The sequence below is a fragment of the Metopolophium dirhodum genome, chromosome 5, assembly GCF_019925205.1.
Source record: "Metopolophium dirhodum isolate CAU chromosome 5, ASM1992520v1, whole genome shotgun sequence".
Classification (NCBI taxonomy): Eukaryota; Metazoa; Arthropoda; class Insecta; order Hemiptera; family Aphididae; genus Metopolophium; species Metopolophium dirhodum.
In genome coordinates, this window is record NC_083564.1 from 5,393,359 (window position 1) to 5,537,537 (window position 144,179).

At 33.3% G+C, this 144,179-nt stretch overlaps 12 protein-coding genes and 1 long non-coding RNA gene across 16 annotated transcripts in view; 6 read left to right on the forward strand and 7 right to left on the reverse strand.

Moving 5' to 3' along the window:
• Window positions 1–4,540: 4,540 nt before the first annotated feature.
• Window positions 4,541–13,901, forward strand: LOC132945200 (SWI/SNF-related matrix-associated actin-dependent regulator of chromatin subfamily A containing DEAD/H box 1 homolog). Its single transcript, XM_061014876.1, has 17 exons — window positions 4,541–4,753; window positions 4,880–5,024; window positions 5,417–5,532; window positions 5,605–5,839; window positions 7,796–7,865; window positions 7,935–8,097; window positions 8,169–8,356; window positions 8,412–8,611; window positions 8,674–8,812; window positions 8,885–9,020; window positions 9,087–9,224; window positions 9,302–9,595; window positions 9,666–9,800; window positions 9,868–10,085; window positions 11,544–11,726; window positions 13,266–13,375; window positions 13,453–13,901. The coding sequence occupies exons 2-17, from the start codon at window positions 4,880–4,882 to the stop codon at window positions 13,527–13,529; spliced, it is 2,547 nt and encodes an 848-aa protein (XP_060870859.1). The 5' UTR covers window positions 4,541–4,753; the 3' UTR covers window positions 13,530–13,901.
• A 3,464-nt stretch (window positions 13,902–17,365) lies between these two features.
• LOC132944772 (uncharacterized) lies at window positions 17,366–43,150 on the reverse strand. Its single transcript, XM_061014257.1, has 5 exons — window positions 42,670–43,150; window positions 41,126–41,487; window positions 21,333–21,480; window positions 20,990–21,200; window positions 17,366–20,876 (listed from the first exon to the last, which is right to left on the reverse strand). The coding sequence occupies exons 3-5, from the start codon at window positions 21,473–21,475 to the stop codon at window positions 17,751–17,753; spliced, it is 3,480 nt and encodes a 1,159-aa protein (XP_060870240.1). The 5' UTR covers window positions 21,476–21,480; window positions 41,126–41,487; window positions 42,670–43,150; the 3' UTR covers window positions 17,366–17,750.
• Window positions 43,151–43,376: 226 nt separating this feature from the next.
• On the forward strand, window positions 43,377–51,616 carry LOC132944774 (sex determination protein fruitless-like). Of its 2 annotated transcripts, XM_061014260.1 has the most exons (8): window positions 43,377–43,773; window positions 44,083–44,262; window positions 47,569–47,709; window positions 47,772–47,978; window positions 48,057–48,165; window positions 49,574–49,851; window positions 49,959–50,147; window positions 51,321–51,616. In XM_061014260.1, the coding sequence occupies exons 2-8, from the start codon at window positions 44,092–44,094 to the stop codon at window positions 51,414–51,416; spliced, it is 1,191 nt and encodes a 396-aa protein (XP_060870243.1). In that variant the 5' UTR covers window positions 43,377–43,773; window positions 44,083–44,091; the 3' UTR covers window positions 51,417–51,616. The 2 variants fall into 2 exon arrangements, with proteins under 2 accessions (XP_060870243.1, XP_060870244.1); XM_061014261.1 differs by lacking the exons at window positions 49,574–49,851; window positions 49,959–50,147; window positions 51,321–51,616 and adding an exon at window positions 48,618–49,468.
• A 1,868-nt stretch (window positions 51,617–53,484) lies between these two features.
• On the reverse strand, window positions 53,485–55,302 carry LOC132944776 (small ribosomal subunit protein uS7). 2 transcript variants are annotated; one of them, XM_061014262.1, is made up of 4 exons: window positions 55,144–55,302; window positions 54,305–54,455; window positions 53,697–54,134; window positions 53,485–53,615 (listed from the first exon to the last, which is right to left on the reverse strand). In XM_061014262.1, exons 2-4 carry the CDS (start codon window positions 54,446–54,448, stop codon window positions 53,547–53,549), a joined length of 651 nt encoding a protein of 216 aa, XP_060870245.1. In that variant the 5' UTR covers window positions 54,449–54,455; window positions 55,144–55,302; the 3' UTR covers window positions 53,485–53,546. The 2 variants fall into 2 exon arrangements, with proteins under 2 accessions (XP_060870245.1, XP_060870246.1); XM_061014263.1 differs by lacking the exon at window positions 55,144–55,302 and adding an exon at window positions 54,867–55,014.
• Window positions 55,303–55,478: 176 nt separating this feature from the next.
• On the forward strand, window positions 55,479–58,685 carry LOC132944773 (PIN2/TERF1-interacting telomerase inhibitor 1-like). 2 transcript variants are annotated; one of them, XM_061014258.1, is made up of 5 exons: window positions 55,479–55,751; window positions 56,047–56,153; window positions 56,300–56,422; window positions 57,144–57,324; window positions 57,412–58,685. In XM_061014258.1, the coding sequence occupies exons 2-5, from the start codon at window positions 56,072–56,074 to the stop codon at window positions 58,370–58,372; spliced, it is 1,347 nt and encodes a 448-aa protein (XP_060870241.1). In that variant the 5' UTR covers window positions 55,479–55,751; window positions 56,047–56,071; the 3' UTR covers window positions 58,373–58,685. The 2 variants fall into 2 exon arrangements, with proteins under 2 accessions (XP_060870241.1, XP_060870242.1); XM_061014259.1 differs by lacking the exon at window positions 55,479–55,751 and adding an exon at window positions 55,842–55,954.
• Window positions 58,686–59,766: 1,081 nt separating this feature from the next.
• Window positions 59,767–64,113, reverse strand: LOC132944766 (uncharacterized). Its single transcript, XM_061014249.1, has 5 exons — window positions 64,035–64,113; window positions 63,105–63,937; window positions 60,160–60,237; window positions 59,967–60,056; window positions 59,767–59,859 (listed from the first exon to the last, which is right to left on the reverse strand). The coding sequence occupies exons 1-5, from the start codon at window positions 64,108–64,110 to the stop codon at window positions 59,767–59,769; spliced, it is 1,170 nt and encodes a 389-aa protein (XP_060870232.1). The 5' UTR covers window positions 64,111–64,113.
• Window positions 64,114–74,224: 10,111 nt separating this feature from the next.
• Window positions 74,225–77,912, reverse strand: LOC132944769 (uncharacterized). The gene is made up of 2 exons (XM_061014253.1): window positions 77,777–77,912; window positions 74,225–75,084 (listed from the first exon to the last, which is right to left on the reverse strand). Exons 1-2 carry the CDS (start codon window positions 77,910–77,912, stop codon window positions 74,225–74,227), a joined length of 996 nt encoding a protein of 331 aa, XP_060870236.1.
• A 14,575-nt stretch (window positions 77,913–92,487) lies between these two features.
• Window positions 92,488–97,356, reverse strand: LOC132944770 (uncharacterized). Its single transcript, XM_061014255.1, has 4 exons — window positions 97,332–97,356; window positions 95,542–95,649; window positions 94,295–94,474; window positions 92,488–93,371 (listed from the first exon to the last, which is right to left on the reverse strand). Exons 1-4 carry the CDS (start codon window positions 97,354–97,356, stop codon window positions 92,488–92,490), a joined length of 1,197 nt encoding a protein of 398 aa, XP_060870238.1.
• A 196-nt stretch (window positions 97,357–97,552) lies between these two features.
• LOC132944510 (uncharacterized) lies at window positions 97,553–98,359 on the reverse strand (the record flags this gene model as incomplete). Its single annotated transcript, XM_061013885.1, has 1 exon — window positions 97,553–98,359. A coding segment is annotated over exon 1 (807 nt), but the record flags the coding sequence as incomplete, so codon positions are not given.
• Window positions 98,360–112,223: 13,864 nt separating this feature from the next.
• On the forward strand, window positions 112,224–120,914 carry LOC132945133 (uncharacterized). Its single transcript, XM_061014788.1, has 3 exons — window positions 112,224–119,708; window positions 119,829–119,980; window positions 120,794–120,914. Exon 1 carries the CDS (start codon window positions 112,400–112,402, stop codon window positions 117,671–117,673), a length of 5,274 nt encoding a protein of 1,757 aa, XP_060870771.1. The 5' UTR covers window positions 112,224–112,399; the 3' UTR covers window positions 117,674–119,708; window positions 119,829–119,980; window positions 120,794–120,914.
• Window positions 120,915–126,650: 5,736 nt separating this feature from the next.
• LOC132945261 (uncharacterized) lies at window positions 126,651–128,332 on the forward strand. Its single transcript, XR_009664527.1, has 3 exons — window positions 126,651–126,792; window positions 126,881–127,033; window positions 128,211–128,332. It is a non-coding gene; the product is annotated as an uncharacterized LOC132945261 (long non-coding RNA).
• Window positions 128,333–135,792: 7,460 nt separating this feature from the next.
• Window positions 135,793–140,458, forward strand: LOC132945937 (uncharacterized). Its single transcript, XM_061015774.1, has 6 exons — window positions 135,793–135,927; window positions 135,995–136,187; window positions 136,291–136,402; window positions 136,755–136,926; window positions 138,253–138,719; window positions 140,328–140,458. The coding sequence occupies exons 1-6, from the start codon at window positions 135,831–135,833 to the stop codon at window positions 140,394–140,396; spliced, it is 1,110 nt and encodes a 369-aa protein (XP_060871757.1). The 5' UTR covers window positions 135,793–135,830; the 3' UTR covers window positions 140,397–140,458.
• Window positions 140,459–141,463: 1,005 nt separating this feature from the next.
• The window catches only part of LOC132944771 (mucin-4-like), an 8,259-nt gene continuing 5,543 nt past the window's right edge, over window positions 141,464–144,179 (reverse strand). The window contains exon 3 of the mRNA XM_061014256.1: window positions 141,464–142,670. Within this exon, the coding sequence (XP_060870239.1) occupies window positions 141,669–142,670 (1,002 nt within the window). The 3' untranslated portion in view covers window positions 141,464–141,668. The remainder of the gene's footprint in view (window positions 142,671–144,179) is intronic.

The window sequence follows — 144,179 nt, forward strand, 5'->3', positions numbered from 1 at the left end:
TTTAATTACCATACTTACTTTATTAAAAATCAAGAAAGTAAAAAATAGTAAAATTACTAATTTATTTGTACCTAATATCTAGACATTAAAATATTTAAAGTTAAATAAGTACTTAAATATCGTTTACCAGTTATTTTTTTAAAAAAGTCATGGGGGGATATGACGCTCAAATCGGTTTCGGTTACAGGGCCGTTCCGACCATTATATTAGGTGGCGTCAACGGCATATTGGTTACATGGGGTTATTGGGCACACGGGACTGTCGTTGGACTGTTTGGTCCTGAGGTTGCAGGATTAGGGGTGGCTGCGGTGGCTATTTGAATATTTAACTATAAAATTAAAATGTATCATTTGACTTTTGAAATATTATAACACACATTTGCTGTTTAAATTGATTGTGATATATTGTTAAAAAAATTATTATAAAAAAATGTTACCAAAATGTTGCATTAACTATAATAATTGTGGCTCTGTAAATCTATAGGTAATAATTATGCCGTGTTTCAATATATTTGTGCAATAGTGATTAAGAGGGCGTCACACCCGCATGTCTTACACACATACGATATGGACAAAACGCGTTTACGCAGTCTGAGTATAAATCGCTAAATTTTGGTTCTAAAGTAAAAATTCCTATTATAAAATCGAATTGTGACAATACTTATAAGGGCAAGTCGTTGCGTCACTACATATTATTTTAATTTATAATACAATATTAAAAATAACTTTTAAGTATTTCATAGGTTTTGTAATAGATAAAATAACTAAGGATACCGGATTTTGGAAAATCAAATTGAACCACATGTGAGCACATTTTACATGGAATCCCTTCTTCCGGAAATAATTGGTTCAAAATTTGATAGCGGATTGCCCATAAAGAGTAGTAGGTAACTCGAATAAAGAAGCATAACATTTTTTTATGCATGTACCTATACATTATATAAATAATTATAACATAAATGCGTTTTTATTTACTTTCATATATATATATTATATATATATATATCATGATAATACATCAGTAGCATAAGCAACCATATTCTACAAGATTCCACATAAGTTGTGTTATTATACACATATGTATTATGTAATGTATAATGAAATATATATTTTTAACACGAATTCGTAATATTTGTTTTAGACCAAACTCGGTTTATTAATGTACAGTAGTTACATTTTTCTAAGAAACTATACAAGAACTAAGACAATGGGTAATTAATTAGGTACCTATTCATTTTATTGGATTTTATTTTCAAGAAAATAGTTATTGCATTTATAATCACATAATGATAATATCATAAAATAAAGTATTTTAAAAATGTTTTTCTTTAATAGAATCTAAAAAAGTAAAAACAAACAGTTTTCATCAAATTATAGAGTTATCTGGATTTTACAAAAAGCCCTTCTCAGAAACTAGTGTAGACGTTTTTTGAAATTGTATAATTATGTAAGACTATACCCAGAAAAGTTTTTCATTTATTACCGTATGTCAATTAAATCTTTTGACGAGTTGTTTCAAAAAAGTTCAGGATTATAATATATTGTATTATGATATTATATCAAAAAAACAGATGGAACCTTTGAGAAAGGTTTCCTATAGGAGATGTTAACCATATAACTTTTATAAATTAAATATTATTTTGTTATAAATATTAGTTAAATTAATAAAAATAATATAGGTGTACACACTTTTTAGCATGTTTTATAATAAATAAACAAACGAGAAATATAAAAAGAACAATAACAAGTATAGCACATTTGTGGCCATATAATATGAGAGTACCGATCATCTCACTATTGTTCTAAGACGTCGCGGCCATCAGGACCCCGTAACAGGTAATAAGCATATTATGTCGTATTACTGTATTAGCGGTATAAGTTCTATTCCGTTACATTTGGACATTTGGTAAACGTACACTTTGTACTATCTATTGTTTGAGTTTCATACCGCGGACATATTGTACGGTGAAAATAAATTGATAAAAATCGATCGCAAACACTTTGTACGATATAAATAGACCAGAAAATATATTTTACAAGATAAGATAAACTTAAATTGATCAAACCTTTAGATCGCGAATCGTGATCGCAATCTGTATGAGACATGAGTAATGAGTTTTGTGACACAGTATACTCCATACACAACCCATAGTCCATACACTAAAATACAATATGAAAATCAAACTACTGAACTTAATCCAAACATTTTTAAATATGGATATGACTATACTGTTTTAAGAATAAATAATTATAATAATAAAATAATTACAAATACACAACTTTATTGACAATTACCTACTTGAAATAATTTGCCATACTTTAAATTTTAAATTTATACATTAAGGCCGGGTGCCCAGGTTGTATAAATAGACACGAACTAAGATAAAGAACAGTCTGTACATTTGTTACCGGCAAATAGTACAAACTGTCCGCGGTTTTAATTTTTCCTAGGTGATCGTCCTACAACCGTTACATTTAGGTCTCTTTTTTCACCCGTATGTTTAGACGATGTTTTAGACTCATGTCTTTACATAATATTTATGTATTAATTGAATAACTCTGAATTCTGATTATTTAATATTCTATAATGTTTGTTGTTTATTTTAAATTCATATTTTTATTTCGCACTATATTTTAAGATACTCGGTTGAGTCGGTGGACGCTTCCGGACAATACTAATAACGGAAATAATATAATAATGGAAGAGTCATCTACCGATGTCGTTTTATCCGTTTTACTCGACACTCATGCGTCACTGTTTTTTGTCACTAGATGGCGGCTACTAAAAAGATTTCCCGTTTTTGTATTTAATTTTTAGATTCCGATCAAACAGCTACTATTTACGACGGATGTTTTCATATTCTTTATTCGATGTCACACCCGTATGTCACATCCGTTTTACATAATATATAAATGTACATCATAGCACAAACTGTTTTGCGCTATAGACAATTTTACTCCTTCTAAATTTCTAAAATTCCACAACGTATAGGGAAGAAATTTATCTGTGTCCAGACTCGTAGGTTTTTTATTACTTAAATAAGTACCTACATTTAAAGTAATTAGTTTGAAAACATTAGGTTTTTTCATTTAATTATTAAAAATGATTGGTTAGTGTAATCAAATTATGAAAACACTACGATACAGATAATGTTCTTCCCTATGGAGTGTGGAACTTTGGTAATTCTACTATAAATACAGAGGGAGTAAAATTGTTTCAAAAACCGTTTTTGCTATGTTGTACACTTGTAAGACAGAGACAACACATGCGGGGGCAATGTCCTCATAAGTCTTAATATTTAATTCTTACTATTATACTACAATAAAAATATTTTTTTTTTTATTAAAAATATATTACAATCTGCTTACACATAAAACAATAAGTAACAATGATGATAGTGATTAAAGAAGACATGAAACACATGAAGAGGAGACTGTCCAGTGACAGAACCTCAGAAATATTACATGTTACAACAAGTAAGTTAATTTTTATAAATAACATTAACAATAACAATTTGATTCAGTTATATTTATATATGGTATAAAATATTGTGTGTTTGTGTTTTGATGTACGGAATTGAGGTGTGTGTGTGTGTGTGTGCGTGTTATGGAGTAGGAGTTATAGGGAGTGTTATTTTGTTTATTAGGGATGTTAAAACAGTAAGAAGGGGGTTAGGTTATTTTTATAATTATATTATAAATCTTGTTAGTTGTTTTTATTAAACATACCTAATTCACAAATAAAAATAATTTGATATAATAAATATCAAATTGTTATTACTCTTTTATCTTTAATAAATTAAAACAATATTGTAATAATGATAAACTTGATGGACTAAAAATAATTATAATGCACGTCAAGCGACCGATAGCTGCAGTCGAGTGTCGTTGACCCTTGTCATCAACATAAATCCACTAAAAATAACACAGGAATTAAATAATAACCCAATAATAATAGCAAATAAAAATTACATTTATAGCCATCATAAGTTTATATAAAATATTTTTATGTCTCTCAAGTCTAAAGTTATTAATTTTTCAATTACAACAAAAAAACAAATTATCGTCGAAAACTGGTTTTGCGTAAAGATTGTCGTTTTTTGTTTTTTTTTTTTTTTTTGTTTTATTATTCCCGATTTTTTTAAAAAGCAATTTTTGACCAACGACCTTACGGAGGACCTATACCTATATAGGGTGCAGGGAAAACGTACCTTGTCAATTGTTGTTACTTGTTGACTGTTGTAGCATAGATTAAAATATATACTCTAGTATACTCGTATATTTAATCTATGGTTGTAGTCTACATGTCTGTAATATTGTATATTTATTATTTGTATTATTGTGATCCAACATTCCAACTATCCGATCCAAATTTAGGACGTGTTTTTTGATTGCGCGGTATCATACTATCATCAGCAAGGAGCAGCTGCAGTTGCTGCAGCTGTAGCTTACCGTGACTATATAGCGTCATTTATTCCTCCAAGAGTGGTCTGATAAGCAATATCAATCTTTTTTTTTTTTGTTCACCACGACGGTTTCTTTTTATTTTTCCCCGTTGTTCTTGTATCTTGTGCAGTTGTGCATCGTTGCATGTGCGACCGTTTGTGTGTGATTTGCTCAACGACACTATCTAATCGAAGTTTGAATTTCGAACTGCCCGCAAACGGCACGCCTGAATACAACTGATAGATCTTGGCGTCCGGCGGTCACTGGTCGTCGTCTACATTTATTGACGCACGCCGCCGAACACAAAGGTTAGTGGGCCATAGTTTGTTGAACGATTTCCTACCGCTGAGAATGTTGAAACGCATTTGCGGTCGTACTTGTCGTTATCCCGATGTTCACGGTATATTATCAACGAGTGTCTTGACGTTTTTCAGATGGACACCCCAGTGGACAGGGACAGTGACAGCCCCAGTCCAAATGCTCTTGGTGACTTGCGTTCGTTCAGGTTCTCCAAGAAGCCCAGCTTCAGTCACGAATCCGCAGCGTCCGGATCTTCGCTGCTAGTTGACGATGAGCCAGGTATTCATCTATTATTATATATTTTAATCATTGTAGGCATGCCTAGATTAAGTCATTTTTGGGCCCTAAGCGCTTTCTCCACGATATGGAGAAATATGGAGGATATAGTATTTTGAAAACTTGTGGGTCCCCATTTGCTTATGTGCCCTGGGCATGATTTTAGGTAGGTAGGTTTATTTTTTATCACTGCCTCTTAATTTAGAAAATCTGCATTAATAGATGTTTTTAACCTAATTATTTCAAATACTAATAAGAACATTGTTAAAAATAATAAAAATGTTCATTATTTATTATTTTGATTTTAATTTAAATTAAATGTAGTTTTTTTTAATTATTATATATTTTATTGTTAAGTTTTAACTTTAAATTCTATTTTATATTCTATGTTTTAGTATTCGTTAGACAGAAAAAGTTTCAAACGATTATTTTGTCATCAGACGAAGAAGATAATGATAACACAGAACCTCTCTTGAATGGAGATGGAGATGGATCTCATCTCATTGAAGAAGTAACTATAAAATCACTATTTTTATCACTTTCCTAAGCTTATCATTGTATAATATTGATTTGTTGAATTAAGCTTGAATTTGAAGACACTGCAAGAGATCATAATGTATCTAGTGATGACAGTAGTGATCATGCACCAAACAATGTCAATGGTTCAAAGAAGCCTTTTAATAATTTAGATCAAAGTACAAGTAATCCAGAATACATGAAATTAACAAAATTTGGACGTATGAATGATATAGTAAAGGCTACTCCACCACCACCTGTTGCCATGCCTTCTAGAAAACGTTTACAACCACAAACTAAAAGTAAATTTAATATAATACTCTTAATTCAATGCTCTGATATAACTGAAACCATTTTATTTATTCAATGTAAAATACTATAATGATGACATTCTTATAAAAAAAATTTGTGGTGGGTGGGTTGGGATACTACTCGCTGTAATTATTTGCAATTTTTAATCATCAATCCATTTTTATACATTTTAAATATTTATTTTATTTTTGATATGAACATCAAATGTTAAAATTTAAGAAGATAAAGTGTGTGTGTATGTTCTCGGACCTTATATTTTGCACTATAGAGTGGTGGTTTGAAGAACACTTGACCACTAAATCGCTGTGTTAATATTAGTCAGACTTATGCCTAGTGCCAGCAAAAAATATTGTGACCAATAAGAATAAGATATATAAATTATATTACCGGCAAAGCCCAGTCACAAGGTCTTACTAGTGAATGGTAAATTTACTAAATGTACAAGCAAAAGCTGATTGGTCTATAACAGGAAATTAATAAGTTATTAACTTTAATATTAATGTTTACGAATAATAAAAAATTAAAACTTATATATAAAACAAATAAATTTAAATTACTGATATTTATTTAAGGCTCTGTCAAACAGAAAGTGTTATTTTCATGTTGCGTGATTTTGTAATTTGTTACAACACGGAGTTATTGACGGTCGTGTAAGCACCATGCCAACAAGCCATTTATCGCTTTAACATGCATTATAATGTGTTTTGTTTGACAGAGCCTTTAAATAATTTATAAAAATAAGCTTATTTATTTGCACAAGATGTGCCTACAGTTATGGCACCTAATACTACATAGTATATTTATGCTGGGAAAATTGTGTGTTCCAAATTCAAATACTTTCACAAACATACATTAAGCTGTTTCTCATTTTTAATTATTAGGCGAGGATGCTAAAATGGACAACTAAAAATTAGAAGTTTCTTTAATAAAATATATTAAGTAATAGCATATTACAGTAGGTGGCACAATAAACAATTAAAAATAATATCAGCTATTTGTTCCAATTATGTAAACTTATAAACTATCATTTTCAAACAAAATAATGAATGCATGTTAAGAGAACGCTACCTATGCGTTTGTTGTCTCCGTCTTACAATATACGACATAGAAAATGTCCGTTTACTAGTTTCTATAGTGTGCTGTTAGTGTTATTATTATAGTGAATTGACATATTAACAAACTTTTAAGTAAAAACATTATCTGTGCTTAAGCGTTGGTGATTTTTATAGTGATTTTTATAGTGATTAAATAACACAAATTAAAAATGCTCTTACCTCTTTTGAAAATTAAGATATTCAATAAAAACCAACACTTAAGCACATATAATGGTCTTACCTAAAAGTTTGATTGCAGGTCAATTCACTCTAATGTCAAAACTAACAGCACGCTATTCAATTTAGTGAACAAAAATTTACCATGTCATACATGTATAAGATGGTGACAACAATTAATGCATGGGTAGCATCCTCTTAATACACAGTTAATACATAATTAAATTTAATAGGTATATACCTATATAACTTAGTTTTAATTTATATTTATTAGTAAATAATGAATACTCATTAGTTTTTTGTTGGATCAATCAGCTTTTACCATCATGGTTTGTACAAAATGGTTTTAGAAAAAGACCGAATAAAATTGTATTATTAAAATATAAACATAGTGATCAATCAGGCTTTTTAGTTGGTAATATTATACAAATATATAATTTGCACACTTGTAATAATGATAATGGTGCATTGTGTCATAAACATTCAGTATTTTACGGTATTTTATTAACTAATAATTTCATATTATGTTTTAAGTTTACTTAATTTAATTCTTACTATTTATTTTAGAATATAATTTACTTATTTTCTCTTATACCATTCATGTCGTAATAATATTATAACATATTATAAATTTGGCATATTATTAGTGATATTATTCTGTTAATATATTTTTAGAAAGAAAACGTATAAAAACTTCTGATGGTGACAGTGATTCTGATGCTGAAGTTGATGAGGAATATAAAGAGTATAATCATTTTTAAATGTAATGTTAACATTTTTATATAGTTATCATTTTTATTGTTTTTGTTTTTAGTGAAAAGAATTTTGTAAAAGACAGTTCCTCAGAAATGCGGAAAAAAGCTTTGGCTTTGTTAAATAACTCCAATGAAACAGAACTTAGACTAGTGAAAGGAATGACCACTAAAAAATTTGATGCTATTGTAGCTCTTAGACCATTTTCAACTTGGTATGATGCTGTAAGTAGAAATCATGAAATTTTCCACATTGTTGTAAATTAATTATAATTATAAATCATTTCTTAAAATAGACGTGTAAAGCAAAAAACTCTCGCTTAGTTGGTGAGCAGACTTTACAAAATGTGATGCACATGGTCTCTTGCCAGGAAATCGTTGCACAGTTAATGAAGAAATGTGAGATATTAGCATTGAAAAATGGAAATTCTATTACTACCACTAACATGCTTATAAAATCGCAACCAGAGAGTTTAAATAAAGAGTATGATAATATTTCTTTTTTTATAGTAATTTTGTTAAACTAACACAAAGGATAGGTTACAGCTTGCTGGATACCAGATGATAGGACTTAACTGGCTCATGTTAATGAATACACAAAAGCTCAATATGATGTTAGCCGATGAAATGGGTTTGGGTAAGACTGTGCAAGTAATCGCATTCTTAGCCCATCTCAAAGAGACTGGTCGCACACATCCCGATTTGCCCCAGTTGATAGTTGTACCTGCTTCAACTTTAGGTACTTTGTTTGTATATTAATTAGTGTCTCATGATTACAGCAATGTTTTTCTCTATTTTTAGACAACTGGTACCAAGAATTTAAAAGGTGGTGTCCAACTATGATAGTTGAAAAATATCATGGATCAATGGATGAAAGAAGATATATGCGAACAAAATGGATTAAAAAAGGATTTGGTGATGTTGATGTCATATTGACTACGTATGTTTAATAATTATTATGTTTTTTGAATATTAATGCATATTGATTCTTGATGTTACTCTGTATTTACAGTTATAGTTGTGCAGCTAATTCCCCCGAAGAAAAAAAGTTATTTAAAACAAAAGAATTCCATTACATTGTATATGATGAAGCACATAAGTTAAAGAATATGACGTCACAGACTTTTGAAGTTTTCTCTAATTTTAATGTAAGACATCATTTCAGTGTTTTTTTTTTTAAAAAATATTTGTTGAAATTATTCATTTTGTTGTAGGGCAACTATAAGATATTGTTAACTGGTACACCACTGCAAAATAATTTGTTAGAGTTAATGTCACTGTTAATATTTCTTATGCCAACATTATTCCGAGGCAAAGTGGATAATATTAAATTTTTATTTTCTAAAGGAACAGTAAGTACCTATAATAGAAACAATTTAAGACTAATGTAGTAGTATAAATTTATATATTTTATATAAATCAAATATAGAAAAATACTGGTTCAAAATATGAAATGCATCGTATTGAACAAGCTAAACGAATCATTGAGCCATTCATGTTGAGACGTTTAAAAGCAGATGTATTAAAATCTCTGCCTGTAAAAACGCTGGTTGTCAACAATGTTGTTATGACTGAGCATCAGAAGACTCGTTACAACACGTTGGTAGATGAGATTAAAGAAGCAACCAGAGGCAAAGAGGTAACAGACAACAGTCATATGATGTGGTTAATGATGTTGAGAAAATTAACTAATCATCCACTTTTATTGAGATATCATTTTGAGGTAAGTCGTAAGTTGTTTGATAATATTTATTCTGCTATTTATGAAAGGTCAATTTTATTTATAATTTCAGGATGACAAGTTATATAAAATGGCAAAGTTGTTAGCGATAGAACCGACATACAAACAAAAAAATGAACAATACATTGCAGAGGACTTATCATTTATGTCTGACTTTGATTTACACAAATTATGTACAGACCATAGGGTATTTAATATTTTATGATTAATGTTTTTTTTTAAAATAACTATTATTTACTTAATCTCTCTTACAGTGTCTGAGCAAATTAGGATATGACCTTCCAATTCAAATGTTTTTGGATTCAGGCAAATTTAAAGTATTAAATGAAATTTTGCCTGATCTCAAAGACAGAGGCCACCGTGTGCTCATATTCAGTCAGTTCCTACAAATTTTAGATTTATTAGAAATATACATGTCACATTATGGCCATTCTTACCTAAGGCTGGATGGTTCTACCCAAGTCCAAGAAAGGTAATCAGAAACAATATTTACTAATAACTAGGGTTCGGATTTGAAGGCAATATAATCAATAAAAAAAGCATTTAAAATGTAAAAAAAGGCATTTAATTAATATAAAAAGGCAATTCATCAATATACTATAAAATAAAAAAGTGAACATTTTTTAAGCACTTTCAATTGCACACATTTTGAGAAAAATACAAATTAAAAATTATAACTGCATGCAAAATAAACAGTTGGTATTAAAAAAAATTCTGAAACATACTTTTTCAACTTGGAATTTTGATTTTGTTTAACTTTTGGCATAATTAAAAAAACAGAATAAAATAAGCGTGTGGAAAAATTATTGAACGACAATTATTGCGATCGACAAATGCGGGCGGACTGACGAACAATCTTGAATCTACGCATTACAAACATATCTTAATCTTTAAATAGGTGTACGGGTAATTTTATGGTCATACCAAATACTCGATAAATATTGCGAATGATAAAACCCATTTGTAGCGATAATACGCAAGCTGTGTATAAAATTATAAAATCAACTGAAAAATTAAACACAAAATAGGCATTTATAAGTACAAAAGGTAAAAAAAAAGGCAAAAAGGCATTTATAAGTAAAAAAGCAAATAAAAAGGTTCCATCGTCTAAGAAATTAAATGAAACACATTTTTGTATAAAAATTATTTTTCTATTATGATTAATAAAAGAAAGGCATTTGCCTTCAAATCTGAACCCTACTAATAACCAATGCTTGGAACTCTATGCGCTAAAAAGTACTCAAATATTTGCATACATATGCGTTAAAAAAACATCATAATATGCAGTAAAAATTTGGAAAATTTACAAAAATATACAATTTAATGAAGAAAATATATGTACATAATATACTCGATGACTCTTTTTTAAGAAAAAAATTAACATTTGATACAATTTTATTGATAGCCCTAAATTGTCCACGTAACTCTTCAGAAGTCGAATGGAAACTATGCGTCACGCAAAACACGAATCATTTTTGAGTATAAAGGACCGGTTAAACTATTTAAAGGGGGGGGGGGAATAGGGGCCATCATAAACTACCTATAAATAATAATTTATTTCAAAAATCTATAAATAAGTTTAGTGTTTATAAGCCATAATCCTAGCATACAAATTTTACTACTGGATACATGCATTTTTTCCTCTGTATAGGCCTACGTAAATAGTTAAAAGTACAATTTTTGGACCAAAATTGTATTATCCTCTCCTTAAAAGACAAAACAAATCCGCTAGGTTCTGTAAAGGACTGAGTGATTTTTCACACTTAACCATGTAGTACATAGAGCGCTTCAATTGCTAACATTACTAGAGAACATAACAAAAATAGCCGTTAATGATTTAATTTATTTAATCAGTATTTGGATATGCAAATGCCTAAAGTTCTGAGCCTTGTTATTAACTGATGTTAATGCACATATGTTTGACAAATAGACAGCTGATGATCGACTTGTATAATATGGACGAAAGCTTATTTGCCTTTTTGTTGTCAACTAAAGCTGGTGGATTAGGAATCAATTTGACAGCTGCCGACACTGTCATCATACATGATATAGACTACAATCCGTATAATGATAAGCAAGCAGAAGACCGGTGCCACAGAGTTGGACAGACTAAGTGAGTTTTTAAAACAAATTTTATGTTTGGATTATTTAGTGCCACCCCTAGACTTAATTGACTATATACTGTTCTCTCCAGAATATATGTTCTCAAATATTTCACATGCGCTGCGCTATCCCAAAATGTTTTCAATTCAATTTTGATGATTCATACAACTTCAGAACAGTTACTAGATAAATTTCAATATTTTGAAATTTTGTTAACAGCATTACTTTGTTTAGAATAAGAAAGGTACCCGGTAGCTGACTTGTGCACATGGGTATGAGTTTGTTCCGAATGTCGAACCCGGTGGTTGACTAGGTGGGAGAAGCATCTGTCCACCGTCCGACAAAAACTGGTCGCTGCACGGTACTTTTCTTATTCTGAATAGAGTATTGTCTACTCAGTAAAAATCCGCATAAAATTAGTATCCAAATATTCACACTGTTGACTTAATCCCCCTGATTCCCTTTGAATTTGTGATGATTCACTTTTAGTTTTTGGTCGCTGCCTTTACTATTTTTAACAGTGATTTAAATATTTATCACCAAGACTCTTGGACAAGCATCATCTTCTGAAGACCATCAAATAGACCACAATATAGTGTTGATTTTTTAGATAGTTTTTGATTTAAAATTCATATGAGTTGTTAAAATATTCTACAAATGAGTTAAAACTGAATGTATAATAATATCAATGCTGTAAATTACAAAAAAAACAGATTCAGGCCTTCAGGGCAATATTTATTATTTTTATTGTTGGTTGTAACCTAGCATATTGTTCAGACATGTTGTCAGCAATTCAGCATTATGGTATGAATATGAATATCAGAATATGATTGACTCCTGCAGACTCCAATATCCATTTTTAGGTTTTTTTTTAATATACTAGAACCTACCTCACAAAGTTGTTGAGATTTAGTCACAGCCTGAAATAAAAGCTAGTGTTCCACTGTATTACCTTAAAATACTTTGCAAACAATAATAGATAAATCTAACATAGAATCTAACACTGTTGACAAATATAAGGCATCTTAACTCATGATTGTAGATGTTACTTTTTCAGCAATAAATTGTTTATATAAGATAAATACAAAGTTTTTCTATCCTTATTTTCGTGTTTTGCTATACATTCAAACATACATGTATCATATTTAGTTGATTAGCTGATAATTGATAACTATTAATTACAACTATTACAAAGTTACTATTATAAATTGTTTTGATGTATTGGTCTTGTCCTAGGAATAAGCTACGTGATGACAATTAATAAATAATATAGTTACTACTCAACGTATGATCTTACTCCAGTAACTTATTAGTTATTTCAATATTTATTTGAGACACGACTTGTTTATCTTAGTAACAATAGATATTTTTTCTATCTATCATACTCAAAATACTTTGTTTATGATGAATTGAACTTAGGTGTGGATTAAAATATGCAATTGCATTTTTCTAATCATGATACCTGATTAATGCTAATAGACTAAACGTTTACTAATCCTGCTGTTAAATGCGTCACTGAATGAACTGCTACTATATTTATTTTTTTCAGACCTGTCAAAGTGATCAAATTTATTAGCAAAGATTCCGTAGAAGAATCTATGTTCAAGGTAGCACAAGATAAATTAAATCTTGAACAACAAGTAACAGGAGGTGGAAATGGTATAGTTAATTTAATAATTTAATTATATATTAAGTAATTTAATTAATACAAGAACATTTTTATACTTTATTTCCAGATGATGAAGAACCTGATAAGAAAACAATGGCTCAATTATTAAAACAATCTTTAGGAATTGAAGATGTATCATCATGATACAATTTTTTTACTGTTTGATTTATAATTTCTGTTTATATATAAAGCTGATTTATGCACACTTAAAGTGTACTTCTGCAAACTTTTTGAAAAAAACTTATTGTATTTTTTTGTATGATTTTAAGTTTCAAGTTGAATCAATTTTATTTATTTTTTTAAGCTTACAGTTTTTTTTTATAACCATATTTATAAACAATTGTACAATTTAAGATACCCATCTTAAAAAAAAGTTTTCAAAAATAAGACAGCATCGACATTGGTGAATTGGTATTTTAATTAATGTTATTTATTCAAATATTGTTCTTATTAAATTCTAAACCTTAAAATTATGTGTATATACATCATGTTATGAATAAATGAATATTAAGTATCTATTTTATAATTATTTATTTAGGACAAGTAAAAAACAAAATGTCAAAATCTAGTCGGTGCATTCGGGAGGTCAAATTTTCAATAATTTTCAAAAGCGCCTGGAAAAACAATATAAAAATTAAGGAAAAACAAGAATTTTTACGCAAAATCGGTTTTTGACAAATTTTTGTGAAAATTTAATGCAAGGCTCCTGATATATTGTTACAATAGCAGTTAAAAAATATTAAAAATACATAGGCACAATTTTTTTTTATAAACATTTAAAGTTTGAATTTTGACAAAATGTATCAAATTTAAAATTTAATAATTATTTTGTAGTTAAAAATTTATAAAATGTTCAACTTTTGTAGCTAAGGATTGAAAATTTAAAACAAGGTTCCACGTAAATATATAAGTTGCTTTATTCATAATAATATCATCAAATATACTTATTACTTAGTAGTATCATTATAGGCTGACTGACCGTTTTCGCTCAGAATCGTTTTTCTTATGTGATGAGTGATTACTGATCAGTGATCAGTGTTTTGTGTACATTGATTGGACATAAACAATTATACGCATTCTGAAAAAAAAATGTATTATGTCAATGTACGTAGGGGGCCAACGTAAAAAATACTATGCAAAAAGTGGCCTGAAGGCTGAAAATATCGGTTTGTCCGGTAAGAATTTTGGAGCCACTTCGCCCCTGGTCCTCTGGCTCTCGAAAATGTATGTGCAATTATTCGTTTTTGAATAACAATAAAATAACAAAACCGCTACTTGAGAAATCGAGTAAATATCCAATATTGTAAAAATATGAATTTCAAACGCTCATAAAAATGTAATTTGATTTGCTTGTAGACTTTTTTTTTGTAAAAGGTACCTAGACAAACTCATAAGGAATCTTGTATTTCATTTTCAAATCTTCGATTTTTTTTTTGGTTCATATGTTTTTCATTCAATCTGTTACTAAAAAAAAAAAATAACAAGAACAATTGATGGTTTATAGGTTAAAATAAATAAAAACAAAAACGAAAAGGCAGATTAGTCAGACTGTTATATAGAGGCCTCCCAGCGGAGGTACTACGACATGAGTAGTAGACTTTATAGTTAGGCTAGCAGGTCGCGACACCACTGTATTTTAAGTCTTTTAATTGGGTTATCTGGGATAGAAGCAGATGATAGATCGGAGATTAAAGGATTCTTATGGTGGGCTAGGCGGCTATTGAAACGTTTATAGTGAGTTTTGGCTAGCTCAGAGACAAATGGTATTTTAAGATCAGAGTGAAGGGTGTGGTTAGAGACATAGAATGGCGCTTTTAGAATTGTACGTAGAGTTTTGGATTGGAATCTTTGAATGCGGTTGATATTGGAAATTTTCGCAGCGCCCCATAGTTGAATCTCGTAAGTCCAGATGGGTCTGAGTAGGAGTTTGTAAAGCAGGAGCTTATTGGAGAGTTTCATGTGCTTAGACGTTAGAAGGAGTCGGAAGCGGTCATTAGGGGTTTTGCTAATCATGTGAGGTTTCCAGGTGAGACGGCGGTCAATAAGGATACCAAGGTAACGTATACACTAAGCAGGAGGGAGTGGTTGATTATTGAGGTAAAGTGTTGGGCATACTCCGTAACGAAGTGCAAAGGTACCGTGGATGAATCCATAGGCGTGCGAAGACTTCAATTTCTGGTTGAGCCTGGGCAATTATAGTGCCCTGATATATTTTGGACAGTGCCCCTATTTTTTTTAACATATCATTTTATACGTGTTGATTATTGATGTATTAACCTATTAATGTCTGTACAATACTATAGTTACTGTATTTGTATAAAGGTATAATATTTTTGTTAAATGTGTGTAGCAGTACACACAAATATTTTTGATTTTATTATACTTTCACGACAAATAAAATTGCCATGATGTCCATGAACATAATATTATTATAATATAAGCATTATATATACGCACATTTTACCATGCCCCTAAAAAGTTTCAGGTCGAGCCTGGGCTTGACCGGCTCGCCCCGTACGCACGCCTATGGATGAATCTTAGATTTAAAAAGAAAATTTTTTATGAATATCTAACTCAAAATAATTTGCAAATTTTTGTCATTTTTACGTATATTGTCAATATTTGAACTTCGAATGCTTATAAAACAAAACTGTGACTAAGGATTTTTAATATTTTTCAAATTTCATTGTAACATTATAGTAGCAGCCTTGTATTGAATTTTCAAGCTTTTTTTAAATAAAGTTTTATTGACATTCATAGAAAAAAGACTAATAAAATTGGAAACTGAAAATGTTCCTTAAACTGTTTAAAACAAATCAAAATCTTTTGAAAATTGTATTGCGTATAGAAAATGCAAATATAAATAACCAGTGAAAATTTCATGAATATACGTTAATTTGTTTTAGAGTTACACCAAAAACCAAAACCGATTTTGCATAAAAATTGCCGTGTTTCCTTAATTTTTATGTTGTTCCCGGGCTCCCGGCGCTTTTGAAAACTGTTGGGAATTTTAAAATTTGACCTTCCGAATGCATCAACAAGATTCACTTTCCCACGAAACAAGATACTGTTGAAAAAAATCGAAGCCCCAAACCGTGATGACAGACACACACAAAAAAAAGAACACACATCATTGTAAAATCAATACATTCATCGCTCTGCTCAGAATCTAAAATAAAACATGTATCATCGCTACTCTCAGAATCGAAAAATAAGAATATTGGTAGAAGTACAAGATATACACACATTTTCAAATACCTAACCTAAACTCATGAAATTATTTGACTGGAGAAAATGAAAACAAAATTGTAATTATTAATTTTCAAGACCCTCCCCCCTAACCTGCGTACACAACCGTCACCCCTACCGGGCCACTATGTGAGTACCTATACGAGTTATCATCGGTACGACCAAAAAGTGCTTGTGTAATGATACATTATTTCAATGAGAAATATTTATCTATTTGTATTTAAAATAATCATATTATATACGGCGACACGGCGTGTATTAATGACGAAAATAATTAATTATAATTTATAACTGTTATAGTATCTAAAGTATGGGTACTTACGACCTACCTACTAATAGTGGTGTCACTGCAGAATATAATATACACCTTTCAGCCCAGGCGTAGGTTACGTGTTATTTTTGATTTTACAGTTGATGTGCTATATATAAGTACTAAAATTTGTTGTAACCTGTGGATTTTACAATCTCGGTATACGTGTTCTTCTGTTTTCAGGTCAAAAATACGTACCAGTGGGATTTTCATGTTATAAATCTAACCTTAAAATCGACTGTACCTATAAATCGGCGGAATTCACAATCACCTGAATATTTACAAACTGCGGAAGAACTAAAAAAGTTTACATCAAAATAGGCGACACACACAGGAAGATACGTACGTTCATTTCAACATTAAATTCTTACAAAATATATTACCTGCAAGTTACTGAAATAATATACTACAATATTTATTATAAATTGTTAATTATATTCATTGACTAATACAGTTGGAATAAAAATACATTTTAATTATTGGTACATATTTCATTTCATTCATTCATTGTATTTATACAGACCATGCATAAGTAATATATTGCTATTAAATTAGATACAAATTATACATCATGTTTAAATTAAATTATAAGTCATTTTTATAGTAATAAAAAGAGCAATCGAAATAAAAAGAAAATCGATACAGTAGTAAACCTCTTATTTTGACTTTCATATACAAAAACAAATAGAAATATTTTTAGAAATAATATGGTGAAAACAGTTGACACGAATCACGTAAAATACGTGATGCAATTGTTATTACATCAGTGACGACGCCATCACAACAACAGTAGGTACTGTCGGGACTTACAGGAGCGTGAGTCGCACCGGCCTGTTGAAAATGGGCTTGTTCTGCAGCACCCGGACGGCCCGTGCGGCGTCCTGCGGGTTCCTGAGGTTGACGCGCGCCTCGCCGGTCGGCTTGCCGAAATCGTTGAACCGCCGGATCACGTTCTGGCTGTGCAGTTCGAAACCTTCGAAGAAATCCACGATCTGCTGGACGTCGGCCCGGTACGGCACGTTGTCCAGGGCCACCACGCATCCGGGCTGTCCGAACCCGTCGGGCCCGGTGTTCGGCCCAGGCCCAGGTCCGCGTATCCTGGGCGTGTAACCGCCGCCGCCGCCGCCGCGGCCTCCTCCGTTGTTCATGTTAAACTGCTGCTGCTGCTGTTGCTGCGGTCGACCTCCGCCACCGCCGCCGTACGGTCCGCCGTACTGCTGAGAATGGGGTGGCGGCCTCTGGTGGTGCTGTTGCTGCCTGTTGCCGCCACCGCCCCAAGACATGTCCTGGTGATGGTTGTTGCAGTGCTGCTGCATCGGTTTGGTGATGGCCTGGATCATCAGTGAACGGTTGATGGGCTCGACGCACACGAGGTTCTGCCCCATGAAGGTCTGGTTTTTGACGATGGCGGCGCTCGCCTGTTGCGCGGTGCCGAACTCGCAGTACGACTCGCCGGTGGGACGGCCGAATTTGCTGAGCATGATGTGTATCTTGTCGGGCAGCACGGAGTCGGAGAAGAACTGAGTGATGTCCGTGTTGGTGACGGTCGTTGGCAGGCCGTACACGTACAGGCAGTTGGAGCGGACGACCGGCGCGGCGCCCGACACGTTCGGAGGCGGTGGGGCCACCTGCACGGGCGAAGAAGACGACGACGCAGCCGCCGGTGCATGTGTCTGTTGGTGGTGACTGCTACTGCTGCTGTGGTGGTGGTGATGGTGGCTGCTGTGGTGGTGGTGACGGCCGCTGCTGCTGGTGTTGTCGCTTGAAAAGCGTCTGCCGCCGTCGCCAGATTTCCGCTTGATCTGCGCGTACTCTTTGTAGGTGCACCGCTGCACGGGCACCGGCGTCGAGCCCAACAAGACGCAGTCGTACCGCTTGAGCGCCGATTCAGCCGCTTCCGTGCTAGTGAACTCCAGCGTGGCACCCATGAACTCACCGTCCGGATAAAAAGTCACGCGGCGCACGTCGGTGCCACCGTCGAACTCGTTCATTACGTCTTCCTCGGTCACCGTGACCGGAAGCTGTTTGAGTTTCAGATATTTCGTCGGTGATTCCTTCCGTTGTTCGTCGTCGCCGTCTTCGACTGACACACCGTCCTTGTTCGTGCTTATCTCGCACACTATCAGATCGTTGTCGTCGTTGTCGCTTCCTTCATCACCATCGGTTTTAGACTTGTTTGGTTTCTTTTTGTCAACCGACACCGTGGGTTGGTCACCTGCGACATCTTCGTCATCGTCGTCGTCCACCAAATCCACGTGATCAACGATGTTCAGTGTCGCCGTCGGTGTCGGATACGGCCGATCGTCCGTGTTGTCCCGCTCGTATGCCTTGTCATCCAGGTGTTTGACTACTACATGGTTGCCTTTGTAAGCGGTCCCGTTGACTTTCATGGCCAAATTCTTGTTGTTGTTGCTGTCGAACCGGACGAACGCCACGCCCTGCCGGTGCTTTTGGATCTTGATCGCCGACCCGTCGATGTGGATGCCTTCGAACAGTTTGCGGATGTCGCCATACGAGAACGGGTTGGACATGTTGTTTACCTCCACACACAAGCCCTCGGAGTGAGGGACCTGCGCGTTCCGAACGTCATACCTGTACCGGTCGTTGTATCTGGGCGCCATCCTCTTACAGGACTCATCAAATTCGGCAGACCGCCCGTCCTCATTGTCCTGGTGCTGCTGCTGCTGTGGTACTTGATTGAACCTAGAAGGCTTGCCGTTTTCGTTGATTGAGCTGAACCTGGATTGTCTGCCTCTGCCCCCATTGTCGGGGATGTTGTGACCGCCATATCTAGGTGGCTGTTGCTGCTGCTGCTGCTGATGCTGCTGATGCTGATGGTTGAACCTGGGACCACTGCCGCCATTACCGAACTCGTTGAACGGTCGCTGACCTCCCCCACCACCTTGGTTGTGTTGACCCACAACAGGTGGCACGGCCTGTTGCGGTTTATGAAATCTAGAAGGACCTCCCCGGGAAGGCCCGAACCTTTGTTGCTCGCGGAAATCTTGTCCGGGCGGCCCTCTCCTCATAGTTGGGGCGGCGTTTTCATTGAACCTTCCTTGGAAATTGTTGTCGAACTCTGTTTGTCGATCGTCCTCGTCATCGCTAACACCACCACCACCACTGCTTCCGGCAACGTATGCGCCTGCGCGAAAATCGTTGTCGGGAACGTACGGCTGTTGTTGCTGCTGCTGATGTGGGCGGTTTCCACCACTCGACCCCCATCTATTCATCAGCGGAGGAGGTTGTTGTTGTTGCTGTTGCTGCTGCTGTTGTTGTTGATGAAAAGAATTCGGAGGAAGTATGACGGGGATGATGGGTGGCTGGGGGGGCGTCCTGAATTGAGTGAATCCGCCAAGGCCACCGGGTATGATGTTGTTCATCATCGTTACTGGCTGATGGTTTTCTACAACTGCCATAGCCGCCTGCTGTGGCTGCAAGTTTTCATATTGACAGGACCAAGGATTGATTTGAGGCTGTTGATCACCGACCGACTTGCCCGGCGTGCCGTCCATCGCTTTGTTGGCAGTCGGCGACCGTGACCTTTGCGATTTGCCTCCGCTTCCGCGGCTCGACGAGCTCCTGCCATCTCCACCGCGATACCTGTCCCTGGACCTGTCTCTTCCTCGGCTCCTGTCCCGCCGCCGCCGGTCTCTAGACCTCGACCTGTCCCGTCTACTGCCTCCACTGCGAGACGACTTTGACCGCCGCTCCCGGGATTTCGATCGAGACCGGTCACCACGTTTGTGACTTTTGTCGTCGCGATCTCTGCTCTCCAACGATTTCGGAGACAAAAGCTGTTGCTGCATCTGTTGCTGTTGCTGTTTGTCTTGGGGCATAAGTACCGACATGTTGTCCATTATAGGTGGTCTACGTAACATCTGTGGACCTAGTCGGTCGGGTCTGACCTGTTGTTGTGGCTGCGGTAAGACCTATGCGATAAAAAAAATTAACATTAGCTGCTTTCGAAAAGGATAAATTAAATTATTGTCATACAGCCGTTGCTGCCTTCATTCAGATGCAAATCTATACTATTATTAAATACCTTAGCAGTCAACGGTGGCAACGTCCCAACTATGGGGATCTGTGGCTGCTGCATCAAATTTTGCTGCATGTAAGCGTTGTATAAGGTTTGTTGTCTCGCGGTATCGATGACTTTTTGCATTTCATTACGCGAGCTCAACAGCAGTCTGATCTGCACGTCTTTGATGCATCCGCCATCCGAAAGCATAGCCTGTCTAGCGTCTTCGTCGGTACTGTAAAATTTTCAAAATGACAATAAAAAATCAACGCAATAAAGGCTAACACCGTGCTGCGACTATGTTCACACATAGCCAACAATATGATTCACAACACCGTATTATTGACACTATTAAACGCATGTTTACCTGAATGAGATGAAGACGTCGCCTTTTTCACCACCGACGATATGAACTCCACCTTCGGGTATCGACAATCCTTGAAAATACTGTCTGATATCCGCGGCGTTGGCAGCCCAAGGCAAATTTTGCAATCTAATTATTACACTCATGATGACTGAAAAATATTAAAAACAAATTTTCGTCGTTACAGGTATCCGGTAAAAAACACGGAATATAAAATCTTATCTTGAAGTAAAAATATCATAATTTCAAATTAATGCCATCCAGGAGGACACCATATGATTAATTAATTCAGCAATCAAAGGGTTGAAAGCAGAGACTTAAGAGGACGCCACACCCGCATGTGTTGTGTCCGTCTTACAAACGCGTAACATACCAAATTTAAGCTTAAAAGTTGTGTTTTGTTGGAATTTTTTTTACGATAATTCATTTTTTAAGTGAGTTATAGCGTGTATAATAAATGTAAATTAAAAATGCTCATAACTCACTTAAAAACTGAATTATCGTAAAAATACTTCCAATAAAACATAGATAATATTCTTACCATCAAGTTTCATAATAGGTCGATTCACTCTAATTTCTAAGCTAACTGCATAAAACTTGAATTTCTGAGCATGAATTTGGTATGTTACGCGTTTGTAAGACGGAGACAACACATGCGGGTGTTGCGTCCTCTTAATGATACAATATATTTCTATTCGTTTGTATCCAGGACTTTTTTTCTAATAACTTATACAATATAACTAAAAAATAGATATATTTAAACGTGGTAAATGATGAAACACTGACATTTCGGTAATAATTTAAGAAAGGTACGTATCACTGAAATATTAAATAACGTGCATAGACGCAAATAGGGTTTGATATTGGATGGTGGGGGGGGGGGGCTAAAGCACTACTTCAATAATATTGAATAAGCTTAAAGCAAAGTTTAGGAAATATTTGGTGGGCTATGGACATTTTTGGGGTGGTTTAACCTAACCCCCCCCCTCCCCACAATTTGCGGATAAGACAACGACCTGAAAATTGCAATACGGTTATTGATATCACGTTTTTTTTGTACCTTTGATAGTTCATACTCAGATATATTATATATAGGTACATTGTAAAATATACATGATTTACTATTTAGGAAAACATTTTTTTCTAGTTTTTCTTACGCTCAAGAAAATTACAGGGGAAATTTAAAATGATACATCAAAGTAAAAACCCATTCAAAAATTTGTATTATTCTTCGGACGAATATTAACTTAATTTGGATACTTTTGAAATAAAATTAACTTAAAGTTAACACGTTAATCTTGAAAAAAAGTAACTTATTCAGTAAAAAGTTAATTTGAAAAAAAGTAACGAGTTAATTAACTTATCGTTTTAACTTAATTTTAACTTTTAACTCGTTAATGCCCAGCCTTGCAAATTTGTGAATGTGTTATATTCAGTCATATAAGTTATAACATAGATTATTATAAGACAATATTTATTATATTATTATATTTATTTTTCTGGGCGTAATTTACAATCCCTTTATTTGAAATACCCTATTTTCGTTAGAAATTTATCACCTACAGTTAATATATACTTGTACTAGTGTACTGTGGTGAATCGACAAAATGTCACTAAGTATAATGTTTAATTTTCAAAGCCAAATTCACAATTCACGATCCGTAAAAAATTATGAAATAAATTTTATTTATTAAATACAAAAAAATCAGGTAAAAGTTTATTTTTAACGTTTATTTAATACTTATATTAAAATATTTCAATATTTGTATTTATTAGTTAGCCATTTGTTGTATAAAATAACATTCAAACAACGCCGTATAATAATGTATTTAATAAAAGAATAAATCACCATGACGTAATCACGGAAGTATACAATATTATTTAGTATAGGTTAGCCTATCTATATTTTACATGAATATTATAGACATTTGAATTTTTTTTAATAGACTGATGACCAGCTGATTACCAAAATAATCATTTTTAGGGATCATGCGCCAAAAATGATTCGGAGGCGCAGATCCTAGGTTGGTTAGGTTATAAATTATGTATTTATTTATGTACAACCATGCCGGTTTAACAGAGAGACCTGACAAATAAAATAGGTAAATTTTGTTCCAATCAATATTTAAACGTTTTATTTTACGTACTCAATCAGATTGCGTGTGCAAAATATTTATATCGGCATACCCTAAGCCGCAAGGTAAAATATACTAAAGCAGATTTCTTATCTACGTATCAAATAAAAAATTGTGATTGTTTTTGATGTGTGTTATACTATATAAAATTAATAATTTAAAAAATATATATTTCAAAGCCAATTTATTATACTTATAGAAATTATTTTTAAATAAAAATGTTATAAAGTAGGTAGGTATATTAAAAAAATGTATTCATGTAACAATTTTGTCAATAAAAAAAAAAAATTCTATTTGTATTTTACATTTATAAATTGTATTGAATTTATGCGTGTCATTTGAAAAATGTTCACCTGTCATTGGTATATCTGCTCTAAAGTGACAAAATAAAAATCACGTAATAATGGGAGAAGCATTTTAGGAGGGGCAGTGCTTGAAGCCGAATATTTTTTCCTATTTCGATTTCAGTTTCGGATATCGGTATTTATTTTTGCTGATTTCGGTTTTGATTACCGGTATTCAAACACGGTATCCAATATTGGTTTCAAGCTCTGGGGAGAGGTCTAATCTATCTGTTTTTTACCTACGAGTCTAGGTCAGAAAAAAACAAAATTTGAATTTGAATTTTATAAAGTTATAACTTATAACAATACTTTATAGTATGAATACATAATATAATAAGAACCAAAAAATACATATTATTATGTACATAAATATTTTATAACATATAATAGGTCTAAAGCAAAAACGTTGAATATCGTGACAAAAGTTAGACGTTTAGCGAAAGTCTGTTAATGTACAGTCATGATTTGATCGCACAATTTCGCGAGGAACCTATTTGAAAATCGGGACGACTTGTCTCTTGTGACATACACGTTAGCATATATTATACACTACTCCGCAACATTTCCTTCGCTACGGTCACCGCGCCAGGTTTTTGGCCTTTATGTTCTAAGTAATTTCCTAAACGCCTTTTGATTTTTTATAACTGACAAGATTTTAATATATATAGGTGCTTATATTATAAACATCATCTGTTGGTTAGGTTCAACAGTGTCAATTCCACTTTTCAACTTTTAGGAAAATAATACAATATTATCACTTTCATTTTCTGTTTTATAGTTAATACAAATAGTAGCAAATAGACAACCCTGTATGGTTACATGTGTATCTGACATCGATCAAGGTATAAGACCACAGAAGGTCGACGAGTCGGTTATCATTCATAATCAAGCAATCTCTGACCAAATTTAGGGCTCTTGTGACGAATCTTTTGCGAAACAATCGATCAAATCATCTAGATTGATTTAAATTTGTCTATGTACATTCGTCTAGGTTCTAAAATCTCAAATTATAATATTTTGGAAGATAAATGATTTGGCGGAAACGAAAACTTAGTTTTTTACTGATATTAAATATTTAATTATAATTTATACATTACAACTACATGTTTCAAATTGCTGCACAAATATTATACAAGTATACAACTACATTCTACATAATTATAAAAAAATCAAAGAAACTTTACTTATTTTATTTTTTTTTGGAGGGGGGCGTCACAACACTGCTCACTGGTTGCTCTATTACCAACCTATATGTGCTGACTCTTTAGTCAACAGTAAAATATACGTTTTGTATAATGTTAGTCACCCAACGGCCTAACAAATTTAATCATCGCCAAAAATAATATGTTTGTGACGTCACTGATATAGGTACCTACACTATGCATCACTGTAATGAACTTTTTAAATTTGTATGCAATAATTTATCAAACGAAACTTTCATAGGATATTTTATATTATTTATTCATCCAGTAGTATAATACCATTGATTAATGATTATAAATGTTAGGTAGGTAGTTGTATTTATTATAAATATCATTATTATACTATATAGTATTTATGATATAGGTTGAATTAATTTTAGCCGAAAATATCACATATTAAAATATTATATCATATAATAATTACTTTAAAATTATTTCATATATTATTGTAATTAACATTTAACTTATAAGTTTTAAGTCAATATACAATATAGGAACTCCCCGTACAAAATTTTTCCTAACACAAATCGCACATGTAATATAATATTTCTAACTGTTATAAGTCTATACTTATTCAACTATTTTCTTATAAGTAATCACACAAACTGATGTATTATTATCTTATGTAATTTTTTCAATTGCCTTTTCGCGTAAATTATATAAATAAATAAACACCAACGTACCTACCGTATACTGAAAACGGTGTACATAAATTAGTGGCATAAATAGCTTAAAATGAATCCAAATGTAAGCGTATTTACCGTCAGAAAATAATAATACATGCAATGGTAAAAATTTGGTTCAAGTGCCTAAGATTATTGGTTTTTATATAACAACAATATAACTTAAATCGTTATTTACAGTTCAAATATATAGGTACCTACTACCTACCTATATTATCCAATATCATCAATTTGAAATTAAAAGATCTATAAAAATGTAGAACTGGGATTTTTGATTTTCCTTAATACTTATGACTACTTATGAGGGAACCATATCTACCAGTTATATTTTCAGGACGTAGATATTAAAACCGAACATGTTTAACAATAAAATAGTTTGTAAATTGTAGTGATTTTGACAAAAATGTTAACGCCATACGCTAAATAAGATTGTGATTTGTCATTTTTAATATTTATAAACTCTCAAGTAACCTAGTTAAATTTTCATACGGCCCACATTAATGAGTAATGACCAAAAAAAAATATGTAAAAAATTTCAAATTATATTAAAACTGAAATTTAGTTTAAATATTTTGAAAACATCACTGAGTATCGACGAACCTAGTGGCATACACACAGGGGTTAAGCCCCCCATGTATTATTTTAATATAATATGTAATTTTTTAAATCCTCGCATTAGCACTGGACGTAGATAATATAGCTATAGTAAATAACATTTCATGTATATTTGTGGTATATTTTAAGTTTTTACGATTGATATCTTAATATTAACATAAATACTTTTAAGAATTTCTAACTGAAAAATAATTTATAAAATTTGAAAAAATTATAATGGTTATAAATATCTCACGAGTCAAAATAGTTTGTACATTTTACCAGGTATGAAAAATGCTAATATAAATATTTGGTGATCATTTCAAGAGTCTACAGTTATTCGTTTTGGAAATACAACAAAGTATCAAAAATCAAGTAATAGGAATTCGATAATTGATCGCTGAATATCAAATATTGCAAAAATTAAAAGTTCAATAATTCATAAATATTCCGTTAAGCAAACTTTTTTCTTTTGTTATAGGTAGAAAACTTATGTGAAATCTTCTTTCAAATTACTAATCTTAGCTACGAAAAAAAATACTTTTATGAATTTCTAACTGAAAAATAATTTACTTTTTAAAAATTTCGCATGGCTCTAAACAGCTCAAAAAGAATCAAAATTGTTTGAACATTTTACCATGTAAGAAAACTGATAATTTTAACATTTGGTGAAAATTTCAACTAAATATCAAAACTCGATAGATGATTCGTTAATTTACCGATGAAAATCTTACATCATAAACATTTCAAATTCAAACGCTTATAAAAAATTAATGCTACTTTCTGGTAAACTTATTTTTGTTGTTTAAGGTACGAAAATGTATGGGGAATCTTCTATCAAAGTTCTAATGTTAGAAATGAAAGGAAAAACTTTTATTAATTTCTAACTGAAAAATAGTTGTAGAAAAGTATTCTTTTATGAATTGCAAAAAAAATAAAAAATAAATTTGGTCGAAAACTACTATAATGCGTAAGTATAAGCCTGTTTTTCTAAAATTTTTAAAAAAAAATTTAAGGTTGACGAAATATTTAAGGTAATTTGATAGTCCCTAATACAAATATGGTATGTTTAACATTATTATAAAAACAAGGCTTCAACTTCAGCGGCTATAAATTAATTAGTATGGTTGTAACTTTACTGTCTACTAACTGTAGCTCGGTTGCTGTTGAAGGTACAATAATTTAGGTATTGTAATAACTCTCAGATGTAAAATTTAATAACGTCACTACGTTTCAATATCTACAGAAATCATAATGATGAATCAATAATTAATTACAAGCATAATATATCATTAATTAATAATATTTGGTGACAATAATTGTATAATATATAATATTATGTGTATTCTTACAACATGTTCTATTACAATAATATATTTACCACCTCACCATATAAAGTATTGGTGCGATACCCCGTTTGGACACAATCTATACGAAAATATAAGCGCATTTAGACCAATCATTTTATATTGCACATGATAAAAGAATCTAAAGATTTATTTCACCCCATCACATTTTATAACATACTTACTTTTTCGACGGATTATTTTCCCATGCATATTGCATAATGCATATAGGTATGTCTAGTTGACAAGATGCTGCGAAAAATCACTGTCAGGTTTTAGAAAATAATTACGCGTGTATATAAGACGTCCAGGACTGTTGCCAGTCTTGAGCCTGTAAAAACGGGGGGGAAATTGCTTATGGTCCAAACGGGCGATATACTAAAATTGTACTTATACTCCCCGTCACACAGTGGTTAGTAATACTAAAATTGTGTGAACAACATCTACACATCGACATAAATTATAAACTGATCTCGGTCGTATTTAATAATTTAGGACCTATTTAAATTTTAATACACCTTCATACATAGTATCATTCTGCTATGTTATGCAGAGTGTAAATTACTATTGACTAAAATACCATCATGTATATATTTTATATTCAACGTTTAGTTATTAGTTTCACAGACTGCGCTCATAACTTTAAAATAGCCTTTTCAAGTCCGATCAACAGTAGTTATCTATATACATCAGATCTATATCAAAATACAAAACTATTTAATTGTTTCATGAAATATGCCTGCAGGAATAGTTTGTCTTCGCCTGAGTTCCGTTCCAATAACATAGTTAAATACCAATTCCGTCCTAAGAAACAAAAGTATACAGGTGCATACTCTAATTGAGTCCAATATCTGAACGAGGAAAATATAATATACTATTTAAGTCCCAGTACAAAAGAAAAATATACAAAATTAAGTCCACAGTTGGAAAACAAAAAATATGCTAATTACGTCCCTATAAAATATATCAATTGAGTCGTAGCTTTTTGTATTTTGTGTGTGTTAAATTGTAGGTTTTTATCATAGTTCTGGATTAAATAGGAATACCAACACAGAATTAATACCTACATTAACCTAAAGAAATGATATCATAACAAAACTACAAAAATACAGTTTTACAGGTACAACCAACCAAATATCAAGATTTAAATTCAAAAAAATGTATCACCAAGTTTTTACTGATATCTATAATAATAGATATTAAAAGTATTAATTTATTATTTTACACAACTTAATAATAAATAAATACAATATATTACACAAGTTCATCAAATATTTCCAAATTAAAAAGAAAAAAAGGTGGATAAGTGGATGTCGCTATGCTGTACAGTAGGTTACAAGTGGGTCACTGTAATGGATGGTGTTAAATTTGAATTCAATGATATAATATCATTGTATAAGAAAAACGATTCTGAGCGAAAACGGTCAGTCAGCCTATGATATTACCAAGTATATTTGGTGATATTATTGTGAATAAAGTAATTTATATATAACCTATTTACGTGGAGCCTTGTTTTAAATTTTCAATCCTTAGCCATAAAAGTTAAACATTTTATACATTTTTAACTACAAAATAATTAATAAATTATAAATTTGATAAATGTTGTCAACATTTGAACTTTAAATGCTTATAAAAAAAATGTGCCTATGTATTTTTAATATTTTTCAACTGCTATTAGAACGATATATCAGGAGCCTTATATTAAATTTTCACGCTTTTTTACCCAACAAATTAAATTTTATTGATATTTATAGGAAAAAAAACTAAAAAAATTGAAAACTGACAATGGCCGTAAACAGCTCAAAAAGAGTCAAAATATTTTGTAAATTTTATGGTGTATAGAAAATGCTAATATAAACATTCAGTCAAAATTGCATGTCCCTACGGTCATTTGTTTTAGAGTTACACCAAAAACCAAAATCGATTTTCTCGAAAACAGATTTTGCGTAAAAATTCCCGTTTTTCCTTAATTTTTCTTTTGTTTTTCACGTCGCTTTTAAAAACTACTGGGAATTTTTTACTTTTGAAGTACCAACTAGATTCACTTTCCTATCAGAAAAGTTACTGTTGAAGAAAATCCAAGCACTTTTACTGTCCTAAAAGGTGATGACAGACACAAAAATAAAAAAAAAATAGAAAAAAAATTAAAAAATTAAAAAAAAAACACACATCATTGTAAAATCAATACATTCATCGCTTCGCTCAGAATCTAAAATGTTTAACTATATCTGCAGAATTTTTTTTACAAACAGTCCTAAGTTTGTAAAAATGGGAAGGAAAATGTTTTTTTTTTTCAAAGTTTGGCGGAACTTCTTTGGTATTATATTTTTAATTCTACGGGATTTAATTAGTATATGTAGATTGCAGATACCTAAAAAAAACTCTAGATCCAATTCGTTCTAAAAGATATTATTGGGACTTCATTCGTATACAGCCTGCAGGGGTGCATGTACCATTGTACCCCTTAGATCATATAGGTACTATATGTCTTATGTCTATATAATATAAATCAGGACCAATGTCCCGATAATTGAGATGTATAATCTGCGGCACAATGTAAGTCGTCAAACGTTATTATTTAACTATAAATTCACGACGAGTATACTCGCCAATACGTAGATGACGAGTCTCGTCATCAAGAGACTATCGTCGCTGATAATATACTATATATTTTGTGCGTCAAACTGTTTAACACGGGCAAGATGAGCATCTCCATCCATAGTATATAATATAAAATGTACCCGAATCAATCGTAGGTAAACTGTTTTTTTCCTGCGAACGGCTGATCAGTGATCGTATCGTCCGTTTTACGTATAATCGGTTTTCAACGGCTATCCTTCTGTTCAGCTTTGTATTATTATGGACGGCGGTGGAGAGTATTACGCAATTACATTCAGTACAAAAAAATAACACACTGCAAAAATATGTTTTACACTCGGAACAAAATGGTGAAAAAAAATCAGTGAGCAAAAAATTGTATGCACTCGTAACACGACAACGGCGTGGATATGCTTATGTTTTGTTTTTTAATACATGAATTGCATATTATATTATACGCATTACACAATAATTATAATATTATATACATGTACTATAGGCATGCCCACAACCTACGCGCTAATTTAGTGTGCAATGTGCATAATTATTAGGTAGCAAGAAAACAATCTGTATGGGTACATAACAAAGTAACTTAATGTACAGTATAGATGGGCAAACGTTTTTTAATCTAATTATAATCGAAATATATCCACGCTATTGCAATGTATATAAATATAATATAGAGCGTCAGAATTTTCAAATATGGCAAACGCACGACGATTTGACTATTGTTTCGTTTTTATTTAAATATTCGTGCTCGATTACTGATATTAATAACTTATAATAATAATATCTGAAAAATTGTTTGATGATTTTTTTCAAAATGTGAACTTTAAATGCATATAAAAATAATCGTGCCAATGTACCTACTATTCTTTAATATTTTTGAACTTCTATTAATTAAGCTAATAGGAAATCTTGAATTAAATGTTCAAGTTTTTTTACGAGAATAATTTAAAAAATATATATAAAAATTCGAAAAATGTCTTAAGGCTATAATATTATTAACTCAAAAAGAAAATGTTACAATATATGGAAAATGCTAATATTTGGTGAATATTTCAAGGATCTACGGCAATTAGTAAATTAATTTTATTAACTAAATTGATTTTTTCAAAAATTGGTTTTGCGTAAACATTGCCATTTTTTCCTGATGCTTTCTAATACTTTTGGGATTTCGACCTCTCAAAAGTACCAATTAGATTCACATTTCTATCTGAAAATATGCAGATGACGAACATCAGAGCATTTTTACTACCCAAAATGTTGAAATGTTGATGACATACAGAAAACAAACACACATCATTGTAAATTTGTAAATACAATACATTCTTTCACTCTGCTCTTATCTAAAATAGTAAAGTATAAATTCACAATAATGTTTATAAACATTTAAGTTCAAACGTTGACAACAAAATTCACCTCAATCATGAAAATGTAATACAAGGTATTTCATAAGTAATTAATACAAAAACAAAAAAATCTTAAAAATATATAATCACAATTTGTTTAGACATTGTAACTAAAACTAAAAAATTTAAACAAAATTTAATTATTTTGTAATGATTTAAAAATATTATTCTTAGTTACTTCAAACTAACCTATAACCGCGGAATTACCGAAGCCGTATATATAGACGGGCAGCGACAACATGCAACGTCTCACCTGCTATGTGTAGCGCCGGCCTATGATAGTAAAATAAATAACTTTAATAGAAATATAAAATATATACGGCTATACAAAATTCACTAAAATTGCTTACTACGCACTAGAAATTTTAGTTACAAATTTGGTGAAAATAATGTAAATGTGCTTCGCTTACGACACTATATACACTTGCGTTAAAAAAAACATACAAAATCACACGGAACATTGTAGAACTGTTAAAAAACACGATAGATACAACATGCATAAATCGAAACTTAAAATCACTATTGATAAGTTAAATTTTAAGATAGAAAATAATTGTATGAGTCAAATAGTTGCTAATATTTTATTTTATTTAAATTTTGAAAATGAAAAGGTAAAATTATAAAAAAATAGCTTTGTTGCGCATGGGCGGAAATATTAAGTTCTTTATGCAATAAAAAAAAAACCAAACGAAATTCAGTGTCATGCGTTAAAAATATTTCGTGTTACCTTTCTTGTTGAACAGGATGTATAAATTTTTTATTTTTGGATAGAAAACCACATCGTGATGTCTATTGTAGATATTCTGATATTATTACTATATTTAAATCTTATAGTTTTTACCTTACATGCAATTAATATTCATATTAGCTATACTAATATATATTATTGAATTAAAAAAAAACGAAACTAGTACCTATAGTTTACACGTGTTTTTTTATGATTTTAGACAAATTATAGAGCTAAATCATTCGAAATCTATAAATACATTATATATTTAACAACATCTAAAATTTGTATTATTTTGGTTTAGAAAATGCACTAAATTAATATATAGGTAGGTACTATATATAATAATATGTATGCATATATTTTTTTTATTCAGTATAATATATACCTACTTGCCAGATTAAGGGTTAAAACCGCAGTATTTAAAAAATCATTTCTGCAGCGGAAAGAAATTTGTTATTTATTATTGACTGAAGAGATACATCACATAATTATTATCTAGCTTTTATAGACGAAACAGCACACTATTAATGTTCGGTATTCCAATCATTTTATCGGGGATTTATTTGCTTTGACTGTAAAGATAATTATTATTACAAATGAGATTCAGTGCAGAGTCCATACTTATTTATATTGTGACATAGTCAAGTTGAATGCATATATAGCAGCAGTCACCACTCCCACTAGGATTTTGGGGAGAGCCAAATATTATTTTTGAAAATAACTTGCGGGCCGCAATGCCGCATGCAGTAAATTTTAATTTGCGCATAATATTGACCGAAGTACTTTTTTTTCCCGAGACCCGGGTGTAAATATTCCTAGTTCCATTTTAAATGATAATAATTATAAGTTATAAAAGTAAAAAAATATTATTTTGATATAAGTATTTTATTTTATTTACTTGAGTGTAGAATGTTGGATTTTAGAATGTAAAATTCAGTTCTAGTGCGTGGCGCACAAAATTTGTTTAATAGCCACATGCGACCAGCGACCCACGTAGTGGGTGTACCGCTGATATATTATAGTAACCTATTCCTATGACTCAAGTCAATTACTATTAATTATAGACAGTTAAATATGTAGTAGAAAGTACCTAAATATAAATGTATAAAATCAAAGGTTTGTTAAAAAGAGCCATTAGGGCGATGGATTAAGCGAAATTAGTTTACAAAATGTACAAAACAATCAGGACGAAAATCAGCTAATACAGACCAGATAATACAATTTATAATTTGTATAAATTTAATTAGCTATATAATTAAAATCCTATGTGGAAAAAACTATTTAACGCTATTCCGAAAAAAACATTGTGAATGAACGTGAGACAAACAAATCACTCAATGGAGGTTAGGTCAATTTTATTTTAACACGGGCCCTCTCATTCCATAGTCACATTGCTGGACGTCAGATTTTAGTTGTCATCCACAGTCGACCACTGGTTATAATTTATGGGCGCATGCAAATTCCGCCCGAAATGAACTACAGGTAAAATAAGGTACATGTAAACTCCGCCCGTAAAAAATTATTATTAATAAACACATCCTGCCTATATAAGTAAAAAGTTCTTATTACTTAATAAAGTTTTTACTACATAGATTTAAATAATAATATGAAAAATAACATAGATTAATAGTATTTAAATAAATATATATTTCACATATTAAGTCAATAATTACTACATAATTCATATAAAATTAATAAAAATCGTAGAATAGTAATAATAAAGATGAGTCATAATCTATAATGTAAAATTATTTTTTTTTTGTCAAAATCCCCTTAAGTATTTTCCAAATACTATAACACGTCGCGTCGCGAACAGTACGGTCGAGTCGTACAGTCACGGAACACTAAGTTTAAAAATATTTATTTTTTCCGGACGGAATTTACAAAATATCCATTTATGTACTTGTATATTTTAACGGGCGGAAATTACATGTACCTTTTTTACCTGTATATTTTCCCAGGCGGAATTTAAAATAGACCTTATCTTTACCTGTTCACTTCGGGCGGAGTTTACAATTCCCCATAATTTATAAACCATATAATACGCGTTACGCCTTTACATAAATAATTTAATCGCAAGAAGTCTTCTTCAGTGGCGTATTTAGTTATTTTTCATGGAGGGGTCCAGCTAATTTTCAAAATACATTTAAGTGGGGGGGGGGGGCTTCGCTACAGTATATATATATATATTAGATGTTTAGATAGGTATTTATGGGGCCAATTGCCGATTGTCCCCCGTAAATACGCCACTGGTCTTCTTTATATGATAGCCGCGACACAATTATTATAACTAATATTAGTCGAACGTTGGTAGATATAATATGTCAATGTACCATAATGTATAAAAATCCATCAACTATTCATGTTCAATGAGATTTAATAAACTTAATAGACTGCAGTTTTTTCCCGAAAGAATAAATATCACGAAAAAACTTCAATAATTTATAACAATGATTGACTGCTCAATAACAGAGTATCATAAATATTACATCCTCAAAAATATAATTTTTAAGTAGGTAGATTATTGTACGTCTATGAATCCAATAATATACGGTATCTCAAAGCCATAAAAACATAGTTTTTCTGAGATAAGATTGTATAATATATTAATATTATAGTAAAGAATATTTCAAATCGTAATGTTTGTCGTAAAAATACAATTACGAAAATATTTAATTAAAATATTACCATTACAAATAAAATAAATCTTGGTAATGTCACTCATCTTGGCTGTAATAATATAATGAAACTTTCATATTACAAAATCTTTCGTGGCACAAAAAAAAATTTTGGTAAATAGAATTAGGTTATCAAAAATATTTCGTTAAACAGACAATTTTGTTAAATGGAAGTTTCACTGTAGTATAACCTATAATAACTATAACACAATATTATAATTGATAACCTATTATAAAATTTAATAGCGTAGTACTGATATAAATCTTTATTAGGGTAAATTTATTGATACCATGATTCATTTTTTTTAAAAACATAAACGAATACTTCTAGCACGATGTTTCTTCAATACCTTCAATGCATGATTATTAGTAGTATAGAAGAACATTTTTCTGTGTTTATAATAGTGCACTATAAATGCACCTTATTATTTAGATGATATTTAAACATAGACTACTCGTGTTATATACATGTAATGAAGCTACCTAAAAACTAAAATAAAAAGCTCATACGTTTTCAATAGCCAATTATACCTATAAATTGAAGAATTTTCAGGACACGTAAAACTAATCATTAACTATTTCCATTTTAAAATCTATTTATAATACGATTTCATGCATCGATCGCACGTAGTCGGTTCGTTAACACACGTCGTTGTCTCTTATACGGCGGCGGTGGATGATGTTTTAACACTCTTAACGACTTAACTGAAATCTCAAACTAGAACCCAGTGACGACAGGCGTTAAGATTTAGGAGGTACGTCTGATTACTAGTTACCACATAATCGTTCAAACTATGTAGTCAGTAATATATATTTGTCAATATTCTGCAGAGCGGAGTCCACGCTCAATAATCGACATAATTGAATTCAAAATGTCTAAACGGAAATGTCACTTCAACTTCTAAAAATTAAAAGCTACACACGTATCTGATGGTTTAGTCTCCGATTGATTACTCGAACTGCTGCAAGAACTCGACACCTGCACTGCTCCAACCACCTTCACCACGTGTGGCGTTATTTAGGTGTAAAATATGAGTATCGGAGTATATCTATTTTATAACAGTGCAATCATATTCTTATATGCACTTGACTTATGATTTCTGGAAATATTTTCGTTTGACGTTTAACTGTGAGGCCAATAATATTATAAAAAATACTAATTTTAAATAATACTATCACATCAGTAGAAAGTTAAGAACTTACGAGCCAAAGAGTTTTTATTTTATATAAGTAGTTCAGATATAATCCTATTTAACTAATAAAAATATTATAAAAATTAAGCGGCCTATTGAAAAAAGATTGTCTCTGCTATAATATATAAACCTAACAAAATCAACGATGTAATAATTGTACTAATGATATTTACATTTTAACTATCAAGTTCACTATTCAACATTAATTGTTCTATTATGTGGACGAAATATTAAGTATTTTAGTATCATAAATTTATAACATAACAATATAACATCCATATTCCTATATACAATATACATAACCTAACCTTTCAATGTTAAATTAATTAAATTAAATTTCTTGATACAATTTGTTTGTGATCTTAATCCCCTTAATTCGATACCTGTTTTTGTCTAACACACGCGCGACATAGTATTTTAGACGTGTTACAAATACGCCAAACATAGGTACCAATTTATCTGATGAAGCGATAAGAATTCTGAAAACAGATTTTAATTTGTCGTGAGACGTGAAGTCTACTTGAAATCGACTTTACCACATTTTTGATATTATAACCCAAATTCCTAAAATTGCCATATAAAAAAAGAGTATTTAAAAATTGTCGTATTTCAACATTTGGAGAAGTTAAAAATCAAAAATGTGGGAAAGTCGATTTCAAGTGGTCTTGTTGACAAAGTAAAATATGTTTTTAGAATTCTTACTGCTAATTTGGTGTTTGGCAAAGAACCCGTCTAAAATCCTATCGCACGTATGTTAGACAAAACAGAAAATCACGGTATCGAATCCCCTTAAATATAATCGAACACTTGAATTTGGTATGCTATTATTATAGTAGTATCTCAATAACAAACATTAATTATTGTAGGTTAAAAAATGAAATTTAAGGAACAAAACTAGAGATATTATTGAGATTCAAAATTAATAATGTAATTCCAAATGAGAATATTATTAACTAATACTAACTTAACAAAATAAATTTGTATTTTTATACTAAATTTACTAAGATAATCATATACCGTAAAATGGGTTTACTTGGGACATTTGGGTAACTTGAATTCAATTTATTAATGATATAGTATTATAAATTATTTGAGCACTATATAGAAATGTTTTGATCACACATTTATTTATTATCACTTTCACAACGATCGTCTTGTTGTCCAGACGTGCTCACATTGTAAAGACTTATTATTTAAATATAAATACAATATACATAAGTAGATTATTATGTGTTATACAACTATGTTAAAACTTAGTGTACACACGGCTTGCTATTTGAATCGTTGAATGTAAATGTGGGCTCCAACATTAGTTGCAGCAACTACTCGTGAATTATATACAATATTTGATATTTCATTGTTATTAATTACCTATATGTAATTTGAATTGCGGAATAAAAATCCCCGGGAAAAAAAATCCCCAGACTACAATATTACTCACAACCACATGCAAATGGTTGAACAAATATTTTTTAAACGATAATTAGTATCAATAATTATTACATTACTGATATTTAATTACAAATACATACATAATATTATATGATACTATATTATATCATTCATAAATTAATATATATAATACTATTAATAATTTTCAAAAAATTAACATCGTAATTTAAAACAAAATATAATTTTTTGAATGATATAATATGTATACGTATTTGTAATTAAATATTAATAATGTGGTAATAGATAATAATTAACGTTTAAAAAATATTTGTTCAACCATTTGCATGTGGTTGTGAGTAATATTGCATGTAGTCTGGGGATTTTTATTCCAATGATCATGTAATTTTGGCAATTATCATGAAATGCTGGAAAAAAATGGTTTTTATGGTAACTTAATCATGTACTTGATAAATCATTTTATACCTTAAAATTAAACTATGTGGTATTATAAAGTAATTACTGACCAAGTTGTGTTTTATTAATGTAATTTTAAATGAATTAGTCTTATTCTTCTTAAGACAAAAAAAAATTAATTTCATTGTTTAATCTAAAATAGATTAATAAACTGTGTTATAAAAATTATAAATTGCAATGTTTTAAAAGCTTGTTTCTTTTTGAAACAATACATCCGTCCAAAGTTAAAATATGTGTAATTCAACATGATTTTTTCATATAAAACAAGTTGTCCCAAGTTTGCAAAAATCGAGGGTAACTTGGGACAAGCATATTTTTTTTAAAAAAAATGGAAAGGGGGAATCAAAAACATATGGGTCTTATAGTCTAAGCAAAGACCAGAATTTTTGGTCCTTACCATAATTATCATATTTTGAAAACTTATCGATCAGCATTCATGTGAAGTTCAAAAGTGTCCCAAGTAAACCTATTTTATGGTACCTATTTTTTGTTTGTTCATTTTAATATTCCGTATAGGTAAGTCTTATATTTTTCAGCATACTTATTTTATTATACTCTTATATACCTATGTGCAGAATTAGGATTTTAGGTCAGTGGTAACCAATTTTTACTAAGTAAAAAACTAGAAAACATAAGCTACATAAACTAGTAAACATATTAGGTACCCAAATTAAAATACGTAGCAGCTTAATAACTCTTACAGAAGGACAATAGTTTAGTCTGTATGGGTTATTTTTATAAATTAACTTCAGCCGTTATGGGTAAGTTAATTATTACTACCTAATATGTATTATACCTAAGAAAAAGTAGAAAATATATTTAATATTAAATCCGACAAAAAAACATTTTGAACTCAACAGAGTTGAAATAATAATGGTTAGGTACCTATATAAAATGAAATTCATTTAATATATATTATTATTCTATATCATTGATTTTATATTATTAGTGTCTTTACTTTAAGCATCTATGAATTGAATTAGCTTGTACATAAAATATAAATAGAATCTAGTACCTATTTGCTTAATACATATTTTTATATTAAATGTATAAAAACTGATAAAATTTTCAATCAAAAGAATGTTTGAAAATCACAAGTGCAACTAATTTAATAACATAGTAGAAACGAGTAAATTAGTTATTAGGCAAGAATGCATGAATAGAAAATTAATAAAATTAATTTGTTCTATTGTTTTAAATTTTAACCTCAATAATGTTTAAAAAACAATTTTAAAACTCAAATACAAAATATTAAAATGCCTACTCTATACTCAGCGCACGTTAAGAATATGTTCAGATTACCATCTAAAACCGGCTCTCTTCCCAAGTTAACTGTATAGGCTCTTAACGTGCGTGGAGTTATATGTACGAAACTTAAATTTTGTGATCCTTTAAATTTATATTACAAGTTTTGAAATTTATTCCATAAAAATTAAAACTTGATAAACCAAACTAATGTTATAATTTTCAAAATTAAATAATCTAACCATACATAAAATAATTTAGTATTGTTAGTATTTTTAGTATGTAGAAAATGAAATTTTAATTCTGCTGTACAATACGAACACTAAATAAGAAAAGAATATCATTTACAAAGTGTTTTGTTTGACACATTAAACACCGTCGTTGACACGAGTGAATAGGCACCTGTGGTTGACATAGAGTAACCTATTTAGTATTGAGTCTTTTTTGGTGGCTATAGCTGAACAACTTTGAAATTTCTAACGGCCATTCATTACCGTATTGACTATTGCGTAAAATCAACTAATTTTACAATTAGCGAAGGCCGCCACAGGTTGAATTGCGTCGGCCACTGGCATGCGCAAGCCAATTTGACGTCGGCGTTCAACGAGTTAACAACGACCACTTCTTATTTCAAAACTGATTAAATTTTTAAAACATTTGAGATACAATTCTAACATTACATACTTCCCAACAATTGTACATAACTATATCAGGCATAAGCTATTAATTTTTTTGAATGGGAACCTTTATTTTTAATTTTTAATAAAATGTTGATGTACCCAGTTTCATTAGCCAGAGTAGTGAGTCACATTTGTGTAGATGGTTTACAATAATTTACCTACATCCATATTTTGATATTGGTTTCTATTCACTTCAACTTGATGTAGAACAGTAGATTTGGTTATTAATGGTACTAAATTGAATCTCAATGCTTGAAAATTATACCCCTATAAAAGGATAGTCATTTTCATACAAATAACCAAATTTTTTTGATGGCGATAATAGTATAATTTATAGTAATTACTTTATTAGGTAGATCCTTATAATATATTATGTGCTTAATATATATATTTTATATTAATTATACAAATAAAATTGATAGAATTGTCTATTATCTAAGATTGTTTGAAAATCACAAGTAGGTATACCTTAATTTTCTAAAAAATTTTGATGTACCTAGCCTATATATCTTTGAATGGCATAGTAGCAAATCATATTCGTGTAGATAGTAAACAATAATATTTACCTATATCCATATTTAGTTATTAGTTTCTATTCACTTCAACTTGATGTAGAACAATAGAATTGGTTATTACTTATTGGTATGCACTAAATCGAATCGCAATACTTGAAAGAACTAGACCCCGATAAAAGGTTAGTACTTTCAATTTTTTTTTAATTTTTAATGTAATAATTGTAATCAGTTAAAAATAACAAAAATAAAATTGTATAGCGATAATAATACAATTTATAATTATTACTTTATTAGGTAGGTACTAATGTTGTTGAAACCTTAAGTATAGAGTGGGTACCTAAAGGTATATTATAAATTGATTAAGGGGATAATATTAGTAATATGGGACAATTTTAATACTAACTAAAAAATGTATGTTTACCAAACATAGATTCTTAGTTGAAGACATAATAAGCTAAATATATTTAATTTAAAAATAGGGAGGCTGTATTTAATAATAATTATTTCATTGGGGGAATCTTAAAATCTTTGTACCATATTATGAATGTAGATGATAGTATAGTGTTGTTAATTACCTTATTTTTCTTAATTGATATAATTTATTATCTAAGTCGTCTTATCAAGCGTTGTGTATCCTGAGCAATAAACGGTGATGGCTAAATGCCCAATTTGGCAAGTGTCCAAATAAAATTAACTAGGATTTCTTAATGTTTGCTTTCTCACAGACTGCAGAAGCGTTGTTGTTGTAGTAGTAGTAGTAGTAGTAGTATTGTAGCTGTAATCCTAGTAGTAGCAGTACTGCAGTAGTAGCGGGTATCTGTCGACCGTGAAGCAGCATATACAACGGCAAGGGATACGTTCAATGTATGTTTGTTTCCAAAACAACTCTTACTCGATACCGAAATGATAAATCAGAGACCAACAAATACTAAACAAACTGAAACACCAAAAACAAACATAAAAATATAAAATGGTTAGAGAATGTCAGCTAACCATTTGTCTTCTCTCTCTGAACATAGCAAATTTACGTTTAGCAGAACAAACCCTATGTTGTTACTTTTAATATTAGAGAGAATTCACCTAATATCAAACTTTAAGTTAAGAGAATGTGATATCCGCATGTGTTGTCTCTATCTTACAAGTGCGTAACAAGTAAATTGTAAGTTCAGCAGAAAACACGTGTAGCATCGTTAATTTAAAAATAAAAGTAAATTAACCTCTTATAAAATCTAAAGGTAAGATTATTATCTAGGCAACCTCATAGGATTTAAAATTAAAATATAATAAAAAGCCCATGAGGTTGCATATCTTACCATTACATTTTATAAGAGATCAATTCACTATAGTTTTTAAACTAATGGAGCTACACGTGTTCTGCTAAGCGTAAAATTTGTTATGTTAACAACAACACACGTGGGTATCACGTCCTCTTAAGAACATTACCTATTTACTTGTTTTTAACAATACATTATTTTTTATGCAATTTATAAATTGTAATAATTTACACACTCATAACTTATGTAAAAATTGAAATACAATAAAAAAGTCAACGACACAGGTAATGCCTTGGGTATTGCACTTAAATTAAAACTTGTTAATATGTGAATTCCTTTTAATATTAAAAGTAACAACATATACCTAGGGTTGGTTCTGTTCATATACTGACTGTACATTTGGTATGTCGCGCACATGCGTGTGGGTGAGAGAGCGAAAACAAACTGAAATCTGACACAGTCTTAAATAATAATTAAAAAAGGAGTTGGGTTGAAATACTGTACAGATTTAATAATTATAGTACCTAATAATTCCAATGGAAAAAAGTTAAAATAAAAAATGAATAATTCGTCTCCTAGGCACTTATTTAGATCGACCTTGAGCTCGATCTACGCGTAGGTCGTAGTAGCGTAACAAATAAAATATATTATATTTTAACGAATGCAAACAAACAGCCGAGCAATGTCACATCGACGGTACAATAATTTAAGATCAGACGTGTGCACGAAATTGTATGCGTACTAAAGTCCTACAATGATCGTAAGCAGAGTAAGGAAACATAATATAAGAATAATATTATATTAGTATGGACGATAATAATAATATTTTGTAACATTATACTTACCACTGAGTTGGAACGAGCGCGGCAGCGGCGCATAGAAAAATTCGAAAAAAAAAAAACCATGAAACGTCTCTGCGGACGAGATCAAAACTAAGTTAAAATAAAATCATAAAGAGAAATTAAATGAAATGAAAAAAGTTGAAATCAAATTCGCGTGCGTCTCATAATATAATATTGGCATAGTACAAACTGTAAAAGTATAAAATCTGAAATCATGACATAATATTTTCGTCCGATTACGACAACAACAATTTTATCACAGGTACCTACGCGTCATGACAAAATGGTAGTGCACTCACTGGCGACTGGCGTCACTGCACCATGGTAGTGCGTAGTGCGTACCAAAACAACACAACTATGATGGTTGCGGTGCGGTGTGCGGACGCAGAAATTATGGCGTTGAAGGCGTTCGAATAATAATAATAATTATTAACAGCCGGTAAACACGGCTAAACAGTTGTAAACACGTTGAATTATAATTTATTTATATTATTATTATTATTATTATTATTTGTATTATACTATTATATATTATTATGTACGTAGCATTATTATATAGCACGGTAACACGATCCCTGTTCGGCGGGTGGTCGTCGAACGGGCCCGCGGTGTGGGGTGGGTCGATTGGTTGGCAGTGCGTCCGGTGGTCGGCGGGCCGGGGGCCCGGTGTGACCAACGCGATTTTGCGCGGCGATTGACGTCACGGGTCGCGATTTTATCATAATAATGAATTGTTTATTTATAAATAAAAGTTATTTATTAACATAAGAGAGAAAAGAGAGAAAAAAAAAGTCGAAAACGAGCGAGAAGAGAGAAAAGAAATTTCCTTCTCGCGGGTACGACAGACGGCGGTGTAGTTTTTCCGTAATCCGTTTTCCGTTTCTCGCGCGCGCGCCGCTGCTCAGGTCTATAGTCTCTTCCACTATTGTATTGCCGGCCCGTCCGTAAAAGCCGTCTCCGATTCCGCCGTCGTCTTCTCCGTTCCGAGTCTTCCTCGCCACACTATCTCGAAACGACGACTACCTGAAGGCTGCTTACCCACCCACTGGCTGCTGTGGTCGTTTAAACGTTTTCGTTTGTGACACACAGGTGTTCCCAACTCCTAAGGTGAGTGCGAGTATAGTATATAATTACTATATTATTATGATAATATAGCTCGTCACCGCTCGCAAAATCTCCGTCTCGGTGCCACAAAATATAACAATATAATATTATTATATCCGAGTACCTACCATAAACGTGAAATGCCCGTTGTAATTCACCAGCTGCCTGCCTATAATAGCAGCCCCCCACTAATGTTTAATAACAACACCGACGACCATATAGCATACAGCATGTTGTCGTTATTATTATCGCGTGCGTTTGTTTGTTTTGTTTGTTCGGCGGTCTGTCCGTTCGTGTCTGGTGGATCTGCAGGTTCAAATAATGGCCGATCAGAGGTTCTGTTTGCGGTGGAACAACCACCAGCCTAACCTGGTGAACGTCATGACGGGCCTGTTGAACAGTGAGATGTTCGTGGACGCCACCATTGCCGCCGAAGGCCGGAAAATACAAGTGCACAAAGTCGTGTTGTCTGCATGCAGCAGCTATTTTCAAGTAAGTTTCAAAATACCTGAAATTAAAATCCCATCCATCACTGGTGGACTATCTATATAGGTAGTCGTTTCCTTTTTCTCACTAATGATAACATCTACACCATTGATCGGATGTAGTCCTCCCCAGGGGTCTGTCGCCTGTCGTCGAGTAATGTGAAATGTATGTCATCAATGACCGACATTTGTGTTGCGTCGGGCGACCTGCGTATGACGTCTTATAATATTATGCTAAATAGACTCGTTATTAATCATGTATACGTTATTGGTACTTCTTCAGGTCAAACGAACCAATACTATAATATAAGATCTTTTGGTATTTACTACAGTGCTGCTCAGTGATTGCACTATAATAGTTGAGTAAATCGTCAATAAATTACATAATTTAATATTACTCTTAACAGATAGTAACAAAAATATATAAAAATCTCTACTAATGATTGATTAATTAATTAATGACACATTGTAGTGAGATTAACAGTTGGGTAAGTTTTTAACTTTCATGCAGCAATTAATCTTTGATACACATACAATAATATCTCTTTTATAACAATGTTCCTATAGTAGTTGATACATTGGCAAATATAATGCCTTAATAATATATCTAATTAAAATATGATTTAATTATTATATTCTTATATTTCAAATTAATTATATTCAATTATTTTAATAATTAAAGCATTGATATAATATATTATCTTGTACCTTTAAACAAATAAAACATATCCTTAAGAGATAAATTTTTAATGGAAAAAAACAACTGATAAGAAATTCTATTCAAACATAATACATAATATACCTAAGTATAATAATAATAATACCTATATATGTATATATTTAATATACTATAATATAATATATTTATATTATATAATATTGTTATTTCAATGATAACTAATTTTTAATACTATCAGATAGGTACTGTGTTAAGATTATCTAAATGGTAATTAATCACATACACCTGCAGTTATACGTTACGGTATTGAACTTTATCTTTACTTATTATTAGTACATATATTTTTTTGGAGATGTTATTATAGATTTATTATTAATTAAGGATTCTCTAAGATGTTTGCATGATATTTGCTATCTCTGACCAACAATTCATACAAATACCTGTATTTAAACTTCTCGTTGTAATTTTGTAGCCAAATTACTCAAAGTAGGTAAACATAACACATTATAATATTTACTATGATATTAATGTATAGTTACCCTATGAGGAGGGCAGTGGCACCGAACAATATTTTAAAAGGGGGGGACAAGTAAAAAGTTATACGGACCATCACCCCTACTTACAAAATTTTGCTGCATATGTATACATTAATAGCTTAGGAGTTAGGAATATAATTCATAAATAGTTTGTTGGGGTACCCACGGACCCCCGCGACCCCACCCACCGAAAAAAAAGGTGGGCGGGCGCCCCTCTTAGGTTATAGGTTTGGTACCACTGGGGGAGGGGATGGGGGATGGGTGGAGGATGTAGAGTTATTAGTAAAAAAAAAAAAATATTAAAGGAACTATTTGTATTCACTTTTTATCAACTTAAACTGGTTGTAAGTAGAGATCAGATTTTATTGTAATTACATATTTTTACTTAGTTGTAATATTATATATCTGGTTAGATAATATATCGGTATGTTATATTATGTTTCACAAATTTCTAAGTAAATTAGGGCTAATATAGTTTTTTATATTTTTAAAAAAGAGGTGGATGATAAATACGTGTGTGTATATATCTATATATATATAAATGAATGTTTGTGTGTGAGTGTGTGTCCTGTATGCATTCCTAAATGGCTACACCGATTGCGATGATATTTGGTACATATACAGATTAGACCTCTGGGAAAAAGATAGGTTAATTTAAAAAGGTAAATTCCAACCCGGGGAGGTAGGTACTTAAAACAGAAATTATGAGATTTACGGTGGAAATTATTGTTTGTAAGTGGTTGCTATTGGTTTTAATCGAGGTTTTAATAATAATAAATATTATTAAAGCGGTAAGCCTATTGGTGCAGTGGTACTTCTATGTATTTCAGTACAGAATGTCTCAAGTTTGAACCTCAGTTTCTGTGGACCAATTTTTTTCAATGTTTTTATATTTTTTTTCTTCTTTATCTATACATATAAATGTTTGGGTTTTTTTTTATTCATCAGATTTACATACAATTAGGTTAAGATTTTGTAAAAACGACAAACTTGGTATAATTTTGATACTTTAGAGTTAAATTATACACTTATGTACAAACCACACAGGGTCTACCTGATAAGTGATAATATATGAATCTCATGAACAATACCTGTCGGAATGGCTATAAATTAAAATATAATATAATTTACATTTAAAAAGATATTCCTTCCACAGCGTGTTACACCCAAAAAGAGTTGAACAATCACAAAAACCTAGCAATAGCAAAGCATTGCCGTGTCAGCTAGTATATATAATACCTAACGTAATTGTTGAATAATTGTTTCTAAAAAGTTTAGTAAAAGTCTATAACTCATTCCTCTTTATTTGTGAGGAGATACATTAATACAATCATAAAACTAATGATTCAATGAATTTATTATGGCCTGAAGTCGTAGAACATGAAAATGTATTATTATTTTTGTTCTGAATTTAATAAACAACAAATATTTGGATGCATACCTTTTTTATTTTTTATTTATATATTATTAAAAATAAGTAGGTATCTACTTTCGTATTTTGGTTTTTTTATTACAATGCAATATGTTTCCTAGTTATAAGTTATAAATTTATAACTTAAAATATAAATTGTATATAAGATGAAAGGTGTTATAATAATACTTTTCAAATAATATAAATAGTTATGCTTTGGACAGTTTGGTTTCAAAAAGAAAAATACGAAGTATTTTCCTATTATAAATGTGTGAACAATTTTAAAGAGGATTCAAAATACGACTTTTCATACTAAGAGGACATATTTCATTCATAACTTACTGACAGATATAATTAGACAATAAAGATTCCTAGTCTTGTCTTCTTTAGATCCTACTAAACAATTTTAACAAACAAATATTCAACAGTGAATTACTTTTTCCGGCTTTGGATAAATAAACATATGTAGTTTGTAGGATCCAATATATTAAAATCAGTTTTCAATATAAAAATCTCATAAATCGACCTATTACTTCAATAGGTTTTTATCAATTTATCCTAATTTTTATTACCTATACAGAACTACTTTTAAATCCATTTAAACATAAGCTATACATTTTATCTAAACTTGTGTTATAAAAATAATTTCATTATATTTTTAAATTAAATGTATATTTACTGTTTTAGATGCTTTTCAATGAAACACCTTGTCAACATCCAATAATCATCATCAAGGACATGTCTTATAATCATTTAAAAACATTAATTGAGTTTATGTACTATGGCGAAGTTAACATCTCTCAAGATCAACTCCCAATAATTTTAAAAGTAAATTTTATTTTATTTGTTCAATTGTATTATTTAAATACTAATCTTTATAACATTCTAAGGCAGCTGAAAGCTTACAAATAAAAGGGTTGACAGAGAAAACTATGTTTCCGTTTGCTACAACACGACATGCAGAAACTGAATATAGTTTGTTGTCACCCTCGGCAAAACGAAAAAAAATGCATCTCATGAAGACATCCAGTGATAAATCTGAACACAACAGTTCTATCGAAGATATATCAGTAACCGAACAAGATAATATGTCAACTGTACGAATTAATTAATATACAAATTTATAGAATTTGTAAACACACATTCACGTTTATTTTTTATTAATTTGTTTATAGAGATCTCAACCTACATCACAAGGACAAGAAACATCAAAACCTATTAGTAGTGTAAGCAAACAATCGTCTACAGATAATCATACAACAATCGTTCACCACAAACCTGAAGGTATGATTAATCATAATTAGTAAAAATACTTTTGTAGTTTGGTACTTATTTAATGTTTATAAATTAGTTTAAGTTTAATACGCAATTTATTTTTGTAAATTTTGATTCTGTTTTGTATTTAGTTCAACATTTTAATGAAAGCATTATTTATATCTTAAAAATTAATGTACATAAAAAAGCATGTTCTTTTTCATTTATTATACAGTTTTGTAGGATAATGATTATTTTTGCTAAGCGAATCCAAAATATGAGTAACTATTTAGATGAGTGAATAGTTTCAAAAACGTTCAACCTGTAAAATGCTCACTTTCAAGAGTTGCTTAATTGCATAATAAAATATGTCTTTAAATGTATTTCTTCTTGAAAATTTAATTTTGTGTCTTCTTTTCTTTCCATTTTAAATATCTTATTTACCAGAAATTTTTATTACAAATTACAACATTTGCTAACAGGTTGGTCGTTTTTGGAGCAGCTCTCTGATTGCCCGCCTCACAGTGTCTACGCCATACCCAAAGCCAAAGCAGTATCCAAACCAGAGAATAAAGTACGCAAAAAACGAGAACCCGGTATACGGGAGAGTGATCGTTTTAAAGAAGCTCTTGAAGCTGTACGTGTGGGCCGTATGGGATTTTGTCGTGCTGCTCAAGAATATGGGATAAATAACCGTACCTTGTGGCTCGAGTACAAAAAAAAAGGTTATCCCGTTCATCGAAAAGGTCAGTCTTCCTCGTCTATTCCAGTACCCTCGCCAGCATCATCAATCAATGGGCAATCATCCGAGCAAGTGTATCAAGCGCCACTATACGAACCTTCAACATCTCAAACTTCGGCAGTTGATCATCCTGCTTATGTTTCACAAATGTATTCGCAACCTCTGACAGTGATTAACCCATGCTATTATTCTTCACCTGCACCTTCAATATTTTCGACGGACAACCATACATAAATTATTGATTTATTTATTTATTAACAAATCATATTTTTATTTTGTTTCCTTTTATTTTAGTTAATAATTTCACTCATGCTGGTTTGCACAAATAGTTTATAATAATAATTTGACGATTCATAAATATTTGATGACATATCCGTCACAGTTCATTTTTTTATGTTTAAGGGATTGTTAAGTATTTAATGACTCGTTAAACCTCTTTGAAACAGATGATTGTGCAATCTGGTGTTAATCTTAAATTATTTATTTGTATAGAAATTACAATTATAATATATTATTAGGTTTAATTTGATTTGTATAACAAAACTATTTTTAAATGTAATGTATATCGAAATATAACTATTGTATTTTGTATTTTTGTTGTGTTTATTTACCTTGAATTTAATAAACAATGATAATAATAAATAAAATTAAAAGTGCTATCAATCAAATATTAAAAATGGATTTTTAATTTTCCAGTTAATAAACGAATTAGGACTCTAGTACGTCAACCCCATATAAAAATCAATGATAATGACATGAGTACAGATACATCAATGGTAATAAACGAAACAAATGATGAATCTGAACCTGTAATCCGAGTACTCGAGAGGCAGTGTTCAGAGCCAAATCCATCATCGACCAACACACTAGCTGTTCCTAAACCAACCATAGTCAAACAAATTTCTCAGCCATCCGAACCTAGTCCAACAGCCAGAGGGTTCTTCAATGACGAACTGCCCACTAGCGCATCACAGGTAATCTATACATTTTATACAAATATTATTTGGCACGCGTATTAGCATAATATTGTGAACGTGAAGACAGTTATTGAGTTATTGGTCAATATTAAACTGCATTTTAGGTAAACACAAACGATTCTTATAATGGATCAACACGATCTGACCACTGCCCGTTGTTACGTTCAGGACCGGCACTTGGATGCAGTTTCTGTTGGAATACAATAGATACCCGTGGAAGGTTCTTGAGGCGCAAAACCAAATATCACTGCCCTGAATGCAATATAAACCTTTGCCTGGTTCCTTGTTTTCAGGTGATTATTTAATTAAGTTTGATACAATCACCATCTATGAATATACTAACTTACTTAACATCTTAAGAGGTTGCCACACTCGCATGTGTTATTTTCGTCCTACAAACGTACAACATGGCAAATTTTATTCCATTTTACTCTGCTATTTTTAAAATTGGAGTGAATTGACACCTTGCACGATTGAATGGTAAGGTTATTATCTTGGGTATCTCAATGGATGGTATTGAAATTTTTATTTTTATGGAAGTTATGATCATTTTAAAATGACCAAAAAATGTATAGTTTCGAAAAGGTCATAACTGGCTTCTGAACCCTAGAGCACACGCTTCACGGTCAAAAAGACCGGGCTTTTAAAATTGTATTCATTGTTTCAAAAATACAAAATATTAACCTAATCCAATCTAGGTACCTTCTAATTAGGTGATAAACTAAAATTAGATACAACTTTCAACTGTATACGATCTGATGTCAGTTATATAGAAGTGTTACCAGACTTTACCTATTAATATGCGGTCAAAAAGACCGGGTGTGTGATCGTAAAAAATGTGTTTCTAATAATTTCTGCTTGATAAACGAAATTCATAGTTATATTTTCATTGTGCCTGGTGATATTATTGCTTGTTGACTATGATTTTCTCCATACTGTGTGTAACTAAAAAGACGTGTGCGCGTATTCTCATAAATATTTTAAATGCGTGTGATCTAGGGTTAAAAAAAATATCTATAAAAGCCTCTGAGATGATGCCTTAGATAATAATCTGAACTTGAAATTTTACTCTGCAAATTCCTATAATTTTAGAATTTTCAGAATAAAATATATTATTCTGAACATAAAATTGTCCATATACGTTTGTAAGACGAAAATAAAATATGCGTGTGTGGCAACCTCTTAATGAGAAAATATAAATATTAAAGGTTAATAGTAAAGAAATATGGTTTTATTCTATTATTTTATGTAGTCAGGTATAGCATTGGCAATTTTGAAATTTAAATTGCACAGTCCATTACTATTGTATAACAAATAGTCCAATTGTTTACTTGTCATTATTTACTTTTTAATAAATAATCCATAATAGGCCTTTTCTCAAATATTTCTTACGACACTTCAAGTTTCTAAGACAACAAAATTCACTATGTGTAATTTTGCATAACATTTATTTTTTCATTATTCAGGAGTTCCACGAAAAACAAATTCAGACAAAATCCACTGATGTTCCTACAACAGATCATCCTCGAACTCAAAAGGTGACCGACGACACAGCGGTATAATTTTTTCCCGTGATATCATTTGTTATAACTTAAAATAATTAACAAAGCGTTACCATTTGTTACTACTTAAGAATTTGTTCTGATTTTATTTTAGTATAGAACAAAATAATACTTAGTTACATATTATTATAAATATATTTTTTTTATGTGTTCAAGATTGTTATTTTTAAAAATTGAAAAATATACGTGAAAATATATAACACTGTTGTCATTAATAATATCGACCACAATTCGTATTGATTGTCTTTACCTTGTTTGCTATTTGAAGCACGGTTTTATCGAAATTACAAGAGTTCAGACTACCATTACATAGGTTTAATTATTTATTATATTTATCAAATACAAATTAGTCATATTTATTTGAATACTCAAGTATTTTTCACAGGGTTGGTAAGTGTATACATTTTCTAAAATATTACTATTACCTATATTATGTAAATATGTAATCAGAATAAGAGAATACCAGGCGCGAATAAAATTGCATTGTCACTGACGGCAATGCGCTTACATTTGCACTTCTATGTACCAGTAACCATTAATGGTCTCCAAAAACATAGTTGGGTGTGCACGGTTATTGTTGAGCATGTTTTGCTGTATAACATTTTTAATTTGATTATTTCTATACCAAAAAAAAAAAGTTGAATTCTCTTAAAAAAAAAACATTGCAAAACAATAATAAAAGGCAAGATCAATACTTTTTTTTTTAATAGGAAAATTAAAATCAGTTCAAATATTTAAATTTGTAAACAGTTGTTAATACTGATTCTTAAGAATGTAATGTCTAAACTCTTAGGGGTGGTCTTACAATGTCGAGTAAAGTGTTGGTTAACGCTAACCGACTGATAACAGATTTTATTACCAGCAGAATTCGGCCAGTTCATTATCAGTTAACTTTAGACTTTTAACCAGATATTGTAAGAAGTAAGAACGGCCCGTAATATCATTTGATACTTCTACTATTTATTTAAAATATTTATAAAAATAAGCCAGAAGTGTAGAAGACACAATACCTAACTACAGATTTGTGAAACTGTTGTATTGAATGCACATCATAATATAAAACAAGGTAGTATAACATTGTATGAGTATTATTTATGAGCTCAATAATTTTTGTAATTGTTCTTGAGTCTCGTAATACTACCAAGTTTGTACACACCCTTAAAAATTTCCAAATTCAAACTACAAGTGGACAAAAAAAATTTGATTTTAAGTAGCACAAAATCAGCAACTTTTTTTGAAGTACATTATACAGCTATTATAAACAACCAACAAATATTTATCTCAATATCAATTTTTACTTATACGAGAGTTAATTCGATTTAAGATTTATTTTCAACGTGATCTTGGTTTTAAAATTAATCATGAAATAGTTCTGGACAAATCATCTAAGATATAAGGATTCTTAAATAGAAATACATAAGAATTTAGAAATCCTATACTTAAAAAAACTTTATACCTCATTAGTATAGTGAATTTGGTTCAATTGTTAGGTCTCAAAATCTGACTACTTAATTAAAACTTGATGTTCAAAATACATTTTTTTAAAGTTTAACCTATAAACTAAATTTCCTTTTCTTGAGACTCAATTAACCTATTACAGGAATCCTTAGCTCTTGATAGTCTATCCTTAAGACAGAACTCAGCAGATATATTTATTTTTTAATTCTACACGCCATAATTTTAAATTGAATACTTTATTTATTACTAAATAAGTCCCATTAGTATTAGTTGTCTATATTTAATTATTATACATTATATTGTTAAAACATAATTGAAGTTTTGAATTATTATTGTTTTATTTTTTAGTCTAAAATTGTAACTAAAATTGTAAAATATCGTGTAATTATTACTTATATAATATGTAACTTGGCTGTTCTTATTTTTTGTTTTGTATTCTTACATTTTGTGAAGGGCCTATATATGTTGTTTATGGCCATTAATCAAACCATAAATAAATAACCATGTCAACATTAACATAATATCTGACATAATTTTAAGTTCAGTGTAATGTTAAGGATTTAAGGAATTGTGTATAATAAACAACATTTTTAATAAAAAAATTAAAAACTTATTTTGTTTTAGTTCAAATATACAATGTATATTTAAAATAAATGAAATAATAGATGGAAATTAACGGTTAGACTTGGCCACACGTTCGAGTTCGTCTTTCTTCTTGATAGCATAAGAATTTGATGATCCCTATAAAAACAAAAATAATCCAATTACTTTATATTATATTATTCAACCAATTAAATTCAACAAGGTATATTTGTAACTGACCTTGGCAGCATTGATCAATTCATCAGCTAAACATTCAGCAATTGTCTTGATATTTCTAAACGCAGCTTCTCGGGAACCCGTACACAACAACCAAATGGCTTGGTTAACACGTCTCAATGGGGAAACGTCAACAGCTTGACGCCTGACTGTACCAGCCCTACCAATACGTGTGGAGTCTTCTCTGGGTCCACTGTTGATGATGGCTTTGACAAGCACTTGCAATGGATTTTCACCAGATAACAGGTAGATAATTTCAAAAGCGTGTTTAACAATGCGGACGGCCATCAGTTTCTTTCCGTTATTACGCCCATGCATCATCAAAGAGTTGGTCAAACGTTCAACAATAGGGCATTGAGCCTTACGGAACCGTTTAGCAGCATAACGACCAGCGGAGTGAGGAACATATTTGGCGTACTTTTCTTTGACAGCAATGTAATCCTATAAAATTTAAATGTTACAATTACTGTACTGCCTAGTGTTAACTCAATTATAATTATTATTACAATTATCAACTTAAATATGAACCGCATCCAAATTAATAATAACATGTTACAATACTATTCATTAAAATGAAGTAGCTAGTTAAATTAAATTTGAATAGAACATACTTGCAAAGACATATCAGAAACTTCAACATCATCACAACTCCATCTGCCAAATAACTTCACTTCTGGTAACTCAGCTGTAATTTGTGTTGGCGCTGAATCTACATTCATTGTAGCTCCAACATCTCCCCAATCTTCGTCAGCCATGATGATTCTGAAAAAAAAATAATTTAGAATGCAAGAAAAGACTAACTAAGTGTCAAAGTAATAAAGTTATCCCATGTCCCTAAAAGGAAGAGTATATTAAGTTAACCAAAGTTAAATAAGAACATTATTTTTACTTGTCCCCATTTAAAAATGAAACATGATAATCACACAGGTCTTCAGCACAATAATGTTTATCTCTTAAAAGATATACATCAGCATTAAATGCCAACACTAGATCAACGAAGCAACTACCGGAGCAGAACCTCGTCGGACAGAAATCGTAATAGAATGTAATTTCAAATGTTTAGCTGGACACCAATAATTAAAGCGTAAACAAGATTGTTAAGCGAATAAAGATCATAAATGTGGGGGAAAGAACATTACTACCGTGTACCAAGTGAAAAATCAAACAAATTACTTTCTAGAGGACAGTTGTTTGACAATCGGTGGAACTGATTCGCGATCACCAAAGTACAGGATTTTAACGTGCGACAATACTAATATACGATATTAAGAAAAAAAAATGTACGAGTTCTGAACTTCAGATTTACTAATTGTTTTGAGGTTAGCCATGTGTAATTCTTGCAGACTTATTGACTTTTGCCGTAGTCACCAAACCAATATAAATGTAGTTGTGTGCGCCGGAGCCGACATGAATATTATTCAGAGAGTCTTATTTACGAAAAATTTATTACCTGTGTTTTCCTTGCTGATGAAATTGAAAATTTTCCGAATCCGGAACGTCGGAACGGGGACGAGCTAAACAATAATTCCAAACGAAAGAGAGCGGTCGGCAAGACGGCGACGGAACACGGCGACGAGGCGATATCGCGACGACGCCTTGTTGGCATCACTGCGGACGGATACACGGTGTTCGCAGTGCCGCCAACCTTTCGATGATGGCCAAAGATGTCTTAGATATTGCCATAAATAATATAAGATTTTATATTATCTATGGATATTGGACTATTGTAATCTAGCACCAAGATAATATTATTTATTATTATCTACACCACGATTAAAGATTAGGTATTAGCATTTTACAATTTTCTCTACTCTCTGCTACAGCTCTATAGTCGGATACTCTACATCGTGATCACAAGAAGAAGTTTAGAAGTTCGTGAAGTCTTGAAACAATTGTTTTATTCTGAGGATGTAGCTAAAGTCGGCGATTGCCGAGAATCATTTTTTTTAAATATTATAAATTATTGTGTGAAATGAGCGATTGATCTAAAATCGTGCATTCGGCCAGGTACTGACGTGTTTCGATCATCGTGGTTCCGGTTTCTTGCATATACTTAAAGTATGATCATTAAATTATTTATTCAAATAGTTGTAATTAAAACTGTATGACGTTAGAAACCCTATTAATCCTTCTCGAAATCTAATCTTTCCAATCTTAGTCCGTAATAAATATTATATTATTTATCTCGATAATAACAAAACACAAGCACAATTTATATATGTATGACTTCTGCACATCACAGCCGTTGTTTCAGATATTATGTCGTGTTCTTATTCTTTCAGAATTTAAATACCAAAATTAAATACCTATTGGCTTTTTAAAATTATTTTTAATATTTTTTTTCCTGTAATAGGTAGTTTACATTTGAACCATCAGCCATGGCTCTGGCAGAACCCAGAAAACGAAGGAAAAACCCCATGCACAGCATTAATTTGTCGGCCCAAAATCACTGGACAAATGGTAAATTTAATTAAACGATTTCCCTTTTCAGCGAGATTGTTATAAATCGTACTTACCATTGGTACCAAATATTACATTTATTCTAAGATTGTTTGAACTTCTACATTTGCATCACCTACATAATAACATGCATGTTTTTTTTTCAGATGATTCAAAATTTGGTCAGCGGATGCTTGAAAAATTTGGTTGGTCTAAAGGATCTGGTCTTGGAAAAAATAAACAAGGAATATCTGAAAACATAAGAGTTGATCATAAAGTGCACCCTACAGGTAGTTAATTAAAGATTTTATTTTCAGCTTATTTTTCCTCTAGAAATGTAGTAGTTCTCAAGTTGATTTAGTTATTAAAAATGTATTTACTTAACTCTTAACTTAGTTTTCTTTGACGGTGTTGAACATTTTCGATTACCTATTACAGTTATAATGGGTCCTTAAAATAAAATTAATTTCAATTAATTACATTTCTTGGTTAAAATATTTTTCCTTTTCAAGGTTTTTAATTTGTCATGTTTAGGTGATTTTTTTTAAAAAAATATTTAAAAGTGATTTTATTATTCAATAATGATATTTTTTTTTCTTAGGGCACTATAGTACACCAGTTAGAGTTTTCCCCCCTAATTTATTATAAAAAAGACATGTATGAGGATATATGTATGCCACTACATATACTGCTCATCAAAATGCCTCAAGGTACTTTTTCTAAAAAAAAACTAAATTAATTTTTTTTTAAAATTCTCTTGGGAAAAATAAATTATTTTATTACCTAATACAATGTATAAGTCTATAATTTAGTAAAATACTTAACAATAGGTTCCTATTCTAATAACATAATTTTTTCTAAATTGTTAAATGTACTCATGTCATTTTTAAATTTATTAAATTATATCTAGCAAATTGCTTGAGTTATTTTGCTAAATATAGGTATAGTATTATCAAATATTGTATCTCTATTTTCCAGTTATATGTACCTATAATTTGTATAATTTTATAGGACTAGGATTTATAGCAAATAATGTGGATGATTGGTTCAAAGCAGGCGAAGAATATTCACGTTTATTATCACAATTAACAGAAAAGTTTGACCAGTACCAAGAATTATCAGAATCAAATGGAGATACAACTTCTAAAAAATCACTTGTTCAAAATTCACTGAATTCAAAGTCAAGAGTTCAGTATGTATTTAAGAACAAAAATGTTTATTAAAGAATTAGGTTTGATAGTTATTATTAATTCCATTAATAATTTATTATGTTTTTCAGTTACCACAAATTCACCAAGGGAAAAGATTTAACACAATACAAAAGAGATGAATTGACATGTATACTAGGAAAAGGTGTTAAAGATGATGGTGAAATCTTAAATGGTTTAAACATGGAAGAATATTTTAAATCCAAAAAAGAACGCTTAAAAATAAAAACAGATAAACATGATACATCAACAACTGTTGAATATGATTTGACTAATAATAATGACAATAATATGCAAGAAGGAATTACTGTCGAAGAAGAAACGGAAGCCCAAACTAAAGAACATGAAATAAATACAACGCTACTGAAAAAAAAGAAACGCAGAGCAAAACAGTTGAAAGATACGGAAATTGTAATGCCAATTTATGATGACATTCATGTTGAGTTAAAGAAAAAGAAAAAAAAAACAAAAGAACTCATTTGTGAAAAAATTGATGACGTTGAATTGTTAAAAAAAAAACCTAAGAAAAATAAATTACCTATTAATGAGGATTTAGATGATAATATGTCAGAAGGAAACAACAACAAAACATTAGAAGAAAATGATGCCGATGAACAAGATTCGGAGTTAGTTTTGACGCATAAATATCAAAAATTGGTTGATCTCTTAATAGAGAACAGTTCTGCTGGTAATAAATATTGTAAAGATTCGACAAGTCCTTTGTTCCAGGAGAAAATGAAAGAGTTTGCAGATAGTGTTACACACCAATGCTTGACCACAGTTGGTTCAACTGAAATAAAATCATCATTAAAAAAAGAAACAACAACTCTTAAACCAATAATTTTGAATCCAGACGACAAGAATTTCATTAAAGACTTTGAAGAACAGAAATCTCAAGCTCTTGAAATGATATCTAAACGTCAACAGTTGGCGAAATATGTAAATGAAAAATCTATGTTTATTGCCAATCATGGGGATGTGTTATTCTTTGGTAGTAATATAAATGATATCAAAGGCTATGGTGAATGGTAAATTATATTATATAATAAATAATGATATTCTTCAATATTTATTCTATAAATGGTTTCAGAAGTTATTACATATTAATATATAATCAAAAATAATGTCAATCTTTGTTTGTTTATATCTTATAAATAATAAGTCTTTAAGTCTATCTAATAACATGTAATAATAGACAGTCATAAATTATTGAATATTTATTTGAAAATTATATAATTAACTCCTGTATTATGCAGAGTTAACTTGCTACGCAAAAGACCAATGCGCAGTGTTGTAGTGCCGTATACCTTCTGATCATTACAAATAAACACTGTATACCTTCTAATTATGGTCGTATACTCTCTGTTGTAGTGAAGTAATATAAAATTATATATATATATATTTGTATATTTATACCAAAACACCTAATGATGTTTGGTTATAAGTTTTATACTATACCCTCTACTTTTTTATGACTACAGCAATTTTACCAGTGAGTGTTTAACCTTGTGGTTTTTCAATTAGGGAAATGATGCCTAAAAGCGCACATTGAATGATTTTTTAAGAAAATTCAATTTAATTATCTGGTACAATAAAAACCTATTGGCCATTATACTTAAATAAATAGTTGATGACTAACTTTCAGCTTAAAATTGTATTTTGTAATATTAACATTTCAAATATTGTGTATCTATGTTCTAAAACAAAAATAATCAAGATTTTTTTTGTGGGTTTTAACATGTTTTACTAATTCCAAAAATTGAAAAATGTGATGTTGACAGTTTTATCATGAACAAGCTTTAAATCGACAAATTCTAAATTAGGCCTTGCAACCTAACTTTAATTACGATAAAAAGGAATCTGAATATTCACTTTGGTCATAGTATTTCTTTGAATTTCTTTTTTTACCTTCTGAATTTTCTGAGCTGTTTTTTAATGCAATTGATGATAAAAATGCAGTTTTCTGCTTATTTTTTTAAACAAATTATAATAAAAATGACCACACTTCTGGGTTGATCTACCTTTGAATAAACAAAGGACTAGGTACTGAATCATACCACCGTTATTTAAAAGAGCAATTTATTGAAAATCCATGCCCATAGATTTCAATTTTACTTAAAGGAACATCTAAAAGATTAAAGTAGGTAACTCAAGAAAGTATGTAATAATTTATAATATGGTTTTAATTAACCTAATTATGAACACTACCTTTACGGTACCTTTATACTCATTTTATTTATCAACTATCATTGAAACGACAATTTTTAGAAAATGTTTTCTATAAAAAAAAAGAAGCTATTTTAGCTGTCAATTGTAATTTTTCTTTTAACTTAACAAATTATATGTAATTTAATTTCATAATAATGCTATAGATGAATAGATGTTAGAAAATGTAAAACTTAATTAGGTATTGGTTTATTATTGTATTAATTCCAATTGTAATACAAAGGCTTTGAATTTCCTTTTTGATCTCTAAATTGTATTAACACTAATACATAAGTAGCTAAAACAGAACAGACCTATAAAAAAAATTATAATAATTTATTAAATGCACTTGAATGTAAACTTTGGTATAAGTGACAATTACATTATAAATATGTAATTTATTTGCATTCATTAAACTTACACATCTAATGAGACTCATGTTGAATATAATAAAACCGCCAATCGATGCATAAACGTTTCTAGCAGTTGCTCGGACGTAAAAAATGTCTACCTAAACAGAATAAATATATTTAGTTATTTATGTTTTATAATAGGCGACGAGTTTATATACTAGGTAACATTATTATTTTATAGGTAGATACCATAGAACTAACCGCTTTTTTAATTTCTATATTCATGTTAACTCTGTTACGAAGTCTCAGATTTTCCAGACTCGCCAAAATTCTTTTAGACTGAAAAAATTATAACAGCTATTAATTTTACATAAGTATTCGATATTCAGTTTTAATATAATATGTTTATAATTTTGGATTGCTGGTCAATCGTCACTTAAGTCTGAAAATATCATTAATTGGTGGATTTTAAAAAACGCGCTGCATCATTGTACATTTGTACGCTTAAAACCTAGGACGTAGGTACTATATACTGCCGTCCTAAGAAAAAACGCCGTAATTTCCCTCCATGCCATTTTGAGAAAAATGACATTTTATGTTTAGTAGTTTTTGGTAGTTTTATTTTCATAAATATAATATTTTTCAAAGTAAAATACATAATTTCCTATGGAAATATACTTTCAGATGAATGCAATGGAACTATTCAATTTAATTTTCAATTTTTCTTTCACCAAGATATCATTGTTTTGATATTTATACTAAGTAAGCTATCAATTATTCAGAATTTTTTACTTGGCAAAAATGCTGAAATTTGATTACGGCTTTTGATTAAGTCAAAAATTAAAACTGTGCGTAAAATATTCGAGACGAGGTACATCGATAACTGAACGAAAAATAATATGTGTCCAAAAATAGTGCAGGGCTTGAAACCGATTGAAATAATTTCGGTTTCGATTTTGTATACCGATTTTGAAATTTTACTATTTCGGTTTCAACTTTGCAATACCGGTATTAAGAAATTTCGGTTTTGAATACCGGTTTCTAAATTTTTCGGTTTCAGTTTTGTATACCGGTTTCCAAATTTCTTTTGCGAATAATGAAATGGTTATCAACATTTTAATCATGATCTCAATTTTGTTATGAGTATTTTGTATGCGTATTAATGAAATTTACGTATTTAAAAACACATCAATTAAAAAAAAAAATAACGATTTCCAATTTTTTCAGATTTTGGTTTTGAATTTAATACCGGTTTCGTTATTGATTACGGTTTTGGTTTCGGTTTTAAAACGGTTTATACCGGTTTCTGATATCGGTTTTGAAAACGGTTTCAAGCCTTGGTATGATGACATCAAAATTTCCAAACATTATCAGTAATTTCAAATTATATATATAAGGTACGGGCGATACGGCAACTGGTTTCCTAAACAACAACGCCGCAAATATAGATTATGCGGAAGTGCTAAGTAAAAACGCCGTATTTTAAACAAAACTTATGGCAATCTTTCTAAGCAAACTGTGGTTACGGCGTTTTTGCTAATCAACGATTATATTTTATTACTATTGCGGCAATATTTTTTTCTTATGAACATAAAATTATGGATAAATAATCATAGTTACGGCATTTTTGTTTAGGAAAAACATGTAAAACTATAATATTAAACGTAATACAGTATTATCTCATTTTTTTTTCGATTTACGGCGTTTTTTCTTAGAACGGCAGTATGGGTACTTATTAAAATTTAGTATTTACAACGAGCCGTAGTGGCCAAGTTATGAATTTGTTGTGGAGGGGGGGGGGGGGGATTACTGATTTTCAGATAAACGTCAATCAGGTTCAATTTCAATTTGATTAAATTAATAAAAAATGTATTAATTCTATAAAATTAATATTTTTAACTTACAACAAAATCATTAAAATTGTTATTTTTATATTATCTTTCGTCCGAATTTGAACTTAAAATACCTATCAATAAAAAGAGCCGCGTTTTTAGATAGGTATATATCAACAAAAATAACTTCACAGGAAAAACTATCACGCCTTGTAAAATAATCGGATTTTGTTAATTTATTTTTTATTTAAAAGGAGAAAATGTTTCAGGTCAGATCAAAGACCCAATTTTCATTTTACTTTAAATAGTGGTAGAAAAATACGTTTGAAAAAGAACAAAATATATTGTGCATTATTCAAATTCATATTTTAGCTTTTATAGACCATAATTATAACTTATAAAATCGGGCTTTGATCCGACCTGCAAATTGTTCTCTTCTTTTAAATAAAAAAAAAAATTAACGAAATCCGACAATTCTACAGTGTGTGAGAGTTTTTCCTGTAAGACATGTTCTTGTACAAAAAAATGCACCGGCTCCGGCACTTTAAATCTATGAATTTATTTGTACTATGAGGATAAGTAAACCCGTTAAATAGATATTATTTATATTAAGTTGAGACTTGAGAATTAGTTTTAGCTTTTAGTATAATAACATTTAGTTTACCAACAATTTTTTTTTAATGTTGAGCACTTTGAGCTTTATACACATTTTTGTACCAGAGAACTGAGGCCGTTTGAAAAACAGAAGATGGGGATTTAACATTCATATTTTATTGTAATTTGTAGCATTAAGAAAGTTTGCGATACCAAAAATGTGAACCAAATTACTCAACCGGGCCCAGGCAGCGGTGCACTTTGGATTATAGGTACAATAATATACGTCAAGATACCATAATACTATACATATAGGTAGGTACCTCCATAGGCGCAATTTGGGGGGGGGGGCTTTAAGGGGGCTTTGCCCCTCTAATATTAAAATTATCCCCTCCAAAAATTTGTATTTAAATTGAAGTAAGTATTAAATCATTCATTAATTATCTAATCTATATACCTACCTAATATAGTAAACGTTGTATGAAGACATTTTTTTCTAAAATTTAAACATGGAAACGAGCCCGTGCACAAACATGATGTTAGATCATATAACATGTAAATACCTAAATGTTGTTATTTGCTTTAATACAAATATTTTTAGTTTTATGTATAGTCAATAGATGTATTATAATAATATATTAAATGTAGGAAAGTGGGTGAGAAAAATATGATTGTGGTATTTGAATAGAGGGTGTGGCTGGCGGAGCCCCTCATGGGTCTGTTTCATTTAAATATGTTAAGTCCCTCCAAGTTAAAAACTGAAATTGCACCTATGGGTACCTCGCTGGACAGGCGGTCGCCGACCGTGCACACGCACGACGTATGCAGCACGAATATGAACAGCTCGCCCAAGTGCTGGACCAGCAGATAAGGCGTGGCCCAGGCCATGGGGCCGTCCAGCGAGTACGCGATCTCCATCAGTCGGAACACGACCATAATGACGCGGATGATGTTGTAGGCCCACTGCAGCAGCATCTCGGGCGCGTAAGCCCTATTCACGTGGCCGGCGAGCGTGCACAGCTCATCGTAGACGCTAGTTAACCGGGCCAGCAACCGGCCTGCGGACACCGGGTCGCGGGCCACGTCCAGCGCCTCGACCATGTCGTTGACCCGGCTGAACCCGCGGGCCAACACGTAGTACTGCACGAACACCAGTATGTAGACGACCATCTGGCCCATGCCGTTGAACCAGTACGCGGCCACCACGGTCGGCGGCACTAATATCATGTAGATCTGTGACATCGAGGCGTACGCGGCGAGGGACGCGGGCGCGGCGTACCAGACGGCCCGGGACAGGCCGCGGCGGTCGGCAAGCGGCACCGCATCCCGGGTGTCATCCAGGAACTGAAGTGTCCGTTCGGCGCCCGCTAGACCGGCGATCTTGTGCCACCGCCCGTAGAACATGGAGCACATCACGTTAGACGATGGGCCCAGGTTCCGGTTGAGCAGCTCGATCAGCGCGAAGCAGTACGACTCCTCGAAGCACGTCCGGAACGAGCCGGCCACGTACCGCACGCCCTCCAAGTAGTTGTAGTGCACCACGTACACGTTCAGACACGCGTACAGCATCCACACCGGTATCAGCCGCTTGTCGAACGAATACCGGTACCGGCCTGCACGTGACAACCGTATAATATTATATTATTAGTTGTGAATGTGTAATTAACAGTGTTGTGGAAAATATATTTTTGAAAAATCTACGGTAGGTACCCTTGCACCCTGCAGTGACGGCTTGGCCCACCAGAAACTTCACGATATCCTGACCTGACTTGTTGAAACTTGCCATTGATTTGTCCAGTGGAGTACGATTGTGCCCGTTTTACTATTAGGGTATACGATTAAGCGTGAAATTAGAAGCGACGTTGCCAAATTTTTTAAAACAAATTTCAGTTACTTTATAATAATTTTTAATTTTTAAATACATCCTTCAAAAAGTAATCAAACAAATGTACTCAAATACTTTACAAGAATTATGATAATGGCTTAAAAAAATATTATTATACATATAATTGAATAACTCACTAATCTTAGAATGAGACAGTGTACAATATTTAATATAAAGAAATGTAGGTTCCTACCTATACTAAAAAATGTAAAAATCTCTACAGACCATGTTACTGCAGGCAGTCATTATTGATACTATGTACATATTGTACTATACATAAATGATCGGATATAACTATAAATAGGTACATCATCCGATAATATAATTATTATATGAATAGCAGAAAAGCCCGTTTGTATAACCGAAGCTATAGGGCGAATACTTATAATATTATCATTAATAATATCTAAAACTAATGTATAATAAAATATGATAATATATTCATATATAGGTAGGTAGCTAGTTACTATATTCTAGTGTCATTAATGTTATTGTATACCTACCAGCTAAATGTCCTACGTTTCCATCGGGGTTAAAACCTTCTTTCATTTTTCTACGAGTGTACGGAAGTCCGAAACATATGGCAATCACGTGTGTCAACCGCAAGTATTTGTAACTTTCGGAGTTATTACTTTTCATTTTTATCAATAAGATTTAATGGCAATAACAAAAATAAAAAAATATTTATATAAATGGAAAAACGATATTTTTTAAACTATTACAATGATATCGTCATTGTGCTACTACAATAAGTCGAAAAATAGTATGTTATGTATATACCAATAGTCTACAGTCGTATACTATTGTGAAACGTTTTGTCATTCATCAATCGTCACGACTATATCCTATAAGCTTGTTTATTTTACAAAACGCGTAAAAAGCAATTTCTATAAGTGTATTATTGTATTGTGACGAGTACTATTATGTGACAAATAAAAAAAAAAAAAAGGAATATAAACGTACCAACTCAATTCAAATAAATCTGATTATTATAATAGTTTTACCCATTTCACATAATTTGATTTTTTTTACATTGATCATTTTTTGTTTGTTTCAATAATATATGTTTAAACCGTTTGAGGTTTGAATAGTAAATAGTTCGATATTGTATACTATTATTATTTTTGTATTAGTAGGTATATCGTATATGACAAAATATACGATATAAATCGTGCGTACCTAATAAGAATATAAGATTACCCATAGGGTATTTCTTTTTGAAAAATTCAACAATTCAACCCAGTTAGGTTAACTGTTGATTTAACCTATAACCTAACCTATACTCTATTCTTTTTAAGCTTTATCAATCACTCATGTACAATAATAGTATTATAATTTATAATATTATAGATATTACTCATACGCAGTCATGCGCTTATAAATTATAGTATTTATATTATATTATATTTATATCGCATACTTGTTGATATAGTTTTTTATAAAAACTTTTCAATGATTGGTAACAATATAATGACAATTTTTTTTATACAGATTGGATATTTGAAATAAGAAATAACCTACTATTATATTACTATACCTAATCTAAAAAAAAAAACGATTTTATGATCAACTATGTCAGGAAGATTTAAAAAATTATATTCTACTTTTATAGGTAGTGTAAAATCAATAGAAATAGGTACGTGCTATATTATATATATAATATAATTTACCAATTATAATTAATAATTAGGTACATATAGTTATGAGTAAACCAAAAATTGCATTTTAGTAGTTACTAGTTATATTCGTATAATATAATAATATATACGGACCCGCGATATAGTCGTGTATACAAATAGCCTATACAGGACGCCGTGATCATTATTTTATTATTAAATACCAATATAATATCATACTCGTGATTTATATCTATAAAACACTGGGAAATGAACCCATATTAATATAGTACAGTGGTAATGTAGTAATAATTACAAATCATTGGTATCATTCGTATAAAAAAAAAGAGTTGTGTTCTAAAAGGTTTTATTATAAAAATAAATTCTACCAAAATTAATAATAATTATAACGTATTAAATAATATACAATACATCGAGTAGACATTGAACAAATCACATTAAAATATATTAATACGCTAATATACATTATAAGAGGAGCTACAACTGTCACGTATAGAGTATAAATAATAACAATTTATTGGATTTTAAAACAAAATAAAATATAGTAATATTCTAGTAATATGGTTATTTTTTTAGTAAATCGATCGATAATATTATAATATATCCATCGTGCAATTTATTATATACCAGCAATTACATTTATATATATTAAAATCATAAAAATAGCAAATTTTTTATCGATGATCAAAACAGTGTACTTTAGGCAAATTGTAAACTGTATCTTTCAATCTTCTAGATATTTTGTCCGAGAGAAACCAAAAATGGTCTTCAAAAAGTACTTGAAACTCTTGAATTTGTTACAGTAATATCAAAGTTTCGGCGATAAGATTTGAAACCACTTTATTTTATTTAAGCTTTTTGTACCTATATAGTCTCAAACTAGGGCGCAGTTTACTCCATACTATGTTTTTTATGAGTTGTTATAATTGACCACGAAGCCGCTGATAATAATATACACATTTCATTTTTATTACATGATACTATATATACATCGAGTTTAGTCCCTTTTCGTTCTTGCGGGCTCTATAAAAATATATCACGTGTGCCTTAAAGGTCTGTATATTAAATGCAAATCGTTGAATCGTTTACGAATTAAACGTATAAGTTTATATACACAATACACACATAGTGATCAGAAAGTAATGTTTACGTTATTTTGGTATACTGCAGTCGAGGTTATTTACTCATATAAAACTATATACTATATAGTATAATATGCTAAACACCATTATTTTTTGGGACGTCACAAATTATATTGTATATTTTTACGGTTGTTGTTGTTCTAACCCTATTATTTTTCTTTATAGGTAACAGTATAAACTCTCAGAATACGATAGTTTACAATAAACTCTATATGTAAGTATAAAATGTAGCTTGCATAAACTATACCTGATGGCTTCTACTATAATAGGTAGGTACTCCATGTACTACAGTTTATAATATTTACTAGGGCAGTTTATGACTTAAAAATATTATAACTTGAAAAAGTTTAACTTTTTTTAAATGATTTAAGTTAATTTTATTTTCTATCTTAACTTTAAACTTATCTAGTTAGTTTTTTTTGTTAACTTTTAACTAACTGAAGTCAATTTAATTGAATTAACTTAACTTGCCACAGTTAGTTATTTTCATTAACTTGCTCACTTTTGATTTACATGATACAAGTATACGCCTATAAGTAAGACAAAACTTAACACAATGATTTATTTATAAGCGTTTAATGATTTGTTTTCTTAAAGTAAAAATTGTATTGTACCTACATATTATAATATAATATTGAACGAATCGAGTAGTTACATATAATATATTAATATACTATAATACTATATTATTATATTGTAAATAAAAAAAGTACCTAAATCTTCAAAGATATTACAGTATCTTAAAAAAAGTATATTGAAAAATTATAGTATGTGTACCGATAAATTTAGATTGAGACATTAAGTTACAAAATTAAGGAATAAATATAAAATTAATAGGTACATTTAGCTATGGTTTGATGCAGTAGGTATTTGTATTTAATTGGTTATTTGTTTGATATGTACCTGTTGATTGTATGAAATTGAATTGGGCAATGATATTTCGTATAATTTAATTTTTATCACAGCAGGTCCTATGAGACTTTTAACGAAACATTATCAGTTAAGTCATACTATATGTGCCCTTTACATTTTTAATAATATTGCAAGAGAATTTAGTTAATTTAAGTTATAAATACTTATTGTGTATGGTTAAAACCATGGTACATAATGTGGAACAAATGCGCATGAGTACACGCTCTACAAATAAAACGATCGCCTTACAGAATATTCAGCTGGATTATTACTCAAAGTCACCGCTTTCAATGTGTGTTCAATGAGTGATCACACTCTTCAGTCATCATGTCTATCTTTCCTTAATAGGCTCGAAAAAAGCATTTTCTAAAAGTATTATTAGTATTATAAGTTTTTCATTATTGTCTTATACATTTGTGAAAGGGAATTTCTAGATCTCGTAAATTGTATTGATTTATCACGCAATAATAAAATAATATGTTTTTGTTCAGTAATATAACTATTGGGGGGGGGGGGAGGGGGGGTGGTCTTAAAAACCAAATACATTCTCGTTTTACAAAAACTATAATAATCTTGTTGCCATCATGGGCTTCGTGAGTATTTGAAATATAAATGATAAGTTTTTGTATCTCAGCTAGGTTACAGTACTCATCACTAATTTGACCGTTGTACAGCAAACACGCATCGTGAATAGTTTTTATAACCTGCAAGTGTAAAGATTATAACTCGCCTACGTTTCGTGTGATAGTTTGACGGCAGAACCTATATTTTCAAAACAATATGATTTCGATTACTGCAGAAGTTTCCGATATTGTCATCATCCAGTCTGAATCGAACGCCGTCTCGACTGATTCCCCGTTTGCGACCGAGTCGTCAGTGAATATGACACCCTCAACCTCACGGGTGAAAGTTGGCGAAGTTGAAACTCTATCATCTGCAGTCTCTTCGACTTTACCACCGGTTCGGCCTGTCGAAGATGACACGTTGGAGTCAGAACGCTCGATTCAGAACGTGGAAGCAGAGGTGGTACGGATTGGTGGTGATCCCGTGGAGTCCACAGATGTATCGATCATACCCACTGCAGAATCGAACGCCATTTCGACTGATTTCCCGTCTGCGGTCGAGTCACAGAATCAGATAAGATCAGTTCCATTCTGTTCACCGGACAATCCGTTCGACGTCCGCCACCTTCCGTGCTTGTCCCTTATTGTTCAGTTTATGTGTCTGACCGGACGCCCTATGCCTTTGCCGGGAAATCCGTGTTTGTAGCAGTGAAGGCAGGTTTGCCACACGTATATGGAGCTACCATCCGCTTCCTGAATAAAACAGACACCTTGAAATCTATTTTGAGCCGTTATAATCCCAAACATGCTTAGGGATGTTTGTTGAGGACCAGTTTAAGTAAAAATAATATACCTGTAAATACCTGTAATTAACCTGTAAATAACCTGTAAATATACCTGTAAAACAAGATGGCATACTGTCATAATCCTATGTTTAGATTTATATAAATAAACGTTTTTGTCATGTTATTTAGTTGGTTTTTATTTTATAGCTTTTACAAATAGCTCTCTGAGCGTCGGTGGGGGAGACCCCCAAATCCCCCGAGTTGGCGAAGAGTTTTAACCGATTTTGGAAACTGCAGTGGTCTTTTGGGTCTGGTCGTCGGTCTCGAGCCGGTTGGTGTGTGATAATGAACTGTGATAAGGTTAGGACCACCACTTATATGTTAAATGCTGATAAAAATTGACAAATAATTAATAAAACTAAACAAATATATGGACATTCGTAGTACTGTAAGTCAGTATTTGAAAAAAAACATTAATTATTTAATTATTTGAGTATTCTCAAATAGATTAGTGTTGTACAATGTTCTTTAATCCTAAATATCTTGAGGTAAAATATTCTCTAAAACACAGTGTTTGGTAATTACCATTTTTGTTTTACTTATATTTTAAGAATGTAGTTTTATTATTTTTATTCGTACCCAAAAGTTCTTTAAAACAGCTCATAAAATTAACATAATAATTATTTATATTTTAGTAGATATTTAAATAAAACTCATTTGCCTATATTTTTTATGAGCTCGTTTTATACGAATAAGTAATTAGAATTTATTAATTTTTATATTTTTATTTTACGCACGGATAATAAAATCACAACATTTGTTTTTGATATCAAAATATTTTCTATTAAACAATTAATTTTAACTATCAACATGTGTGTTGCACAGTATAGTCAATCGAAACTTCACTTTCAAACCATACCTAATCCAAGAGAATATGTCATGTATGTTGCATTGTTGAGTAGAGCACCAATATTATTGCAATTTTTCACACATATTTTTGTAAAGAAAAAACAATTTTAGTAAAATATATATAGGTACATCCAGGTACGTATACCTATCAATAGACTTTTTCTTAATTTTTCAGTAGGTTTATTCATATGAAAAGAAGTACAATTAAATTAATCTGAAATATGTAATGGCTTGGAGATACTTTTTTGAAATTTAAACTGTATAAGCACTAAGAAATACGTTGCAATGATACCACAAACCTAAAACAAAAAAATAAATGTATTGTCAAAGGTGTTAATGAAAATAATTAAATGTATCAAGTTAAGTTAATTCAATTAAGTTGCCTTCAGTTAAGTTAAAAGTTAACAAAAAAAAAAATTAATTAGAGTAATTAAAAGTTGAGATAAAATCTATCAATTTTTTTTTCAAGTTACAATAATTTTAAGCCGTATACCTACTGCCCTAGTATTTTGTTTTACACAAACATTCATCAAGACGTTTAACACTGTGTAAAAAATTAGTTTATTATAATATGTAATTAGAAAAGAAATTCATTGTTATAAATTATAGTAAAATATACATTTTGGTGACTTCTTTTTTTTGGAAAATTTAACATAATGGAACGTCACTGCTGGTAAACATTTTTGTGGAATCGTGTACAGTAGAGTTAAAAAAACAAGACGTAGTACCTACCTAATTTATTTTTCATCCGTCCCTAAACATGAAACAATAAACTTTATCGAAAAAAGTTAAAAAGCAGTAATTAACTAAATATACTTATTAAACTTATAGATACTGATAATTTGTTTGTATGGTATTTATTTGCAATAATAAATAAAACCAGTAGGATTCGGGATTCAGCTGGATTAAATAATTGATTTTATAATATTATTTGAATGGGTTGACAAATCATCGCCTTAAAAAACGATTCAGATTAAATTTATCAGCCATATTATGTATGTAAAATTTATATTTTATTAATAAATGTCTATAAATTCGATTCATATTATACAAATGCATATAGCATATTTTGTAGTTTTTACTAAAAATATAATATTTCCGTTGACTGTTGAGATTTCAATTTGGGATAACGTTAACATCGTGGAATATCTATATAGTGCCTTCGTTCGACTATAAACACGTTGGAGTTTTTATTATCGTACGGTATAATATTTTATACATAAGTACCTATTTTGTTAACATAAAATAATACAGGTTTTTAAAATATAACTTACAGCTTTCATTAAGTTCATGTTAATAAAAATGAATCCTCCAATTGTCGCGTTCACTTTTCTCGCGCTCGCTTGTATCCAAAAAATGCTGATCTGAAACCGCGCACCAGTCAGACGAGTTGTAACTATATAATATGATTTCTATATAATATAGACTGTAAAATGATTACATTTTTTTTTTATGTCCAAGTCCAGTGGTCCATAATAGAGTTTTAATTTTTGCAGACTTGCAAGAGTTCTATTGGCCTGCATTTTGTAAAAAATCAGTGATTAATCGTAACGTATAATTTTAAGATAGCATCGCGTAACCTATTATAAATAGTTCCAAAATAATTTAATATTATATTAAACTATTTACTATTTTATATAATGTATATTAAACTATATAATATAATATATACCACCTAGGAAGTTACTTGGTTAGGAAAGTCGAGTCAAGCTTATATTTTTCTGAAATTTGGCTATTGATGATCAAAATAATATTCAGTACAATATTAGTGGTTACTGAATATTGTAACTAAGACAGTAAGCGTTGCATTCAATGTTGGAAAACATTTTGAAATAAATTACAATTTGGGAATAGAAAATAAAAAAAGGTGGGCAAGTGGGTGGCGCTCTGCTGCCTATAATGGTACTACTAGTATATTTGATGATATTAGTGAATAAAGTAATTTATATACAACCTATTTACGTGGAACCTTGTTTTAAATTTTCAATCCTTAGCTACAAAAGTCGAACATTTTATACATTTTTAACTATAAAATAATTATTAAATTTTAAATTTGATAAATTTTGTCAAAATTTAAACTTTAAATGCTTATAAAAAAAAACTGTGCCTATGTATTTTTGATATTTTTCATCTGCTATTATAACAATATATCAGCAGCCTTGCATTAAATTTTCACACTTTTCTACCCAACAAATAAAATTGTATTGATATTTATAGAAAAAAAAAATTAAAAAAATTGAAAACTGACAATGTTCGTTAAAAGGTCAAAAAGAGCCAAATTATTTTCAAAATTTTATAGTGCATAGAAAAGTTTAATATGTATAAACATTCAGTAAAATTTCAAGTATCTACAGTCATTCATTTTTTAATTACAAGAAAATAAGAAAATCGTTACATGAGAAATCGAGTGATAACAAATGTTGTAAAAATATGAATTTCAAACGCTCATAAAAATTTAATTTGACTTTCTTCTAGACATTTTTTTTTTTAAGGGTAGACAAACTTATGAGAAATCTTGTATTACATTTTAAAACCTAAGATTTAAAAAGAAAATTTTTTATGAATTTCTAACTCCAAATTGTTTGCAAATTTTCGTTATTTTTACGTATTTTGTCAATATTTGAACTTAAAATGCTTATAAAAAAAATTGTTATTATTTTTTTCATCAGCCTTAGGAGCCTTTTATTACATTTTCAAGCCTTTTTAACCAACAAATAAAGTTTTGTTGATATTTATAGAAAAAAAAAACTCAAAATAATGGAAATTGAAAATGGCTGTAAATAGCTCAAAATAAATCAAAATATTTGGAAAATGTTATGGTGTATAAAAAAATGCTATTATAAACATTCATTCAAAATGTTGTGTACCTACACAGATTTTGTGTAAAAATTCCCGTTTTCCCTTAATTTTTCTTTTGTTTTTCACGGTGCTTTTGAAAACTACTGGGAAATTTTTACTTTTGACCCCCCCAAAGTACCAACTAGATTCACTTTCCTATCAGAAAAGATACTGTTGAAGAAAATCTAAGCATTTTTACTGTCCTTAAAGGCTATTGTTGATAAAGCATAATAAATTATACTATTAACACGATTTTTGATAATCAAAATAATATACAGTACAACATTAGTGGTTACTGCATTGTAACTAAGACAGTAAGCGATGCATTCAATGTTGGAAAACATTTTGAAATAAATTACTATTTGGGAATAGAAAATAAAAAATATATTGTTATCTATCGAGTATCGAGTATGTAATCATAAGTTAATTATTTTAGTCAGATTATAGGTATATAAAATTGAATTCAAACATCATGTAATATCAAGTGATAGGTACAACATAACTTTTACGTTACCTACGTATAAAATATTTTTTTGATCGTTGATCAATGTATTTTAACAAACAATAATTTCAAGTTTTCAACAACATTACGTGTGATCGTAATGGTTAACTATTAAATTGTATTAAGCAAATTTTATATCTATATAATTATGAGATACCTACTTAAAATCAAATTAAACCATTGAATTTTTGTCAATGTTTTCTGTGGTGAACGTGTATTTTTTTTTGTTCGTAGTAAAAGATTCCTATTTTTTTTATGATCATTTTTCATGCCAAGAAAAAAGAAGCCACTATATAACATTATTATAGCACGTAAATCATTTTTTAGGTCGATTTTTTGGTGGTAAATACAGTTATGACTATAATTTAATAACCTCGAATGGTTTGGGTTTTGGCATGCGGTCATCGCAGTTAGGTCTGGCGACATATAACTCTGTAGCGGAAAAAATAAATATAAACGTACAAATCTATTAAAAATGTTATGTATTATTTAAAAGTACATATACCTACCGTTAGACTTCGAAAAAGATTTTGTATTACCTATAATATGTACATGACTTTATTAAATTTCTTTTAAAATAGTATAAGATGAGTTTCTTATACTCTATGATAATTTGGAGATAATCGGTCACCTAATTCAACGGTTTATAATTCTAAAAAATCTTTACAAAATGAAATTAATATCATTATCCAATAAGGAAATTATATATTGCAATAATATGAATCATCTAACCCCAGCACTGGTAACGTACCTCGTCGGACAGGCGGGTTCCCGTCACGCAGAATATGGTGAGCTGCTGCAGGAACATAAGTATCTCGCCCACGTGTTCGACGATGAGCGCAATGGCTATACGGGACATCGGGTGGCCTTTGCCGGGGCTTGCAATCGCCGCGTACTCGATGATGCGGAACACTAGCATGACGATCCGGACGATGGTGTACGGACACCGGAACAGCAGGCCCAGTGCGTAGGCCTGGTTCACGTGGTCGACCAGCCGACCGAGTTCGTCGCAGGTGTCGGCCAACCGTGCCACGCGACCCGCGGATATCGGGCCCGTAGCACGTGGCCGCTGGGCCACCGCCTCCAGCAGCCAGTTGACGCGGGCGTAACCGCGGGCCAGCACATAGTACTGGAACATGGCCAGGTTGTACAGGGCGGTCTGGCACAAGGCGTTGGCGCAGAACATGGCCATCACCGCGGCTGGCTGGACGACCGTGTACAGCCACATGCACGCCCAGTACACGACGATCACCGCGGCCGAGTAGTACTTGGCGGCCGGCGACAGTAGCGGGGTCGCGTCCAGGTCCGTGTCCCGGATGAACGCCAGCACGCGCTCGGTGCCGGCCAGCGCGGCCGCCTTGTGCCGGCGCCCGTAGAACATGGTGCAGGCCAGCGCCGTGAACGGGCCCAGGTTCCGGTTCGCCAGCTCGATGACCGCGAAGCAGTACGACTCCTCGAAACACTTTTTGAACGACTCGCCCACGTAACCGGACGCCGTCAGGTAGTTGTAGTACAGCACGTAAGCGTCCAGGGTCGCGTATGCCAACCAGATGGGTGTGACGCGCAAGTCGAACGAATACCGGTGGCCTACAGGTGTTAAAAACGAATGAGATTATTAGATTTGTTATAAAATTACCTATAAATAGGAATAGTCTTACGAGTACAGATTTTACGATTTTATGATTTTATTGTGTAATATATAGTAGGATTTAATATATGTACTCGATTTTGATAAAGTGCTCACCTGCAGAGTATGACGTACTCAGGGGAAAAACGGAAATAAAATTCGGTCTGGGGGATTGAAATTTATCCAGGCCACCCAGCATTTACTAATTACATCACCAAAAATGTTTTCTCGCTACGGTCGAATTTCATTTTTCTAATTATTTTTAGAACATAAAACTACACAAAAACAAATATATTTTATTTCTTTTAAAATAATATTACTACTTTCAGTAATATAAAATTATTTCAATCACTAGGTATTTTGTTTTTTTGTTTAATGAGCAAACAAATTAACTTAGAAAATAATTAAGTAAACCATAATGCAAAAAACTATACTGAAGATAGGCATAAAAGGAAACCAATTTTCGTATAGCAGTACACTTACACGGTCACATGGACTAAATACCTACACCGTCGATATAATAATATTATACTCAACACCAGTGCACAAACACTAATATAGCAGACTATAGCAAACTCATTTTAGTACTCAACGGCTTAACCGCATCACATTTGCGATTTGCATGTAAAGAATTGTTTGGATTTATTTCAGATATGATTTATCATTTATGCAAATGAAAACGACCAATTGGACCAATAACACATTATTCTGTATCATTAGTTAATAGTTATTATTCAATTAGCCAATTGACCTATTGCTATTTTCATCGTGACTTTACAGATTTAGAACTTTCAACAGGCACAGCGTCATTGCGTCATATCAGTAATTATTTCTTAGCAATTATAGTTCTGCTGGATTGTAGCCGAAACCACACGCTATTGGATGTTATAATTTAAAAATAAATAATTTCATAGTTTTTAAATTTTAAATACAAACAAATTGTTGACACATTTACTAACTTTATAAATAAAATCTAATATAAAATGAGCAGGCTATTTGGAAAATTCCCATTTCCAGACCGGCCACTCCGTTCTGGGCGTACTCTGCAATTTTTGATTTCAAGCGTACCAAATATTATATACCAATTTGTGATGATACTCCGGTGACAGGTACAATAATATAGTAGACTCGAAAACATTAACGTGATTACAGCAAATTAAAGTAAACATTTTAGTAGTAAAAGTTGTTGCCTAAATTGTGCAATAACGCTTTGTAGACATTTTGCAACAAATGAAAATCATTACATACTAACTCTAAACGTAAAATATTATTAAATATAATTTAATCATATCTTTGTTAATATAATGCATCTATCGTATATTTTTTTATTATTTATCAATGTAAGTATATATATATATTATATTAGGTACAATATGGCAGCACTCTCCATTCTTTCAGGAAGAAGGTAGGTAACTAATAAGCATTATTAAAGACACATTTATAGGATAAAAAGAGTTTTCAAATTGACGGTAGAGAGCCACTGGACGATCAATAGCATCAATATGTATCAAACAATTATGTGTAAGATATTTACAGATTTATTCTGACAGACTAAGCTGAATTTAAAAGGCTGACCAAAAGCAGGTAAAATTGGAAATACATAGTCTATGGAAGATTGCATATAACCGACTTAAGGGTTGATGAAATAAAAATATATACATATATATTACTGTGAATGTCCGCAGTTGGTGGATACTGGACTGTCACCACCCACAGATAAATGCCGTCGTGTACCAAAGTAATTGGCGAATGTTGACATATTGATTAAATGTATACTGTTTGAAAACACTACCTATACTGATTAGTGAATGTCGACATTTACATAACGATATTGGTGGATGTTGGATGTTTATTTTTTTTTTAATAGAAAATATACGTAAATATGTACATTATAGCAAATGTATAATAATTTAGTATCTAATAAAATACATGATAATTCCAGACGTTGATCGTAGTAAAATGGATCCCCAAAATATTTTAGCTGTAATACTAAAATATATAGTAGATAATGGCAGGGCTTGAAACCGATTGAAATAACTTCGGTTTCGGTTTCAATTTTGTATACCAGTTTTTAATTTTTTCGATTTCGGTTTCAATTTTTCAATACCGGTATTAGGAAATTTCGGTTTCGATTTTGTATACCGGTTTTGAAATTTTACGATTTCGGTTTCAACTTAGCAATACCGGTATTAAGAAATTCCAGTTTCGGTTTCGGTTTTGTATACCGGTCCCCAATTTTCTTTTGCGAATAATATGAAATGGTTATCAACAAAATGTTTTAAAATAATCATGATCCCAATTTTATTATGAGTATTAATTATGCGTATTAATGGAATTTATACGTAAATTAAAAAAAAAAAAATAACGATTTCCAATTTTTCAGATTTCGGTTTTGAATTGAATACCGGTTTCCAATGTTTTACGGTTTCGATTTTAAATTTAATACCGGTTTCCAATTTTTTTCGGTTTTGTTTTTGATAACGGTTTTGGTTTCGATTTCGAAAATTTCGGTTTCGAAATCGGTTTTGAAAACGGTTTCAAGCCCTGGATAATGGTATTTATAAATCAGCGGCCAAAAATTGATGCATCTGTACATTAAGCATTTTATTAATTTCAAGTATAGCATGCAGTCATAATATTATGTAGTCTTACCTTGCACGTCCGTGTCACCGTCATGTTTGTAGCCACTTTTAGTTTTCCTACGAGTGATTGGAAACCCCCAGCACACAGATATCAAATGTGTCAGACGCATGTACGCATAACAATCGTCGTTGCTATTAATTTTCATTTTTCACACCCAAATACGTATTATTTAGATATTATGGAATAACACCGACGTTAATTAATCAACGGTGGGTAGGTATGGTAGTGTATAGGTATGCACTATTCAAGCAAGTCAAAGTACGAAAATTGTTATGGCTTCTTATGATTCCGTATAATAAGCTACACAATGGTCAATATAATTTCGCTGAATGTGTTATTATAGTAATGGATAGTCGATATGGGCTTCGACGTTTTTTGTTATATAATTTACGACTGGCTTAGTATATTATTGATATAAAGCGGTGGTCTTTATAGGTAGGTAGTGGGTAGGTACCTAATAGTAGGTAATATATTATATAGAATTAATACCTCGAGGTGGCACTTAATTTTTGAAAAACTTCGATTTTATTAGTTCGTAAAAATACAATATTCTTTGTCATTCTAATATAATTAGGAGGAACATAATTTTTTTTTTCCAATAGTATGAACTATAAAAGAAATTACAAGTCATCCCCATGTACAGATCGTTATTATTATTTATTATATATAAGTACCTAATACCTATACGGAGACTACAAGAGTTGACGTTATAGTATACAAAAAAAGATTTTCAGAAGTGTATCGTGTATGGCTAAAATCAAGTTGTATAATATTATTGTGTAACAAATGATTTAACACTCATACACAAACCGCAGTTATTCGTTAATCGTTATATTATGACACACGAGAACTGAAAATGTATTATTTCCAAAAATAAACACCTCTATAAATATTATGATAGCTATAATATATTCAATAGCTGGATTACGAGCATACGAGTATTATCTAAAGCTTCCGAAACATAAATAAAATTATAATATTGTCAGCACCAAACAATTTATTATTTTTAAATTATTAATAAAGAAATGTTTTTGAATAATAAAATAATATTTATTTATTTATTCTTATAATTATTATTTATATATTTACACCACAAATGGTAAGTGTAAGATGCACATTGTTACGGAATAAACGAAATAAAAGGGTTTTTATCAAAACCAACAAATACTACGAAATGACAGGTTAAAACTGAACATGTGACAGATGAAAACCGCACCAAATAAATGCAAACGGCAATACAATGGTGTGGTGTTCATCTGGATAACCAAATGCGCGGGCCAATCAGTGACTGACTAAGTTATCAGAAAGGGTATATATACCGGACGATCTCGATAACTTAGTCACACCACACATCACAGTACACGTTCAGTTCACATCCGAGCAAGACGTCCTCTGCAAACTACTCTACTCTACAGCCAGCTCTTCTCAACGCTTCAACAGGGCAACAGCGCCCACGGTTCACACCACGAACCTACAACCTCAAAACAGCCGTTCTCACTGCTTCAACAGGGCTCCAGCGCCCACGGTTCACACCACGAACCTTCAACTCAAAACAGCCGTTTTCACAGCTCTTCAACAGGGCACCAGCGCCCAAGGTAAGCCGTCGCGAAAGCGACGGGTATCCACCTCCCACCGTTTATCTGTCGAGGGGCCGCGCCCTCTCATTGCCGCAGAATCCCATCCCTGACCAAACCAAACCCCCCTAAACCCACCCGTCACACCACCAGAAAATCGCTCTTTTCAGAGCTACAGTGTTAAACCCCGAGCTTGTTACGGTCTTGCCATGGGCAAAACAGCTAACAAGCGGAAGGGCCCCGCGCATACACCCGGGAGTTCCAAGAAGGGACGTCCACGTGCCTCACCATCTCCACCGACCACCATCCTAAAAGGTCCACAGAGGGATTCCCCCCCCTCTCCAACTCCGTCGACCGACTCATCAATATCAATGTCGTCAAACTGCTCCACTTCCGACACCGAGTCAAACAAATCCGCCCAACACTCCGCCCCGACTACTAAACCTCCACCAGCCAAAACATCCGAACAACAAACCCCGACATCAGCCAAACCCAAGCAAATCAGGCCACCCCCCTTAATCTTAAACTCTGCGTCCTGGCGAAAAATCGCACCAACCATTTACAAACTTCCGAACTTCACTCCATCGGCAATTACAGCCAAAACCACATCCAATGGACAAATAACCGTCCAAACTACCGACCCCACCCACTTCCGACAAATTCAGAAAGTCCTAGTTGACAGCAAAACTGAATTCCATACCTTCAGCCTCCCTGAAGATCGTTCCCTTAAGGTCGTTCTAAAGGGCATACCGATCGACATCACCACTGACGATCTAAAATCCGAACTAGAAACCCTAAACTTCCAAACAAAATACATCCGCCGTTTCGGTACTCCCGAAAAACCGATGCCCATGTGCCTCGTACACATTGCGGCAACCCCGAACGCCAAGGATATCTTCCTTCTCAACTCCCTATTTTATCTTACGATTTCGGTAGAAGCCCTTAAACCTTCCGGCCCGGCACAATGTTTTTCGTGCCAACGTTTTGGACACGGTTCCCGTAACTGTGGCCACCCACCCAGATGCGTCAAGTGCGCAGGAAATCACTTGGCATCTGAATGCCAAAAAACTCCCGAGCAAACCCCGACATGCTGCAATTGCGGCGGGCCTCATACGGCTAATTTCCGCGGATGCCCACATCTCTTGACGATAAAACCCAAAATCGCACCACCAACAACCAAACCTCAAACCCTGCCGCCGACAATTCAATCTTTTACACCACCCCCGCCCCCACCAACAACTACAATAAAACCCCAAACCCGCTCGTACGCTGCAGCCACCACCGGCCAAGCGCCCCCACCACCACCACCACCACCAAAACCGACCAGTCCCGAAGCCCCACAAATTAACCTGTCCCTCATTTTAAACCTCCTGACCAACCTCTTAACAGCCATAGTAAACAACCAGGACCCCAAAACCCTGATTCAAACAGCAATACAATCATTCTTAACCATACTATCCCCCCAAAATGGATAACTTAAAAATTCTATTTTGGAACTCAAACGGCATTAACCACAAACTTGACGAACTGCGCTCTTTAGCACTAAAACTGAAAACCGACATAATCCTACTTAACGAAACCCACCTAAAACCCTCTGCCAGACTTCACATTCCTAACTTTTTTACGTACAGGAACGACCTGCCGCCCGTGCGGGGCTCACCCGCCCACGGAGGCACGGCCGTTCTCGTCAACCGACGTATCGTTCACCAACCAGTTACCCTAAACACAACCATCCAAACCTCTTCCATCCTCGTACAACTCAACGGCCACGAAGTACTTATTTCAGCCGTATACAAACCACCCGGAACCCTACTAACGACAAACGACCTCGACCTTTTGACAAAGAGTGCCGAATGGCAAATTTCGGCAGGCGACTTCAACGCCAAACATCCGCTGTGGTATAGCCACACGACTAACGCTGCCGGCCGTGTCCTCTTTGACCACGCACAACAATCGGACTACTCTGTAACTGCTCCCTCTTCTCCCACACATTTCCCGACATGCACACGATACAGACCTGACATACTAGACATCGCCCTCGTACGACTACCCTATCAAACCCAAATCACTAACCTCAACGAACTATCTTCCGACCACAACCCCATTCTTCTAGATACACTCTGCACTCCGATCTCTTCTTCTCCACCGGTTACGAATCGGTTTATTAACTGGAAAAAATACACGACAACTCTCGCGAACTTACCGAACTCAACCACTCAACCGACCAACGACCGTGAGTCTATCGACCTGGCAATCGAAAACCTCACAAAACATATCCAACAAGCGGTTGAATCCAGCGTATACGTACCGACACGCAAACACCCGTCCACTGTAATACCAGACTACATTAAACTGGAAATACAAGACAAAAACCGTATACGCCGCGAATGGCAAATAAACCGCGACCCGACAATTAAACGACAACTAAACGCCAAAATATCTCTCATACGTACCTTACTCGCAACGCACAATACTGACCAATGGGACATCTTTCTTAACTCACTAGACCACCAAGACGGTTCAATATACAAACTCAACAAATGTCTCTTACACAATCGTCCAGCATCTCACCCACTAACCGGCCCCGACGGCCTAGTTTTTCCGGCCAACGAACGAGCAGAGCTGATAGCCGACTCGCTCGAACGTCAATTTCAAACAAACCCCGGCCCCGACTTACCAGACGTAACCGCTCACTCCCAGTACCTACAAGGCCTTGACATCACCTGATCTAACCTCTTTACCACTCCCGGCCAGATACAAGACATAATTCGCAACCTTCGCAAAAAGAAAGCCCCAGGTGACGACCTCATCACCAACACGGCTCTTAAATTCCTACCGAACAACGTTATACTGTCCCTTACTCGGATCATCAACAGCGCCTTCAGAATCTGCTACTTTCCCCTTGCCTGGAAAAAAGCAGTCATCATCTCCATTCCCAAACCTGGCAAAGACCATAAACAACCCGAAAACTATAGACCAATCGCCCTCCTCTCCTCCCTGTCCAAAATTTACGAACGACTCATCCTCACCCAACTACAAGACAAACTCAAAAACAAAATCCGTCCCGAACAGTTCGCCTTCAGACCCGAACACTCGACCACACTACAACTGACCAAACTCACCCACCAACTGAGCGAAAACTTTAACAACGACTTAAACACTGCTTCCGTCTTCCTCGACGTGGAGAAAGCCTTCGACCGCGTCTGGCACGAAGGCCTACTCTACAAACTCTCCAAACTCAACATCTCGTTAGAAATCGTAAAAATCATCCAATCCTTTCTCACCGACCGTACTTTTACCACTAAAATCGAACACTCCTTCTCTACTACCAGACACGTACTCGCAGGAGTCCCTCAGGGCTCCTGTCTCTCACCGACGCTATACTTGACGTACATTAACGACATTCCAACGACTCCTAAAGCCAACCTCTCACTCTTCGCTGACGACACGATGTTCTTTACTAGTAATAAAAACCCCAAACGTGCGACCATACAACTATAACACCAACTCAACCTCGCGTCCAACTGGTTCCACAGGTGGCGAATCAAAATAAACCCGACCAAAACAGTAGGCGTCCTCTTCGGGCGTTCTAATACAACCCACATTCCACCTCTAACCATCGATAACCAACCCGTTCACTGGTCAAAACAGGCCAAATACTTAGGCGTCACGATTGGACGTAAACTTACATTCAACCAACACATTCGAGACGTAACCAAAAAAGCTACCCGCGTCCGTGGTATGCTTTACCCCTTACTTAACCGTACTAGTCCCGTTCCGCTGAAAACAAAACTTAACATACTTAAACTCTACGTGACCCCTATACTTACCTATGCTGGTTCTTCCTGGGCACCCTTTATCGGCCCCTCCCATTGGAGACGTATTGAATCCGTCCAAAACATCGGCATACGCACGATAACCGGTATGCCCACTATCGTTAGAAACTCGGCCCTTTTAAAATCAGCCAACTTCAAATCTATCCAAAATTCCATTTGCTCTCAATCAAAAACAATGTTCTACAAAAACTCTTTTTCCGAATACGATCATATCCGCCTCTTAGGTAAAACCCACTCCCCTCCAACCACCAAACGTTTACTCAAACCATACCCATTAAATTGGACTGACTAACATAACTGAACCTACCAATCAACCCCAAAATCCATCCACTAGTAGAGGCACAAGCCTGGAATAGTAAACGGCATAGCCACCCCTCCCAAAGCAAAGTAACTTAGTCAAGTTTTCATGTTTTCATTCAGACCGAGTCTTTCAGTTCGGCAACATAGTCAACGTTCAGTTCACACCCGAGCAAGTTATCCAACACTATTTCTTCCAAGTCAATGGATGATTTGGCATCTAGTTGTTCCAGTTGTCAGCCTAACCTAAGGCAGCCGAAAGCCGTCAACTCCAGTCCAACATGGGTGCACACCGCGGCGGACGCAAGCACACGAAGAGGCCAAACCCCTCACCGACTCCCACGGATCACAAGAAACAAAAACAACATGGTCGTCAACGCAGTGCATCTCCTTCCCCTATGCCGACCGAATCCGACTCCATCTCCAGCGATTCATTTGAAAGCAGCTCCGCTTCTAGTCAAAATTCACGCTCCACGTCACTTACTCCTCCACCCCAAACCATCCAAAAAGAACGCATCCCACCAATAATCGTGGACCCGTCCCATTGGGCTTCGGCCGCACCCATGATCATGCCTTCATTCACTCAAGACAAACTCACAGCCAAGTACAGTCAGAACAACATAAAGCTCCAAGCTGTAGACACAACCACCTTCCGTTCAGTACAAGCCGTCTTGGAAAACGCCAACATACCCTTCCATACCTTCTCATTGCCGGCAGAACGCCAGCTCAAAGTACTGCTCAGGGGCGTTCCAAGCCACAACACCGAGGATACCGTGAAATCCGAGCTCGAATCACTAGGATACACCATCTCGCATGTGCGCCAATTCCTGAAAGACGGAAGGAAGCTGCCGATGTACATGGTGTGTCTCCTAACACCCAATTAAGCTAGAACAGCTTCAACCTATCCAGTCTATTTTACCTAATCATTCGCGTAGAAGCATATAAAACATCAGGACCATCCCAGTGCTTCTCTTGCCAAGGCTTCGGACACTCTTCAGCTAATTGCAAGCACCAGCCAAAATGCGTGAAATGCGGCAATGACCACGCAACCAAGACGTGTACCAAAACTCCTGACCAACCGCCAAAATGTTGCAACTGCAATGGCGAACACACGGCTAACTACCGTCAATGTCCCGCCTACATCAAAGCTACCTCTGCAAAGAAATCCAAACCTCATGACATCACTCCGCCATCAGCTACTCAACCAACATCTATTCCACCCACAAGCCCCACGCAACTCACCTATGCACAGGCTCTATCGCCGCCCAAATTTCAACTAGCTCCACCAATTCAACCGCTAAGCGAGATTAACATAAACCTAATTGATATCCTGAATCACGCCATATACCAGATATCTACTGCATCGAGTTTCAAAGACTCCATCCTGTCTGCAATGTCGGCCATTGTCTCACTTATAAACCAAGATGGACGAACAACTTAAAATTCTCTACTGGAATTGCCAAGGTCTGGGCAAAAAAAATCAGAACTCCTCCATTTCGTTCAACAACATAAAACCCACATCATCCTACTCAGCGAAACACACCTCAAACCCTCAACGTCTTTCAAACTTCCAAACTACCACATTTATAGAAACGACCGACCCACTCCTCCCGGCCAGTCAAGAAGCGCTGGAGGCACAGCGATCCTAGTAGCCAACAAGCTCATTCACTACGAAGTCCCCATTCAGACAAACTCTCTGGAAAACACTACCATCCACATTCAGTTAAACAACCGAGAGACCAGAATCTCGGAAATTTACAAAAGGCCTACAAACCCACTTATGCCATCGGACGTGGATAACCTCCTGGACACCGACCTTCCGACTATTCTCGCGGGCGATTGGAACGCTAAACACCCGTTCTGGAACAGCCAAAGAACAAATGCTGCTGGCCTGACACTTCTTAACCACATGGAGGAGAATGACTACCTCATTGTTGCACCAGACACCCCGACCCACCACCCAGACCAGCACCATCATCAACCTGACGTTCTAGATATTGTAATACTGAAGAACAACCACCTACAATATGAGCTCTGCAACTTCTCAGACGAACTCTCGTCTGACCACAGTCCGGTCATCCTAACCCTTCGAGGCAAGCCATCGTCCGACCCACCAAACCAACAGAGACATGTTACAAACTGGCCAAGATTCGCAGTCGATCTGCATTTTGCCATCCCAAGCCCGAATCCAACCATCTACTCAACTTCGGAACTCAATCAAGTGATTGAGAACTTTACCACTACTGTCCAGGACACCTTGTCCAAAAATACTTCTATCCTCATCAACCAACCAAACCAAACACGCATACCAGACAATATCCAGCTCGAAATCACTAAAAAGAGAAGACTACGGAGGGCCTGGCAAAATACCCGGAACCCTGAAGCCAAACACAGGTTCAATAACCAGACATCAAAAGTCAAGAGACTCATCCAACTTCATAGAGCCGCCGAATGGGACTCATTCCTTGGAAATATAAGACCTGGAGACTCTAAAATATTCAAAATCAACAAATCTCTAATTAACAGAAAACCTCCAAACCACCCATTAAACGGCCAACAAGGACCAGTCTTCGATTCCCCAGGGAAAGCTGAACTCTTCGCTGCTAACCTAGCCACTCAATTCAATTGCCCGGATGGAACTCCAGCCACTAACTTACTAGTCGCCAGCTCAATCCAAATTCTAAACACATCACCAAAACCACCAATTCAGCCGGTCTCTCCAGGAGTAGTTAAAGACATCATTAAGCGACTACCACGCAACAAAGCGCCGGGACCCGACGGCATTTCCAACACGGCTCTCCGTCACTTCTCTGACAAAACCATTCTGGCACTGACCAAAATGTTCAACTGCTGCCTAAGATACCAACACTTCCCTACTCCTTGGAAAGCAGCCACAGTGATAATGATACCGAAAGCAGGAAAAGATCTCAAAAATCCAAGCAGCCACCGACCTATAGCACTCATTAATTCAATGGCCAAGGTCCTAGAAATAATAATCCTGATTAATCTGAAAAAAGTCATATCTACTTCTATCCGACCTGACCAATATGCCTTCAGATCACAACACTCAACAACCAACTGACGAAAGTAATCGACCACCTGGCCAACACAACAAACCGAGAAGAGCGAACAGCGGCAGCATTCATGGACTTCGAGAAGGCGTTCGACAAAGTGTGGCACGATGGACTACTGCACAAACTACTCCAGCTACACGTTCCACCTTCGCTCGTTAGACTGGTGCAATCATTCATTTCCGACAGAACATATTCAGTCCGAGTCGGCTTCGACTTCTCAACTCCACGAACTCCGATTGTAGGCGTCCCCCAAGGATCTTGTCTCTCGCCAATTCTGTTCATAGCATACATAAACGACATGCCTTCTACACCTGGAACCCTGACAAACCTCTTTGCTGACGATACAATGTTTATGGCAACCAGCATGGGCATGCAGCATGCAGTGGACAAACTTCAGGCACAAATTGACGTCACCCTCCCTTGGCTCCAAAAGTGGAAGTTGACTCTGAACACCGACAAAACCCTGGCAATAAAGTTCGGGAGAAGAGGACTTAAAAAATCGACACCATTAAAAATTTACAACCAGGAGATCAGCTGGAAACCTGCAGTTAAATACCTCGGAGTTTACCTCGACAGTAGACTTCGATTCAATCGGCACGTCATGGAAACCGCCCAAAAAGCAAGACGCACACGAGCCGCACTGTACCCCGTCCTCAACCGGCTGAGTCCAATTCCAGTTCGAACAAAGCTCAGCATATACCAGATGTACGTCAGAACAATAATCACCTATGCCGGTCCAGCACGGGCTGCACTTATATCAAATGCAAACTGGAGACGCCTGGAAGCAGTATAAAACATTGCCCTCCGAACAATCACCGGTTCGCCCTGGTTTGTCCGGAACTCCGTAATTTCAAAATCCAGCCAAATTCCATAGATCCAATCTACCATAATTCAAAATTCAAAAAACATGTTCGTCAAGCTTCAACAATCTAACCACAGCCACCTACAAAACATAGGCAAAACGTCCGGCCCACCCGAACGCATCAGAAACAGACCCGGTGAACTGACCAGGCGCGCATAAAAACACCTCAACCAATTCACCTCCTACTCTGAGTCATGGGGCTAGACCCCCGAAACTCAGGCAAAGGACAATAAGTCCCTCCTATCATGCAATGCAATGCAATAACTTAGTCAGTCCATTTCATTCCTTCAAACTATCAACATCTACCAAACACGTTCAGATAGAAGAAGGACCAGGACCAGAAACACCAGCCACCGACGACAGACGATATTACCGCTCCACGGTCGCAAGAAGCATCCAGCCGACGAACACCGACGACCGCGCCGCGTAACGGCAGCAAGCGACGCCCCGCCACAGAAGGCCGACTACAATGCTGCTACCCGACGGTAAGTGTCGTTTAGCCGCCGACCAAAGACGAACACGCCGCTTCCCGGCTACCAGTGCGTCCAATCGCCGACGACCGACGACGCGCCGATCCTCGACCGCAAGCATTCCTCAGCCGACGAATACCGACGACCGCACCGCTCTTGGACGTGAGACCGGTATAAACCGCCGGCCAACGCCTCCGACACCGACAGTGCCAGTTGACCACGTGACTGCCGCTCCACGGCATAGGACCCGTGTCAATCGATTCGTGCGGTGACAACGCCGGCCAATCCATAACCGCCGTTCATATCCCGGGCCTGCAGGATTACCGGACAAACCGACAACTCACGGCGCTGCAGCATCAAAAGGCCCTTGTCAGGGCCAACACATACCCAACCTCGGCACTTATTTAAGTTGTCCGATCCGAGTCTGGTTCGTCGCCGGAGTGCCGCTTAACTAAGTTTGCACCGACGACGGCCGTCTCCCCGGCCAACCATTTTATTGTAAATACATCGTATAAACCATAGCCCGTTGTATAGATAGGGTCCGGCAGTCGCCCGACCAGCACCCAAGCACCACCGATTGTGCCGACCCACTTAATTAAGTCTGGTCGGCACAAATCGACGCTTTACTCGTTCCATTATTGTAAATATCATTATTAATTCACATAGCAATAGAGAGAATTGATTACCATAAATCCAACCGTTGTTCTTTATTCACGACGCGGGTCGTCCAATCGGACGCACCGTATCAACATTGATACATGATTATAATAAAAGAACAACGAAAACTTAAAAGTCTAAAATAGAGTGTAGACTAATTATTGACTCAAATTTTTAACTTTGGAAATAAAAGAATATTGCTATAAACTTATAACTTATTAGTAATTACTATTATGTTAAAAACTATTATTAATATTTTCATTATAACTACCTACCTAATTAATAATATATAACATAAACTAAGAATTTTGTACTTTTATATTGTATATACATTTTTGTGAATTGATAATGTATCTGTACATGACATATTATATCTATAGCTACATTAGACCATACACATAAATATAAATGTATGTACATTATTGTTTTTTAGACACGACTAGAATAGGATTAAGATTAGGATTATCTCTAAGGATAACATAACTATTGATAGACTATGCAGTCGCAGTGTTATGTATGTAAAAGGAAATTTATTAAATACCTACCTTTAATAATGGAAAATAAATAAATAATATTCTCTATTATTAACTGAAAAAAAAAATGAAGGAATAATGTCAAATTAATAATTATTATTATTTTCAAAACAACTATAATTATACGCGTAAAAATACTTAAATAAACAAAAAATATAATATAATATTCCTATGGGTAATAAATCTATTGACTTTTTATATGAAACATACAAATTTAAGTCATCTTGTTTGATAAAATAAACAGATCTAATCAATTCAGTAATGCAATTTTACAGGTGCTTAATACTAGTTTATATTATTATGGTAGAAATAATTCAATTCCAAATATAATGTAAAGGTTTAGATTTGCCTTTTTGACTTTTGAATTGGACTAATACAAGGAAATATGTTACGATGACACCACAAATCTAAAACAAATGTTATGATTTCATATTAGAATATTATAAAAATAATTAATTTTTTTTATTAAAATATTTAACTCTATGCAGCCATGTAGGTGTGTTATAAATAAATCGGGCAACCAAATTAAATATTAAACAATATATCATTTAATGCGAAAATGATAATTGTATGTAAACAATGCTAAAATAAAATGTATGTATCTATTTAATTTTAACTTCCATAATCAATGTTCAGAGTTTAAAAAAATAATATTTATTTTATTTGGGTTTATAAGTGCCTCGTAAGTAGAAATTTACCTACTATTTAGGGTAATATAGCGTGTTGAAGCGGATACTCAAGTCGATCGTGACTTACACAACACTGATGTTAAGCCGGTTCAGCCGGCTTGTAAGCCGACATATCGTTATTAATTGTACCTAGGTAGGTAACCATTCAGGGATTTAAGCAATGTATATTATACTAGCATTTTATCTTGTAACGAAAAATATTTTTTTTTAACAAAAGTTGGTCTGATAAAAATAATATTTTTGAAGTAAACTTTAAACGAGTTTTTTTAGATTTTATTTATTTGTATAGACAAAGTACAATTTTCAAACAGGTCTGAGTGAAAAATAGTAAATAGAAAATCTGATTGCTCGGTCTAAGCAGTTTAGTAGAACTTCCATTTTAATTTATATTGCTTAAAAACGTATAGAAGTTGATTCGTAACCATTTTGTAAGCTATTAAAAACAAGTCGGACGCTTTTATTTTAATTTAATCATAATATTATAATATTAATAGTTAGGTACGAATTATCTACCTATATCGTTTTATTTTATGTTTCAAATAACAATGAAGGTTTTGGAAAACGTTTTTATTTTTCATGATGTTATGATGTTATTATGATTCTTAACTCAATATTAAAATGCGAATCGCAATCTATAATAATGTAATTTTTAAATATTTATTTTGAGAAAATATTATGTGGCGATATTTAATCGATTTTAAAACGTGAATTTCGAACACACTGATAGGAAATAGTATATAATACGTATTATACTAGAACATAATTTATTAAATATTTAAAGACACCTGATCATACAATAGCCCAACGGCCATATCAATACTTATCTCATAAAAATAAACACCTAGTTAAAATATCACCACAAACATTCTAGTATTAGACTTACTGCTTTCATTAGATTCATATTAATAATGACGAAACCTCCAATTGTCGCGTTAACTTTTCTTGCACTCACTTGTATTAAAAAAATATTGACCTGAAATCGTAATCACAAGATTGAACATCGAAAAGTTACAATAATCATTAAACGAAATAAATTGTAGTATTAATACCGTTTTTTTCACGTCCGAGTTCAGATAAAGACTTCGTCTCCGACAAAGTTTTAACTTTTGCAAGCTCGCTGTAGTGTTTTGGGCCTGGATTATACAAATTAGTTGTTAATGTTGAATAATATAATAATTATATAGTGAAACTTTCAAACACTATGCAATATTATATTATTCTGATACAATTACATGACATTGGTACTTTGAAATTATATTTTATACCATATATTGACGTGTTATTGCAGCCTGCAGACAAATCGTTTATAATATTTTTTCAAATCGATTTGCTAGGTGAGCGACTATATTTTTGACTTTCACGGATATAGGGGAATGTGGTGCGGAAATTGTTAACTCGGGACATAGTAATATCCATGTCTTAAAAAGGTAACGATTTTTTAAGAACTGCATGGTATTATATTATAGAATCCTTAGTCTTATACTCTTATAATATCATGTGGTTAGAATGTCATGTTTGTATATCAATTATCTTATCACTAATAAATTAAAATCATCACAAAACCCTCTTATAACTTGTTTTATATAATCAAATGTCACGTCGAATTTGTAGAGAAATTTTATTTTAGTTTCCGGGCGGAACGGAGACTGTACTTATTAATTTTACAATGATGTATATGTTTTAAATTAAATTAAATTATTTGATACTTGTGTCTGAACTTTAGACTCTGGAGACACTTTTCAGTAGAAAAAAATACTCTGATCAAAAACTTTGAGGAAGGTGTCTGATAGTTGGTACTTTTAAGAGGTCAACATTAAAATTGCTCACAATTTTTTTAAATAACCAAAAGATTACTCTGGTTCGAAAAAGGTAATGTTTGAATTATTATACTCTGGTCAATAACAGATACTATTTAAATTACGCTCAATCCGTTCTTATAAATATATATATTTTGATTAAAGTTTATTGCATGTGAGCGTGGGTGGATTAATACAATGACTGTCATGATAATAGTTATATATTACTAGAGTTAATTGTTACATACAGGTTAGATATCAATGCAAAAAGAGAATTTAAGTAAAACTAGAGAACAGCGTTAAAAAAAACGCTTCTTTAAAAAAAATATCATAATAAAAGATATTAAAAACAGATAATATATGATCATTTTTGCAGGTATCTAGCTTAAAAACAATATAAATGGATACATTTTTAGATGGTAAATACAATAACATTCCTAACTATAATTTAGAAATAAATGTAAATAAATATTTTTATATTATAATTTTGAAATTGTAACTGTGTATTACTTAAACTGTAGCTGTTTTTTATTTTTGAAATATGAACTAAATGTGTATTAATTTTAATTATTTATTATTTTGAGAAAATAACCATGTTTTTGTATTATTATTTTTGAATTGTAGTCAATAGGTATACGGTATACCTAAATAATTACAAATTTGAAATTACTGCAGTTATATAATAAATTAGATATTAAAATACTGATTATTCTTTCAACCTTTGATTGATATTCGTTAATATATCTGTTTTAACTGGTATTTGTAATAATCTGAATCATATTATATAGGTAGTGTAATTCAAACAGTACCTATTTACCTGTACCGAGTGCAATTCGAAATAAATAAGTGTATTCACGCCTTACCCGTAAAATTATATTAATTTATTATTCATCGTATTCTAATATAATATTATCGGTTAGTTCGGTTACGTTTTAATACCGTGGAGACCATACACGTGCCTGATATGATAAACAGGCGCCCGCGTAGCAGAAGCTACACAGCTGCACCAGGAACAAGAGTATCTCGCCCACATGTTCCACGATGAGCACGGCAGCCACGCGGGCGAACGGCCGGTCATCCCGTACGGCGGCCGACAGTTCGATGATGCGGAATACGACCATCGTTAGACGGACCATACTGTACGGCCACCTGAGCAGCAGGCCCGGGACGTATGCATGGTTGAGGTGGCCAACCTGCCGGCCGAAGTCGTCGCATGTGTCGGCCAGCCGGGCCACCAGGTTGGCCAGCGTCCGACAATCTGGAGCCGGGCGTCCGCAATGGCCCACCACGTCCGCGGCCATCTCCAGCAGCTTGTTGACGCGTGCGTAACCACGGCCTAGCACGTGGTATTGGAACGTGGCCAGGCCGTATACGGTGGTCTGGCCGAGGGCGTTGAGCCAGATCGCCAGTATGACGTACGCGGGCACGGCGGCCACGTACAGCCATATGCAGGCCGTGTACGCGGCCATCACAGCGGCCGAGTAGTACCGGGAGTCAGGCGGCCGGACGTGACCACCGTCCGCCACGTCCGGATCTGTGTCCCGGATGAACGCCAGCGTGCGCTCGGTGCCGGCCAGCGCGGCCGCCTTGTGCCGGCGACCGTAGAACATGATGCAGGCCAGCGCCGAGAACGGTCCCACGTTCCGGTTGGCCAGCTCGATGACGGCAAAACAATACGAATCCTCGAAACACTTGCGCAAAGATTTGCCAACGTAACCAGACGCCTCCAGGTAGTTGTAGTATATGAGGAATGCGTCCAGGGCCACGTACGCCAACCACACAGGCACTACGCGTGGGTCGAATTTGTAACTGTACCCTGTGGGTGGCAAACAAATAGAAAACTACACGTCTTGTAATATAATGAGTTTGCTTTCGTGTTCTGATGAATTCAAAATAAATGTGACAAGTAGAGCAAGGACTTAAATGCACTAGAAAATCGTCAAAAGTTTTTGAAATGTAGTAGACGCCGCTTTTAAGATTTATGGTTAGCCTCAGTCGCTTATTATTGACTCAAAATCGTCCGGACCGAACGTACATAAATACATACTTTAAAATAATTTGGCTATAAGACTCGCCATTTCGATTGTAAGGCACAAATTTTGTAAGAAAATAAATTTTTGTATTAGTTTTAACTGTTTCTTGATCTATAGCAGCTAAAGACTTTTTTTCCATGGCCGACAAAGTTAACAAGAGTTTTGCAAAAAGTGGGGCTGAAAACCACTGCCATACACTATATAATAAGTAGGAAAAATGTTATTGCACATCAAATTAATCGCAATTATTATTGTGTCTGTGTGTATTGTATTAATTGAATAATAATATGCAATATTATATAATATGTAAAAATAACAAAATTAAGTTAATAAGTAGGTAATTAATTGAAATGTTAATTTTTTTCCCCACTTCGCCTATAAGATTCAATCGGTTGTAACTTTATAAGACTAACTTTGTGCTGGTCCCAAATTTAGTCTTATAAGCGGCGTCTACTGTATTATGTATTTTGGAAAAAAAAATCAATAATATTTGCGTCATCACAAAAGTACGATGTAAATCTATTAAAAGCTGTTCTCGTTGTAAATAACAAAAAACATGTTAATTTAGATAATCAATTTTGACACCCCCTAGCCATGGCTTTGAGGGGGCTCAAGCATACAATTCCACATTTTCCTTTTTCGTTTGGTCAATTCAGCCTTTATAATTTTATAAATATTATAAATTAGGCTGTATGTGGCACCTTACCATCGTGTACATCAGCCGAACCTCTGTGGCTTTTGACGTCATCGGCGGTCCGTCTACGAGTTATGGGCATTCCCCAGCAGACGGCCAATACGTGGGTCAAACGCATGTATCCGTAACAATCACTGATGATTTGCATTTCACCACCGAATATTGTACGACCACCGTTGCACTCAGAATCAGCTGTAAACGAATTTGTATTCCGTGAAAGGGATAAGCACAAAGTCGACGAAACTACCCCTAACGCGTCAAGCCGAACAACAGATGTACTGCAGTGACGTACTTAATTTGCGTCCCCCACCGACCTATACAAACATACCTATTGTAGGCGTTATTTGTGCACGGCAACAATTTCGCTAACAATTTCGCTTAATGTGTTGGTATATTTACTATTTGGTTTGGAATCTACATATATATGTATATAATATATAAGAGTAATCGGTTGGTTTATTATGGGTTTCAACATTATTGCTGTTCAATAATATAGTATTATTTTATGGCAACCGAGTTTATTATCGAAAGTAGTTCGACGATAATATTATATTGATATTTGTAGACGCATTTCCCGACGCCTTAAAAAAAATTATTTCGACTCTGCGGTGTTTCGACTTTTAATACGATAACATTCGTGTGCAGGCAATATGTAGAGTATATATTGTATGCAAGTTAGAGTAATATCGCCTACTTAAATGTTTCGTTTAATTTTACGAATGTAAATACATTAGATCGAAACATCATCAAATAAGAGTATCAAAATAATTAAATACCTATTGAAAAACCTACCATTTCATTCACGGATTAACTGAGAATTTGGAGGGTTGAATTCCCTGTAAATTATCTTTTTTTGAAAATAAATTTCAATAAACTAATAGATCATGAATAAATTCTAATAAAAATAATAAATAAATCAGTTATAATAACAATTAATGCAATTTATTAAAATTTAATTTTGACTGTCTCACTTAAGTTACTTACTTAACATTCGTTTATACTTTACTTTCTGACAACGTATTGTATTTTTAAATACATCTGAAAACTAATTAAAACATTATCTAATACTATAACGAGTTTATTTTCATAGTAGTATAATACATATTTCATAAATTCTGAATACATAATATAAGATTTTGATTTTTCTTATAGGTAAGAATATACAGTAAACTATACAATAATTAAGCCATATTCGAGCAATACATTTGATTGATTGATTCATATTATGTCGTAGGACATATGTAATGTAAATAATTAACATTGAGGAAATAGACCTAATTCCAGATGAGGTACAATGGTTTGGATTTGTCTTTTTGACTTTTGAATTGAATTAGTACTAGAAAATATGTTGCAATGATACCACACATCTATAAAACAAAATATGTAATATTATATCACAGCATAAAAATTAAAACTAAAAATTGTTATTCATCAACGTCACACTCGAGATATTTTCGTAGGCTTACAGTTTTCATTAAGTCCATATTAACAATAATAAATCCTCCAATTGTAGAATTTATTTTTCTAACATTCATTTGTATCCAAAATATTTCGACCTGAAATGACAACTCACCATATACAATCTATTATTACTATTTTGTTGTTCAATAATAATAATTTATACACTATACCGTTTTTTTAACATCCAAGTCCAGATGGGATCCGTGGTGGAGTTTAAATTTTTGTAAACTGGCTACGGTCCCGTTGGCCTGCAGGCGATAATATAATGTTGTAATTATCTTTATTATTATATTAAACTCGCACAATACATTTTTAAACATTATTACAACAGAAAATTATCTTATATATTAGAACCCCACATTATTATTCACTGCTATTAAATTAACAATGTATTTTTATGAATTTTGCAAATTTTTTTTTATCGAAATTCCATGAATTTTTTATATACTATCCAGCCATGTTCACAACCGTTGGCACTAGAGGGGTAAGGAGTAGGTACTTAGCCCTCCCGAGTCCCAATATCAATATTACTTATCAGCACAACCGAATATTCTGCAACGATGTTTTACAATATTGGTTTGGTATAGAAAAAGTTATAATTTTATAAATAATAACGTATTGACTGGTAAAATTAAAAAATTATCGAAATATTCTTTTTCTAAGATTCTTTAACCTATAATAGAAACGTAACATTAATTTATTAAAAGTTTTTTGTTATTTTAGGGCGTACCGGATTACCTAGAATATAATAAATTAGATAACTCTATGTTTCAGTAGGTTTTATTTTTAAATATTTGTCTTGATTACCTACCGACGGATGCTCAATGATCATCGTTTATTTTATCGTCAATTATTACAGTAAATTAATAATATAATTAAATTTACTATGTTATAGATTATGGATAGGACAGAACCTCTTAGGAGTATGAATAAATAGTTTAAATGCAGAAATCATTGTTGTAAAAATTGTTTACCTACTGATTACAGTTTTTAGGATATAAAAAAATTGATAAATAATAATTGAAATTGATTCAAGATGTAATCACTATACCTGTAGCATCAGAAACACGTAAAAGATCTTTCATGCAAACCATGCAAAGAGTGAAGTATTGGCTTCAAACAAGCATGCTTCAGAATCGATTTACAAATTTTTCTTCAAAATGCGTAGAAAGAGAAATTGTTAATAAAATCGATACTGAAAGCATTCTAAATAAGTTTCCACTAACTAAGAAAAATGTAATTGTTATAATTTTAAATATGATTATTATTATTATTATTATTATGATATACTTAATTTATATAATGTCTTAGATTATTTAATGTATAATAATTAGGTACCATAAATAGGGGCGGGGGAGGGGGTACCTCACCAAATGTTTCACCAAAGTTAGGTTAGGTTCTTGCAGTCCCATACATTTTACTGTAACTGGCGGCGTCTATGCTTCTTGCATAAATTGGTTTCATTCATTACACTAATATTTAATTTTGAATTTTTTCAAAATACCTATCGAACGATACATTTAAACATTATATTATGGTCCACGACACAAGTTTAAAGAGGACTAATCGTCAGATATAAAGAAGTTACCTATTTCTCTTACACACATGGACATAGTGCAACGCCATACCGTTGTGTGTATAGGTATTACTAAATATGATAATAAGGGAAAAGTATAATAAAAAAAATTGTTGCAATATTCTTATTATACCCATCTATAGCTCCATAGTAATATTAATATTGTAAAGCTCCAAAATCACAAGTTCATAAAATAACGAAAAATAATAACTATTAGAATATATCTTATTATTTTCGTTATAGATATATAAAACACGTGCCTGGCGGGACAAGCGGGCGCCCGTGTAGCAGAAATACGACAGTTGCACCAGGAATAGGAGCATTTCGCCCACATGTTCAACGATGAGCACGGTGGCTATGCGGGCGAACGGCCGGTCTTCCTGCACGGTGGCCGACAGCTCGATGATGCGGAACACAACCATGATGATGCGGACCACGGTGTACGGCCACTTGAGCAATAGAATCATTGCGTAAGCTCGGTTAAGGTGGCCCACCTGGCGACCAAAGTCGTCGGACGCGCGGGCCAAGCGGGCCACGCGTGTGGCCAGCGACCTGCGGGCGCGATGGCCCGACGTGTCCACGGCAACCTCCAGCAGCCGACGGATGCGCGCGTAACCATGGCCCAGCACGTGGTACTGAAACGCGATCAGGTTGTAGACGGCCGTCTGGCCCAGCGCGTTGACGCAGAACGGAAAGATGACGGTCACCGGAACTGCTGCCGTGTACAGCCATATGCACGCCGTGTACGCGGCCACCATGGCGGCCGAGTAGTACTTGGTGACCGGCGACAACTGCGCGGCCGAGTGGTATTTTGTGGCCGCGTCCCGGTCCGTGTCCCGGATGAACCCCAGCACGCGTTCGGTGCCGGCCAGTGCGGCCGCCTTGTGCCGGCGCCCGTAGAACATGGTGCAGACTAGCGCCGAGAACGGGCCCAGATTCCGGTTGGCTAGCTCGATGACGGCGATGCAGTACGACTCCTCAAAACACTTCCGGAACGACGTGCCAACGTAACCGGAAGCTTCCAAGTAGTTGTAATACATGATGAACGCGTCCAGCGCCGCGTACGCCAGCCACACTGGCACGACGCGCCAGTCGAACGCGTATCTGTGTCCTGCGGGTACGAAACACGACGCGAATTACTAATCAGTAACGTTAGACTCTATAACATTTTACTAATATCACTATATTTTGTAGGTTGCTAATGAGTGCAAATGGACAGTGGACAGCTGTTTTACAAAGGTCCCTAGGTCCAACATAATATTTATGTAATGGCAGGAATAAGGTGTAACAATAATGTATTCAAAACAGATAATAGGAAAAGAAATTTCCAACATATTTTGTCAACAAGTTTCCAACGATTTCCGACAAGTAGTCCACACATTTTTGGATTGTTTTTGTGTCATTGTGCTAAACGCAATTTAGGTATAATACCAACCTCACGACGTTCACGTACCTACCTTATTCTTGATAATACTTTTTGAGCGTGCTTTACATTATTATAGCTACCTACAACTGTTATGCTTTGATTTTTTTCGTATTGATCCTCGCGAACCTCGCCGAAGCGTGCTTTGTCGTTTTTTTTGGTCGAATTTGGATTATTTTATTTCGGTGTAACGCTCGTAAAAGATATAAACCATTGTAATGCTACGTTTTATAATTGTAAGAAATCTCATCCCTGTGTTTTATTATAAATGTTTTTATGCGCAAAAAAATAATTTAAAATCTATGTGTTTAATATGTGTTGTATATTAATATGGAGTTAGATACACATTACAATAAAAACAACCATGTAATAATTTATAATATTATGCTAGCAGTAGTGAATAATTTATTTGAAAACACGTAATTAATTTAACTTTCACTTACATGATTAAATACCACCAACTAATATTAATTATCGAAAACTATACTTACGATCCTGCACGTGAAAAAAACTACACGGCTTGCGTCCGGCACGCAATTCATCTAAAATGGTACATTTATCTGACACGGGTCGCAATTCGTGTGCGCTTGTCGTTGTTTAGACGGAGATTAAACATTTTATGGTTTTTTTTCTTACAGTAGACCGACAGAGGGATAGGATCGATTATAACCATTTTTTTTTTCAACTAGGATTAATTTTTTCTTTTCACTCGTTTGAAACGGTGATTCTGTGACGTATGAACAGTTTATTCTTCTGCTTTACACTTGTGTATATCATGTATAACAATATTTATGTAGTTCGTACGTGGTGGGATGTCGAATACCGATCGTATTATGCAGACAGCTATTATAAAATATATTTGACACGAATTAAAAATATTAAAATGGTTTTCTGGTTAGATGGATCTATCACGAATCAATCGATCGGCAGCCACTCTATAATATGTATATAATAGTACCACGCGGAGCGAGAACAGCTAGTAAATGTTAATTGGCACGCGAGTGGTGATGTTGGTACCTACTGATATATTTTATCAAAATTATAAAAAAAAATCTGAAATCATATTTTAAATAAAATATTTAATCGATGGTCGCACCATTGTAAGTTACGTTTAGATGGCTTTAATGAGCAGTCCTTGACTAAGATGACCTCGTGGACATCGATATAATTATCAGGGTTGGACAGTATCTTCGGTACAAGTAACTTAAACACGTATCATAAAAACAATATAATTTTATCCCGAAATTGTTATGGGAATTAATATCGAGTATTTTGTGTCGTGTACGGTTTTAATTCACCTGTCTAGTGTTTCATAACATTATTTCAACGAAAGATACTTCGATACACTAAAACGATACCTACTTCGAAACATTCATTTATTTTCTTAAGATTAACAATTCGTATTTTTATAGAAATAGCCACAGTGCTTATTTAGTTTAGATAATATATTTTTTGTCTCCATTATATTGTTTTAGTGATCGGTGTTTATACTATCATAACTCCTAAGCTGGTCCCACACGACCCGTATACTTGGTGAATATTTGTCAACCGTTGTGCTTTACGAGTCATTATACAGCTATTCGAGGTATATACGAGGTATTTAATCGTAAACCATGGTTAACAAAGCATAACCATTATATTTTTTACTCGCCGAGTCACTTGTGGTTTCGCATTCATTGTAGCGATTTATTAAATATTTTTATTTCTTACACACACACACACCAGATCGGGATATTTATTATAGTGTTATACTCGTTAACAAGTGTACGACTAATACTTTCAGTATCTGAATGTCAACAACCCTGAAGAAAAAATTTGTTTGTCATATTAATTTTGGATGGAAAATATTTGAAAATATGAAAAACCACTGACAATTTAAAATATGAATATTATTATTAAACTATATTTGTTAAAATAATAAAATACAATATTATTTATCTTTTACTGGGTGCCTAGTGATTTGTAGGTTTCACTGTTTTGGCTACCCTCTTAAATTATTACTTATGATAACTTACAGTACTTATAATAGACGTATTTAGATACTATAATATTTAATGTTGATATATAGTCAAATCAAATTAATTATTTAAATCGATTATATTTTAATATACATCCACTATCGAGTACCTATCTATAATATTTAACTCAGAATTGTTCAACCTTTTTTTTAAAATATGACACATTCAGTGCTCTTCACAAAATGTTTACGGCACATGCCTCAGATAATAATATGATTAAATTATTATTCAACAATTAAATTTAATTTTTAAACCAAATTAAATAAACTAAATTATACACCAATATTAATTAATTTATATTTTTTCATTTTAATAAAATAAAACTTTAAAAAGTTTGCGGCACACCTAGAGAATGCTCGCCGCACATCGGTTGTAAACTACTGATCTATATAATAGAGCATCACGATATTCCACGGACAAGCATCTATCTAGTACCCTCTGACCCGACCCTGATAATGATATCGTATATTAAAGTACCGTAGGTACTCGTCTTAATGACTCACGGGTGGATTGACCGTGTATAATAATATCATAATCTCATCTACCGTCTAATTCGGGAACCGTAGATGATATTACAATCGTGAACCCGCTCGTCCAGCCTAACCTAACCTAACCTAACCGTGCGGCAGAAATCGTTTACTATTAAATATCGTAAAAATATCAGCAAAAAAAAAAAAAATCGGCTATAATTGCTGCTGCCATGCCTTGTCATAATATATTTTTTTTATACCTCGCACTACGTCCGGGTCTCCGTCGCGTTGGTCGCCGCCAAGTCGTCTGCGAGTGATGGGCAATCCCCAGCATACAGCCAACGCGTGTGTCAGACGCATGTACCCGTAACAGTCGTCGCCGTCGGTGCGCTTATCGATTATTTTCATTTCACGGCCGAAAATGCTCAAACGGGTCGACGATAAAGATATTATTATTGTGTCGAGGGGTGTGTGCGGTCTCGGGCCCGCGGTGCGATTATAATACCTACATGTCCCGAAGGGCGAATGTGAGTTCCTACACGAGAGTAGCAGGTACACAAAGCACATACGTTAGTTGCTACACGATAGAAATGGTACATATGTAAGTTCCTACACGGTAAAAACTAGGTACGTATGTTAGTTCCTACACGGCGGAAAAGGTTAAATATGTATATGTATACGAATTTAAAAAAATAAATATAATATGATGATTAAAAAATATAATAAAAATCGTCATAGCGCATTTCACAAAAAAGTATAATATAACATAGGGTGATTAAAAAAATATAAAAACACGCATAATACGAAATTTTATATTTTTTGAGGTTTATTTCTATAACTTAAAAACTTAACTTAATCGTATTGATTAATTGTGTTCGTTGTATAATCTGAAATTTGTTTATTTATGAAATCTTCTTTTTTGGCGTATTTTTTACTGATTTTTGGTTTTTCGTTACTAGTTGGGGTTCTTATTTTAATATATATATTTACTTAAAAAAGTTTGAGAATTTCAATAATTATAAAAAAATGTGGATGTTGGTGGTAAAAATTTGATTTAAAATCTGAATGAAAACTTTTGATTAATAATGAATAATTGAAAAATTGTCTATCAAATAATCACAAAATTCTGTTATAGCTGTATTTTTAGGTTTGTCTGCCATAAAATATTTTGTAAAGCATTCTGCCACTTCTTCTGGATTGAGAAAAGGAAGTCCAAAAATATGTACCAACCATTTTTCTACATCGTCATTTGCAGAATTAAATTGTGGTGCGTAACCTAAATTTTGAATTTTGCCATACCAAGCTTGGCCCAAATGAAAACGACAACCAAACACCTGTTACCAGAAAAATGTCAATAAGATATTTTATCTTTCGCCCTACGTCGAGTCGGGATACTATTATCAGCTTGTAGCTTGTCGTATTTTCCCGTAATTTCTGGACTAAGTATTATTAAAACGATACGCCTGTTGGTGTTGTGGCTTAAATGAAAAACATTCAGATTATACAACAAACAAAATTAATCAATGCGATTGTGTTAAATTTTTAAGTTATAGAAATAAACCTTATAAAATATAAAATTTTGCAGTATGCGATTTTTATTATATTTTTTAATCGTCATATTATATTTATTTTTTTTAATTCGTACATACATATTTAACGTTTCCCGCCGTGTAGGAACTTACATACGTACCTGGTTTTTACCAGTGTAGGAACTTACATAATATGTCCGTGTAGGAACTAATGTATGTAATTGTTTACCCGCTACTCTCGTGTAGGAACTTACTATTCCCCGTCCCGAAGATCACCTCTGCGGCAGTCGCAGCAGCAGCAGTAGCCGCGGCGCAGTGTTATAAATTAATAAAATATATTATAAAAATTGGTCGGACGACCACACAACAACGATGATATTCTGTGTACGATTTCGTGACTGCACGTCGAACGTATTGACGATAGGTAATGATGATTTTTTTCAACCCCCCAAAAACCGTTCGACATCGTAAGTTTTTCCGAGAAAGTCTTCACTCGGGTATTACAATAACGACGTGGGGGGGGGGGGGGGCGTGCACACGGTGTCCGCGCTCTGTGCCGTATTACTATGTCCATAATATTAAGTCAATATGCGCATATTTCCGCCTAAAATATTACGTTGCGTAGCGAAATACGCGATACTTGAATATTGTGTAACGTATATGTATATAGTAATCGATCGGTGTGCGTGTGTATAATTTACGACCGTATATACATTATACGACACATATATTTTGTCGTTATTAAATATTTAAAGGGTGCATTGTTCGACGAAATTAGTATTGACTTAAATTTGGGCTTTGGAGACGATGACGCCTGCAGCCAGTTCGCTTCAAATGTTTTGATTTAAACATTTCAATTCATTTTGACGTTTTCAATATTATTATTTTGCAACTGTATAGGTTTGACGTATTGCATATATTTTGCATCTCGATTGAAATTAAATTACATAGCTATATAATATTATATTGCTATCAGGTTATAAAAAACCTTCCACATCATTCCAGATTATACTATACTTAATTAAATAATAAATTAATATGTTATTGCATTTTAATCGTCATCATGGTTATTACTTCGAGATTCGTTTCAATGCACTAAGAACTGAAGAATAAACATAGAACAAATGTGCACTTTAAAATACTAATGCTGGATTGCACAAAACATTTGATGAATCAATAGTGAGCAAATGGTCACTTAAACAAGATTTAGTGGCCCGTGATTGGTCCATTACATTTTTAGCGAACCATTAAATTTAATAAATTGTTTATGCAACCCAGCATAAAAATTCGAAATTATTATTTTTTTTTTTTTTTTATTGAGCTTGAGCCCGGCAACTAAGGCCATTAGGTATTTTTGTTTTGTTTGTAGATTTTTTGTTGGTAAGGGGAGGAACACGTGTGTGTTTGTTTTGGCAGAATTTTTTATTTGGGCACCCGTAGGTATCTGCCATGCCTGGGTGGGGGATGGCGGCACTTGTTCTCCGGACACCGTGACTTGCCCGAAGAAAAATGCCGCCCATGGCCGAGGTATCGAACCGGCGTCGGTGTGCGTTGCAACCGACGCCTTAGTCCGCTCGGCCACTCCGTCCCCCCCCCGTATTTTTTTATAACTATGTTAGTAGATGCTTAGTAAAAATGTATTTTGAATCTTTAAATAATCCTTTGTTAAGATAACGTTTCTTTTTATCATTTTAGATGGTGGTTATGCTCTAATAGTCAAATATAACAATTAATTGTGGGACGGAGTGGCCGAGCGTCAGTTAAGAACCTCGGCCACGGGCGGCAGTTTTCTTCGGGCAAGTCACGGTGTCCGGAGAGAAGTGCCGCCATTCCCCACCCGGGCATGGCAGATACCTACGGGTACCCACTAAAAAAATCTGCTAAACTGTGTAAACATGTTTAAAACCTACAGTACCCCTCCCACACAGTAAAAACCACCCAATGGCCTAAATTTCCGCGGGTTAATTAATGAAAAAATAAAAATAAAAATAATTATCAATAGCAAGCCGACAATTTAGTACGTAGGTACCTAATATTTTTTATACGTATCCTTCTTTATAAAAAACTGATTGATAATATAGTATCGATCTAAAAAAGTATTTGAATTTAGAAATCAAAGTCAAGTTATTGTGTCAAGTGGTTCAATGTTCACTAGAAATACAATTATGGCTTATCTTGAGCTAATATGAAAATATAATATTTTAACAATAAAAAAAATACAGCCGTAATAAATTACTGAAATAATGTCAATGTAGATCATTAATTAGTTCATAGGCCAACTCGGGTAATTTATACATACTGTCGATTTAAATTATTTTTGTTTCTAAGATTCCAACAAAGAAAAATCTATATTTAATGTAGAACGTACCCACTATAACCAACAATTTTAATGTTCAACAAATATACTTTTTTTTATTAGTATCAATTAATGTGCGGCGACATAGGTCATTGGCTATTTTATGTTAGTTTTTTTTAATGTCGGGGATGGTACGGTTGGTTTGAACACGTGTATATGTGGCGAGGATTTCTCACTAAAACCCGGGTGGTAATCCATTCTGGAACTAGTGACACCTGCTGGTGCTTGCACTCATAACACGTTTTGTGACTAAGAACAACCACAGCGCCACACCAGGCCACAAACGTACTTTTATTTAATACTTTCTCGAAGAGAATATTGCAGACTGCAGCTCTTATAAAAATATATAGTAATAAAATATAATACCCTTATATCCATTTACAGAAAGATGATAACACTAGGTACTATTGTAATAATAGATACAGTCTGTAATGTATTAAACAGTTGAAACAATGTAATATTGTAAAAATATAATTATACCAACTCATTGTAAATATAATATATTACACTAAGTAAAAATGATATTTTTTTTTTCCTTATTTAACAAGACACCTTTTACCTACCTATAGTGATTTTGAAAATTAAAATTCTATTCAAATGTTCGGTATTTACCAACAATAATATAATGGCACAAATACATTTTAAAAATGCCAAATATTCTTTTATATATCACCTGCTTATATATATTACAATTTATGTTCTAATTGCTGTGTTATAAAATATATATTTTTTATTAATACTTTACAAAAACATACACTTTTATAGGATACGTATAATTGTAATTTATAATGCCTCTAATAAGCTCCGCGATAACAGTTTACGTTCGTAATCAACATAGTATGTAAAATACTTTTACAAGATGTAAAATTTTATATTGTGTTATTTTGATTTAAATTTTTTTATACTCTGTAAATATAATATTAGTTAACACACGTCATATTACTCTGCATACGATTTAAAATATATAACAACATAAAGTATAAATTATAAAGTTAAAGAATATATCTATTTTTTTTTTAAATTAAAATATCATAAAAATTAGAAAGTCATAGAGGTACAGACAAACAAGAAAAGTCAAATAGCTGAGAAGACTGATTTATTTTTCAATGTACATAATATTAATTTAAATACATGTTGGTATAATTACATATTATTGTAATATTTGGGCTATGGCATTTTTGAGTTTGTAACGTATGAACTACATGGTGAATTAACAGTTCTAAAACAAAATAATAAACAAAGATATTGTAATAAATATTAATTTTAACTTATGAGTCATAATAGGTAGTATTGTAGTAACAACTAATTACTGAGGAATAACTTTCAATACTTGAACCACTGAATCACATATGCTTTAATTTATTAACTTATTACTGTATAATGTTACGTTAAAAATGCATTTCTACAACCTTAATCAAAAATAATTCTGTATTTTGATAATTCATATTATTGTCAACTAATCAAATAAATGTTATTTATATGTAGAAATGTAGGAAAAAAAATATTTTATAATATTAAATTGTACTTTGTTAATAGCTAAGTTGAGACAAAAAAATAGGTTTTCAAAAGTTATTACGGTATAATAGAATTATTCAAAATTAGGTTATTTATTTAAATAATATAATATATCTTTATAAGTATATCTACTGAAAAAGTTTTCCGATATTAAATTTTGCATTTGTATAATTTAGCCAATGAATGAAATAATACAAACAGTGAAAACACAAAAAAATAAATAAATAACAATTGAATATATTGAGAAAAACAATTGTAACGAATCGTATATAATTTAAATTTTATTTTTACCTAACCACCAAAAATTGATATACTATTATCATACATAGGTACCTATTATTAAAATAATATGCTTAGTTACAGACGCTCACCATTAATTGGCTGGTGGCTGGTGCGGCTTTGGCGACCTTGTTGATGGCCTTGGGAGATTGGACTTGTCCGACGACAACGATGTTCATGGATACCTTTTCTGCGCCCATTTTTGATTTTGGTTGGTTTTCGTGGAGTGAAATAGAGTGAAGACTGCAACGAAAATAAAACAAACGAATAAGTTTTGGTCTATAATCCAATAAAAAACGTGTTATAATACTATCATAATATACGAATAATGATAATGTTGTTATCATTGTTTAGCAAATACTCACCAAAGAATAGATTTGCACAAAAAATGTGTTATGCCGGAATCGAGGAGCCACATGCCTTTTTATACATACATCCGAGGCTGCCGATGAAAGTGGGGCGTCGTGGCGTGATTATACTGATATTATTATTGGGGAAAGATAAAACGCATGTTTGCGTGAATTTTACTCGTATAGTTTCAACGAAAATGACGAATTCTACATTTTTAAATCGCGTGTCTTACAAAGAATAACGCGAGTAAAATTATTGTTATTGTTTTTTTTATAAATACATATATGAACAATAATAATATAATTTTAATAGACTTTTCTTAAACAAATTATTTCATAAGATGGAAAAAGGGGGGGGGGGATCTGACCAACACCACTCCCATTTATTTGACCCCACTGTAGATTGAAAACGTGGTTAAAAAATATGGGCAAAAACGCTTATGTGGATAAGCTCTGTTGCGTGTTAATGAAGAAATTACTTTTTAATAGCGAAAACCAGTGAGTTATAATACTAACATACCTATTCTCAAGACTTAATAAGCGAAAATTAGAATTTGTTTAAAACATTAAATTTATGTTTCGTTTCGTATTTTATAGTAATTATCTTTAGGTTTTACTTGATAAACTACCATAAAACAATTTTATGTTTAAAATAATATATCAAGTGTTTTGTGATGTGTCTATCTATTATAATGATTGCAATTTATATTGACTATATTGATATTATGCAATTTATTAAAAAGCTCCTTCCCTTCCAAAAAAAAAAAAACAACGAAAAACAATGGTATACAATATTAAGTGACCAGTATTAATTAATGAGTTGATCTCCTGAATTAATTTTAAACATTCAATATAGTTCCTAAAAACATACAAATTATAAAATAAATTTCGTTAATATTATATTACTTACGAATAATTGAGCACTATCGGAAATCGGAAAAGGTTCAATACGCAATTAATTAACTCTAAATATCGGAATATGAGGACCTACTACCAATGTGATTATATTTTAATAGTATAGGTATACAAAAATGAGCATTAACTAGTTAAAAAGCTAATTTTTTTGTTAACTTAACCAAGTAATTGTTTTTTTCATCAAATGTATATAATTGAATAACTATAGCCGATGTATTCATCTTAAAACCTTAGCTTTTTCCAGTTTATGTCAAAAACAACATATCAAATTAAAATCATCTTTGCACGTATACTATAATCGCAGGTACCTATTATAATAAGTTTAAATCTTACACAATGTATACAATGACTTTAAATAAAATTAACAAATACTGAATCCTTGATTTAATAAATAAGTTAGCACAATAACAGTATGTAATTGGCTAAATCATTACTAGTAGTATATATTAGAAGATCTAGTAGAACAACAAAATGTTTATCATTATTATTTAAAAATTTGAAAGTTGCTGAATTATTATTCTTGACCCAGCAGGTGGGAAATACATTAATACACGTCTTTTAGTTAAAGTTTAGTTAGTATTTTTTAATTTTTCCTGATTAACTTTACGCTTTTGAGTTAAATATATTGTTTGTTCATTATTAGCTTATTATAAATAAACGTAGGTACCTTATAAAATAATACATATTATGTAATCAACGAGACTATATTTTACTCAGTTTTAAAACCAACATACAATGACACATTGTCGCTACATATCTAGTCCTCGAATGATAATAATACTTTGTACTTACTCGAAACAGTGACTTTGAATGCAAAATGTAACTCTTAATTTATTAATAATAATAGTAATAATTTACGTTGTAGGTACTTGTAAAATATATAACTATCCAACAAATGTAGCAACAAAAATAAATGTAGTTGATTAGTTTTATTTTGACCAAATTCAACCCTCATCGTTGCTTTTGTCTTGGAAATCTATTGATTGGGTACGTCCAAAAGGGGTGGCTTAAGTCCATTAGACCCCATCCCTGGATACACGACTGCGTCTTACGATTGTCATACAATTATTCCCCGTAACGATATACCTTCGTAATGTTATGATAATGTAATTAATTTCGGTGAATATCCACAATTTATTATATAGGTAATTTATATAGTAATTCTTACTAATGTCATTTTTCGTTTCATTATTCATTTTTTACCTTGACGCACAGATACGATTTCGTTCAAATTTCCCTACGAATACTGTCACTTTGTATTCGACTGTATATAATATTATAATATTAATCGTATAAAACTGTGTTAAAACAGCCTCCTAAAACCAATATAATATTATATACTACCCTCTATAATACCAATAGCAAAATCCACTTTATTTTTCAAATAGTAACTACTATATTTTTTAATGGATTCCGGTAAAGATTTTTTTTCTGAAAATTTTGATAGCCATATCATCAACTTTGGTTCGCTAGTTTATTAACTATGGTCCTCTAAAGTTTAGTAAAATATGCATTAATACTTTTAATGTAAATAATTGATATAGGTTTTATTTACAAGAGCTAAATAATTTTTTCTTATAACTACCTTTTTATACACTTAAGTAGTTTAATCGGTAATATAATGACACTCTCTCTAAAAAAAAAAAAACAAACAAAATTGTTGACAAACATAGTTCATTATTTTTATTTGAACATACAATCATCAAAATTTTAATTTGTTATTATAGGTAATCGTAATTAATTACTTCACAGTTACTTTTCTTACAATATCATACATTTGGATTCTTTATTAGGTGGCTAAAGTAATAATGGTAAATGGTATTCGAATGGGTGTTAAAAAAAATCGTGTAATGAAAAAAGTGCAATGTTTTGTGGTGCTCTTCTCGTAGTGGGATAAACTTGAAATTTGAACCATATAGGTTCTCTATATTGGTAAGTATCACACGCAATGTATGAATTTAGGAGTTAAAATTCTTAACCCTTCATATTTTTTAGTTTTGGACATTTACATTTTATTTCGTACTTTTCCTATCATAAATTCCTATCATACTTTTCTTACAATAGCATTAATTTGGATTCGTTATAAGGTTGCTAAGGTAATACCTTATAGTATTTGATTCTTGTTATAATAATTTTGGAAATCTGTAATTAAATCAGATTAAAAGTATGCCTTAGTTAGATACAAACCTATATTGAGATTGATTATTTATCTAAATACCTTGCAAATAGTTTATTTTAAATCACTATTATTAAATAATTCTTGAAGAATTTCAACTACTAAATTCATACTTTGCATGCGATACCTACCAAAATAGGGAACTTATGGTTCAAATTTCAAGTTATAAAAGTTAGTTATAAGAAAAAACTATTTAGCTCTTGTAAATTAAACCTATATCAATTATTTACATTGAAAGTATTAATGCATATTTTATTAAACTTTAGAGGACCATAGTTAACAAACTAGCGAACCAAAATTTATGATATGGCTTTGATATCAATTATTTACATTAAAAGTATTAATGCATATTTTACTAAACTTTAGAGGACCGTAGCTAATAAACTAGCGAACCAAAATTGATGATATGACTATCAAAATTTTCAGAAAAAAAAGCTTTGCCGGAATCCATTAAAAAATATAGTAGTTACCATTTGAAAAAATAAAGTTGATTTTGATATTGGTACACCTGCGTGCTTAAAAATTTTGAAATTGTTATAAAAAAATTGCCTGTTAGAAATAAAGAAACACGTCTTTTTTCGTTTTAAACGAAATTCTGTGTCATCGATCCATAATTGTTGGGTACACAATCGGCGGTTCGTATTTCCGCGCGGTTGTATGCGATATGACTAGGTCATAATGTTGTCACCCTGCCGCCCAGCCGCCGAAAAGTGTGCGAGCGAACTTTGCACCTCCAGAGTGGGGACGGTCTCGACACAGTCGTGCCTCCAGCGATCCGCACCCGCCGCCATGCAAAAGTCGTCGCTTCTAAGCCGTCTAGGCAACATGTTGTTTTTCCGCCGTCTTGGCACTTTTATTGGTAAACCACATTTTTAATCAACGCGATCCGGTGAGCCTTCGCTGCTCACGAACTCATCGTGTATGTACGTTTTGTTGTTTTCTTCGCGTTTCGAGTTCTGGCCGTCCGCGCCGACACCGCGGCTTGATTTATTGTCCGCCGCCCGTCCGAGCTTCGCAGTGGGACCCCGGGCCGTGGTTGCCCACGTGTTTGCAGATTGAGCCGCCCGTGTTCTTCTCATGTCGCGCCGTGCGTAGTGCCGACAACGTGTATCGCTCGACCGCCTGTGTCGTGATACAACACCGTTTATTAGTTTTTCCGTCGCTCGCCCGACTCGCTGTGCGTTTCGAGCCCTGCTCGCTTCGCACCCACGTGTTCCGCCCGCCCGTCCTACGCAGTGCGAACCGTGGTCAAGCCATTTTTTTGTTGTCGTTTGTGCCGCGTCCCTACGCCGCGACAATTAATGTTTTCGCGTGACCGTTTCGCGATCTCCCTCTAACGGAAATACGAGTTCGTGTCCGCGTCGTCCAACACCTCGTCTTTACGTTTTGTACGCAGTGTCGTCGACCCATTCGTCGAAAGCGACGGGAGTGCAAGTGACGCCAGCCCCGATTGCCGCCCGCAGCTGTTGCAACGCTCCACTGGGTCAACTGCCGCGCCATCGTCGTGGTATCATCTTCCGTCCTTATCAGGTCGTACACACGCGATTTATTTGTCAACAAACACTATTTTCTTTTGCATTTGTATTACTTTTTTGTTTCTTGATTTATTGATTCACGCGATCGTATGTGATCGCGCTTATAATACTAACCCTAGTCAGTAAGAGAGTCTTTTGCAGAACACCACAATAAATTGTTCTGCACCATATTTATCGACCCATTGTTGTTATTGTAATTAGGTACCTCTCATTCATCACCTTAGCACTCATACATCCGAAAGATTTGAACCTAGCTTTAATACAGTCCACTTTCGATCTCTCACTCCCCCCTCCTTACAGGGCTATCGACAGGTATCTACGACTTAAGTAACTACACGCCCGACGCATAACGTGTTGGCCGCCGTCCGTGCGCGCACGTATCCGTCACCGGCTTTACAGGTGCAGCCGTCATCCGCACATTGTTTGGTCCTTCGGGCCGGATGTATTTTCGTGTAATTACTTCGTCACAATCGTACCTCATCACGTAATCATTTAATTTCGTATTCGTATCGTCATGGCACCACTAAAGAAAGAAGAGGATCCGGTAAAGGTTCTACTGCGAGGTCGCGTCAAACGCGATAACATATTAAATTCGGTTAAAAATATTCACGCCACAGCATTAGAGGCACGCGCTGATATTGGGAAAATACCGTCGTTAATTATTCACGCTGAAGAACTAAATAAGTTCGTCGAACAATTTCAACATCAACAAGACATCATTATTAACGCATTAATCGACGCCGACCGTATTGCTGAGTTTGAACAGGTTGATCGTCCGTTGATTACTTCCATGGAATCCATGCGTCTTGAAATAAAAACAATTGTCGCGAGTGCCGTTCCTGTGTCTACTTCCGAAAGTAAATCGTCGTCTTCGTCGTTCACCAATTCCGTGCCACAACAACAATTCGTCGCGTTACCTAAAATTAAATTACCTATGTTCGACGGCAACTTACTATCGTGGCGATCGTTTCGCGATATATATATATCACTCGTACATGATAACCAACACATAGATGACGCACAGCGTTTTCATCACTTACTGTCGTGTCTATCTGGTTCAGCGTTGGCTATTATTAAATCTATACCGTTGTCCGCGGCTAACTACCCGATCGCGTGGGACGCGTTGTCCGAGCGTTACAACAATAAACGTTTGTTAGCTTCCGCTCACATGGACAAATTATTCGCCTTTAAACCAATCGCTCATGAATCACTACCAGCTTTAATTGAGTTCGTCAATACATTTAAGGAAAATGTATCAATAATTAAATCGCTGGGGGTCGATGACCTTTCGAGTTTTTTGCTGTTCCATATGTGCTCTCGCGTTCTCGACCCGACCACGTTACAACTGTTCGAATCTAGTACGTCACAGTCAACTATTCCGACTTTTGACGAATTAGTAAATTTTGTGCAACATCGATGTAAGATTTTGGAAAATCTTACAAAATCTAATAAAGTCGGTCGCAACGAAAAACCGTTCGAAAAACCGGATGTTCGCGGTAAACATACCAAATCGACTAAATCAGTGTTCGCTGCTACTACGTCCGCTTCGACTAAATTTAAGACTAGGAATTGTTTATATTGTGATAAGCCCGATCATAGAATATATCAATGTCCGAAACTCACCGGAATGACTGTTGATAAACGACGAGACGTTGTATTAGCTCGTAAATTGTGTTTCGCGTGTTTGAGTTCGAGTCATATGGTCAATACGTGTCCGTCGACCAAGGGTTGTTTTTCGTGCAACAGTAAGCGTCATCACACCCTACTACATCGTGAACAAAATCAAACGTCAACTGTAGATAATACGACTTCGAATAGTACCCCGGTACCCCAACCCACCACGTCGAGTGGTAATTCTAGCTCGTTTGTCGGTGCCGCCTGCACCAATTCTACCGTCGTACTAGGTACAGCGATTGTTCACATTAAAGATGCGTGGGAACAAGTACATTGCGTACGCGTACTGCTCGATAGTGGCTCGCAGATTTCCGCCATGACTAGTGATTGTGCAGCGCGGCTTGGACTTTCGAAACGTCGTTACAAGTCTGACATCGTAGGTTTCGCACAAAGTCCTGTGTCCCACGTTCAAGGTATAACCCGCTGTCAATTTTCGTCACACGTTAAACCAGATTATTTATTCCCGTCTGTTGACTTAGTTGTTCTAAAACAAATTACCACTGCCATGCCAGCTACTCGGTTACCAGCGACCGTGCGTCAACAATATCAACACCTTCGACTCGCCGATGACAAATTCGACACTCCGTCTCGCATCGACGTTTTATTCGGTGCGGATATCCTACCAAGTCTGATCCGCCCACACGCGGGTGTGGAACATCATTCGGGTTTACCATCGGCCCTTGACACTCAGCTTGGCTGGATAATTTTCGGTTCATTTTCTACTCCGAACAAGTCACCTCCAGTCACGCTGACCACCGCAGTCGCTCCGCCCTCAATCGAAGATTTAATTAAAAAATTCTGGTTGATCGAAGAACCCGCCGCACCGTCGTCACCTACCACGGAAGACCAGTGGTGTGAAGAGTATTTTACTAAGTCTACCTCGCGTGATACGACAGGTCGATTTTGTGTCGCCCTACCATTTCGCCATTTGTTCACCGGCCCAACTCAACAGCATGGTACATCGCATCACGGTCTCGGTGATTCGCGTTCTATAGCGCTGAAAAGATTCTATAATCTAGAAAAGCGATTAGCCAAGGATCCCGTGCTGTATGCGGCGTATCGTCAGTTCATGTCCACCTACCGTTCGCTGGGACACATGGTGCCAGCCCCGTCACCGGGCATCTATTTTATTCCGCATCATGCCGTATTCAAAGCCGACGGTGACATGTCCAAAATACGTGTCGTGTTCGACGCATCATCCGCCTCGTCATCCGGTCGCTCCTTGAACGATATATTGTGCACCGGACCGAAGCTGCAAGTCGATCTACGCGATATTCTACTCCGCTGCCGTATGCATCGATATATTCTGTCCGCCGACATTGTCAAAATGTACCGACAAATGTTAATTCGTCCAGAAGACAGGGCATTTCAACATATTTTTTGGCGTGACGCGCCTAGCGACGACGTCGTTGAATTTCAATTGTGTACCATCACGTACGGCCTCAACTGTGCGCCGTATCTAGCCATACGTTGTCTACACGAGCTCGACAGCCAAGACGGTAATCGGTTTCCGTTAGCCAAAGACGTTCTCACCAGAACCGCCTACGTCGATGATATCGTCATCGGCGCCGACACTGAAGAGCTATTGTTACGTCGAAAAACGGACATCGTCGGTCTACTGCGCAGCTGTGCCTGCGAGTTGAGTAAGTGGACCAGCAATAGCACCGCCGTACTCGAGTCTGTTCCTTCCGGGGACCGAGTACAGGCCATATCATTCGACCCTCAAGAAGAACACGCCGTGAAAGTTCTCGGCCTGCACTGGGACACGAACACCGACAAATTTGTTTATCATACCAGCCTTCAACAGACTTCGTCTACGAAACGAGAAGTGTTGTCCGTCATTGCCCGCCTATTCGACCCCATCGGCGCCCTGGGACCAATGCTACTGTGGGCAAAGTGTTTTATGCAGCTTTTGTGGAGCAAGAAACTCGGGTGGGACGATCCGATGCCTGACGAGTTGCAATCCATGTGGCAACAGTTCTGCACAGAATTACCACTTGTGTTCGATTTAAGCCTACCACGTCACATCGAAGCCACTTGTCAACAGGACATCCAGCTGCTAGGCTTCGCAGACGCGTCGATCAAAGGATATGCGGCTACCATTTACCTTCGTCTCGTCGATGCCGCCGGCAATATTTCTGTAAAATTCATTACCTGTAAAACTAAGGTTGCGCCTTTGAAGAGCTCGACCGCCGACGAGTCGCTATCGATACCACGCCTAGAACTGTGCGGTGCTCTGTTATTGGCCCGTACCCTTCACCATGTGCATTCTGTTCTGTCCAGCGAAGTTCCCGTATCTCGTTTGCGAGCATGGTCAGACTCATCGGTCGTCTTGTCATGGTTGACGTCGGACCAAAAACATTTCAAGATCTTTGTAACAAATCGAGTTGCAAAAATAAGTCAATTGCTACCTGGTTGTATGTGGAGTTACGTCTCGACCAACGACAACCCCGCGGATCCAGCTTCTCGTGGACTGTTGCCGAAATCAATGTTGTCCTCGTCCATCTATTGGAACGGTCCTGACTTCCTACGACTTCCCGAAGACCAGTGGCCCCAATCGAGATTTATTCCGCTCACACCAGACCAGCTGCCGGAGACTCGACCGAATGTCATCACGACGTTGGCCGTCAATGTTCATCCGCCTTCACTCGAATTTATTGACCGATTTTCGTCGCTCGGTAAAATGCTGCGTGTATTGTCATACATATTGCGCTACCTGTGTCACCGTCTACGTCGACAACCTGTCCGCGTCGGTCCAATCACGTTTACCGAACGGGAAAGATCGTTATCGATCGCCGTGCAACGCACACAACAAGTTTATTTTTCAGACTTGAGAAAAATGTTAAAAAATGAATCCATGATTTCGCCGCCGTCCCTGGCACAACTAGCACCTTACGTCGACGAAAAGGGTATCATTCGAGTCGGAGGCCGTCTTCGCTTCGCTAGTGCCAGTCAGGACGCGAAGCACCCGATTTTGCTGCCGCGATCCTCACACCTCACCGAGCTGATTATTCGCCACTACCACCTGTCATTTCTGCACGGCGGCTCAAAATTAGTACTGTCAATGTTAAGCCAAAAATTTTGGATTTTGTCGGGTCGCGCTGCGGTTCGACGTATCATATTTTCGTGCGTTCCGTGCACCCGTCACAAGGCTGTCCGCCCTCAGCCGATGATGGCAGATTTACCGTCCTACCGGGTCCAACCGCATCGACCTTTTTCGCACGTCGGGATGGATTACGGAGGCCCGTTCTTCGTGAAAGAACATCGCCGTCGGAATGCGCAATCAGTCAAGGTCTACTTAGCATTATTCATCTGTATGTCCGTTAAGGCAGTCCACCTCGAAATCGTGTCGGATTTGAGCACGGAGGCCTTCCTTGCAGCCTTAGACCGTTTCGTCGCCCGTCGCGGCATCCCGTCCAACATTTATTCGGACTGTGGGACAAATTACGTCGGCGCCGCGCGCCAGCTGAAAACGTTGTTCCGTGATGCCAAAGTTCAAGATCGTCTGTCATCACATCTGACCTGTGCGTGGCACTTCAATCCGCCCGCCGCCCCACATTTCGGTGGAATTTGGGAGGCTGGCATCAAAAGCACCAAATATCATTTCAAGCACGCCATCGGTCAACAGGTGTTGACATATGAGGAGTTCCTCACCTTGACCACCCGCATTGAGGGTATTTTAAACTCGAGACCAATCACGCCAACATCATCCGATCCGCACGACTTGAGTGCGCTAACGCCCGGGCACTTTCTGATAGGACAGCCGCTTCAAGCTTTACCCGAACCTGACCTCACCGACGTCCAAATCAACAGGCTGAATCGTTGGCAACTCATTCGACAGTGTCATCAATCCTACTGGAAACGGTGGTCACGTGAATATTTATCTACACTACAAGGACGACACAAATGGTTCAAGTCATCTCCGAATTTGACGATCGGTGACATGGTCATCGTTGAGGCCCCCTCTCGACCACCAACTGAGTGGCGTCTCGGTCGTGTCACCGAGGTCCACCCGGGATCAGACGAGGTTGTTCGCGTCGTGTCCGTGCGCACGCAGGACGGTGTCTACAAACGTCCGGTAGTGAAACTTGTGCGTTTACCAGTCGAGCCCTGATCTTATCCGCATCTCCCAAGGTCCTCATTGTTTATTATTCTTTATTTTTTTTGTGTGTGCAACAGTCACATTCTCGTTCATGTTATTTATTTATTTGTCTATTGATGAGTGTCAGGTACAATGTAATTTTTTTTAATTATTATTTATTTCCATGTTATCATGTATTTTTTTTTTTCGCACCGTATTTGTTGTAATGTGTATGATCTGAACTTCAACGTCCATATTCATGTTTGATGATCTCTTGAAAGACGCCCTGGTCTTTCAACGCGGGGAGGAAATGTTGGGTACACAATCGGCGGTTCGTATTTCCGCGCGGTTGTATGCGATATGACTAGGTCATAATGTTGTCACCCTGCCGCCCAGCCGCCGAAAAGTGTGCGAGCGAACTTTGCACCTCCAGAGTGGGGACGGTCTCGACACAGTCGTGCCTCCAGCGATCCGCACCCGCCGCCATGCAAAAGTCGTCGCTTCTAAGCCGTCTAGGCAACATGTTGTTTTTCCGCCGTCTTGGCACTTTTATTGGTAAACCACATTTTTAATCAACGCGATCCGGTGAGCCTTCGCTGCTCACGAACTCATCGTGTATGTACGTTTTGTTGTTTTCTTCGCGTTTCGAGTTCTGGCCGTCCGCGCCGACACCGCGGCTTGATTTATTGTCCGCCGCCCGTCCGAGCTTCGCAGTGGGACCCCGGGCCGTGGTTGCCCACGTGTTTGCAGATTGAGCCGCCCGTGTTCTTCTCATGTCGCGCCGTGCGTAGTGCCGACAACGTGTATCGCTCGACCGCCTGTGTCGTGATACAACACCGTTTATTAGTTTTTCCGTCGCTCGCCCGACTCGCTGTGCGTTTCGAGCCCTGCTCGCTTCGCACCCACGTGTTCCGCCCGCCCGTCCTACGCAGTGCGAACCGTGGTCAAGCCATTTTTTTGTTGTCGTTTGTGCCGCGTCCCTACGCCGCGACAATTAATGTTTTCGCGTGACCGTTTCGCGATCTCCCTCTAACGGAAATACGAGTTCGTGTCCGCGTCGTCCAACACCTCGTCTTTACGTTTTGTACGCAGTGTCGTCGACCCATTCGTCGAAAGCGACGGGAGTGCAAGTGACGCCAGCCCCGATTGCCGCCCGCAGCTGTTGCAACGCTCCACTGGGTCAACTGCCGCGCCATCGTCGTGGTATCATCTTCCGTCCTTATCAGGTCGTACACACGCGATTTATTTGTCAACAAACACTATTTTCTTTTGCATTTGTATTACTTTTTTGTTTCTTGATTTATTGATTCACGCGATCGTATGTGATCGCGCTTATAATACTAACCCTAGTCAGTAAGAGAGTCTTTTGCAGAACACCACAATAAATTGTTCTGCACCATATTTATCGACCCATTGTTGTTATTGTAATTAGGTACCTCTCATTCATCACCTTAGCACTCATACATCCGAAAGATTTGAACCTAGCTTTAATACAGTCCACTTTCGATCTCTCACTCCCCCCTCCTTACAGGGCTATCGACAGGTATCTACGACTTAAGTAACTACACGCCCGACGCATAACGTGTTGGCCGCCGTCCGTGCGCGCACGTATCCGTCACCGGCTTTACAGGTGCAGCCGTCATCCGCACAATAATCGTTGAAAAACCCCGCGTACAATGACATATTAAGATATACCATGTATACTCGTAATACATATCATTGTGATCCAACGTCCTAAGCAATTTGTGTTATTATGCAGCCGTTATTGTATATTATTATAAAATATATAATAATATTACATGGCACGAGCGTATCGTTGTGTGAACGTTCACCTACCCAATCTATCGTAATGTGTAGCATTATATTAATAGTAATAATATCAATAATGGTGTAAACACAATAACAATAATACCTATAACGTCGAACCGTGGTACCACTTTGTCGGCGACCAACGGACGTTCGTCGTTGTGCGATCATGCCATGCCGTCCGACGCTAATCAGAGGTATAAATAGGAGACCGATTCATCGATTCCGGCATAACACGTTTTTTGTGCAAATCTATTCTTTGGTGAGTACCTACTTAACCTGCGAAACAATAACGGAAACTTTTATGTTTTGTTTCCGTTTGAACGCACAACACTCGAAACTATTAAACGTCTGTTTGATTTTGATTTTCTGTTTGTTTCAGTCTTTCACTCTATTTCACTCCACGAAAACCAACCAAAACCAAAAATGGGCGCAGAAAAGGTATCCATGAACATCGTTGTCGTCGGACAGGTCCAATCTCCCAAGGCCATCAACAAGGTTGCCAAAGCCGCACCAGCCACCAGCCAATTGATGGTGAGTTTAAAGCTCCACAATCCACATGTATATTAATTATAATATTCATTAAACATTCGAAGGGTGTAATATATTATATTAATTATATGCACACTACACATGATGACGTATAACAGGAAGACTTTTGTTCTAATCAATATTTTTTTTATGTATATAGTTTATAGTCACTTGCGCTACACGCACCTATATGATATAAAAACAATTATTTTTATTTTTTAATTGTGAAAATAAAAAAAATTTAATTTAAATTAAATCTAGTAGTTTATTTTGTTGAGTAAATTCATTTAGAATGTAATAACTTTTTTCAAAATATTATTTTTAACACGAGTATATTTCTTTGGTTATTTAGTAACCATAATATTATCATTTTCACCATTTTTGTCATATTATGTTTAAGACTTTAAGTAGCATCATTTTTTTTTTGTTAGGTCTTCTTGTTACATTCTGTATATTAAGTATAAAGAAAAATGTCTAGGAAACTTAAAATATTGTTTAGAGAGTAGAGACCCGAAAACTCGTTTAGTCGTTTGTATCATATAAATAATTAAAATTAATAAATCACAAAATATCAAAATATTATTGTAGTTTAAATCTATTTAAGGTTTTTCTAATTTGTAGTGTAGTAGTATAATATTATTGTTCCCAAATATTATAATGATCACATTGTTTTTTTTTTTTTTTTTTGATACCGACTTATGATAGGTACACGAGAAATAAATGACTAGTATAACTTATAATCTAATTTTATAATTATTATTACATACCGTAGTGTTTAATCTTTATTTTACACTATGCTTATTTATTTTGTTTCAGAACTGTTAATTCAACATGTAATTCATCCATCGCATACTAAAAATTGCCATAGCCCAAACAGTACATGTATCTAATCAATATAATGTATTGACATAACAAAATATATCAATCTTTTCCATAATTTACTTTGTTTTTTTGATTACCTCATTATACATTTATTTAGTTTAGAAATATTTATTTAGAAACAGTATTCAAATATGTAACATATACTACCGTAGTATTACCGTAGTATACTACCGAATATTATTTTTACAAAACATTAAAAAAGGTCGTTTATTGTTTATTATCATACTGTATGATAGCCATGGTACAATAACAGCTTAGAATGCATGGATCATATGCAACCTGTAAAAATGTATAATACGGTTTAAGAATAATACTGTGATAAATTGTATATTGAACTATATTCTTATTCAACGTATCAATAAACTTAATATTGATCCTAATATCGATAACCTATAATCATAATATCGATAGTGTGTAATTGAGATTACAATAGTGACTATATAGGTACAGGAGATGCGCAACCAGTACTCCGCGAGGTCCATCTTTGCACCATTAACCATGTTGTCGGACCATATTATAGGTAATATCTGATAGGTGATAAGTAAAATTTGATATTATTAAACTATTATGGGCCACTCTAACGCATTAGTTTCTTAAACGTTCATCGGTTTTACCAAATTTCCGTCTTTTTGGTGCTGGAATCCCTTCACCTAATTCTTATACCTCTATTTTAGCTCTATTTTAGCTCTATTTACTCCTAACTCTTCACGCATTGGCATTTTAGAAATTAACTTCCGGACTCTTGGGCGCACCTGTCCAACAAGATGCGTGAGACGGTTATTTAAACTCTCCGCAAATATTGTTAGTACGATGTTGACAGTTTATCGTAGCTTCGTGAACGTTCCATTTTTCTAATGGAAATAACAATTTTTTTTTTATGTGTTGTATTCATACTTTTTCCCTGACTTTTCATAGTACTATTGACGTATGTGAAATCAAAATAAGGAAGAACGCCTCTGAAGCTGCTTCTATTCTTTTTCATTCCGTCGTAAACTTTATTTATTGGAAAAAATTACAACCCGTCTAACATAGATTGAATGAAAAAAATTAAATCAGACTATTTTCCTCGGACTTCTCTTCCGGGATTCATTATAATAACCTTAATTTTATCCAACACTAAATATAACATTTTACTTCTACAATTTTTTTCAAAAATGATTGTGTATTTTCAACACTCGCAAATATCGGAAACCACAAAATCTATCGAAGTTCTTTCCAAATATTAGATACGGTTGGTGCTTCGCCATTGGTTTTCGTTTTAGTTAGGAGCCGCCAAAAATAAAACAATAAACAATTCTTTCATTCAACGCGTGCAAGTAAAAGCAATAAATATTCTTTACGGGCAATACAACGTTAGCTAGCATGTATATAATATAATATATAAATAAATAAAGTACTTACATTAAAAATTACAATTATGGTTTACCATGATAAATAAATTATCGACAGTCTATTATTGATTTATCTCGCAAAAACATATTTTATAATGGTTGATTAAGTGGACCATAAAATAATTCAAGCAAATATTATAATTAATTATGCTAATAAATATCATGCAAACAACATTTAGTCTTACTAACACTGCAGGTGGGTACTCTTAATATTGCTTTATTCAACCCTCGTAAACACTCAATTATAATTTATAATACGTTTATTATGCATATTGTGTATTATCGAGCTCACGTCGTAATTGGAACTATTCTGTTTCGTTTTACTTAATTTATTATGTGGGCGGTCCATCGGGTGAATTATATTAACAGTAGCTAGTAAATATTTTAATATTCATAAGACAATAAAGTGTGACATATTTCTGTAACCAGCTGTAATGTAAAAATATATGTAGGTATTCAATAAGATATATATTATTTACGTTAATGAAAAAATAAAATAAAAATAATACCAATCAATTTTAATGACAAACATGTTTTTTACTCATCAATCTACCGAGAGTCTTTACAATCAAATAACACAACAACAACAAAATAAAGTTTTTGTTTTCAGCGGAATTATGGTCCGATGAAATCAATGATAATATTATTTATACATAATACGGTGTGTTGTTAATCATTAATAATTAACGTTCACCTACATTATACACGTTCGACTTTGGTCGTTAGAACGCCGATAAAATAAAAAAATGCGATTACCGAACACATCGGAACAGGATATAGATGGACGCTATATATCCAAACGACGTCTGCTTTGTATTTGTATACGATATCGAAACCAAATCGGTGTGCTGGCATTGTGTGACGGTATATATTATACGAACTAATATCTATTTAATAGAATAATTTGATCGGTATCCACGCAAGACAAAGCTCTTTTATAATAATATACGTTTGTGGCACACGCGTCGTAGTCGGAGGATAAGGTCGACGTGATAATAATGGGCCGGAAATGGTAATTTTCGAACGAACGGTGTTTACTGTTTATCGAGACAAATGCGCGTGTCGTCTGCGAAAATTGTGTCTGCGGTAGACGTACCCGGCAACGTGCGAATTATGAAACGTTTATAATATAATATATATATGCGCACTCGAGTTGACACGAGCAGCTATATGACGTCAAGTCTCGCACGTGATTAAATTATACGTCATCTGTTTACTATATTATATTATAATTTATAGTTTACCGCAAAATAGGTACCTACAGCCGCAACGACGTTTTATTACGATAAATATATTTTCAAAACGGATTTATGTCCCCGTAGGTACCAACAACATATATTTTTAAAAATATCATAGTTCTTAGTGTTTTAGATTTCAAGCGGAGCGATGGAAATTTTTAGATTTTACAATGATTTGGGTTTTTAGTTATTTATTTTTTTATTTTTCCTTCCGTCATCACATTTTGGAGCAGCAAACATACATAATTTTCAACGTTGAGTGTGGTTGCTGGTAGAAAATTATATCTAGTTTGTTTTTTGGGGCAGGGAGAGGGGAGTAAAAATGTCATAGTACTTAACCGAGTACTTAAGTGATAAAAGAAAAAAAAATATGAAAAACTGGAATTTTTTGAATTTTCGAAATGCCTAATTTGTTTTTTTTTGTCGTAACTCAAAAAATGCATAACTATTGAAGCTAGGAATTCTCACAAAAATATTCGAATTTACTAGACATGATAAAATTTTAAAAATATTCATGGTCTTTTTGTGCTGTTTATAAGTATTTTAAATTTTATATTTTATATTTATATTTAAGTTTTTTGAATTTAATTTAATTTATGTATGATATAATTTTTGTACCTCCCCCCATGAGCAACAGCGATGGCTAAAATAAATCATAGTTGGGTCATTGACTTAGAGAGCACTTAGGTAAGACGATAGCAGGTTGTCATATAATACAAGCGATACGACAAAGTGGCGCCCGACGATCAAGAGGCTCGTGCTTTACCAACTGCGCTTGCCGGGCAGTAAATAGTGCAGAAAATATGTCACGAAAATTTACAACGATGAATTATTAATGGAAACTAAATCATCTCGCCACATTAAATTAATATATTTTTGTAATATGGCATGTATATATATATATATATATATAATATATATATATATATTTAAAAAACGCTTGCCGAGTCAGGGATCGGCATGTAAACTTTCTTGATTGTTAATTTTTAGAAATGTATTAACTGATATCACACCCAAGAGGTACCTATAACAATTTGAATCCAGAAAAATATCGGTGTGAACAGCCCCACTAAAAATCATTTTCATTTTCATTTAGTGAGATAGATCTCCGAAACCGGAGAGCGGTTTTCGTTGTTTGGGGGTCTTGTTAGATTCACATTGGTTAGGAGAAGTGTAGTGGAGATTTTTAGGAACTTTATCTTTAATAGTTAATTCGTTACAGAAACATTAAAAAAAAATTAAAAACAAATTTTATTGGGCGTTTTTTGATATTTTTCAGCTTTACAGCTTTGTAGTGAATTAACGATTGGAGATAAAGTTCTGAAAATCTTTACTGTACTTTTCCTAGCCAATTTGAATCTAACAAGACCCCAAACAATAAAACCCGTTCTCCAGTTTCGGAAATCTACCTCGCTAAATGAAAATCTAGCAATAAATAACTCCTTTTTTATCTGTGAAAATCAAATAATTTTTTTTTTTAAATTTAAATTCCATATTTAGTATCTACTTGACAATACATTTTTAATGAGTTATCAACCAACTTTCTAGCTATCATAGTTTGGGAGAAAAGTTAAAAAATTGAAATTTTGGGACTGTTCACGCCGACGTTTTTATGGATTCAAGTGGTTATACCGCTAGGGTGTGATATAAAATCTCTTTATTAATATTTTATTTTAAAGCTAGCTAAATTACCCACCTACTCATCATTACTGAGTTACATTTTTATTATTTTCCTATTTATCACAAATTCTTGAAGTTTTCAAAATTCAGACTTTTTAATTTCAATTACCATACTTACTTGATCAAGAAAGTAAAATGTGCTCTAAAATGATCTTAAAAATAACTCCGTGTACTTTACATCGCAAATACACTATTATAAGTTTTTTATATGTCTTATTATCGCGACGATAAGACGAGTGTTTACTATTAACACGTTCACTATAAGCATTGTTTCATAACCAAGTGCAAACCGTACACTGATATTTTAATTTTTCAATTTTTAGGAAATTTTTTTTTAAAACTAGAATTTTTTCAGCGTCACGACAGGTATACAAAAATATGATCTGCAGTGAACGTGTTAAAACTTAAAATAATCATCGAGTATAATAATATTATTATATACTACGATATAAGAATATTATTATACCTTAATATTGTTTATTACCATTTACCAACATACTGTATGCAATATGCTCGACCCACGAGCATAGGTACAAAACATATTTCTTGAAGTCGCATACGATTTATATTACATACAATTTTGCTAAAACATTACAAAACTGAACTACTTAATGCGTTAAAAAACCTGTTAAATATGTATGTGATTAAAAATTGTCACCACATAAAAGCAGGTAGTATAATAATTTTTTTTTTAAATAAATAGTAGTTCGTGAATATAAAGTATGTTAATTGTATTATTTTAGGGTTTAGCCTGTGTTAAATAGCAGTATACCTAATCTACCTACTTATAAATATTTACTTTTTTTTTTACTGTAATTTTATTCGTCGTAAATGGTATTCATGACAACGTCAATTTTTAAATAATTTATCAATGACAATTATTATTAAAACATCTGAGAAAAATACCGTTTAGGATATCATGATAAATAAAAATTAAAAAAATTATGGGAACTCAAATTTGAAATTAAATATTTTAATATTTTATAATTGAATAATGAAAAATTCTCCAATTGTAACTTAATATATATTTTGACCAGACATATTAGTATCAAACAATTATTAAATGATTAAAATCTAAAAACAACAATATTTAATAACATTATAAATTATTTCCGTGTTAAAAATTATAAAAATAATTTATTTAATTGGCTTATGACAATTGTTTCTTTTATAGGTAAGTTATACATTATGCATTTATCACTATTTTCTAAGTTATTTGTTTTACGTTATTTATTACTTTAAATTTTATATATTTTATAATATTCTGTTTAGAACGCATGGTGAAAATCAACAACTATATGAAGTAAATAGGTAAGCAAAACGAAAAAGAACATTTCTTACGAAATTAGTTGTATAAACTACGTAATTTCAAGTAACTAATCGGTTTGTATTGTACATCGTATATTATGCATTTAGTAGATCGGACTAATTGTGAGCACTATGTATAAAGTATAAAACATCAGTCCACAACAATAATATCAAAATCACGCCACGTCCGACCCATAAAATTATAATCACGCCACGTCCGTCCCATTTCTATCAATCCTCGAGAGATTAGCGTATAAAAGGGCGCTCGGGATCTCGATTTCGGCATAACGCATTTTTTGTGCAATTCTATTCTTTGGTGAGTATAATGTGATTTATGAATAATAATGGTTTCAGTCGGTCGTCTGAATGACCATTAATTCTTATTTTTTTTTTTTTGCTTTCAGTTTTCACTTCGTATTTCATTCCACGAAAACCAACCAAAATCAAAAATGGGCGCTGAAAAGGTATCCATGAACATCGTTGTCGTCGGACAAGTCCAATCTCCCAAGGCCATCAACAAGGTCGCCAAAGATTCCCCAGCCACCAGCCAATCGATGGTGAGCATACTTACAATATTATAAACCTGCAGTTGTACCTACCTACGATAAGTTTCATTTTCGGTGATCGTAGCAATGATCGGTTCCTACATTTATTTTAATTTCATTTGATTTTAGTAGTAATCAATACACATATTATTATTATTATTTTCACTATATTATATCCACGCGTTTATATCAAATCATAAATATCAATTCAATAGTAACGGATAAAAAATATAAATTAGGTATGAAAAACAATCAATTCGACTATTTTTCCTATCAAAAAGTATGATAAAATTATAAAAAAATCCATCATTTAAGACAAGTTTGTAATTATTCCGATAAAAATTATCAATAAAGTATTAATTTTATAAAATTCTTTAGAAAAAATTGTTATTTATAATTATGTCAATTTAATAAGTGTTAAAAAATATAAGTCAGTTTTTATGAATAAAAATATGCTTATTTTTGTTTAAATACTATCTACATCTACGCAAATCTGCTTTCAAGCTTAAATCATTATAATATTAATTATAGTTGGATAGGTATGTTTTGACATAAAAAAGACCAGCTTGCGCGGGGCTTTAACCGAAAAATTAATTAATTTTTCAAACACTTTTTCATAAAAGAAAATGTTTTAAACGACTTAGTATAATTAGTTACAAACGTCGCCTATTGAATAATTTAGCGTAGTGTTTTAATTTACTTTTTATTTCTATAAATCAACATTTAATGTACTTAGAAGTTAAAAATTGAAATTTATAATAATATAAACACAATATTTTCTTTATTAATAATTAACTCTCAGCAGGAATGCAATTGGAAAGTGTGATTATAGTGACATATTATAATAATATGATTTATATTATGAGGTTTCAGTTAAAAAAAAAATAAATAATCAATACTTAAACAATATAGCAATAAATATAATACAAATAATTAACACGCGTGGCCCTAGATTAATTCTTCGATCCCAAAAGGTAAATCTAAATAAATAAACATCATTGGTACCTTAATACATGTATAATATATTATATACCCGTTTTACGGACATAATTTTAACAACTATAGCTTGTTTATAAAACCATTCATACAAATGAGAGTAGAAACAAATTTTATAACGTTTTAATTTCTAATTGTTAAACATTTGAGTATAATGATTAATGGTTAATTGTATAATACATTTTTGTTTCAGATCTGTTAAATAATGTAGTTCATCCATTACAAGCTCAAAAATGCCATAATCCAAACAATACATGTAATTAATATATTATAATATGTATTGACATTGCTAAATAAAACAGACTCTTCCGTTAAGCGTTCGTTATATCTTTTATATTTATATTTATCATAAATACCTATTTGTTAAATGTCAACCGGGGTAATAGGTATTACATAATAAATCAATATTATATCATCAAATATAAAATAGTAGCATAGGTCTCTTGGTGTTATATGTTTACAATTTCTTTAAGTAATAATAATTATATTATGAAAAACAATAAAGAAATATTTTAGATCACAATCAATAATATTATTAATAAAATTATAATTTATTATTGTACTGCATTGTTATTAAAATGGTATTGATCTTGCAGGAGAGCGTTAAAATTAACAAAGTAGGGAAACATACTAGAAAAAATTGATAATATTAAAACAATTTTTAATTTATAAAGTTTCTAATCTATGCAAATATTATTGTAGATATTATTTAGTAACGTGATAACACGCTTGTTTATTGTGTTTGTTTCTATGTAAATAGGCATATATATTCGTTTCTACATTATCTTACAATAACACACCAATTTTGTTGCATTCAAATATTAATATAATAATATAACAAAATATATAACTGCAGTTAACAAAATGGACATCTGTGTAGATCCTTTCCCGTTAGTAAATACATTTAACCTCGATTACTTGTTTCAAAAATGTTCACTGTGCGTGAAAAATGCTTATCACGATTGTGATAGGGTATGCAAGTACATCGAACAGATAATACAATTATCCACCAACTACAGTCTAGTAAGTCGTGTTTTCATTAGTACAATATTATCACGGTATTATGTATACACAAATATCCTGTTAGAATTATTTGTCGTCGCAACGTTTTAGTGTATAAATTACAATTTATTTTTTTAAAACCATTAACATACAATTTAAAACATTCGCCATGGAACGAATACATAATCTCCGATACTTTTTAAAAAAAATAACTAATAATATTATAAATATTTCAGTCAGCTAATGATTTTTATGTAAGTAACTACACACGCACGTCATAGACATTAAAAAAAGAAGTACTTTTTCAACTAATTTCACCGGGCAATTCAATTTTAAAATCCTGTCCGATTTAAATAAATTATACATAATTCGAACCGCGAGTCGATGACCAATTGATTTTTACTTAGTTTTGTTTCAAATGTTTACTAATTCACAGTTGGTACCGACTTTAAGACGTTGTACTTTCTAATGACATAATATGAAACACTTCGGAATCGAATCGTAAACGTGCTACTATATAATATTATTCAATATAATATTATATTTAAAAGAGCGGATAAGTGGATGTCACTCTGCTGTACAATAGGTTACAAGTGGGTAACTGTATAATGGATGGTATGCAATTTGAATTCAATCATCAATGACATAATATCATTGTATACCTACGACAAACTATTCTGAGCGGAGACGGTTTGTTAGTGTGGATATTTTATATAACTATATTTAATATATTGTTATTCCTAATTATTAGCCGGTAGGTTGAATTAATATTATGAAATTACAACTAAATTACTAAAATCGTTAATCTTGGTTATTTAATATGTAATTTTGTCCAAATTTGAACGTAAAATAACTGTAAAAAATATTTTGGTTACAGATTAACCTAATTACGTGGAACTTTGTTTTAAATTTTCAATCTTAGCTATAAAAGTTGAAGATTTTATACATTTTTAATTACAAAATAATTTTAAATTTTAAAATTTGATGGATGTTGTAAAAAATCGAAATTAAAATGCATGGAAAAAAATTGTACCTATGTACTTTAAATATTTTTCAACTGCTATTGTAACAAAATATCAGCCATTATCAGGAGCCTTCTATACATTTTTCAAGCTCTTCGACCCAACGAATAACATTTAATTTACATTAATTATAAAAAAAAAACTAAAAAAAAAATTGGAAACTTAAAATGTCCGTAAGCCGCTAAAACAAGTCGAAATATTTTTTAAATTTTATCACGTATAAAAAATGCTAATATATAAACATTCAATGAAAATTTCATGTATCTAAGTTATTTGGCTTAGAGTAACACCAAAAAGTAAAATCGATTTATTCAAAAACCGATTTTGCGTAAATTTACTATTTTTTCTTAATTTTTATTTTGTTTTTCCCTGCGCTTTTGAAAATATTGAGGATTTTAAACTCCCAAATGCATCAACTAGATTCACTTCCCCATCGAACTAGATACAGTTGAAGAATATTGAAACAGTTTTACTGGCCAAAACGGTGATGGCAGGCACAAAAAAAAAATATTAAAAAAAACACACATCATTTTTAAATCAATACATTCGTCGCTCCGCTCAGAATCTAAAATGAGTTTCAATATATTTTATGTGTATAAAATATATCAATGTTTATTTTTCAACGTTTATCTAATAAATTAAAGATGAGTTTTTATGGCTTATACCCGGTCAAACCCTATAGTCGCAATAAGTTATTACGGTTGTCAAATATGGCGTAGTATAAGGCAATAAAATTACAAGTTATTACAGGACCGATAAATTACGCTAAGCCCCCCCCCCCCCTCTACCTACGGCGTATAAGTGCATAATGTCCCTCATCAACGAAAAGCAGATACCACGAGGTTTTGGCCCGAGTGCATTGATCGACGATGGACAAAGCGAAAGAATACCTATAATAATAATATTGTTCGTTTACTGCAGTAATTGCAGACCGATTGTTTTCGCGCGTTAATATTGCATAATACGACCAATGTGGCGCGGCATTATCCGCGGAGACCATCGATTCATAGAAAGTTTTAATACCAGAGCACCGACCTGGTATATACCGTATCTGGAATGAACATAATATTATGTGTCCGACTACATACCTACAACCACTGTACGTCGGTACGCCGTTCTTTTTTTTTCGTTTAGAAATTAAAACCAGTATATATGAGTAGGTATAGGTACCATATGGCTGACCACACACACTGTAATTGATATAATACTAAAGTTGTAATCGTTTTGTCAGTAGATACCTAATAATGATTAAGCTCAAAATATATAATATCGAATTGGGTATAATATATAGAACTATATAATTTTATATTTTGTGTGTTTATATTTCATACGCTGAAGTCGCTTGACCATTTGTTTTATGCGAACGACATAATCGAGTATTTGGCCGAAAACTTTTCGACCGAACCGAAATGTACACATTATCTCGATGGGATGTTGACCCTGTGTTTGATGCCGCCGACTCTAGACTTTGTGACGGAATGTTCAAATAACCTACCGATATTAATACGGTTCTACGACGTAATGGGTGATAATATAATATTACTATAATTATTTTTTTTGGTTTTCGAAATTGATTTGAAATATCGATCAATAATTTTAATTAATAATATACATTTACTCATCCAACGAACGGTGCTGTAAACGTGTACAATATATATTATATTCATAGGCGCACATAAGGGGAAGGGGTGATTAAGGGAGATTAGCATTCCTAGATTTCAAATAACTAAACACTCAGGATTTGCGTATTGCATTTTTATTAAATATTGTTTTTGAAGTGAATATACGACAGCGGACCGTTTAACACATTTAACGGTCAACGTAAATTAAATTAAGATACTTTTTTTTATTTATACTCAATATTGTATACATGTATAGAGTATACATTCATTATTATATATTTATATAAAATATTTTAATTCAAATAAAAGACAAATATTCACTTCTGCCGTATCTACTGACACACACCCATGTTTTTTTATATTTATGATGACTCGTTTTAAAAATATAGGTACATATTTAATATATTTAAACAAATTGAACATCTTAAACTATTGTTTTCTATAATTCTATAAATATACTATTGTCATATATTATATTATAATATTTATTTTCGCATTTATTCTGATGAATTATAACTTATTGTTGTATTATTATTAACCCGTTGTCGTAGTTTTATTATTCATTAAAATCTATATTTTTATTCAAATTATCATGGCGCTATAAGTCATGCGTATAAGCGTATGAGAAACATCAAATATAATTTCAGCACTGCCTAATTTTACACCTGATGTGCGCCCATGCATAACTATTAAGTTTCATGAACAATATGAGATAAGTAAATGTCGTGAAAAAATAATAATAAGTTGTGATCCCGCTGTGCCGTAAAGCCAAATGCATTTGGTTGGTCCACGCGCACGCCGAACTCAATACTCTTTTGTTCGGCGTACTCCAATCGTCCATACTCAGGCGCCAAAGCGTGCCGGAAAACTCGGTCAGCTTGGGTTGTTGTCACGAAGCCGTAGGAATGAGCGACTTACCGAAAACCTTAATGCAACTCATCGGGAACGTCACGAGCCAAACGTTTCTCGACGATTTATTGAAACTCTCGTACAACGTCGTGACCGCGTCCAATCAATCGGGTAAATGTTGTGAATACAATATTATCGTATTTTCGATCGAAAAACTAATCATTTTTCCGAGACCACTGTACGTTTATACCTAAAAGATATATTATATGATACATTTGTTTTGGAAATCATTGACTCAACTGCGGTGGATTTGTTAGGAAAAAGGAAATATTGTAACATTGGGGGGGGGGGGGGGGGGGTAGTCACAGAATTAAAAAAAAAAACAATTTACCAATAGATAGAGACGGACTTACGGGGGTTTTCCACGAATCGCGTTGGCACAGTACTCGGGTACTGATGCCGTCACAAGATACTTTATATACCTATTTTTATTAGTAATTTCTTATTTCGGTAAGTTGACCTAATTTCAACGTACAACACAATATAGTTTGAATAGGTTCGTGTCGTTCCTTGTAGAAATAGCTTAAAATAGTTCTTATGAATATTTAAAAAAAAACCATAATAGGCAAAACATGATGATCTAAATAATGGTGGAAAATGGAAATGTTCAAATGTCTACGGTTAATATTTTTAAATCTAAATCACACACATCTTTTGATGAAAAATTATAATTTTTTGTACATTTCCAATTTCATCAACTATTTACGCAAAATTATTTTTTAATATTTATATAGTTATTTTTATAGTTTATTTAATATTTATTATAGTAACTATATACAACTTAGGTATGAAAAACCTGTTGTAAATAATTTTCAAAACTCGAGAAGTTGATATCAATTTGTTTTAATTTTTGTGATTTTCACCAGCTCATCAAAGTAATATATAACCTTAAACATTTCTAAAAAAAAATTGTTGCTGTATATTTTTTATATTTATAAAGTGTATATAAGAACGAATTATGAGAAACGAGTTATTAAAATTGTACCGCTTTTAACCAAAAAGCTAACATTTTGTAAACATACGTTTAAAAAAAAAAAATCAGAAATTTCGAATGACTTACAACTGTTGATATACAAGTGTTTGGTGGAAATTTCAAATCTCTAGGTACCTACGATTATTGCTTTCTGAATCACAGTAGTACAAAAGTTGAATTCGTCGAAAACTGGTGTTTAGTAAGACGCCAAGTCTTCTGCTTCCCGTATTCCCACAGTTTTTCGTTAGTTTTTCCAATGTTATTTATAAAAAAGTACTGTAAACGAGGATTTTGATGTGACGGTTATCCACGATGTACCAGTCCAATGGTACTCAAATAATATTGCAAACTGATTATCGCTAATTGTGCTAATTTGCACTCTCATCACCTCCACTCTGTCCGTCAGACTTGTCGTTTGTCGGAGAACTACATTCGGTTTGACATTTTTAAATTAAATAGTTTTCTTCCTCTCTATAGCGATACGCATGATACAATCCGACGGGGTACGGATACTGGTCGACACGTTAAGACCGAATTTTCTTTGGATGCCATCGGTGTCATTTGAACGTTTTACAGTATGTGAATTTGTGATCATGCTGTTAAATCGGATGTTCTCTGTGTGGAGCACGCAGTCGAGTGAAAGTGGCGATGGAACTTGCATCCTGCAGGCGCCACGGGTTGCTCGCAATACTCTGGAGTGGGTTTATAATATATTTTGTTTAATGTCAATTATTGACGGTCACGGCCTTAGCCAGAGATGTAAAATTCACGTTTTTACTAGCCCGATAAAACCATACACAAAAAAATTGAAACTTTTAACTTTCTTCTTTTAGACGTTTAATTTGATTGTATACCCATTCCATAATTAAAACTGTTTATTATACTTAACATCTCGCCATCTTGCATAATTATATAATAGTGATTTATTAGCTGTTATTGATTTATTTATTAAAATACAATTAATATTCTAATAATAGTATCCATCACTATTCGACAGGTAATGAAAAGTTTTAAAACTTTTCATTTCAACAACCTTTACAAATTTTAAAATTTCATGAAAAGTTTCACTTGAAAACTTTAGAAACTTTTCAGCCTTACATCGCTCTGGCCTTAGTTAAATGTTTTTGACACTACAGTTTGTATTTCATATAGAACCGTACTTTGCAATATAAAAATCGAAACCGAGAGAAACGTCGAGAATAGTATGAAATTGAGAAACGATTTTTGCTACATGCTCGGCGAGATCGTGGACAATTGTTCGATCGACGAAGAGGAATATTCCGACGACATCGTTACGGGTATTTTCTCATATCTGAACCTAACGCCTACAAGCATTAAGTGATGATAACATAACATCGTGAATTAATAATTAGTTTGGTTATAAACTTTTAAAGACATAGTCATGTTATGCGTTTGGCCGGAAATCATACACATCTCACATTGGTTGGAGGACGTGGTATTTAATCCTGTCAATGAAAATTTTATACTCAAAAGAATCATGTTAGGCATTGCGAACAAAGTGTTTATTAGTTTATCGTCAAAAATCAAGGTAATTTCGTACAGTTAGAATATTATTTATGGGCAATATTATTAGCATTATTTATTATAATGCATATTATTATGCCCATTATTGTAATTATTTCGATATATTTGTAAATATTATGATACTCGTTTGTATATTTTAACGGTTATGTATTTTATTTTGTGATTTGGAACCCATATCGTAGTTTCAACAACTCAACACGTTTTTGATAAAAGAATTTATAACGTTATTGAATGTCGAGTATTCAAAAGATATTTATGGCGATAATTTATATACCATTCTAAACCGATTGCTGTTAAATTTACCGTATTTATTGCTGTACTCCGTCGACAGTTCGATAAAAACCGAATGCTGCACAGAGTTTAGTATTTTATTCATGTTTGATATTATAGTATATTAATATGTATTTTGTGATGTGTGATTCTTTTGACAGTTAAACACTCATTATCTCGAAAAATATATGTATATTTGTTGAACGATATCATACATTTATAATTATATTATGTTCTAAAAGCGGGCAATTTCTCTCAGAAACTTAAATATTTAAAAATTAATATCGATATAAATTAATAATAAAATGATAATTATTTTTCAAACATTTTAATATTTAATGAGTGTTGACTGTTATAAGATTAACACTTAGCCACTGCAATAAGATGGAAATAAAAATATTATTTTGATTGCACACAGATTAGTGGCTTTGATTAGGTCATTGAAAAATCAAAAAAGTTTTTCCTGCACCATGGTCAACGCTATAGTTTGCATAGGGATCGTTTCAAATGACGATTACGATATGCTTCGGACGTTTAAGGCTCTCAAAGCAGACGTATTGATCAATTGTAATCGCAGTCACGTTGTGTACGTTAAAGCATATAAATATTAAACCGTGCCGGTTTATTGTTGCAGCTGTCATATTGGATACGTTGAAACCCCAAGATTACGGTTTTCAAGACATTAGCCTTTACGGGTTGAATACATTGAATGTGTTTTTCCGAGAGAACCAGCAGAATCCCGAAACTCATCCGATGGTATTTGACATGGTAACGAGGATGTTGGAACTCTACTTTGCCGAGGACGTCGATAAGAACATCAACCAAAAGTACGATTGTCATTATATCTATTATTTTGTTTGTCGCATGTGTGAAATATTATAAACAATATAAGCCGACTAAATCGCGCACGGCGTGAAACCGTATTTTCAGTATTCTATTGGATCTGTTGCATTTCATTAAAAACGCTATAATTCGCTACAACGACCAAGTCAAACTGTTTGTAAAAGCCAAAGGAATAGAACACATACTGAACGCTTTAACCGTAAGTATCCTTAGGGCATATACTATACCTATATAATATTATATGCTTATAACTAATTACTATTGTGTCTTTATGATGACATCGTCGTCTACAATATGATATTGATACATCAAAATTAAAACGCCGCACACCGTGTAAAGTGGTGGAGTTTGGTTTTTTTTTCTTCGGAAGTGCTTAACCAAAGACATGTCCACAATTTCGTTAATTTCACTAATTTTTATTTTTGTTATATTAACAAAAACATAATATCATGTTAAATTGTTAACATTTGTTCATTAAAGCGACAAAAGTGCGGCATGCTCAAACGTTTACCTACAGAGAAAATAATGTAAAGGACACTCTCGATTTTCAGATTTCCAAATATCCCATACAGCTCGTGATTCTGACGACACTTGTAGATTTGGCAGTATTCAAACCAGCTAAATGTCACATCAAGAAATGGAAATCTGCCAAGACGGGAAAGGGCTATCTGGAATCGGTGTGTGAGATTTGGAGACGCGAAATAGTCCGGTTTAACTTTAAAGGTCAAGGCCAAGTATACATAATAATATGATTATAATAGAGATTGCATAATAATGACGTCGTCTAGTCGTACGATATTGAATTAATTTTAACATAAAAATGAAAAAAAACATTAGCTATTTACAGTTGTAAATTATATAATACCTACGTCCTACATCTATCTATCTATAATATATGTATAAATTAATTTTTGTCTGTATGTCTTTATGCATTCTTGAATTTTTCATTCAATTATGATGAAATTTGGTACAGAGGTAGATTAGACATTTAAGAAGATAGGTTATAGATACTTAAAAAAAGATAGATAAGAGGTTCAACCCGGGTAGGTGCTCAAACAACGATTTAGAGATTTACGATGGACATTTTTGTTTATAAATGTTTGCTATTGGATTTAATAGTAATTATTATTAATATAGTGACACTTCTATATACTTTAGTACAGAATATCTTAACTTTCGAACCACGGGTTCGGTGGACCAATTTTTTGCATTGTTTTTTTCTTATTTTTCTTCTTTATCTATACATACGCGAATGTTTGGTTTTTTTTATTCATCGGATTTTAGTTCGGTTAGGTTAGGTTAGGATTTTGTATTATTTGATTTAATTAATCCACTGTAGTTTGAATTAAATAAAAATGACAAACTTATAAATGACAATGTATAACTTTGATACTTTAGAGAAGAGGTCTTTAACCTTTTTTACGGCGGTCCAAAATTGTGATACGCTTTGGAAACATGGGTCAGCATTTTTATACATGGCTATTATAAGCTATTACGAATAACATCAAAAGAAAAAAATAATTAATTCATTTTATTTTATTAATTCAATAAATTAAAAACAACGAAAACTAAATGAGAATAATATATTAAATACATTTTCATAACATTAATTAGCTTCGCGGGCCGGTTCAAAAACCTTGGTGGGCCGGATCCGGCCCGCGGGCCGTAGGTTGGAGTTAGAGTTTAGAGTTAAATTATACACTTACGTACAAACCACACGGGGTCCGCGATGCTATACCTGACAATATACTACTGGCATAATCACAAGCGAATCTCATGAATAACGCCGGTTGGGATGGCTATACATTAAAATATAATATCATTTACACTTAAAAAGACATTGCTTCCACAGCGTGTTAGGAGTTGAACAATCACAACTTTTTTCCGTGCCCCGTTTTGTGTTAACCTAACCTAACTCCGGGTGATTTAGCTGTATTATATAAAAGGTGTATCCTAGTTTATATAGATTAAATTCACGTAAATACATTAAAACCCGGTAGATCCTCAAGTGACAACGCCAATAACGTTATACCACGACCGTCGTTGCAGACGACGAGTTCATGTTCCAGGAGCAGTGGGACGCGACCACGGCGATAAACTTGGCCAGCCTGTGCAGTCCGACGGTGGAGTCCATGTTCATGTGCGCCCAGCCCAAGATCTATCTGCTCGTGCACCTGGTGGAGTTCGCCGAGTCGGAAAAAGATTATCGGATGCAGGACCGGTACAGAGACGAACCCGACAACGACATCGAGGAGAGCACGATTCGGGCCTGCAGCCTGGTGTCCGATCTCCAGGACAAGGCCACCTTGGCGCACATTTACCACTATTATTCGCTGAAACTCGGGGAGATCTGGAACGAGAACGATATCGTCGCGAAGACCGGTGACGTCGACGGCGTGGAGTTGACGCCCGCCATATCGCAGTCTGTCGAAGCCATGGCGGCCCGCCACTCGTACTTGACCGCTTTGATCACGATGATCAAAAGTCGTGTCGCTGATTTACACGCGGGCGAGTCGGTGAGTCGCAAACGATATAATATCGTACGATAAATCACGCATGTGCGATAAATCGCGCGGGCGATGCTGGGCATTAACGGGTTAAAAAATTAAATTTGAAGCTGAACTTTTTCGCATTCAATATTTAACTTGTTGGGTTTTTAATTTAATATATATTATATACGTAATCCAATTTAATAATCATTTAATTTTAATCAAATCCAAATAACGTTTGTTTATAAATAAATATAAAATTTACTAAAATGTATTATTTCTTGATGATGCGCATTGCACCTTAGTAAATTACCAATATAGTTCTTAAATTTACTTTTTGTGTCCACTATCCAGAATTATTCAATAGTAATAATTTATTTTGATATCAAGCGGTAATTTATGTAATGCTATTTTTGTTGGCTATTTATATATAAAGAAAAAAAAACTTAACTCAAGTCAGTAAGATAATTGTATAACTGCTCGGTGTGTATCTATATCTTTCTATAACAAAAATTATAGACTCTCATTATTACTCCCCTCATTGCCACTTTTAATCATTATTGACATTTACTTATTGTACCATTTTTGTATAGATTGTAAATTTTCATAAATAAACAACATAAAAAAAAAAAACAAACAAACAAAAATTGAATAAATATGAACATTAAACTTTTTTAAATTATTTCAATCAATAAAACTTTACTTAATTAAAAATAAATCATTAATTTTACCAGTATTTGTATTTGTGTGTAGACAAAAACTTTATTTCTGTTATAATATTATGCCTACTTTTAGAATCCCTTCTCTTTGATATGTGTGATGTGTCCATAAAAATGGGCAGTGACGATTTTTCGACAGTTAGGTCTTAATATTAACTTCCATCAATATAATATAGGTTTTGAATTGGACTCACGTAATCCTATGGGCGCTAATAGTCTAATTTTTTTTTAAGGGGGGAGTGGGGATGTAAGTCCCAATCCATAATATTTTCGAAATAAGACTTAAATGAAATTTTTTTTAAAAACATTTATTAGAAAAATTACAGTCTGTAAATAAACATTACATGAAAACTTGAGGAGAGTAGCTACCAAAAAGTAATTAATAGTAATACTCAGACATGATAGTGGATGAGCGTACTAAGTATACAATTTTGAATTGGGGAGACTCAGTCCTCCAAACCTCCTTCCTAGGAGCCAATGAAGAGCCCCCTGTTTCATTCACATTATATTTAATCACAATCACACTAAATGTGAAACTTATGTACGATAAGGTGAAGCCAAGATTTCCAACAAGCAATTCGAATCGTTAATTTAATACCTAATCAAAGTACTACTCATAAGAATATCCAGCGTATTCAACGGTATATAATGCTTGACTGTACAAATTATTTTAACGTTGCAATAATTTTAATTATACAATAATAATGATTGTAATTTAAAATCCAATGGTCACAGTTTCTGAAGATATAATCTATTAAAAAAAAAAAATATATTTTTATTATTATTGAACACCGTCAAAATAAGATAATAACAATAACAATTATTACTCTCAATTTAGTAGTAGCGTTAACAGTATTATTCTTTTGAATCGATCGTAAAAATTAAATCTTATGAATGTCTGTTTGTTATTTTTCAGGAAATCGAACTAGAAAAAAAACTTTACGAAGAAATAAGACATTATAATAATTTAAAAAGAAAAATTTAATATTAGTAGTGCGACGCAAAACACACACAAGACATGTAATGAAAATAATAGTTCGGTGGCCTATCAAACCTATAAAAGGTGTCTAAGCTGGTCAATTATAAATAATAAATTAATTATTATGTATAATATAATATACTTACATTTTACAATAAACATTATATAAGAAAATCAATTTTACGTAAATTATACGTTTTATGTTAATTGGCATTCGTCCAAAGTATTATTTAAGTATTGAGTGATGATATTATAGCAATTTTGTATTGTATTAAGTCCTTTAAAAAATATATATAAATTCGTTTTACGATGTAAAATAATTTATATTTTATATCAAAAATAATACGTAGCACATGAACATAACGTAATTTCATACATGAAATAAAGTTCCTTATCGTATCCACAATAGTGCATAACGTCTTAGGATTCATAATATTATGACACTAACGTAAATTTATTGTGTTTATAATTTAATTACACGCGTGTGGTCATGCGATAATGTCTTATGTTTTATCTAATTTTTAGTTGGGGCGTCGTAGGATTTATTTATTTCATATCTTTGAAATCATTGTTTAAATATATACGATACAATATACAAAATATGTAAGTATAATTTATAAGTTGAACTTCATATACTAAAATAGAACAAATAATTGATATAAGACTCGTACAATACTACAAAAGTATCAGTTATCAGATTATAATAATCATCGGTTTGGACAATTTGAATGAAATTTTTTTTTGATTTAATACGATGACGTTATATTTATTTTAATTTAGTCTACAAAATATATAACTTTTACTTTTTAGTATTATGCCTGGCTATAATAGTGTATATTAGTATGCTATCGAAATTGTTATAGTTGATGCAATATTATTAGCATTATTTGGTATATGGTTAGTAAAAAATTAGCTGAAAACAATAAAATTGTATTTTAAATACATAATTTCATGTATTATCCTGAAACAAGAAAGTAAAAATATATCTATAGTATAAATATATATTTTTTAAATTGTCTCAAGGAATATTCTGATTTCAAATCTTTTTTTTAAACGTATGAAAATGAAACAAGTATAGTATAAAAAACATTTATTATTTAATTTCAGTCAATAACTATCGGTTATTAACAAATTTGAAAATATATATAAACAAAATTGTAATAATTGTCTAAGAACATAATATGTGTATACACAATATACACGGTACAATATAAATCTTAAGTATAATCTTCGTCAATGCAGTGTAGTGCTGCAAGGCAGGCGAATCATTCGAGTGTTTTATTTCTTGTAATCGAAACTGTGGGCGCCGTGTCCATATGAAGACAGACCTCCACTGCTGTATCCCAAAGATCCGCTGTACAGGCTACCGGAACCGTATGAAGATGCACCGTAACCGATGGCAGAAGACCCAAGTCCGTAACCGGAACCGTAGCTGGAACCGTATCCGGAACCGTAACCAGAACCGTATCCAAGTGCAGACGATCCAAGTCCGGCGCTGTAGCTGGAAGAGATCAATGGTGCAGAGTGGTGGACGGCGGGCACGATGACTGGAGTGGCCACTGGTACGGGGATTTGTTTAACTACTGGAACTGCGTATGGCTTGGACACTGGAACTGGCACGTCACGGACTACTGGGACTGGGTAAGGCGATGGCACTGGATGGGGAACAGGTCTGTCGACTGCGTACGGGACGGGCCTTTCGACTGGGACTGGATATGGGGCGGGCACATGGACTGGGTATGGCTTGTCGACCGGGTAGGGAACTGCATGTGGCACGGGTACGGGGACGTCATGGGTTACTGGCACTGGGTATGGGGCGGACACTGGTTGGGCATGTCGGTTGATGATGTGAACTTCTTTGGAGATTGGAACAATGGGGCCGGTTGTTGGTGCGGGGGCGGCAGCGGAGTATCCTAGTCCAGAACCGTAGCTCAAACCAGAACCGATTCCCAGACCGTAGCCGGAGCTCAGACCGGAACCGTATCCAAGACCTGAGCTATAGCCCAGCCCGGAACCGTATTTCAAACCTGAGCTGTAGCCGAGACCGGAGCTGTAGCCGAGACCGGAGCTGTAGCCGAGACTGGATCCGTGGCTGAGACCAGAACCGTAGCCGAGACCAGAGCCGTAGCTGAGTCCAGAGCTGTAGCCGAGACCGGAAAGTCCTAATTCAGACCCGTAACTGCCCAAGCTCCTCTTTTCGTGTTTCGTTGTCTTCGCGTCGGCGCTGGATGCGTCGGCCCGGACGAGGGCTACGACCGCCAAAGTGACTAGAGCTGTTGCCTGTAAACACCAAAAGTCGCAAATGTTTAAAATTACACTTGAAATTTTTTTTGAATATTATTAGTTTACTGGTGGACTAGCCATCACAGATTTTTAGCGTTGTACTTACGAATTTCATGGTGAGTGTGGTTTTTTGGAAGCAGTACTGTTGAATGATGATCGTTGGACACGGTCGGCGGACTATATATACAAGTCTGCAGATATGTGTTGAACCCTTCCCTTCGCGTTGTTTCTATGCGAATATTTTAATCCAGTCAGCCGAACCTGTACTGGTTTATTGTGTCACATATTCTGTATAGTAATATTACCTATGTATTACACAGCGATGAGCAACTATACTAATATTATGTGTGTAATACACATTAAGAAATCTAAAATGTAATCCTCAAATTAGTTCTTGTTTCCAATAGGTAGCCAGAATATTTTTGATACTACACCGGTATTTGTTTTAAACCATCTGTTGAATATTAATTTAAAAAACAAAAAAAATTATCTTAATTCAAATCGGCAATTCGATTGTCTGTTACTATATTTTTTAATAAACTGAGTAAATAAAAAAAATGTGAGCAAGTGGGTACTACTTTGTTGGGTAAACGGACACTTTGTACTACCTATTGTTTGAGTTGCATATCGCGGACATTTTGTACGGTGAAAATAAATTGATAAAAGTCGATTGCGGACACATTGTACGATATAAATAAACCAGAAAATATATTTTACAAGGTACGACAAAATTAAATTTCTCAAAACTTCGTTACTTTGATCGTGAATTGTAATCACAATCAGTATGAGACATTAGTTTAGTTTCACGCAGTACGCCAAACACATACAATAAAATACTTATTTTTATTTAATATAATATTTATTGATATTTATGTATAACTCAGTATAAGTTTGTACTGTGAGCAGAAAACAATTGTTTGATTATTATCTGTTTATTAATATTTTCATCCTGCAATATCTTAACATTCATTAAGTATAACCAGTATACACTTTAGTGTATTATAGTGTGTAATGTCTTATATCTTATGTGTGGGTTTATACTGCACATTTTAAATATTATTGTCAATTGAAACTCGTAAAATTGGACACTTTTTAATACAATTTTATTGTTTTTCTATTATAATTTATACTTGTATGTTATGCATACGTTAAAAATTCAAGAAACCTGTACACAGAACGAATTTATTATTATAACTATTATTATTATTATTATTATTATTATTATTATTATTATTATTATTATTATTATTATTATTATTATTATTATTATTATTATTTATGTCTGTTAACTACATGTGTTTTGTAATAAAAATTATGTGATATGTATACATTTTTTTTTACCTCAAATAGTACAAACTGTCCACGGTTTTAAGTTTTTCTAGGTAACCGTACAAAGTGTCCTGCAACCACTTTGTTGTAGTGCCTGTAGGAGTTGAGTGGGTTAATGATATCATTGTATACGAAAATGATTCTGAGCGGAGAAGGCCTGTCAGCATATTATATCAA

Excerpts from the sequence above, each read along its gene's own strand:
- LOC132944773 (XM_061014258.1), top strand. The coding sequence starts at position 56,072 with ATGGCTCTGGCAGAACCCAGAAAACGAAGGAAAAACCCCATGCACAGC. Across the intron at positions 56,154-56,299 it reads CCAAAATCACTGGACAAATG|ATGATTCAAAATTTGGTCAG; the intron begins GTAAATTTAATT and ends TTTTTTTTTCAG. Across the intron at positions 56,423-57,143 it reads TCATAAAGTGCACCCTACAG|GACTAGGATTTATAGCAAAT; the intron begins GTAGTTAATTAA and ends ATAATTTTATAG.
- LOC132944776 (XM_061014262.1), bottom strand. The coding sequence starts at position 54,448 with ATGGCTGACGAAGATTGGGGAGATGTTGGAGCTACAATGAATGTAGAT. Across the intron at positions 54,135-54,304 it reads TTTCTGATATGTCTTTGCAA|GATTACATTGCTGTCAAAGA; the intron begins GTATGTTCTATT and ends TAAATTTTATAG. Across the intron at positions 53,616-53,696 it reads AATTGATCAATGCTGCCAAG|GGATCATCAAATTCTTATGC; the intron begins GTCAGTTACAAA and ends TTGTTTTTATAG.
- LOC132945200 (XM_061014876.1), top strand. The coding sequence starts at position 4,880 with ATGGACACCCCAGTGGACAGGGACAGTGACAGCCCCAGTCCAAATGCT. Across the intron at positions 8,813-8,884 it reads GTTGATGTCATATTGACTAC|TTATAGTTGTGCAGCTAATT; the intron begins GTATGTTTAATA and ends CTGTATTTACAG. Across the intron at positions 9,021-9,086 it reads AAGTTTTCTCTAATTTTAAT|GGCAACTATAAGATATTGTT; the intron begins GTAAGACATCAT and ends ATTTTGTTGTAG.
- LOC132944770 (XM_061014255.1), bottom strand. The coding sequence starts at position 97,356 with ATGTCCATGTGTGTAAGAGAAATAG. Across the intron at positions 94,475-95,541 it reads ATTAGGTCTATTTCCTCAAT|CTGATTCTGAGTGCAACGGT; the intron begins GTTAATTATTTA and ends ATTCGTTTACAG. Across the intron at positions 93,372-94,294 it reads TTCGGCTGATGTACACGATG|GGTACAGTTACAAATTCGAC; the intron begins GTAAGGTGCCAC and ends TGCCACCCACAG.
- LOC132945133 (XM_061014788.1), top strand. The coding sequence starts at position 112,400 with ATGGCACCACTAAAGAAAGAAGAGGATCCGGTAAAGGTTCTACTGCGA.
- LOC132944772 (XM_061014257.1), bottom strand. The coding sequence starts at position 21,475 with ATGAGTGTAATAATTAGATTGCAAAATTTGCCTTGGGCTGCCAACGCC. Across the intron at positions 21,201-21,332 it reads GACGTCTTCATCTCATTCAG|TACCGACGAAGACGCTAGAC; the intron begins GTAAACATGCGT and ends AAAATTTTACAG. Across the intron at positions 20,877-20,989 it reads TGCCACCGTTGACTGCTAAG|GTCTTACCGCAGCCACAACA; the intron begins GTATTTAATAAT and ends TTTATCGCATAG.
- LOC132945937 (XM_061015774.1), top strand. The coding sequence starts at position 135,831 with ATGGTCAACGCTATAGTTTGCATAGGGATCGTTTCAAATGACGATTAC. Across the intron at positions 136,403-136,754 it reads ACATACTGAACGCTTTAACC|ATTTCCAAATATCCCATACA; the intron begins GTAAGTATCCTT and ends CTCGATTTTCAG. Across the intron at positions 136,927-138,252 it reads AGTCCGGTTTAACTTTAAAG|ACGACGAGTTCATGTTCCAG; the intron begins GTCAAGGCCAAG and ends CCGTCGTTGCAG.
- LOC132944774 (XM_061014260.1), top strand. The coding sequence starts at position 44,092 with ATGGCCGATCAGAGGTTCTGTTTGCGGTGGAACAACCACCAGCCTAAC. Across the intron at positions 47,979-48,056 it reads AACAAGATAATATGTCAACT|AGATCTCAACCTACATCACA; the intron begins GTACGAATTAAT and ends ATTTGTTTATAG. Across the intron at positions 49,852-49,958 it reads TGCCCACTAGCGCATCACAG|GTAAACACAAACGATTCTTA; the intron begins GTAATCTATACA and ends ACTGCATTTTAG.
- LOC132944769 (XM_061014253.1), bottom strand. The coding sequence starts at position 77,912 with ATGAAAATTAATAGCAACGACGATTGTTATGCGTACATGCGTCTGACA. Across the intron at positions 75,085-77,776 it reads CGGTGACACGGACGTGCAAG|GCCACCGGTATTCGTTCGAC; the intron begins GTAAGACTACAT and ends TAACACCTGTAG.
- LOC132944766 (XM_061014249.1), bottom strand. The coding sequence starts at position 64,110 with ATGGCAAGTTTCAACAAGTCAGGTCAGGATATCGTGAAGTTTCTGGTG. Across the intron at positions 60,238-63,104 it reads GCGACCGCCTGTCCAGCGAG|TCTAAAAGAATTTTGGCGAG; the intron begins GTACCCATAGGT and ends TAATTTTTTCAG. Across the intron at positions 60,057-60,159 it reads ATATAGAAATTAAAAAAGCG|GTAGACATTTTTTACGTCCG; the intron begins GTTAGTTCTATG and ends TATTCTGTTTAG.